At 31.6% G+C, this 113,975-nt stretch overlaps 4 protein-coding genes and 1 long non-coding RNA gene across 12 annotated transcripts; 2 read left to right on the plus strand and 3 right to left on the minus strand.

Annotated features, from left to right (window-relative positions):
- Positions 1-20,572: 20,572 nt before the first annotated feature.
- LOC143079775 (uncharacterized) lies at positions 20,573-22,823 on the minus strand. The gene is made up of 2 exons (XR_012979479.1): positions 22,637-22,823; positions 20,573-20,941 (listed from the first exon to the last, which is right to left on the minus strand). It is a non-coding gene; the product is annotated as an uncharacterized LOC143079775 (long non-coding RNA).
- A 580-nt stretch (positions 22,824-23,403) lies between these two features.
- On the plus strand, positions 23,404-37,452 carry LOC143079776 (ras-related protein Rab-35-like). Of its 3 annotated transcripts, none has more exons than XM_076255355.1 (3): positions 23,404-23,718; positions 29,663-29,846; positions 34,611-37,452. In XM_076255355.1, exons 1-3 carry the CDS (start codon positions 23,660-23,662, stop codon positions 35,064-35,066), a joined length of 699 nt encoding a protein of 232 aa, XP_076111470.1. In that variant the 5' UTR covers positions 23,404-23,659; the 3' UTR covers positions 35,067-37,452. The 3 variants fall into 3 exon arrangements, with proteins under 3 accessions (XP_076111470.1, XP_076111472.1, XP_076111471.1); XM_076255357.1 differs by lacking the exon at positions 23,404-23,718 and adding an exon at positions 26,047-26,204; XM_076255356.1 differs by lacking the exon at positions 23,404-23,718 and adding an exon at positions 28,959-29,077.
- Positions 37,453-39,378: 1,926 nt separating this feature from the next.
- LOC143078167 (uncharacterized) lies at positions 39,379-41,439 on the minus strand. The gene has a single exon (XM_076253116.1). The coding sequence runs from the start codon at positions 41,419-41,421 to the stop codon at positions 39,472-39,474; it is 1,950 nt and encodes a 649-aa protein (XP_076109231.1). The 5' UTR covers positions 41,422-41,439; the 3' UTR covers positions 39,379-39,471.
- Positions 41,440-53,044: 11,605 nt separating this feature from the next.
- Positions 53,045-83,217, minus strand: LOC143079777 (cytoplasmic dynein 1 light intermediate chain 2-like). 4 transcript variants are annotated; one of them, XM_076255358.1, is made up of 13 exons: positions 83,102-83,217; positions 80,355-80,428; positions 77,907-78,023; positions 76,946-77,176; positions 75,332-75,519; positions 74,526-74,619; positions 73,462-73,597; positions 72,106-72,217; positions 71,415-71,516; positions 70,674-70,766; positions 62,621-62,741; positions 61,526-61,597; positions 53,045-58,275 (listed from the first exon to the last, which is right to left on the minus strand). In XM_076255358.1, the coding sequence occupies exons 1-13, from the start codon at positions 83,179-83,181 to the stop codon at positions 58,166-58,168; spliced, it is 1,530 nt and encodes a 509-aa protein (XP_076111473.1). In that variant the 5' UTR covers positions 83,182-83,217; the 3' UTR covers positions 53,045-58,165. The 4 variants fall into 4 exon arrangements, with proteins under 4 accessions (XP_076111473.1, XP_076111474.1, XP_076111475.1 ...); XM_076255359.1 differs by lacking the exon at positions 61,526-61,597 and adding an exon at positions 61,875-61,895; XM_076255360.1 differs by lacking the exon at positions 61,526-61,597.
- On the plus strand, positions 83,210-106,705 carry LOC143079778 (uncharacterized). Of its 3 annotated transcripts, none has more exons than XM_076255363.1 (8): positions 83,210-83,300; positions 95,469-95,720; positions 96,465-96,890; positions 97,301-97,379; positions 100,272-100,403; positions 101,037-101,175; positions 102,469-102,585; positions 104,197-106,705. In XM_076255363.1, exons 1-8 carry the CDS (start codon positions 83,277-83,279, stop codon positions 104,465-104,467), a joined length of 1,440 nt encoding a protein of 479 aa, XP_076111478.1. In that variant the 5' UTR covers positions 83,210-83,276; the 3' UTR covers positions 104,468-106,705. The 3 variants fall into 3 exon arrangements, with proteins under 3 accessions (XP_076111478.1, XP_076111479.1, XP_076111477.1); XM_076255364.1 differs by having other exon boundaries at positions 83,259-83,408; XM_076255362.1 differs by lacking the exon at positions 83,210-83,300 and adding an exon at positions 92,877-92,916.
- Positions 106,706-113,975: the final 7,270 nt, after the last annotated feature.

Consider the following 113,975-nt stretch of genomic DNA (forward strand, 5'->3'; position numbering starts at 1 on the left):
GTAGAAATTGAAGATCATTGGACATTGGAGTCTACCACTACTAATATGTTTGTCCCGTATTCGGAGAAGGATTCCATTAACATATACCCATCACAGAAGTAAGGTCCAGGACAATATTCCAGTATATCTTATGATTATCCTTTGTAATACATTCCATTTTTTTTGGAACATTTATTTGGAATATCTTATTCTTTTTTATGAGGATAATGTTCTGGTTTCCCGTACGAACGTATTAAATTAGAACAATGCTTAATAAGACAAAAAGGAAAACATGGCCAAGGATATCTGACAAGGATCTCAATTAAGGACTAGGTCCTGCCAACCAGTTAACCTTTTATATTATATTGTATAGACTCAGCCCCTTTCAAAGCAGAACCAAATACATTGTACAATGAAAGTTCCCACCATGTACTGGGTTCCGAAGCTGCACATAACTGTATATAAACAATACATCAAAGTTTCATGAGAACTGCTGAAAACATGTTTTGAGTTATTGTCCTAAAACTGGAAAATACCATCTTTTTATGGCCCCGCAACGAAGTTGTCGGTGCCATATAGTTTTACCCATGTTTCATGAATAAACCCCTTAACTGAATAACATAAAATCGAAAATTAATAAAAATCGAAAGGGCGCTTACAACAATAGATATAAACAATTCAGCAGAGTTTCATGATAACTGCTGAAAACGTTTTTGTGTTAATGTCCGAAAACTAGAAAATCCCCCCTTTTTAATTAATAAAACAACTTAACTCGGAAACGTAAACTCTAAAATTTATAAAAATTGAAAGGGAGTTCATGTCAATAGATATAAACAATTCATCAAAATTCCTTGAAAATTTGTGAAAGGATTTTTGAGATATCAGAAAACTGAAGAAGAAAAAACCCACCATTTTTATTGAATAAAACCCCATTACTCAGAAACTTAAAATCTAAAATTTTAAAAAACGATAGGGAGCTCACGTCAATAGATATAAACAATTTCCCAAAGTTTTATGTAAAATGGTTAAAGAGTGTTTGAGTTAATGTCCGACATGTTGACGACGGACGGACACGAATATACCAAATACATAATTCTAAAAAAACATTTTCATAGAAAATGGAATTCATTACAAAGGATTATACACGTAATAAGAAATACTGGATTTGTCAAGGATCCGACTTATTTCATTTACTGTTATCTGTTTTTGTCCATTTTAATTCCTTGTTATCTGTTATAAGCCAAATCAATTTGCTGTTTTGCTGTTATTGGGACCCCCCTTGCCCCCCCCTCATAAATGTTTACTGTATTGTTTACTATAGTGACACATTTTTAAAAAGTTAATAGAAACAAACAAAACTGCAATTTTCTTCTCAATTACGAGGTGTTTTATTTCAAAAACACCATTTGCATAAGTTTTCAATTTATCTAGTACATAGTTAAGGTTTATGTACCCTTCTGTAGCCATTTTTGTACGAACTTTTCAAACTTCAATTGTATCAAAACTACAGATATTATGAATAATAGAGATAGGCCATTTTGTACATATTCCAAGGGGAAACTTGATGCAAAGCATTATTTTTTACTGTTCCATTGCATTTAATAGAAAAAGAGGACTTTGTGGCAAATAAATCAACATTTTTATAGAAAATCAACAGCTTTTATCCTTGTACTCTCATATTTGGTAATTTGATGACTGATAGATATAGGATTATTGCATGCAGTGCTAGCATTGATTTCCTTAAAACAAGTTTATAAATGTAGTTATTGGTTAAGACAAGTATAAATATGGCCAAAATCAAGTACACCTTTTAGGGTGTGCTCGACTTTAGTGACTCAGCACGAGGTGTTTTGGAATTTACAGGTTACTTAGAACTTTTTGTAAAAAATAAACACTAGCACATCATAGAAAATCAAGTGAGTAATTTATGTTTCAAATTTTATAACAAAAATCTCTGTATTAAAGGCTGTGGATTTTCTATAAAAATCTTGATTTATTTGCCACAAAGTCCTCTTTTCCTATCAAATGCAATGAAACTGTAAAAAATAATGCTTTGCATCAAGTTTCCCCTTGGAACATGTACTAAATGGCCTATCTTTATTATTTATTATATCTTTAGTTTTGATACTATTGAAGTTTGAAAAGTTCGTACAAAAATGGCTACAGAAGGGTACATAAACCTTAAGCAGAACAATTAGATATCAAGTCGACGACATGGGTATCTTTCAAGTTGGATGACAAAAATGCATAACCTCCGATTTTTTTGAAAAAATTACCACGGACGGAAAAGATATCAATCTATTAGTTCAGTAATTTTCGTGTCTGCCCTTCCATTATGTGACTGAATAAAAAATTCCAAAAAATAGGTAACAATTGTTTCGAAAAGAGAAAATCGAGTGCACCTTTATATGTTAGGGCGTGTTTGAGTTGAGTATTTTGTCTTGATATCGTTCAAAGTAAGAATATTTCATACATCTTCTCGCTTCAGATTCTATTGATTTTGGGAGTTTTGGTTCCAACAGTTTAGGAATTAAGGGCCAAAAAAGGGCCCAAATAAGCATTATTCTTGGTTTTCGCACAATAACTTTAGTATAAGTAAATAGAAATCAATGAAATTTTAACACAAGGTTTATGACCACAAAAGGAAGGTTGGGATTGATTTTTATACGACCGCAAAAATTTTAATTTTTTGGTCGTATATTGCTATCACGTTGGCGTCGTCGTCTGCGTCGTCGTCGTCCGAATACTTTTAGTTTTCGCACTCTAACTTTAGTAAAAGTGAATAGAAATCAATGAAATTTTAACACAAGGTATATGACCACAAAAGGAAGGTTGGGATTGATTTTGGGAGTTTTGGTCCCAACATTTTAGGAATTAGGGGCCAAAAAGGGCCCAAATAAGCATTTTCTTGGTTTTCGCACTATAACTTTAGTTTAAGTGAATAGAAATCTATGAAATTTTGACACAAGGTTTATGACCACAAAAGGAAGGTTGGGATTGATTTTGGGAGTTTTGGTTCCAACAGTTTAGGAATTAAGGGCCAAAAAAGGGCCCAAATAAGCATTATTCTTGGGTTTCGCGCAATAACTTTGGTATAAGTAAATAGAAATCTATGAAATTTAAACACAAGGTTTATGACCATAAAAGGAAGGTTGGGTTTGATTTTGGGAGTTTTGGTCCTAACAGTTTAGGAATAAAGGGCCCAAAGGATCCAAAATTGAACTCTGTGATTTCATCAAAAATTGAATAATTGGGGTTCTTTGATATGCCGAATCTAACTATGTATGTAGATTCTTAATTTTTGGTCCCGTTTTCAAATTGGTCTACATTAAGGTCCAAAGGGTCCAAAATTAAACTTAGTTTGATTTTAACAAAAATTGAATCCTTGGGGTTCTTTGATATGCTGAATTTAAAAATGTACTTAGATTTTTAATTATTGGCCTAGTTTTCAAGTTGGTCCAAATGGGGGTCCAAAATTAAACTTTGTTTGATTTCATCAAAAATTGAATAAATGGGTTCTTTCAACTTCTTTGATATTCCAAATCTAACTGTGTATGTAGATTCTTAATTTTTGGTCCAGTTTTCAAATTGGTCTACATTAAGGTCCAAAGGGTCCAAAATTAAACTAAGTTTGATTTTAACAAAAATTAAATTCTTGGGCTTATTTGATATGCTTTATCTAAATATGTACTTTGATTTTTGATTATGGGCCCAGTTTTCAAGTTGGTCCAAATCAGGATTCCATATCAAGTATTGTGCAATAGCAAGAAATTTTCAATTGCACAGTATTGCACAATAGCAAGAAATATCTAATTGCGCAATTAATTTTCAATTGGAGTTATCTTTCTTTGTATAGAATAGTAGTTGATAATATATGTTGGAAATTTGCCAGACATGACTATGGTGTCATTTTCTATTTTTATTTGCCAATAACTTTATGTAAATAACTTCATTGGAAATTTGCCAATATAAAATGTTGCTGATGAAGCTTTTTTTCCTTATCTTATCTAAAATGTTTTTAGATAATGTATGTTGGACATTTGCCAGACATGACTATGATGTCATTTTCTCTTTTTATTTGCCAATAACTTTATGTAAATAACTTCATTGGAAATTTGCCAATATAAAATGTTGCTGATGAAGTTTTTTTTATTGTTTTATACAATAAACAATGTATATTCACTTTTACTACCAACCAATCTTTACCATTCAGTGATAACAAGCACTTTATTTTACATTTTAATATTTTATGATGTATTAAAAAGAGTAGTTATTGTTGCAAACTCCATTAGAAATTTGAATTGATATCAGTTTTGGAAAAAGGGAAACGGGGATGTGAAAAAAAGGGGGGGGGGGTTAAATTTTTCTCATTTCAGATTTCATAAATAAAAAGAAAATTTCTTCAAACATTTTTTTGAGAGGATTAATATTCAACAGCATAGTGAATTGTTCAAAGGCAAAAAAAAACTTTTAAGTTCATTAGACCACATTCATTCTGTGTCAGAAACCTATGCTGTGTCAACTATTTACTTTTAGATTTAAAAAGTTTGAAGAAGAAATCTTTAATTGATTTGTAAAATCTTGACATTTGTTTTGTGTAAAAAAAAACCATGTAATGTCAAAAATTTGATCACAATCCAAATTCAGAGCTGTATCACGCTTGAATGTTTTGTCCATACTTGCCCCAGTTGTTCAGGGTTCGACCTCTGCGGTCGTATAAAGCTGCGCCCTGCGGAGCACCTGGTTATATATTAAAGCTACAGGTTGACTTTATAACACAAAAAAATAACAGTACTAAAAGATGAAATATATGGGTCAAGTGAAATACCTATCTAATGAGTCACAAAAACAGGGAAGGTGTGTTCGAATAGCTATTTTTTTACTGAAAGTACTTGAGTGACGACAGTCTTACAAGTTGGATGATGAAAATGCATATCTTCGAAAAATTCTAATTTTTTGTGTGTGATAACTAGGGTTTATAGTCATCAACCACTAAAAAAATCTAGTCTGCCCTTCCACGAAATATTTAATTAGTTTTTTTTTAAATGTTAATGATTTTTCGAAAATTCCACCTAACAACCGATCAGACAATAGTTTTAAGTTGAATAAATGCAGACAATATCATTAACTGATGCTCATTAGCTAGTTGATACATTTGTCTTTTAAAATATAACTGACATATAAGGATCGTATTGGTGCAATGTGGATAAATTTATCGGTTTCCAAGAGCAAAATTGGTAGCGCGTCATCGCTACAATGGCTTCCATTTTTACGATTGTGAAAATGAACTGGCGTATAAATGGGGAGATAATTTTGACGAAGTAGGATCTTGACTGGATAAAGTTTTTGGTCAAAGTAGTTTTTGATGAAATTGAAGTCCAATCAACTTGAAACTTAGTACATATGTTCTCTATAGTATAATCTTTCTAATTTTAATGCCAAATTAGATTATTACCCAATTTTTAATTAAGGATTTTTTTGCGTAGCAGAGGGAATCTTAAGTTATACCCTTGTCCGCCACAGTTGGTTCTCTAACTTTAGTTTGCCTCTACCAAATTTAATGAAACTTAAACCCATTACTCATTTCCATAAAATTCAGAATAAAAACAATTTTGGGTAACGTCACTTTTACCGTTTTTCAGTTATGTCCCTTTTTAAATGATATGCAAGGGTGGGCATCATCTATGTCAGATGGACACAATTTAGTTAACTGTTTTGGTAATTTTGTGGTAAATTTTTTGTTATTCTGTATATTTATAAACTAATTTCCTGATAAAGTGGATTTTTTAAAGTAGATAATATATATATATATATATATATATATATATATATATATATATATATATATATATATATATATATATATATATATATATATATATATATATATATATATATATATATATATATATATATATATATATATATATTATTGAAAGATATATTCCATTACATTGTGTAGATAAAGTTGTTGACATTTGATAGATAAGTCAGTTGTGACAAATGAAAATATTTGCAAATATAAAAAAAAAAGATGTGGTATGATTGCCAATTAGACAACTGACTACAAGAGACCAAAATGACACAAACATTAGCAACTACAGGTCGATGAACGGCCTTCAACAATGAGCAAAGCCTATATCGCATAGATAAGACAATGTAAAACAATTCAAACGAGAAAACTAACGGCCTTATATATATAAAAAAATTGAACGAAAAACAAATATGTAACACGTACATAAACAAACGACAACCACTGAATTAGGCTCCTGACTTGTGACATACATAAATAATGTGGCGGGGTTAAATATAATATCAATAATATTTGATTATAATTTGAAAATCGATATAGATAAAGATAAATAATAGTGTATTAAAGTGTCACATATTAATCTACATTGTGTAATAGTGGTTAATAAAGAGGCGGATTTAGGGGGGCCGGGTCCCCCCTTTTGAGAAAAAAAAATTGGTTGGTTATACAGGGAGTCACTGAAGCGAGACGGGCGCGGCCCCTCCTAGGCAGCCAGTGTGCCCCAACTTATGAAAATTTATAGATCCGCCACTGTAATAGTCATGATAGTGCGGTGACAGAAGTGTAAAAAGTCGTCTAGATCGCGAGTTTAATCTCCCCAAATAACACGGCTAAAAATAGTCTTACAGCAAATTCAATTGAATGTGTATGCAAAGGTAATATCTTTGGTTAGCTGGCTTGCGAGCTAAACCGCGAAGGTTAGCGGGTAAACTACCCACCTTTTAGAGTAGACTAGTCCGAGAGATAACCAATCTATCTGTCTGTATATAGGGCTAATTAAGCTACTTCGAAAGGAGGATAGTAAACCTTACCTTATAATCACTTCACGGTTAAACTAGCAAGCAAAGAAATTATCTTTGCCTACACAATCAATGAAATCTGCTGTAAATTAAAGACAACTGCATAGATCTTATTTATATTCTGCCCTGTTGTAAGAATTTCGTATAGTCACATTTTATAAAAAGTCGTTTTTATGATTAGTAGTATATTGGAAAGCTTTAACCCCCCATTATCAAAATGATAACATCTTTTTTTTTATATATATATGGAATACCTTTGAAGTTTGTGGCAATTTGCAAGGGGCCGGAAGGAGGGGGTTATAGGCACACAAACGATCATGTAATAGACATTAACCAGAGTAAAATATATAACAACAGATAATACTATGGAAGCAGCAATTATTGTGAAAAATACAGAAGCAACGTGTAGTCTATAAAAAAAAACCACCAAGAAGTATCCACAAATTCAATTTGAGGTCATTTTTTATTGTATTGTACGAAGTATTGCTTTCCGCAATTCGTTTGATACCTCACCAAATATGATAGTTTATAAAAAAATAATTTTGAAGTATTGTCCTTCATGACACTTGATTTTTCACCTAAAATTGAAATATTGAAATTATTTTATATAAGGTTAAGTTGCTCTACATATTTTATGGGTTGAACACTGGATTTTTAATATATATTTTTTTTATATATAAAACGTCGTTATAGGAAATTTTTGGAGAAACAAATCTAAATGATTAAGGTTTATATTTAATAAAATCATTATTTAAGCCAAAATAGTATCGTTTGTATTGAGGTAGAGATTAGAAATAGAAAAAAAAATGTTAAAATTGAAACCCTTCAAAACTTTAGATGACCTCAATTTAAGAATGATATCAAGTGCTTACGACAGGCATATTATTATAGTACAAGGTTACCTCTTTCAATGATATGTTATATAAATAGGTGTGTTAATCGGGGAGATTGAATAATAAAAAAAAACTGCATTCAGTCACCGCACTATAGGAATCATTTATGATTTTAAAACTAGGTGTTTATACTTTATTCAGATTGAGTTATTTCCCTTTGAACAGAAAATTATATGGATAAAATTAAACTGATTCATTTCAACATAAATTAAATATATGTAGGGTTCTTTCAAATGTTATATGTATAAACCTGCATTTTTTCAAAAATATTAAAAAATTGGACTTAGTTTTCAAGTAGGTCCAAAAATTAAACTTTTAATTCAATAAAAATTGAATTTATGGGGTTCTTCGAAATGCTAAATCTAACCATGTATTTATATAGACATTTTGTATAGTGCACTCCTTTATCAAAATAGTCCACATTAAGGTTCAATTTTAAATTAATTCCTGGAGTTCTTTGATATGCTGATTCTTACAATAAATGTAATTTTTTTCTCAAATTCTTTGACCACATTTATGATGTGTCAAATATTCAATCACAATCCAAATTCAGAGTTTTTTTAAAGCTTAAATGTTGTGTCTATACTTGTTCAACTGTTCATGGTTCGACCTCTGCAGGAAATCCGGTTTGCTGTCACTCTGATAGCATCATATTTGTAGTCTATAATACAAAATTTTAGTTGGGTGCTTTTCGTAATCTGATTTTTAGTACAAGTGTACTCTGTTGTCACGATCCATCATAATAAAAAAATAGGGTTTAGTATACAGTTTGTGAGTATAATTCGAATGATATAGAAATTTGCAAGGTGCAAGAATTGAATATGTTAAAAAAAATCTTATCAATTTTATGTTGCCATTGTTAAATTAATCTGGTAAAAAATGGAGTTATCATCCTTTTCTTGCAAAGTCTGTTTTATAGGAACATCTAACAAAAGATGGGTTGCTATCAAGTTTACTTTTTCAGGGCCTTTTTGGTAAATTTCCTTTCTATGATTCGACTGTAGCGGATGGGGCATTTAGTTTTATTCTTGCCTACGTCTCAAATTGGTGAAACTTAGAACAAAATGCTTATAACCCCTTAACATGGATCAAGTTAAAATTTTGGTTGTGATTCTTGTTCAGTTTGAGTTGTCTTCCTTTATCACATATATATGCTAGCAGGAGCATAATTTTTGTCGAATGGACCGCCTTCACGCTTAAAGCTCAATTATTTTTACATTTCAGTTCGATTCTGTGAGTTTGTAGAGAAAAACATTATAAGCTGTAAAGCAATTAAACAAGCTTAATTGCTAAAGAATTGCGGTTAAACGTGAAAAGACATTCCAGTTTTTTATGTTTGATTGCCAATGAGAACCCTCTACAAGAGATTGAATGACACAAAAATCACAAATGATCACCGTTTGAACTTCAACAATGAGCAAAGCCCATATATCATAGTCATAGGCCAGAACTAGGTCTAATTTGTGAATGGAAAAAAAGGCAGGATTTATCAGATGGATACAACAAAACAATTTAAATTGGGTGGCGTTACTTGTTTACAAATGGCAAAGATGTTGAATCATTCATTGCTTTTCTCCAACTTAAGTTGACCTAAATGCTTGTGCATCTGAAAATTAGAATTGAGTTTTACTAGCATCATTGACTGATTTTTAGTTCTGCCTCCTTATATTGGTATATTAAGGGACCCGTTCCCCATTTACTTTATTTGCTGCTGACGTGCAAGCAATTGCTTTCTAATAGTTGTAAATTATATCTTGTCATTGCCCAATTTGGCCAATCTTAGAAAACGAATGAATGATGTATCGTTCAACGAGACCAAGTCTGTACATTTACACTACAAAATAGGGACACACTTTATTGCTATACTTCATCTGAAAGTCAGTCAGCAATACAAGACTTGAGTTCTTAAAATTAGATTTAGCCCCTATTACAGCCTTTATTTTTATGCCCCACCTACGATAGTAGAGGGGCATTATGTTTTCTGGTCTGTGCTTCGTCTATGCGTCCGTTCAGGTTAAAGTTTTTGATGAAGGTAGTTTTTGATGAAGCTGAAGTCCAATCAACTTGAAACTTGGTACACTTATTGCTTATGATATCATCTTTCTAATTTTCATAAAATAGGGTTTAGTATACAGTTTGTGAATATAATTCGAATGTAGAACCCCTAGATAACCTTCGGTATATAAATTTGTTCCAGTTTATCCATCTGAGGGATCCGTACACCTCGATACATTCGATGTAGACTGAATTGGTCCCAGTTTATCCATCTGGGGGATAAGATAAGATGTTTATTCCAATTAAAGGGCCTATGAAGAGCAAAGTAATTTATTACAATGATTTTTATAATTTTAATGTGTTGACATAAATCATAAATATGAATTTAACTATTTCAATTCTTAGATGTTAAACAACAGCCAGATCAGAGCACGGCATACACATAAAGAAGGCATAACAATATATCTATTATTAACAGGCAAATATTCTCAACGTCATAAATAAAAGTTATCTATACTAAATTGATAGTTTTCTCAGTTCCAAACATTTATTTATATAAATAGCAATCTTTTTCAATACTTCTAGGTTTTCTTGAATAAAAAGCCAATTTTATTTGGCATTTGTGCGGCTTAACTTTTCAAAATTTTTACAACCTATTAAAATATTATCATAAAATTCTCTTCTTAAAAAGTTACAAAGGAGACACTGACATATAAAATGTTCTTCGTCTTCAACTTTATCTAAGGTGCATTTTTTACATATATATAAACAGGATTGTTTTTTGTATGTCTTTTGTGATGAATCGCAATACAAACCCAACTGTGTACTTTATTTGGTCTTTAAAACTTTTGAGATTCGAGGGTCACATTCGATGATGGACGCGCTTCTGTCGTTCAAAAAATCCTAATGGTTTCTAAGATGAAAATATTCACATCACAGCGATCAGAATTAGAAAGTCGAACACAGATACTTGGTTCAGGGAAAGTACCTTATGATAGTTTTAGAGGATATGAAAGTGGTCTGTCTATGACAAAACTACTGCCTCTATCCAACATGTCCCAATTATCTTTAAATAAGTTTGGTTGTTTTTCCCCCCCAATCGTTCACCCCAAATGACCCGCTTGCAAGAAACCACATATTTGATTTATTGCCATTTTTAACTCTTCTTGCATATGATTGAAATATTTGCCATCGGACGTTAAGCAACCTACAATGAACAAGTCAGTCAATGTAGAAAATTTACTTTACTCTCCATAATTCCCATACGTTAGATGTATATTTCAATTATAAAATAGTAGATTGTTGTTGTGTGCGTCATGCATAGTTCTGTAGGTAGAACTGTTTCAGCTGTAATTTTTTTTTCTGTAAAAGAGAACTGTTTTAGCTAGAAATACATGTATTTCTATAGTAAAAATTAAGGCTATTGGTACTTTACGGAACGGAACGGAACGGAACGGAACGGAACGGAACGGAACGGAATTTCATTTAAGGTATCCAAAGGGGGCATTTATCAAAATTTCGAAAAATCTTTAAAACAAAACAAACTTTAAAATTTCTGTGTTTTACGGTTTTCCATATACAAATAACACAAATGTATACTTAATCTCATCTTCACAGGTGAAATGTGTAATAATGTATAACATCGGGAAATATTCTGTAGATGAATATGTCGGATTGTCCTGATAAATTATCATGAAATTAACGCATTTGCAAGTCATGCATTATGATATCTAGACTGACCTCACGTCGTCCTTGATTAGAGACAGTGATCAAGTTGAATCTGATTTAAACTTTTTAATTTATTTTTCCGTTCCGTTCCGTTCCGCAAAGTACCAATTGCTCTGAGGAATTGGTATTTAACGGAAAAAACGGAAACAGACATCTTTAATGTAATTAAAGCAGTATGATAACAAAAATTGTCTGACACCTCTTTTTGCATGAGTGGTATGTGTTTTAGATAGCATTTTCGACTTGATCAATAATAAAAAATTTAACACAAAGGCAGGTTACACAAAAAGTCTTTCTCCTTCCATCGGTAATTATATTTTGAAAAAGAGGCCTTCAACAGCCCGTTCCGACGATGATTAGAGACAGTGATCAAGTTGAATCTGATTTAAACTTTTTAATTTATTTTTCCGTTCCGTTCCGTTCCGCAAAGTACCAATTGCTCTGAGGAATTGGTATTTAACGGAAAAAACGGAAACAGACATCTTTAATGTAATAAAAGCAGTATGATAACAAAAATTGTCTGACACCTCTTTTTGCATGAGTGGTATGTGTTTTAGATAGCATTTTCGACTTGATCAATAATAAAAAATTTAACACAAAGGCAGGTTACACAAAAAGTCTTTCTCCTTCCATCGGTAATTATATTTTAAAAAAAGAGGCCTTTAACAGCCCGTTCCGACGATGATTAGAGACAGTGATCAAGTTGAATCTGATTTAAACTTTTAAATTTATTTTTCCGTTCCGTTCCGTTCCGCAAAGTACCAATTGCTCTGAGGAATTGGTATTTAACGGAAAAAACGGAAACAGACATCTTTAATGTAATTAAAGCAGTATGATAACAAAAATTGTCTGACACCTCTTTTTGCACCTCTTTTTGCATGAGTGGTATGTGTTTTAGATAGCATTTTCGACTTGATCAATAATAAAAAATTTAACACAAAGGCAGGTTACACAAAAAGTCTTTCTCCTTCCATCGGTAATTATATTTTAAAAAAGAGGCCTTCAACAGCCCGTTCCGACGATGATTAGAGACAGTGATCAAGTTGAATCTGATTTAAACTTTTTAATTTATTTTTCCGTTCCGTTCCGTTCCGCAAAGTACCAATTGCTCTGAGGAATTGGTATTTAACGGAATCAACGGAAACAGACATCTATAATGTAATAAAAGCAGTATGATAAAAACAAGTCAGACCCTTCTTTTTTGAATGAGTGGTAAGTGTTTTAGATAGCATTTCGACTGGATCAATATTTAAATAAACAGCTGCGCCATGAGCGCATGATACGCCCGTCGTCTTGTGAAAAAACATTTTAATGTAAGTGCGGTTCTACCCACACATCAACCTATCTTAGAATGAAAATGACCTTTATTTTACACATGAGGAATGTCAGGGAATGAAACTGTACGTGTATTGCTTGGCCGCTCAAGTCCTCTTGATTTATAACGGATTAAGAAACAAATTGAAAACATGTAAGATTATTTGCAAAAGTAATTGCATACATTTAATTCACTGTCCGTGTCACTGCTAGTCATGATAGCCCTACGATACAAACATTTCACTAGATTTTTTCGGGACAAACTAACATGTAAATCAAAGAATTTCAAAGAAAACGTTGTCGGATAAGTCCGAAAATTAATAAGTGCGCTTAGACTAAGAATGTTTTAAGGGTTTTATCAAACGAAGTTATGGGAAAGAAAAGAACGAAAATAGAATGCTTTTTGATACACTCTTAAAAGGACCCTTAATGCATTCTTTGTGTAATCGTAAACTATGACTTACGAAGACTTTAAGAGAAGTTTCTTGTTACCGCGGGCCCCTGTATCATGAAAACCTATCTTAAGTTTCATTTAAGAGAAAACGCTTTACAAGAAGATTACGATGGTGATAAGAGAGTATCTGCAATCCCCTCGTGGGTTATCTTAACAATTTAACGGCTATCTTAGTATACACTTACGATAACTAGTTAAGATAGCCCTATTATCGACTTCGAAGTAACCGTCTTTGATTTCTAAGAGAATATTAGTATTTGCGGCAAAATCGGTATTAAAACTAAAGTCGTCTACTGTATGTGTTTAAAAGAATGCTAAAAATATACTATGATTCGTTTTTTGTTGCAGACTCTACATCGACTGTCAAGTAAAGCCCTGTTTAATGCTCCTTTCTGGCATAGATAATAAACGAATATTCAAGTTAATAAATTCTATTCTTCAAAAACACATCTACATGGAATGGTAACAATAAATCAAGAGAACAAATCAACTAACATATCATACAAATACGGAATGCAATCCGCAATACGAAAAACCCCATAACTGGTTAAGGCGAGATAACTCTCTTAAAAGGATGTTATCTTTACCAAACGTCTTGACCATACCAAACTGACATATAACACCTGTTCATTGATAATTTGTATTATTCTATGTATTTTTTGTGATTTTGTCCCATGTACATTTTACTTCATAACTCTTTATTAACATACTGTTTGTAGATTTTGTTTACTGATATGTAATAATACGTATCAGTATTACCACCGTAGGTATAGTGTCCGGTTGAGATCGTGTTTTTTCGAGTGATTTGATCGGGTTTTTTCGAGAGCGTCCAGTTTTTTTCGAGAGATTATGACTAAAAATGTAAACAAACATACATGTTTTCCTTTAACACGTAAAATAAATGCTTAAACTAAATTTACAAGATCAAACAAGTTAAGTAAGTATTTGTGATGAAAGGATGTTGCCAACCATACATACTTTGCAGTTAAAAAAGTTTGATTTGGCCTAATAATGCTTTTATGCCAAAATATAGAAAAAAGCAATTTCTATACACATACCAATGCAAATTTCAAAGAGCATGCACACATGATGTCTTTATATCCTTACATTTACATATGCTATAACAAAAGTTTTAGTTATTGTAATTAAAAGGCAATTTTAAGGGTATATTCATTTCCATCTGTCCAAGTTTTTTCGAGACCAGTTCGGGTTTTTTCGAGAACAGTTCAGGTTTTTTCGAGAGATAAACCAATTTCTTACGGTTTAAAATGTGCTATTTAAGTACATTTGAGTTTAAAAACGAATGAAAAGTCATCGGTTCTTTCAAAGTTTATAACTAATGCATTACAGCAGTTTGATAATGTTGCATAAGCACATACATTTCATAAAAAAAAAACATAATTTATTTCTATATATTGTTGTTTTGCATTATGAATTGCATGGACACCGGTATGCTTTATACCTATATTATTTGGATTAATCAAATCTACCTATGTCTATAGAAAAAAATGTTCACATCATGCATGATCACTGTATTCAAAGGACACTGGTTAACGTATGGTTAGATCAATCAAACATATTGCCATCCATGTTATTGAAATGACGGAACTAAGCTAGCATGCTGATGTCCAGATAAACATATTGCATAGATCCAAATATACGTATATCGATATGGAATTTATGTGATTTAAAAAATCTACATTTTAGAGTGCCATGGATTTTAAGCTGAAACTATTCGTAATTTGAACAATCGTTTTGTGGGCACGGTCAAGTTTGATTGATATTTAAGTACGCATTGCTTTTGCGCCAATTCTTAAAAGTTGTAGTTTTTCATTTGCGCCAAAAAATAAATATTGCTTCTGCTCCATTGTGCAGGTAAACTAATTAAAAAGTGAAAATATAGAAAATTTAAACAATATCTACGGACACACCAGCTGTCGTCAGGAGATAGGAGAAAAAAAACAGATTAAATACGGAATGCACCTCTAGAACCGAAATTTCCCGCTGATATTATAGTAAGACCTTTGCCTATAGGTTTTGTAACAGAACAGACTTTTAGTTTTTATAAATACTTTGATTAACAGCAGTTATTATTGTGGTTTTATGACTTTTAAGGAGTTACCATTTTTTATAGTGCTTTGATAAATCCGAAAATGTTTTAACAATTTGCAAACATTTTTTTATTATAGTGTAAACCAGTGTTTAGTGCTCATATTTTTATGAAGATATATTTTAAACATATGTTTTAATATTTATGAGACCTTGTTTCTAATATAAAATTGAGAATGGAAATGGGGATCACTGTTTCTTATCATCTTCGGAAGGCCCCTTTTTTAATTTATAATTACCAATGGAAGTAGAAAGACCTTTTGTCTAACCTGTCTTTGTGTTATTTTTTATACGTCCGTCAATTTTGACGGGACGTATTATGGTATACAAATGTCCAGTGTCCGTCCGTCCGTCCGTCCGTCTGTCCGGTGTAAACATGTCGCACCGTAACTTGAGAACGACTTATCCAAATTTCATGAAACTTAACATAGTTGTTTCTTATGATGGTCAAATGATCTGTATACTTTTTTGTGAAAATAAGATTACAACTTTTTGAGTTATGGCACTTTGTAACTAAAACAGGGGTGTGTTTTTTTCACATGTCGCACCGTATCTCAAAAACGATTCTTGATTATGGCTTAAAACTTTAAATTCTTCTTAGTTATATTAATCTTAATATCTGTATACTTTTTGGTGATGATTCAAAATTTCATTTTTGAGTTATTGAGTATTTTGTAAAAAAAAAGGGGGGGGGGTACATGTCGCACCATATCTCAAAAACGATTTATGATTATTGCTTAAAACTTTACACACTTCTTTGTTATATTAATCTAAAGATCTGTATACTTTTTGGTGATGATTCATTTTTATATTTTCGAGTTATTGAGTTTTTTGTAAAAAAAGAGGTTTTTTTTTCACATGTTGCGCTGTATCTCTATTGCTTAAAACTTAACAGGCTAATGTTGCGTCGGGTTTCCAAATACATCTTGTACAATCTTCCTATTGAGCGGGAATAAGGAATGAGTCAGGATATACTAAGCATGACATCCTGTACAACCCTGTGTTATTCAAAAAAGATTTATGTTTTTTCACAAGACGACGGGCGTATCATGCGCTCATGGCGCAGCTGTTTATTTAAATATTGATCCAGTCGAAATGCTATCTAAAACACTTACCACTCATTCAAAAAAGAAGGGTCTGACTTGTTTTTATCATACTGCTTTTATTACATTATAGATGTCTGTTTCCGTTGATTCCGTTAAATACCAATTCCTCAGAACAATTGGTACTTTGCGGAACGGAACGGAACGGAAAAATAAATTAAAAAGTTTAAATCAGATTCAACTTGATCACTGTCTCTAATCATCGTCGGAACGGGCTGTTGAAGGCCTCTTTTTTAAAATATAATTACCGATGGAAGGAGAAAGACTTTTTGTGTAACCTGCCTTTGTGTTAAATTTTTTATTATTGATCAAGTCGAAAATGCTATCTAAAACACACACCACTCATGCAAAAAGAGGTGTCAGACATTTTTTTTTATCATACTGCTTTAATTACATTAAAGATGTCTGTTTCCGTTTTTTCCGTTAAATACCAATTCCTCAGAGCAATTGGTACTTTGCGGAACGGAACGGAACGGAAAAATAAATTAAAAAGTTTAAATCAGATTCAACTTGATCACTGTCTCTAATCATCGTCGGAACGGGCTGTTGAAGGCCTCTTTTTTAAAATATAATTACCGATGGAAGGAGAAAGACTTTTTGTGTAACCTGCCTTTGTGTTAAATTTTTTATTATTGATCAAGTCGAAAATGCTATCTAAAACACATACCACTCATGCAAAAAGAGGTGTCAGACAATTTTTGTTATCATACTGCTTTAATTACATTAAAGATGTCTGTTTCCGTTTTTTCCGTTAAATACCAATTCCTCAGAGCAATTGGTACTTTGCGGAACGGAACGGAACGGAAAAATAAATTAAAAAGTTTAAATCAGATTCAACTTGATCACTGTCTCTAATCATCGGCGGAACGGGCTGTTGAAGGCCTCTTTTTTAAAATATAATTACCGATGGAAGGAGAAAGACTTTTTGTGTAACCTGCCTTTGTGTTAAATTTTTTATTATTGATCAAGTCGAAAATGCTATCTAAAACACATACCACTCATGCAAAAAGAGGTGTCAGACAATTTTTGTTATCATACTGCTTTTATTACATTAAAGATGTCTGTTTCCGTTTTTTCCGTTAAATACCAATTCCTCAGAGCAATTGGTACTTTGCGGAACGGAACGGAACGGAAAAATAAATTAAAAAGTTTAAATCAGATTCAACTTGATCACTGTCTCTAATCATCGTCGGAATGGGCTGTTGAAGGCCTCTTTTTTAAAATATAATTACCGATGGAAGGAGAAAGACTTTTTGTGTAACCTGCCTTTGTGTTAAATTTTTTAGTATTGATCAAGTCGAAAATGCTATCTAAAACACATACCACTCATGCAAAAAGAGGTGTCAGACAATTTTTGTTATCATACTGCTTTAATTACATTAAAGATGTCTGTTTCCGTTTTTTCCGTTAAATACCAATTCCTCAGAGCAATTGGTACTTTGCGGAACGGAACGGAACGGAAAAATAAATTAAAAAGTTTAAATCAGATTCAACTTGATCACTGTCTCTAATCATCGTCGGAACGGGCTGTTGAAGGCCTCTTTTTTAAAATATAATTACCGATGGAAGGAGAAAGACTTTTTGTGTAACCTGCCTTTGTGTTAAATTTTTTATTATTGATCAAGTCGAAAATGCTATCTAAAACACATACCACTCATGCAAAAAGAGGTGTCAGACAATTTTTGTTATCATACTGCTTTAATTACATTAAAGATGTCTGTTTCCGTTTTTTCCGTTAAATACCAATTCCTCAGAGCAATTGGTACTTTGCGGAACGGAACGGAACGGAAAAATAAATTAAAAAGTTTAAATCAGATTCAACTTGATCACTGTCTCTAATCATCGGCGGAACGGGCTGTTGAAGGCCTCTTTTTTAAAATATAATTACCGATGGAAGGAGAAAGACTTTTTGTGTAACCTGCCTTTGTGTTAAATTTTTTATTATTGATCAAGTCGAAAATGCTATCTAAAACACATACCACTCATGCAAAAAGAGGTGTCAGACAATTTTTGTTATCATACTGCTTTTATTACATTAAAGATGTCTGTTTCCGTTTTTTCCGTTAAATACCAATTCCTCAGAGCAATTGGTACTTTGCGGAACGGAACGGAACGGAAAAATAAATTAAAAAGTTTAAATCAGATTCAACTTGATCACTGTCTCTAATCATCGTCGGAACGGGCTGTTGAAGGCCTCTTTTTTAAAATATAATTACCGATGGAAGGAGAAAGACTTTTTGTGTAACCTGCCTTTGTGTTAAATTTTTTAGTATTGATCAAGTCGAAAATGCTATCTAAAACACATACCACTCATGCAAAAAGAGGTGTCAGACAATTTTTGTTATCATACTGCTTTAATTACATTAAAGATGTCTGTTTCCGTTTTTTCCGTTAAATACCAATTCCTCAGAGCAATTGGTACTTTGCGGAACGGAACGGAACGGAAAAATAAATTAAAAAGTTTAAATCAGATTCAACTTGATCACTGTCTCTAATCAAGGACGACGTGAGGTCAGTCTAGATATCATAATGCATGACTTGCAAATGCGTTAATTTCATGATAATTTATCAGGACAATCCGACATATTCATCTACAGAATATTTCCCGATGTTATACATTATTACACATTTCACCTGTGAAGATGAGATTAAGTATACATTTGTGTTATTTGTATATGGAAAACCGTAAAACACAGAAATTTTAAAGTTTGTTTTGTTTTAAAGATTTTTCGAAATTTTGATAAATGCCCCCTTTGGATACCTTAAATGAAATTCCGTTCCGTTCCGTTCCGTTCCGTAAAGTACCAATAGCCAAAATTAATACAAATTTGTAGAGATCTATGCAGATGTTATAAAAAGCATATATGGACAACATTCCATTATATATAAACTGAAACATGCAATGAAGGCCGTACCAGTGGGATTTCCAGTGACACTAGAACAATAGAAAAGTCACTCTTCTTATGAAAGAGATAGAAAAGGTCTAAGAACAGGAGAGACAATTTACGCATAAAACCCGATATGCATAGGGATGAATATCTCTCAAAACACAAAACCATTATATAACTTTTATACAACCACTATAAATAAAGTATATGTTAAAGCTAAATGTGTTAATATATGATTTTTAAATTGCCAAACATGCTGTTAATTGAACAACCTATTGTTCAACATAGGGGTGTGTAAAAAACTGCCACATTTGACTGCATATTTTGCTTTTTTTTTGAAAAAAATATATATCAAACCTTAATAATGTAGCTTTCTGGGTATCCAATTTTTAACGTGTTCCGAAATGTAGTTTCGTCACAAGAATTTTTCAAAGTTGTGTCATTTTGTCTATATGAATGTCGGTAAATTCGTATGATCGAGCACACCGACAAGTATATCGTTGGGACAACTCGATATAATGTAATCAATATACGTGAAAGATTACCTAATGTGAAGTTTATCAAAATCATCATAACATAATTGATCAACACATTATGTTTGAACAACATGAGTCCTACAATATAAGATTTAAAGGTGCATATCATTTACATTCAACGTTTTTATTGGATTTTTTTTACTACAATGTAACCTCGAGGTTCAACGTTGATAGTAAAAAAAAATCCCAGAAATTTTTTGAATGATATTGTAAATGATATTAACCTTCGAATTCTTATAACATCGGAATAGAAAATATGTGATCCAAATTAACCATGCACGTGTGCTACAGAAGATTATGAACTTTTATGATGTACAGGGGGTAAGGGTTTTTCTTAAACAATATTATGATCCCAAATTTGATGAATTTTGTTGGCAATACTTTAATATACACACTACATACAGCAAAGTATATATTAAATCTCAATGTATTATAATTAGGAAAAATGTTTGACTCGGTAAAAAAAATCTTCCCCCTCCCCCCGTATTGCATGTAATGGTTTAAACCTAAAGGATTCGCACTAACTGCCTAAAAGGGGTCCGCTCCAGTCTTGAATCAGTGATTTTTTTTATCATAAACAAAATATTCTCACACTGAAAGGGTCAGCCGGGCAACATGCACAGCCCGGATTGTCAAAACAACTAAGATTTACAAAAACGATTACAAACAAAAACCATCAGTTGGACAATCTTACTGGAATCTGATTATCTCTACTGATAAATAATGCAACACTAATGACACATTTAAGTTTTGGAATGATTTTATTCACAAAGAATGTTTCTCATTGGTATACATTTCTATGCTCTTGTCTTTTCAGAGTTTATATTGGAAATTAAAAATTGCTGCATGAAAGACAGTCACACTAGCTCCACATTCCTATGCATATGATTTTATATGTACGAGAATCATTCCATAAAATATCCGTTTGATATCCTTTCAATGCATGACACTGTCTAGTGGTTTTTCTGCCACAATTACAAGGAAAACCTGGCTAAACTTGTGCTAAATCAAACACTTGAATCTTACATCGCTATTGATGTTAAGCAATTATTTACAGGGCCATCCGGAACTGTTGGGTTTTATGACAGTCTTCCTTCCATACACACCATCGCTGCAAAATAATTTGAACATTCAATTAGATGATTATAATATTATTTGGCAATCCAAAGAGAACCTGAAAACATCAGACCACAATAAACAGAGACCCTAAAAAAAGCCAATTTTACTTTAAAATGAAATTGAAGAAGTAGTTAGTTACATGTCAAATCATCTTTTGGCTGTCGACAAAAAATAAATAAAATCTAAATTTCGTAGCATTTTACCACCCCCCCCCCTTTTTTTAACTGAATTTGTTCAAGGTATGGTGGTTTTACCCCTTTTCAGATTTCAGTATGTCATGTTGTATATCTTTTATAAATTAGATGAATTTCTAGCAAGTTTCTACGATATTCTTTATCATTTGACAAAATACTATGCATCTGAATTAAATTGTTTACTATTTGAAAAAGCGCGACTTCTTTTACTTTTGTAACGTGTTTGGCTTATGAACTATATGTTCGTATCCGTTTTCACAGAATCTGAGACACTCCAATATCAATCTTTTAATTAACTCAAAAACCCAACTACAACTTGGAGGCTTTACTTAAAACTACAAGACCAACTTTGAAACTTAATAAAGAAATAACACTATTTACACAAATAACTTTGTATCAAAAAGTAGTCTGAAAACTAGAACCTCAATTTATCCTTGATCCTTTCACTGACTCCGAGGTCCCAACTGATTTGACAAACAATTATATTAAACTTAAGAATAAGCTTCAAAAATCCTAGGTTCCTGAAACACCTAGTTCTGAGACACCCAGTCTCTGAGACAACTAGTCTCTGAAGCACCTAGTTCCTGAGACAACTAGTTTTGAAGCACCTAGTCCCCGGAGCACCTAAGTCACCAGATTATTACAAGCTATCTGTTCGAGGGACTGCGACCATTCCCGAGAGAAATTACAGTTTCGGAACAACGCGGTAGCTTGCAATAATTGTAATACTTATTCTCCGAAGCACCAAAGTCACCAGACTTTTACAAACCACCTGTTCGAGGGACTGCGACCATTCCCGGGGGAAATTACAGTATCGGAACAACCCGGTAGCTTGCAACAATCGTAAAGACTTCAAAAACCGCTTGCTTCAAAACCACAAGCTTTCAACTCAAACTAGGTTTACAAACTTTCCTTTTAAACTACTTTATTGTCTGGTATTCACTTTCCGATGTTCATCCGTCGACGGCCAATTAAAAAATGAGCGACTTGCAATGAATCGGTGTCTTTATATACCAAGAGCGCGGACCTCGAAGAGAGCACCCTAGCAACAATTAACGCGTCTCATAACAACCCAGGATAAAAGACTGATTTTATATGTATTATTCGTTAACGCATTGTTCAAACGGGTAATTTATTATGGATAACAATTCAACGATAAATTACAAATATTGTCTTATGCCTAAACTGCATTTTTGTCACACTTTAATTTACTTCCCTTTATTTCACATAGCAACAAATATTAAAAACTGCCACATTTGACTGCATATCAATTTTTTTTCCCCAAAAAAAATATATGTCAAGCAGCATAATTAACTTTACAAATTGGGAGAAAATCAAGATGTTCCGACTATAGGTTAGTATTAAAAAAAAATAATGAAAGGTTGGCATGATTCCAGGTTTGAACCCTGACGACACTTAAAATCGAAAATTCACTTATTTACCTATCATATGAAGATACGATGATGTGATAAACTTAACAATTAATAATTTACCTGGTGCATTATCATATTCATATTACGTTGACACGTCTCAGTTCGTCTGTGTTAGCTCATTTCAAGCTCGTAAACAATGTACACCACTTTCCGCTGTTCTTTACCGATTACCTCTAGTCAGAAGAGCCCACTGTTTACAGGGGCGATAATATTTTGTCACCGGTTCACGCACTGGTACGGTGAACTATAGCTAATTTCTGTATCATTTGGTCTCTTGTGGAGAGTTGTCTTGTTGGCAATCATACCACATCTTCTTTTTTATATCATGCTTATGCAATATTTTTTTTTTCATTTTATTTCTTATCAAAGCAATAAATGGAAAGTATATGAAAGATGCAGCTTTTTATCCTGTATTGTTCTATTTCTTTGTCTAGACCAATGAAGTTTTATCAGTTCTAATGCATTATTGTAAAATTATTAGGAAAGAATCAGTTTACGCTTTTTTTTCTATTGATTTTTAAGACAAAAAGGCTGACAAAATATCTAATAAAATTAATGAAGGTTTTTTTTCCCTGGCATCTGTCGAACAAAGGCGCACGTGCACTAAGGAGTAATGGTTACAAAATTATTGAGAGAAAGAAACGAACTCGCTCAGTGCATAATTTTTGATTACACAACTGAGGAAACGGCCTGTGTGAAAATACATTAAACTTTTCACAGTGAAAGTAATTAGACATGCATTTGTTTATTTGCGTTTAGGCTTGGGAAATCTTTATATTACATAATTTCTTACCAGTTTAACCGGTGTAAAATTTCAAGTACAAGTGATTAATATTTCCTGATTCTCAAAAGCCAAACAGCTTTTACTTTTAGATGGCAACACCATAAGTATCCAATTAATACAGATCTTTGTTTTACCGCGGTTAACCCAGCTGAGAGGGGTCAAATTTCAAATCACTTTCAATCCGGCTTCTGTGTATAGATCACAAATACACACATTTTACAATTAGAGAAATTGTAACATTTCAGAAGTTGTATCTTTGTTTATAGATTTCATGTGAGAGGTGCTGTATTTGTTAAACAATGGCTGGACGTGCTTTAATGGCATATGGATTAAATTTTATGGATAACAATAACACAATGTAAGTATATTTTGTGATGATATATAGATGTGATTAATTGGAGATAATGATTAAATCTGCTTAATCATTGACATATGCAAATTATCTAAGGCACGTCATATATCCTTTGTTTTAGCCTTGTTTAAGCTGTTTATGTTAGTTTGAATATTGTTATTTATTTCACTCAGAGTTATTTCATAATTTGCACTGACAGTGTTTTGTTATGTGTTTTTTTTTCCAGTTTCATTATTCGATGATTAAGTAATTATTAATTCGATTCTGAATCATTACTGACTTTTGACACTTGCTTTAGGAAAACTGTTCAACTTTTGAGATATATGGCAAATCGTTACAAGCTATTAAAAGATCATCGTTTTTTATAACACTGTTTGGTCATCTGTGTGTTGTTTTGTTTGCCTGTTTTTTGTTTGTTAATTTTTTATTATTGAAAAAAAAATATTCCTCTATGTTATATTTTTTAGTTTCGCCTTTTCTTTCGAAATTCGCGAAGGCGAGACACAGCAACCCTAAATCATGTTTAGACTGAGGTTAGAATATACTGTTTTTGTTAATGAGACAGAAGCACATGGTTTCGCGAAGCGCTTTTAGCGTTTTGTTTTTGTTATGACTGTAAAAAAAGAGAATGCGGAAAAATCTAAATAAAAACACATCATCACCGGATTTTATTTCAGTAGCTGCATGGGAATAAATATTTGCCAACTATGACAAACAAAACAGGCTACTGTTACACTGACTCCGACATTAATCATGTTAATCTCAGATAATTTAGGAGGCTATTCCCAGACTTGGGCTGTAAATAAATTCGATTCTAAACTGACAACGTTATCGTTTTAACAGTAATGGATACAGATGTTTATCGAGAAATAATTTAACAGATGGTGCACTTCTCTTGTTTGATCTATTAAAACAAGTGTAAGCTCTGGAGGAATCTGCTCAATTCAGGTGTTACATTTTTATGTTGGACCTGGCGCTGTGATATTTTGTGGTTGATTTGCCATTTGTTCCGTATGTCTTCTATTAAAACCATCAATTGAGATGTGGGTTCTGTTGGTGGTTGCATTTTTCATTTTTAACTTGAAATTTGATTTTTTAGACTGATAAATTTAACTATTACGGTCACTTCGAAGGAGTTAATTGGTTTATGTTTTTCGCGAATTAGTGACAACGTAAGCCTTTTTGACAACACTTATAAACCAGATAACACAGATGAAGTTTGAATGTAGATTTTTGTTGGTGTCATTTTTACAGTTCTAGAGTTATGACCCATTAAAAATAAAACAAAATACTGAATTTTTCGTTTCCGTTCTCTAATTTTAGTTTGCCTTAACCAAATGTTGTGAAACTTATGCACAATACTTATTACAACAAACTAAAATCAGGAAACCTTTGGGTTGCGTCACTTTTACTGTTCTTGATTTGTGTTCCTTCATAACATTTGATGTACACGGGGGCATCATTCAAAACTATTCCTATAATTCCCATTAAACTATACTGTCATTGTATGATTTCATGCAGGAAATTTTAATCTGAGATGGAAAACATAGTAGGTCAAATCCCTCCCCCTCCCCCCAAAAAAAATCCAACAAAACAAAAAAAAAACAAACAAACCCAACTTCCAAAACACAACTAAGAAACCGAATAGTTCCTTGCTTGTTTGCTTATATCAATGAAAAAAAATATATATTATCTTAGTAATCAATAAGTGTCATTCAAAATTCACTCTAAATATACAAAAAAAAAATGGTTTATTTTTTTTCTATGTAATGTAAATCGTTTTCATCCGTTTGTAATGCTTCGTGTTTCGGTAATGACTATTGTCATAATTAACACAGATGTATGTTATCTGTTTAATTATCTGTATAATTGGCAAGTGTGGCATGTCAGTCAACAGATGCTTTTAAGACAATGATTCCTGTACTCAATCATCGCAACAGGTTCTCTGCATTTACAATCGCCCTTAGACTTTTCTCGTCTTTTTGAGGGATTCAGGTGTCCTTAATATGTTTTAAAGGCACAATTAAGCACGACTTTTAAATATCTGTATTTTAATTTTTGCTCGTGTCCAGTTAGTCTTGCAGGAAACATATGTGTTGTGCATGAATCTGAGGCATGAATACCCTAGAAAGATTGTACATGTATATTCTGTTGAGCATATTGAGACCATTTTGATTTGATGTCCTCAATTTTATATCTTCAGTTGTTTTTCTTGTATTTTTTTTGTTGTTCGTACGAAATCAGAACTCATTTTGGTTCCTTTTTGTCCCTTTTCTATACTTAATCTATTTTTCACAAATCACCCACTCTACCACACCATAGTTTACAGTATGCCTTCAAGGATAAATACACACAAAGACCTAGATATTGACATTGCGTCGTAACGTAAATAAAAACTGAAAATATGGAATGATTCATGCATCTGAAAGTGGAAAATGATAATATTTAGTGATTCTATGTAGTTTTAAGATTGGTGTAAATAATGTCTAAAGGTAAGTTTGTTAAACTATCAGTTTTACTCGTTAATTATGAAATTATGTAATATAGACTAGTTTTTCATAGCAGTTTCTAGACAGGAAATTGACATTATGACTTTGTTGGAATAACTGTATAAAATAGACATAACACCTTAAAATAAATCAAAATCTTGCATTATTCGTCTTTCTATTATGTAGTTGTACCCAATTGTGTGTAAATCACAGTCAATTATACGCACACGTATACTTGTACATTAACAAAGAATTTACTATTCAGTAAACACCTTTTATTGATTTCAGTAATTTCAAGCTGTTACTGTCTTTGTCAATATACATTTTAAAAGAAGGAGGAAAAATTTGTATTATTTCTTCTAAGGTCAAGGAATTGATTTTATCCTACATGTACGCTCTGCTATTACAACAAAAACTAGGCCTACAGGTAAATAAATCCAAACACTATAAGTAGGTTAAAATAAAAGTCCTTTCAGTTTTATCCACCCTCGAGTATCCACCTTAAACTTAACAATGCACATCGAATATTTCCCTATTTTACAGTATAAAAAAAACATGAATGAATTTTGCCATGTAGACCGAGAATAACCTTGTATGTCTACAGTTTTGTCTTATAGTTTTATTTCAAAGAATTTCAGTGCTTAAAAGTAAAATTTACAACATTTGGATACTTTCTAATAATTAGTTCAAATTTGGTTCAATAAAGAGGATTTGACAAATGATAATATTACTGAAATAATAGTTATGATTTTTGTTGTTGCAAGTTGTGTGATTGGGATTTAGAAGAGGTAAAAAGAAGAAATATTAACCTCAGGGGCAGATCCAGCCATTTTAAAAGTGTTGTGTTTCAACCCAGGATAAAAAGGGGGGCATATCTCTCTATTCAAAACCATTGCATGCAAAACAGGGGGTTCCAAACCCCAGACCCCCTCCTTGATCTGTCACTGAACATAATTATGTTTTGCATATACCCTTTTTTCAAGGAGCAACCACTGCGAATAAAATCGATAGAAAAAAATCGAGAACCTCATCCTCACTCATATCTAGTTAATTGTTTTTGTTCTTAAGAAAATTATATTAAAACATTGTTAGGATTTTATTTTTATTTTGATATTATTACTTTATAGAACTTTCCTATTATTCCAGTCTGTTAGTATGTCTGTTGTTGTGTTTAATTGAGTTGCTGTCTCATTGACAACGCAATGCATTCGCATAAGCACCTTAAATTAATGATTTATTCGAATGATTATTATCCATTCGTTTGATGTGTTATAGCTTTTGGTTTTGTCTTTTGATTACGGACTCTCCGTTTTGAATTATACTCATTATTCAGTTTGGTATTAAACTTTTCACATGTCAGTCAAGACAGGTCTGGTCCTACATATGGTAATAAACTTGTGTATGCTAAGTAACCAATAATCAATTAATCAATATAACCCTTGCCTTGACCTTGTCCATTCCATATACTTGAAACTAAACCGTACAATAACTTTCCTCAATTCTAACCGTACAAGAAAGCCATACCCTTGTTTATTTTAACAGCATCCAAAACACATAATGCATAATTGAAATACCGGTATTTAACCGTCGACCACATTTGTGAGTAATCATGCAATGGATTGTAGGTTTTGCTGGTTTTATACCATGCACTATTTTATATAATTACCCGCAATTTCTAGTAATAAAACCCATATGACATTTGTTAAACGTTCAACATTTCCTATCAGAAGAATGTTAATTGCAGCAAATGCACACGTTTATTTCTTGCCCTGTACTTTTTGTGATATTAAATTTATTAAAAAAAAAGTGTTACGTTGTTGAAAAGTTTTAAGTCAACGTTTAAAAAAATCTACTGTTTACGCATGTATACCATTTCTCGATTCTCATATCCTGGATATATATGTTTATATAGCTGTTTGGAATTTGAAAATTGAGTTGTGATTTTATAAACATAAAAACGGCCATTATAATATAAACCATCTCCCTTTTTGATACAACTTCTAACGTTCAAAATGTTGTTGCGAATCAATTGATGTACACTATGACCTTTTTATTCCAAAAAGCTAGTTGTACACTGTACCGACCGTGAGAGGACAGTTTACGCGGCCAGTCAAGGTCGTTATAAACTTCCATCATCCATCATACACTAAAAGTATATTTGTTTTCGTTTAAATTTGTACTACTTAATATTAAGCTATGGCTACAACATCTGGGTATCCTTCTGGAAACTTAATCCATGCATACAAAATGAATTTCCGATTATTTCTTCTCAAAAGATGAACGAATTCAATTATTCCAGAATTAGAAAACAAAATGAATATGGATGACGACACGCATATGTATATAAGAACTGGCCATGACTGTTAAGTACTTCTTGTGTGGGGGCTGTTGAAATATTAAAACATGCATCATTCTGTTGTCACTTCAGCATACAGTCATACCCGAATTAAGGATAATCCTTTCGCTGAGTACTGTACATGAATTATAAGTTCACTGTACACCTAATTACCAAAATTCCTCGTTAAGATTAACCTGTATCACGCAAAGAATTTTACCTTCATTAAATGTAACAATTTTGACCTACAAATGACACGGATTTCTTTTTATTATAGATATATAAGTATGTATACTTTAACAATAAAGGCCAGGGACATACCTTTCATTTAATAAGAAAAATATGTAGGTTTACCCATCCTTTTAAATGCAATTGTGTTATGGATATTTAATACCATTTATAAATTTAGACACTCATATCTTGTGTACAAATAACCTTATTTGAAATCAACTAACGTGCAAGTATTTATGGTTATGGTAAAGTGAACTTACAATTTCTACAAAATGGAAGACTATAACTACCCATTTCTTTCGGAAAACAGGTAGGATATTTAACATGTTTAGGAAGACTAAAGGCGGTGTTAGTTATACTATTAGAAGAAATTTCAGGGTATATTATTGAACTACAAGAATTTGGGTATAAGGGTATCCTCATCGAGACATTAATGTATTAAATGTTTTTGCTATAACTTTGATAAACCCACTGGCGGATCTAGAAATTTTCATAAGTGGTGGCCCACTGACTGCCTTAGAGGGGGCCCGCTCCAGTCACGCTTCAGTGATTCCCTATATAAGCAACCAAATTTTTTCCCAAAAAAAATATTGCTGTTGCCTTTTCGAGACGGTTTCGTGTTGATTTAAAGCATTGCAGGCACGTGGTAAAAGAATTTCAAAAGGGGACATCAAAATATGACATCGGTTATTTTTTTTTTATAGAAACCATCTGAAAAAATATGAAATAGTAATATATTGTGTCAATATTGGAAACCCTTATATAATTGTAGATTGTCAGTTACTTAGTAATTATATTACTGTCGTCAATGTTGTCAAATTTGTACTGATCACTTTTTAAGTATATACGGGTATACGAATCTCAACATCTCACGCTCAATATAATTTATTTCCAGAGACACAATGGCAACAGGCACGCCGACGTATAAGATAATTCTGTTAGGAGAATACGGTGTTGGGAAAAGTTCTATATTTAGAAGATTTCTCAATGGGACTTTTATTGAAGAACCGGGCAAGAAATCGACCATTGGATTGGACCAGTGTTCACAGACTTTTGGTGTCCATGGAATGAACGTAAAAGTAAGTGAAACCAGCGACTTGTATATTGATGTCTGGAAATTAGGTATGTGAACTGAAACATAAAATGGAAGGAACAAAATAAATTGTTGGGATGTGTGGAGTTGCTTAACGTCCAACGTTTATACACCACACATATCCTTACAAGTAGACTACCCTCAGAATGGGTCTAATTACCGTTCATCTTGTTTTGGGTACAAAATCAAAGATAACCCTCATATTTATACCACGAAGAGATCAAGATTACGTAGCATTTTGAATGTGGGTCAAATATGGTTGACTGGAAAAAAGGATAGATAATATTGATTGCTATCTAGAAAACAAGATTTGATTCGGTACGTATTCCACCGAATAATTTGTTGTTCATATAAAGAATTCATTATTGACTGTAAACCAATTAAAATATGGCATATCCTTCAAACTGCAAGACTGACCTTGACCTTTGGCCATGTTACATGGAAACCATGTGTTTTAAACATAGACGAAACATACGGACGGACGAACAAAGCAATTATATTATCATGATTATATGCTTCCGAAATGTTTTCGGAGAGACATATTACGGTATCACGGGTCAAAGCACTACAAATTGGCTGTCAAAAGCTAGGAAGAATATGAGCATCATCGTCCAAATGTTGACACAAGACGATTTAACTTCATTTAGTTTTAATGCTCAAGGACCTTATTGCATTCCTTTTCCCCCCAACTCCGTTCTCGGTCATGTTTGATGATGGTACCAAAGAAGATTGTGTAATTATGTCTTCAGTAATCGTATTTTCTAACTCCATACATGCTGCATACTCTTCCTGTGAGATTTTTTAAATGGTTATGAAGGAAATTTTAGTAAATAGATTTCGGAAATGAAGAGTGAAATCTAGTTCAAAAACGGAAATGCAGATTATTTATGATGTTTATTTTAAGTGTTTACTCAAGATGCTCGTAGATAATGTAGATAATCTAGTCCTTATCTGTACATTATATAGACTTATATCTGAATACTGACAACTCAAATCAGATTTAGTATCGATCTCCTTTATGTTATAATCTGATATCTAAGTAATGATCAGAATAAGTGATAAAAGCGCAAAAATGCACGGCTTAAATTTTATGCATGCAACCTTTAAAGTTCATCACCAGATACGAGATATTCGAAACTACTCTTGTTTGATTGTAATAAACAAATTAAATGTCAATGAATGTTAAGCGTGTGCTAAGATCGATGCATGGTCATTTGAAAATTTTTAAAGTTGAAAATATGCTTTTGAAATAATTATCTTTATTTCCGTATATATATTTATCCTCACATCAAAGGCTGAGTAAATAATGTCATTTAAATGGTGCATGGTATTAAATTTTATAAACAAATTATATTTGATATTAAGGTCAAGTACTGTCAAAGTATTTTAAAAAGTTTATAGTAGTTATTAAGTTGTGTGGTTCCACGTGGACGACAGAAATTGTTAAGGTTTGTTTTTAAGTGTAAAACTAGAAGTCCTCAATTTGACAGACATGCAATAATTGATATAAACGGTACCAATTTTTCTGCACCAGATGCGTATTTCGACAATCAATGGCTCTACAGTGATTCTCGACAACTAATTAATTGAAAATCCAAAGCTTATATAAATGATGATTAGCTATAAACTAAAATACAACAAAAATTACAGCCAATTATGAATCATAGCTTTGCATGAGGGAGATAAATTCCTTAATACAAAATAATTTCAAAACTTTTGCAAAGCATAAAATCCGCAAAGTCATAAGGTTTACATTTGTACATTAAATGAAAAGAATGTCTGCATTGTCGCGTTCTTTTCAGTGGTGGCTATGCAAAACACCCTGAACTGATATTATATCAAATCTTTAGTATGTGCAAAAAGTATATTTCATACAGTTGAGACATGGTTTAGAAGCCAAAAAGTCTGTATTTAAGATAAACGCTTTATCATAATATGATATCAAGAGATATAATTTACTATTGAACAACGTTAACCATGTAATAATTCAGCATAATATTATTCAATAAATCATCACTAATAGGTTAAGAAGTAGAAATATGAATAGGATAAACATTGATAAAGTATCTTTACTCTGGAGAGTACTGTAAGGCCTAACGGTAATTGTGGAGTGTATTTCATCATTTTGCTATAATTGCTGCCCCATTTTACAGGAATTCGTTTTGATTGTTATTGATTCGTAGTTGATAAGTGTTGATTACCATTCTGAAGCAACGAGTGACATGGATTGATTGCGCATTTAAGCTGCTGTCAATTAGAAGTAGGCATCTTTAAGTCAGACGTGACAAAACACAGCATAAAAAAACCAATCTCAGAGATCTTTAAGCATATTTACAACACAATTTAACTTCTTATGTGCAAGTAAAAAACGAAAATCTGGCTTCAAATACATTATCAGTTTACCAGGTGTCCATATTGCATGATCACCGGAGTGCTGCTACATTAAATTTCGGGTGGGGCTCAGGCTCATGACGGTTATTCCGGAGACAAGTTTTGTGGCTCTGCAATCTTAATGATAAGGTTATGTTCTCCATAGCTGATATGTTTTTGTCAGTTCTTTTTTTATTTTTGAAATATATACTCGTTATGCAACTTATGATATAACGGTTTTCAAAATGAGAATTGCTATCTAACATCCGTCTCGCGTCTATTTTCAGAAAAAAATCAAATAGGATACACAAGCTGTTGATTTTGTTATGGATGCTTTTGAAAGGCTCGCAATATCAAAACAATATTTGGTGTACTATGAAATGGTGTTCCGAATAGCATACTGTATATCTTTTAGTACCCCATGAAAAGACCACGATCGTTATTTTCGTTGTCCGTAGTTTGGTATTTTGAACATGTCCCTTTATTTATGCTATTGTTGAACTGATTGTAACTATGATTCAAGTTTTTTGCCCAGGCATCAACTACCAAACTTACTGCCGTGTGGGCCATGGCATTTGATTACACTGAGGTTTAGTGTAGAACTAAATAAGTCTCGTATCTGTAAATATGCACAGAATTCAAACTCTTGTTATAGTAATTTCCTTGCTAGTCTACTCATTGTTAACTGATACAAAACCAGTAAAAATGACATCTGTCAAAATCAACAAACAATGAAAGACTACCACTGGACCTTTATGGAAACTCCTTCTTTTTCATGCCAATCTTTCTCAACTAAATAATCTTTTTTTTTACTTACACATTTTAGCAGACACTTATTACACAACTGTTGACCTCAATAGTATAAGTATTATTTTAGAAATGATAGATCTACACTACAAACATTAAACTAAACATTATTCTGTAAATAATACTTAAAAGATGAACGATTACGCATTAATAAGGTATTTTTTTTAGAAGAAAGCAGACATGAATTAATCTTGTCCTATACCTGCACATTTATTCAACAGTGCACGTAAAGCAACCTCAAAGTCAAGCTGCTTTACGCGATAGAATTTATGATTGGTGCTTTTATATCATGTACATTTTGTATCAGTAATATTTGAGACAAATATTATTTCTAAGACGTGCACATTTTATTAATTGTTTATACAACATGCGTGTACTGTTTCACAAGCAATTTATCATACAAATCCTCAAATCAGTTAAATCGATAGTTAATAATTTCCTATGTCTATAATATTGAACATGTGGCGTGGTTCAAGTAGGGTTTTTGGTGTCTCAAATGTTTTGAAAATTATACTCCGTCTCCATACTTATTTTCGAATTTTGGTGGCTTCACTTACAACTTTCTTAAGTTATGTCCCTTTATAATGGAAAAATGCTAAATTTGTCATTTCCGCACTCTTAACTTGTGTTTGCCTCAACCAAATGGTATAAAACAAGTTAGACACAATGATTATTTACACCAAACACAGATTAAGTTGGAAATTGGATGGCGCCACATTTTTGCGCCTGTCCCAAGTCAGGAGCCTCTGGCCTTTGTTAGTCTTGTATGATTTTAAATTTTAGTTTCTTGTGTATAATTCAGAGTTTAGTATGACGTCCATTATAACTGAACTAGTATAGATATTTGTTTAGGGGCCAGCTGAAGGACGTCTCTGGGTGCGGGAGTTTCTCTCGCTACACTGAAGACCTATAGGTGACCTTCTGCTGTTGTCTGTTCTATGGTCGGGTTGTCTCTTTGACACATTCCCCATTTCCATTCTCAATTTCACTTTCACCGTTCTCGAGTTATGTCCCTTTATAAATAGAAAAAATGCTAAATTTTTCACACACAATCTTGCTTTACTTTGCCTCAACCAAACGTAATGAAGCTTATACTCTATGCTTATTACCACCAAGCACATACCAAGTTCGATTTTGGGAGACGTGACCACTTTCACCGTTCTCGAGTTTTGTCCTATTTTAAATTGAAAAAATACTGAATTTGCATTATATTTACAAGCGAGGAATTAACTTGTGTCCCATGGAAAAATTCCTCTATCATCCTCGATCTCAACTCTTCCTCTAAAAAGATTAAATTGATGTGTTTAAAAAAAATATCAAAATATCAACCGGTTTCATTTTATAAAATAAGAAATGGTAGCTTTAGAACTAAATGCTCGCATATGCTTACAAGACATCATATATGAACAGCAACACACGATTCTTCGAAACACGCTTTCATAACGGAATTATATAATACATGCATAACGTGACCTTAGTCTTAATACTAAGAACTTGATGATGGCAGATGAAATCAATCAACCACGAAAGATTGTTGTCAGGAATCATAATCAAATGTATTTTCTGATTTCAGGTAACGTTATGGGATACAGGTGGAATGGAGAGAATGAGTTTCATTGGTTCCAGCTTTTACAGAGGTGCACATGCTGCATTGTTGTGTTATAGTGTGAAAAACAAGGAAACATTCACAGTTCTGTCTCAATATATCCTCGACATTGTGATAAATGCGGAAGGCGCGAAAATATTTTTGTGCGGCAATATGGCGGACGGCGAAGGAGAGGACCAAGTCGATAAAGCAGACATTGAAAATTTTGAACGAGAATGTGGGAACGTTTTGTCAGGTGTTTATCAGATTTCATGTAAAGACAATATGGGCATTTATGAAATGTTCAAAGACATTGCCCGGGTGCTTCACCAAGAATCAGTGGGTAGAATGACATTAAGGCGGGAAATAGGAAATGTTATACGACCAGGTATCACACCGGAAGGTGAAGAACCATCTAAAAAACGGTGTTGCAGTAGTAGTTAGTCATTTTCATTATCATTTTTGAAATCCTTTACTTTAAAATGTACGATCATATACTACATGTGTGTTAATTCATGCTTATCGTGCTTATCCAGCTTACGAGTTTATTATTGTATATAGAAACAAAATGACTGAGTTTTCTTGACGGGACTTATAAATAACCAACCTGGATACATATTTTTAAATGTTTTAATATACACGTTTTGAAATGCTCTCGCCAAATATTGCACGAACTAAAAACACAGTATACTGTTGCTTTAAATATCCAGCTGGTTTTATTAAGTTTAATATGTTAAATTATTTTGTAAACTGGTCCGCCGTTCTATCTATAGCTTCGCACCGAATGTAGCGATAAGTGAACACAACAGGGGTCCAGTTTAATTATTTTGCAGCATTGTGTCAAAACAAACGATCTTCTTACTCTCCCAGGCATCCCATACTGAGAGACTGAAATGAATACGTGCAAATTATAATTAAACTATTGAACTTAGATTGTATATTTTACGAATGATGTTATTGAATTTTAAGAAAGTTGCTTTTAATTCCAAAGAAGTTATTTTTAACAAATTGGTCTAAAGGACATCGTAGGTTTTTACAAGAAATTCACAGATGATACACTCATATATATATGTCATCGGTATACTGTTCATCATTTTTTTCTTCTCTCTCTCTCAATTATATATTTAGACAATTTAGCACTTTGTATATTGCATTCAGATATAAAAAAAATTACATGTTGCATATTTCAGTGCACATACCAGTGTAAATGAGTTACCACTTATCAGGTACGATAAAACATAACAAAAACGAATACATAAAAAGTAAAGACGTATCAAAACTTTAAGGCAACAAAATGAACAGCCTATACTACCTCCAGTCAATTTGAATGAGGAAGTTGCAAACTGACTTCCATTACACTATGATTTAGACAATTAATGCAATATGATTATCAGATTGATTTAGTTGATGCTAACGTGACGGTACCCAAATTGCACCTATTTTGAAAGTTTTTTTCACCTACGTTTTCTTATGATCAAGGACAAAAATAACCATTCTGTGTTTATTTTGTAGCCGTATTCTTCTTTATTATAAAGGTACACAAATTTGATTTTTAATCCATATGGAGTCATAGAAAAATGGGTTTGAATCGACCTCCAAACTATCCATGATTCCGTAATGAGGTGTTCCCAAATTGCATCCATGTTTAAATTCACATCATTAAAAATCGAATAACAGAGGTTTTGTTTTATTTTACAAATATTTAGAAAAATTTGACATTAGTACAAGCTCACTTTTTATTTTTTTTAAAATAGATTTTTGTAACTTATTTTTTTGTTCATCTTTAAAAGATGACTTTTTGTGAACGTCGCATGGCGGCGTTTTCGTACATTTTTCTTTTACAGTGAAGGCTTCAACTATTGATTAAAATTGAACGTTAAGTGTATAAATTTCTCAGCTGTTTATGTTGAATAGGTGCAATTTTGGTGGGTACTCGATGCAATTTGGGTACCATGAGACTAAGTCACTTAAGATCTTAAAATCGGTATGATGTCTACAAAAAATAAAAGAGAAACAAACAACAAAATGAAAAATGGAAAAGAAGATGATCATTTGAAACAGGCCAGCAAACAGGCGACTCTGAAAACATACGATGTAGTGACCTTAGCCCGGTCCTAACTCAGTAGCGCTCAATCGGCAAACAGACCAGTTTCATTGGTGGCAAATACATAAATCGTGGTAACGACATGATTTTCTCGATGTGTATCTTATGCACAGTCGAAATATATATGTTTATTAAAGAAAATGGAGGATATTTCATTGAGTGTGATATGGTAACGAGTAGTTGTTCCTTTTTGATTGCATCGTTTTTGGTATATTACTGTCTCACCTAGATTTGCCTTTAAATCTTATTATTGATATTTTTACCTCGTAATGAAAGTTTCTAGATCCTTCATTCTATAAATTATTTTAGTGTCACCGACGAGTTATATTAAATTGATAGCCTTGTATATTTGGTGACTTTTTAGTGTAAATACATTGATCTGTTGTTTTTTATTTTATTAAGACTTTAATGAATAAAACATGTCTTCCGCCATCCTATTTCTTTTTTTTTTTAAATTTGTATACTAGTGTGACAGTATTTTTGGAACAGTTTTAATTATATTATTAATTATTGTACCATTGATACTTAATAAAATGCATTTTAAATTCATTTTAAATCATGTATGCATATTTATTTTGCATCACTTTTACAATCAGATGACAATAGTGAGTTAAGCTATTGTATTACATGTTTTAAACGTTGGCATAATCTGTTTATTTTAAATACATTTTACAAGTATTGAAATTTATATTATGAAAACAAAATAAATTGTATTTGTGAACTTAATACTGTTTTTGTTTTATTGTTTGCTCCATCAGTATTTATGATACTAGTATAACTTTTAATTGTAAGCATGCTTCATATCTTGACTTTCATCTGGAAAGTGACCATGAGGATCGGAAGAAAACAAAACTTTACAACACAAGAGATGATTTCAGCTTCCCAATTGTGAACTGTTCTTTTCTATGTAGCAACATTCCGACTGTGCCTGCATACGGAGTGTATATTTCCCAATTGCTATGATATAACCGGGCTTCCATGCCCTATCATGATTTCCTTGATAGAGGGTTGATGGTCTAAAATAAAGCTCAAGTTTCCTGTTAGTTGTTGGGAAGGTACTCAATTTTTTCCAATATCTTTTAAACAATTTGTATTGAGTCGAGAGAAGAATATCTGATTCGATTTATATACCCAAATCTAATTAAAATAGGTCTTTGTTGGATTTCAAAGCCTCTGTAATCAACCAACTGTTGTATTATCCAATCCAGCGATAAAAATTATAAAGATTTAGAAAAGAAAGCAACTCATAGCGGTTCTAAGGGTCATCTTGAACTTTAAACGGGACCAAAGCTATACTTCGTGTTCAGAAATCGTCTACTCTGTTGACACACTCGGTCTCGCTCCTCTTTGAAGAACATGCGCATTCACGAAGTATTTGTTTGTTACCTTGATTCTTCTCTTCCTAATCGACTATCGAGACTTGACCAATTGTAAACCACTGTCGTCATTATTCAAGAATTAAGTCAATACACATACCAATTCATTTTATGACGAATTGATAAGGCATATCTTTTTTATTTACTATTACAATAGTATTCCCCTGCAGAACCCAGTTGATACAATACCCCAGAGCTTGTTTATTTTATTATTATGATTTTCTTGATAGAGGATTGCTGCTCACAAGGAAGCTATTAAACTAGATTCCCAAGTGATGAAGTTGAAATCATCCCTTGTAAATTGTATGGACGTCATCACTAGTTGGTTGACAAGTTATTGAATACCCGCTCGCAGTTGATAGCGGATATGTTCCTTATTTCATAACTACTGAATGTGACCTACCATCTAAGACTTATCAGATTTGCACTAACATTAGCAACACGACGAGTGCCACATGTGGAGCAGGATCTGAATAACCTTCCGGTAGCACCTGAGATCACCCCTTTTTGGCGGGGTTCGTGTTTTTCATTCTTCAGTTTTTAATGTTGTGTTTTGTTAACTATTGTTTGTCTTTTTCTTTTTAGCCATGGCGTTGACAGTTTATTTTCGGTCTATGAGTTTGCATGTCTCTTTGTTACCTTTCTTTTGTAATTTACCGTCCATTAAATTTAGGGGCATACGTTATACATTTCTATATCTAAATTCACCGTTGATAAATTAAGAAATGCCTAAGAATTTACTCTTTTATCCGTGGATTTTTTTTACATACTTGATTTGCATAGGATTTTTTAATATAAAAAATCATCAAGTTTAAAGTATCAATGCATTGCAAAAACAAATATTTCATCAATGAAATTCCGGTCAGATATTCTCATGAATATCCGTTTTATAATAGATACAAATTTTATCAAATCTGAAATAGATTTTTCATAGACAAGACTGTTCAACTGAGGCACTACATAGGCGGCAAAAGGCGTCATTATGGAGTAAAGGGGGTGGCGTTAAAAGGCGACATTATGGAGGAAAGGGACCCAACCCTCTCGGATAAAGTTGGCCCTAGACGAATTTGGCTATTTTATTTCGGTCCATTCTGGACATATAGCTCCACAATGTTTTACGTATTAATCCATCCCCGTCTTTCAAATGTTTGGGTTTGAGCGATGTACAGTAATACAGGAAAGCACTTTGATCGTGTGAAATTTAAAAAAAAAATTCAACAGTGACAAATGTATAATAACTTGCATTTTTATACAAAAACAAATTTAATTTGCAGCTGACATTTTAGATTAGATATGCTAACATATATTACTGTTTTAAACAAAATATTTTGTAGAACATGCATGTACGCTCCCTTCAACACGGTTTGAATCATCGGATATCGTATCTAAACAGTACCAAATAATCAGTCCTATCTAATAAGTTTCCAGCAATATCAAATGCTTCCCCCGTGTTTGGTGTAGTAGTTGTTAAAATCCACTCACTTCCCTCCTTTGTCATCACTTGTCCATTAGCTGTCGCTGATACAACTATCGATGATCTCAATCTACATGTTACGCTAGAATTTGCAGGAAGTATACCGTCTAAAGGCCCTATAAGAACACAATTGTAATCTTGTGTTGCTTCGAAAGTTGTTGGGAATGGTAGGCATGGATTTGCTGGCGCAGTGCAATCTATGAGAAATGTTCCTGTCTTGTGATGCTTGGAATCTGTTTCGGAGAATATCGTTAGTTTATAATATCCCATAAAAGGCAATCTCAAAGTTACATTGAACGAATGATTATCACTGTTAACAAGTGTACATTTCGCTTCGTCTGGCATATTATCTTCAGAAGTTAATTTCACGGACCGCTTATGAATTTTGTATGTTGGGAAGCAAAGTGTTGCCTCGCCCTTTACTTTATACATTACCGGCACCAATTCAGCACCATTGTTTTGAAATCCATAATTGTTGGCGTCGGAAACAAATCCCCATAAACCATCGGTCTTTGGAAATGGTTTAATATCGCCGATGCAATCTGACTTTATAGTGTACTGAAGTAAAAGAGGAAGATCTTTTGCCTTGCTATTGTCATGTCCGTATATATTCAAGTGATAGAGTCCTGGTGGAGGTGGACTTATTGTAACTGTTATTTCTTCGGTCTTTTCTTTGCGAATAAAAATATATTCTAATCCACCATCCGTTCTATTTGAAAGCCTGTTCATTGTAGCTTTACAACTTACAATGCAATTTTTCATGTTTGAAATCTTGATATCAACAAGTTCATGAACGATGATTACCTCTCCTTTGTGGGATAAAGGCTGTATCCCTAGTTGTTTTGCAATTTCTGTTATCGGCACCTCTTTTTGTTGATAATTACACACCAAATCCCATTCTTTGCTTTCCTGAATGATATTTGAAATATCAGTCCCATCAATCCGTTTGCCACTTTTAGATAAAATTTCGTATTGGTATACAGCCCAATATTTGGCTTCATCCTCTGTTTTTCCACTTATACGAAATTCATCACCTGGACATGGTGTAGTAACAATAGCAATGTATTCGTCGTCCATCCTCTCCATCTTTTCACCACCCAATTGAAATGTTTTCCCAATTGACGATTTAAGTCTAAAAGTTATAGTTGATTGTGCAGGTAAAAATCTCGAAGTAGGCTCAATTAAGCTACATGACAATGTTTGAGTGGATTCAAATGTCATAGGAAATGGCATGCATGGTTTACTTGGTTCACGGCTGTCTATTAGAAAATTAGCCATTTCAAAATACCGCCCATCATCAGTTTCCTTCGTAAACTTTTTAAACAATAAAGTAAGTTTGTAGTAGTCCTGAAAGGGAAATTTTATTTTCACTTTCAAACAGTCTTCTGTGCTTTCAAAAATACTATAGTCTTGTCCATTTAGTAATGTATTATTGGCCGGTTCTAGTTTAGATAACGAGTAGACTTTTTGTTCAGTGCGAAAACAAATCTCTAAATTTCTGTTACATGTATGAAATGAAGAAATAGTATATGCATTGTCGTTGTGAAGTCCAAGAATAAATGCTTCAGGCAGTATACCCCAAACACCGTTGTGAGAGGGATATGGATTTACCACAAGTCCCCCTTTCATTGTAGATACAATGGTGTAATCTAGTAAAAGTTTGTATGTTTTACTCTCTTTGTCAATATGCCCAAATAGTTGCACTGTATATGTTCCAGCTGAAGGTGGACGAATTGTTATTCTAACTTCATCGGGATGTTCTTTTCGTAGAAATATATATTCGTTCAGTTTAATAAATTCCCTTGATTCATGGAAAAAATCGACGGCGTAAACTAATCTGTCCATACTTTCTATTGCTATGATTTCAACTTCATCATCAATTCTTATCTTGAAACTTGTATGTGATTTTGGTATTAATCCCCATTGCTTGGCATATTTTGTCCTTGGATCATTAACATTTGGTGTATTTGTTGTAAGTCCACTTCTCTCTAATGAATCATTATTGTTTAAATTATTCAAATCTCCCGTCTGTTCGATGCATTGCTCAATCGAATGTTTCATGTTTTCACAAGGTATCATGAAGCGACCTAGCAAATTTTTCATTATTCCTTTCGAACTTTCCACGGTTTCATAACCGAACAAGCTACACCAGTTTCCATCTTGACAACCATTCCCCATGATGTTGACCGCTTCACCAGGATTAGGTGATGTTATGTCTACAATCCATTCATCGCCCACTTTTTCCATCCTTTTCCCGGAAATATTAGCCATTTGCAGAATGTTAGATTTCATCCTAAATCTAATTTTTGTACCAGCAGGTATTTGTCTGTAGACAGGTTCGATTATGGTACAGTTAAATTCATTTGTATCCAAAAATGTCTTTGGAAACGGAATGCACGGTACTGCAGGTTCGGTGCAATCGAGCATGAAAATGGCCATGGCGTGGAACTTATCGTTTACATTCACTACTGGCTTCAGATATAATGTAAGTTTATAATAGTCAGTGAACGGAAAGCGAACCTTAATAATCAAAACATCATTTTTGCTTTCTGCAAATGCATATCCTTCATCGCCATTTAAATTATTTTGAGCAGAATGAAGTTTCACTATTGCGGGAGTTCTTTTTGTAGTCTGCAAACGAATTTCCGTTTCCTTCTTGACACTTTGCAAGACTGGAACACTATTCCCCTTGCATAATCCGCAGTCATAAGCCTCTAGTTTGATTCCCCATAACCCATTTTCTTGTGGAAATGGTTTCAGGTCAGAAATACATAAGGATTTTATAATATATTCCATCATCATAATAACCGTGTCTGTATTTTTATCAGTTTGCCCATACAGTTTTAGTACATATTTCCCATACGACTTAGGTCGTACTTTTATATTAATTTCTGATGTGTTTTCTTTATGAACGAAAACACTGCCACCTTCTTCGCGGTTTCCGTTATTCGTATTCAGAAAAACTGCTTTGATTATTGACAGTGTTTCATCAGTATCCAGTAAGATTAGATCTAATGGTTCTGTCATGCCAATAATTCCATGCTTATGAGATTTAGGATAAATCTTCCATTTCATTGCTTGAGGTGTTAGTTTTATATTCTTACTAAATTCATTTATTGATACTGGTGTTGGAAGCAGTTGCCATTCACTGCTTGTTTTTGGATTATCAGTCATATATGGAAAGTGTGTGTTTATCAGGTGATATGGGTTCTGTAAGGAAATAAAAATCAGTTTGACTTTCTTCGACATGGATCCCTTGAACTCCCCATGTACAGTCAATGAGAAACCACTTTTCATTAATTTTCACGGCGTTCCAAGAGTGATCTCCTTTTGTGTCCAAAGTAAATGTTTTCTCAGCTGAACATTTGGAATTTTTTGTAAATCCGTGTAAACATTTTACTTCCACATGTACATAACTGAAAGTGGATAAATACTAAGGAATTAAATTTTGTGTTACATTTGAACACACTTGCATATTAAGGTAAAGAAGTGAATCGTAAATTTGATCTATTTTCACAATCTTAAGTTTTGTGCTTGTAAAATATAAGGCATATCAGATATATCACTCGAAGTTATGACCCAAATTGACAGTGGTACAATACTGCGGTATAAGGCGGTATAACTTCTAACATGAATCATGATTTTTACGGTAATTTCTGTAATTCTACTGTTAAAACAATTTTGAATTAATTGAAATTAAAGTATACATACGATGTAATACAAAAAGAAAATACTAATATTCGAACTACACGTATACTTTTCGATACAGTTTTTCTCCGTTGGAAGTTCTGATAATATCGGATTACAATATGTACATTCTATTATATTCATTTTCTTCAATTGACCTTGTAAAGCCTTACTGTAATATATCTTTTATTCGTGTGGCTTGTTTCATACCTGCATAGCGCTTCAAACAGCTTAGCATATCCCGTGCACATACATGTTCTAAGTTTAAGAACCACTTGTGGATCTGAAGGTCCTTTACTACCTTTCTCTAATGCATCTTTATTATACCTATTTAACAAAAAGCTTTTTAAATAAAATGTAATATCACAAATGAAAACAATAGGCGGGGTTTAGGTGCCAAACATTGTACATCTTCCAATATAATGTAATTCGTTGGGACTGTCATATGAGTGAGAGGTTTAGCTATCTATACGACCAGGTGTAATCCTCAATTGCTACATAAAGGAAGTTTTTTCCATTAATTTAGTGTTTGAGCTTTTGATTTTGCTAGTTGAAAAGAGACTTTCCGTTTTTTAATTTTCCTTGAAGTTCAGTATTTTGGTTATTTTTCGATTCGTTTGATGTGTTTTATCCTTTGATTTTGCCATTCGATTAGGGACTTTCCGTTTTTAATTTTTCTCGGAGTTCAGTTTTTTGTGATTTTATTTTTTACTTTTATGCATATTAACTGTTCTTCTCCATCTTATTTCTTTTATCGCCACCTAGGATGAAAGTTTTGTATGTTTATCTTATCTTACAAAACAGATTTTATTCAATATGCAATACAATTACAGAGATAGTTTTTTTTTTTCTTTTTTTTTGTTAATAAAAAAAAAAAAATAGGTTTAACTTGTTCTTCTTTTAGTGGTTTAAGGGGGTTCTACTTAGTTTTGTTTTCTTCAAGATATTTTTGGCATAAACCATTAATATAAATGCATCAAATTTATAAAATTTTGTTTTCTTGTCCATTGTCGTCGTCCGTATCGTGTTAACTTTCAAAAAAGTATCCATATTAATATGATTACTAGCAGAGGACTAAACCGTGTGTGTTGATTTTATTGTTGAATACTTAAACATTCTTTTTCTTCTCCTGCACATGCATCAACTTTACTATTTTATACTTTTTAACTACCCATTGGAAGAGCTCTGGCAGACAGAGAGCGTACACATCATTTTCATCGATGACCGATTACAAACAAGTTAAATGTAATTCAGTGTTCACACAGTACTGACTATGACTCCCGTTTGAGGTTAGATATCTATAAGACACGAAAAGTGAAAAAGTCGAATTACTATCCTCAATGATCTGGAATGTCCAATCATTGTCTGAACGCAGTCATATACGTTCGTAACACATTCCTATGGATCAGGAATGGTCCGGAGCGGTCGGTCAATCACCCCCGACAGTTAGGTGCGTCCCGTAACATTCGCGGAGACGCAGCCGATTTTGTCTATTCGGATTACAATCGTGATTATGTCGTGAGATTCTGCTGTATCGTATCAAAATCGTAACTATTTTCGTTTTCTGGACGGTTTCCTGAGGAGCGGGCATGATCTGGAAAAAATTGTCATTGCCGTTTTGTAGCCGATTGAGTCCAGATTGCAACAAGATCTTGACGAATGAGAACCGTCTTTTCCGAAATCGTTCCGGAACAGTCCCGTTATTAATATGAAATTCGGCAATTACAACTTCGTCAGAGTCTCGAAAATTACAGAACATAATACGATTGAGTCCAGACCAAGCCATTTGCAATGCGGTACATCAGACTGTGATAGAATTGCCTTCCGACAGTACCTGATCGTCACGAATATGGCGACTGTTTTCTAACGGATATCTTCCGTCAGTGTCTGTTCACCGTCTGGTCTTTTTTTGATTTCTGTCGGATCACATTCGCTATCTGCACAGATTCGATCGTTTTTTTACCATGTGCGAGATACAAATCGAATTAATATCGGATTGAGAACCGTATAATCGGGACAAATTCGACTCGAAACGGCTGAATTTGGACACTTCCTGAACAATATCTTATTGCTGTATGATTAAATGAATATGTTTACGAATTTTAATTAAACTTTCAATTTCAAGCCACGATTTACATTTTCTTGATCAAACTTTTGACAAATTTCAATCGGGAATGATCCTATCAAGGACTGCAGTAAACATCGTGAATGTGTAACCCCAGCTTAAATGAATTTCTTTTTATTACCGACATAAGTATTGCGGTTGACTACACTGTTTCGGGGATACTTCTATAATTCCGATCAAGCCGGTGCTTCGGCCGTCTTAAAATTGCAGTGGATCCTATTAGGTGGTCACAATTTTTTTTTCTAAATCAGATCAATCTAACGGAGGATAATAAGATATACCTAATGTTGTTTGTTATCCACACATAGATTGCTCGAACTGTTTCCAATGTAGTCTGTACAGGTTTTGATAAATGATTTGCAAGTGTTTCAACAGTCATTTCTGTATGATCTGGTACCTACAATATATCCGTATTTATCTTTAAGTAATGTAAAAAAAAACCTATGCCAACCTAGGATGGATTTATGATATCAATTGAACAAACATAATAAAAAATATAGAATTCAAATATAAAGACAATCCTATATATTATAGTGAAATGAGTCTTTATCCATCAATCATAAAGGTAACAATCATAAAATAAAGCTACCCTTAAAGGGGCACTAGCTGTCAAATTCATGTTCACCGATTTGACTCAAATTCTCATATTTGATTTATAACAATGTAAAAAGTTATCTGGTTGTTAATTTAATACGCGAGACGCGCGTTTCATCTTCATAAAACTCATCAGTGACGCTCAGATCCAACAGTTGTAAAGCCAAACAAGTACAAAGTTGAAGAGCATTGAGGACCCAAAATTCCAAAAAGTTGTGACAAATACGGCTAAGGTAGTCTATTCCTGGGATAAGAAAACCCTTAGTTTTTCGAAAAATTCAAAATTTGTAACAGGCAAATTATAAAAAATGACAATATAATTGATATGCATGTTAACATCGAAGTGCTGACTACTGGGCTGGTGAAACCTCGGGGACGAACATTTATCCAAATTATACATGCCTTAAATAATAAATTTACAGCAAATGGGCTCGATAATATGTAGCTTCGTTTCGTGTGAATTCTAGTCTTGACGTCATCTAATTAACTATGGAGTTAATCTCCGATTACCTCTGATGGCCATATAAGATAAACATAAATATAGATATAAAAAGAAACCAGACTCGTGCAATTGGATTTTTCTGAGTCTGTTTAGTTTCATATTATAGATTAAAAGTATAAGTTAATCTTCGTTTTAACCGGTCTAAGAATGATATTTTATGGATCGAATCAGTCAATCAAATGCTTTACTTTGTTCACTTTCAGTGTTGACATTCTTGTCCTTTAAATAATTCAGCACGCACGATTCATTCGTTATCCATCTCAAGCTAAGTGGTTAAATTGGAGTTCACATGAATACGAATTCAATGAGGTCGGATTATTCACTTGCAAGTGAATAATTCATCATCAATGTTTCTTAGCTTACTTTGGCAAAATTGAACAATACTGGCTGCTAAAATCGAATGTTTATTTCACTATATCACTTTTATTAATTATTAAACAAAACATTTATATTCTATATTTTATATACATCTCGTAGCTAGTGCCCCTTTCAGCTGGCGTCACACATTCAAGTTATGCACGTTCCAGAGAACAGCGTAAAGAAAAAACAGAACTTGGTAGGTTATCTTAACTGTATATGACAAAACTTTTAGGAATTTTGGTCCTAAATGCTCTTCAACTTCGTATGTTATTTGGCCTTTTACACGTTTTGGGATTCGAGCATCACTGATGAGTCATTTGATGTTTGTTCCGAAATCCCCCCCCCCCCCCCCCCTCATACAGGTGAACGATAGCTTCCTAAGAAATGTTATTTCATACCTGTAATGCATGTCTGTCTATATCTGAAAAATCCCATTGTTTTTTGTCAGTTGTGTTTCGATAAACAATGACGCCAGTTTCTCGTCGCTGTTCATCATCTGGCTTCTTCTTCTGTGATTGTAATGTTGTTTTTCGAATTGAATTTTCTTCCATCGATTTTATTTTATTTTTACGAAATCTTTCATCATTAATGCCTTTAGTGCAAGCTTTATTCTCAAATTTTGTAAGTTTTTCTACGTTGTTTGTGTTTGGTCGGTTTACTTCCTTTACGATATTTGAGTTGTGTAATTCTTTTGCTATACCTGTATTGCACGTTTGTTTTTTCTGCTGCATCTCTCTGTTACCTGTCTTTTTCTTTTCATATGTCACAGCATCTTTATCAATGCTTGTCATTTTTTCCTGATTCATAGTGAACGATTCTCCATTAGAATGCAATCTTGTACTTGAAGGGGTGACAGTTGAACTGTCGGTCGATGCTTTTCCATTTTCCCCTCGAGAGTTTGATTTTTTTTCAAAATTTCCCATCTTCACATAATTATTTCTGTGTCTTGATTCTTCCGCTAATTCCTTTTTTCTCTTCTTTTCATTAGCTGTGTATTCTTTTACGCATTGTTTGAAAGACTCACCATCATCCACTATGTCTTTACACGACTTCGGAACTACAACCGGCTCCACACGTCCACTAAATATACATCCCATGTTTTTTTTCTATTCTGATAGAAAGATTGAACTAAGTATATAAAATTTCCTTTTATTTAATTACTGTCTGCATTAAGAGTATAGCAGAGTTATGCACCAAATGTTAGATCAATATAAATGTATATACTCATTTCGATTTGAAAATCTAAAAAAGGAAGAAACTCTTTCCATAGAATTATCAGTTTACTGTCTACCAACAAATTAAAATAAAGATGCATATATATAACAAAGCTTCAATTTAAATTTTAGGTCTCTGACAATCTTTTCAATTTAACATGTCTTTACTTTTATTATACATTTTACGCAGAAACTTTTTTAGCCTTCAGGAATTGTACCAAAAATATATCTGAATTGATGTCCACGGATGATGGCGGCTTGGATCAATATTTTTGGACTCCGAACATTTGCATTTGTTTCACCATGATTTATCATGATTTTGCCATATTTATGTTACTGAAATCACAGAAGAGATATAAGCGCACAAGGTTTTCCTCGGATAGAAATTGACGATTTTATTTTTTAATTTAAAACGTTTTGGAAATGAAGATGGATGTGCTTGGCAAAGACAAAGGAGGGGATTTGAGGTGATAACAGGTGTGTGTCCCCTAAAATTAGAAAACTGTCAGGTTATTGCCAAACGAAACAATTACAAAGGAAGGTTTATATTGACGTTTAAATTCTGACTCCTAGCAATGAATGTGGTTGTTGAATTTGATAGATACTTTTTGTGCTTCTTTGTTTAAATATTTGTCTGTTTTTGTTCTTTTTGTTATAGATTGTAACACATTGATGGCTGCTGTGCCCCTTTTTGACAATTTTACCTATTATGTCTGTTTTTGTACACTCATCGTTGTAAATATAATGGAATTTGATACGACTTTCATACAAGTGAGAGGTTTTATTAAATTAGCACTATAAAACAAGGTTTACATCACCACTTTCTACATTTGAAAATGCCTGTACTAAGTCAGCAATATGACAGTTGTTGACCATTCGTTTGATGTGATTTATCATTTGATTTTGTCATATGATTAGGGACTTTCCGTTTTGAATTTTCCTCAGAGTTCAGTAATTTTGTGATTTTACTTTTAATGAAGGGTCAATTTTAATCTTAAAATACCAGGAAATCTAACTTCGGTAACTGAAATATAAACATTTGAAGATTTTGTTTTGTTAAGCGATTAATTGATGAAAATACAACTTTAATAAGCACTGACGTACTACAGCAGAAATGATAACATAATTTCACAGGTACTTGAGCTAGGATAGGGCCATCTTATCTCCCTTTGTTTTCCTCCAAAGTCCAGTATGTTTTTGTTTTCTTATGACATCAATAGTTTTGAATTGCTTTTTATGCGTTAGACTAACATGTATATTTATGGAAAAAATAACATGTTTTACTATTTACTATCAATCACTAGTTTTAAACCATCTCCGGCAGTCACGAAATAAATTTATATATAATCATTGACCTCTGTGGATAGTAAGCTAGTAATTGATAGTAAATATTCAACAAATGTTTATTTTCTTTTAGTATATTTATGAAATACATGAAAATAATCAAAAAAAAAAAATGATGAACGTTTGGGGGTAATAAGGAGGGAAACAATTCCTTTCCTCGCGTACTTGTGCATAATTTTCCATGACGAAACTCACTTTCTTAAAACTATTTCAGAAGACATAATGATATAATAGTCGAAGGATGTGGCAAAAGTTATTTAAAACATGTTATCCGTCTAAATTGCAATTAAAGACGAAAAAAATGTACCTGATTTAGTAAAAATATCATACCTTTAGAAGTTGTAAAACTTGTTCAGACGATCAGAAGACGGAAAAACGAAGTTAATATGCATATTTAGTTAGCAAATATTTGTTTATAGATATGATATAACGAAGTCCGATTTTGGGGGTATTTGGGGCATAATTAAAACAATGTTAAAAGATATTTGAATGAAATACAGCCATTATCGATATAAGAAGTGTTTAAACATTTAAAATGTCAAACATCATATTGTTAGATTTTTTTAAAAATGATTAAAAATCAAGCATGCTTAATCAAATGAGTGACATTATATGTTGCAATCTATGTAAAAAAAGAAAAGGGTTACACTTAAAAAGAAAGAACAATAGTTATGTTAAACAGTTAACAAAGGTACCAAGATTATAATTTAATACCCCAGACGTGCGTTTCGTCTATATTAGACTCATCAGTGACGCTCAGATCAAATAGTTATAAAGCCAAACAAGTACAAAGTTGAAGAGCATTAAAACATAATAAAAGTATTTGAACTAAGATGGTACTAGTATTCTAATAGTTAATTTGAGGCTTAGCCAAGCCTGTAAATTTCATTTATAACCTTCATAAGAGATTTTTATAGCTAGAGATATAGTTTTGCAACAGGTCACCTGAAGACCTATCCAGTAACTTCGTGTATTCCTTATCTTATAGAGAGGAATTTGTCTTCTGGGACATTGGGATTTCAGTTACTTTTAATTCCATATTCAGTGTGCAGAAATTTTAGTCTGTGTCCACTTTTGTAATCTGTAGGCATAATTTCAATTATAATGCCATGGAATTGAGACTTAGGGTATGATAAATATGATTTGGATATGGAATTATGCATGCTTTGTTGTCAGGGACTTTATATAGTATAGAAAGTCACTGGTTATGTGGTCATATGTCCACCTTCACAGTTAAATACCGATTTTAGATTCTCAAATACTGTGGATTCATTTATTTTCGTTGGTACCAATTTTCGTGGATTGATGAAAACTTGCATATTCGTAGATATGTAAACTCGTTGTTTTGGCAAATTATGCATACGTTCCTTTAGACAAGAGTGCACACGCTGAAATGTCTCGCCTTCTATACTAATCATTGATATTATGTTGATAGTCCTAAGTATAAAGTTAAGCTTTAAAACAACTGTCACATAAACTTAACATTAACCAAGATAACTAAACAAAGACCAATGAACCTTGAAAATGAGGTCAAGGTCAGATGAACCATGCCAGGCAGACATGTACAGCTAACAATGCTTCTATACAACATATATAGTTGACCTATTACTTATAGTTTAAGAAAAATAGACCAAAACACAAAAACTTAACACAGTGCAATGAACCGTGAAAATGAGGTCATGGTCAAATAAAACCTGCTCGACTGACATAAAGATCATAAAATATTTCCATACACCAAATATAGTTGACCTATAGCATATAGTATTAGATAAAAAGACCAAAACTCAAAAACTTAACATTGACCACTGAACCATGAAAATGAGGTCAAGGTCACATGACATCTGCCCTCTAGACATGTACACCTTACAATCATTCCATACAACAAATATAGTAGACCTTTTGCATATAGTATGAGAAAAACAGACCAAAACACAAAAATTTAACTATAACCACTGAACCATGAAAATGAGGTCAAGGTCAGATGACACCTGCCAGTTGGACATGTACACCTTACAGTCCTTCCATACACCGAATATACTAGCCCTATTGCTTATAGAATCTGAGATATGGACTTGACCACCAAAACTTAACCTTGTTCACTGATCCATGAAATGAGGTCGAGGTCAAGTGAAAACTGTCTGACAGACATAAGGACCTTGCAAGGTACGCACATATAAAATATAGTTATCCTATTACTTATAATAAGAGAGAATTCAACATTACAAAAAATTTGAACTTTTTTTTCAAGTGGTCACTGAACCATGAAAATGAGGTCAAGGACATTGGACATTGTGACTGACGGAAACTTCGTAACATGAGGCATCTATATACAAAGTATGAAGCATCCAGGTCTTCCACCTTCTAAAATATAAAGCTTTTAAGAAGTTAGTTAACACCGCCGCCGCCGGATCACTATCCCTATGTCGAGCTTTCTGCAACAAAAGTTGCAGGCTCGACAAAAATCAGTATTTCGTTGATCATTTAAATCGTGGTTCCTCTGTCCCCACGAAATCTACGAAAATTGGTATCCAACGAATATTAATGAACAACAAAATAATGTAAAACAGTTTAATACACTAATAATTTATTTGCTAATATTTCAGACATGAAAAATCCTGATGAAATTGGCTGATTATAAAATATTCTTTGCAAAGATAGGTAGGCAACATCATACAAATATTTCTTTGTGGGTGGCCTTATATTTCATTAAAGTGTCGTCATGAAATCATATTGCTTCACATTATAAAATATTCCAAAACTTAACTTTAAGAACCAGGATAATACTGAAGTTACATGGAGAAATCAGCTTCATATTATTACAAGAAACTGAACCACCAGCTTATCAAATATTTATAAACATTGAGACCAAGCTGAAATTTTCTTTTCCCAATAATGCCTTGTACAGTTCAGACCTTTTAAATGTAGTGATATTCCAAGGTGATATCACATTTGCTTTACATCAAAATACCACAGAACACAGAAATTTGGGTACATCGTCCTATGGACATATAATTTACTTAATGTAACGAAGCACAACTAACTGCAAACTTAACATACAATGCTGAATGGAGAAAATCAGACAAAAACTACAGGATAGGCAAAAAGATACATACCAAAGGAATATTGAAATTCATAAGTCAAACACAAACTGACAATGCCTAGCAAAAAAAACCCAAAAATACTAAAAAACACAATACACAAAACACAACATAATAAACTAAATATTGAGCAACACAAACACCACCAAAAACCAGGGGTAAACTCACTTGGTCCAGAAGGGTAAGCAGATCCTGCTCTACATGTGGCACCTATTGTATGTGTTGCTTATGTTAGTATGCCAGTAAAGAGAACAGGATTGTGGTTACAAAAATAGGAATATACCTGTTTATCAGAAACATATATTTCATTTGTCAACCAATTTGTGATGTTTATTGAAAAATATTCGAGGGGATAAATTCAATTTTACTACTTGGAACTCTTTTTGGTTTCAATAGCTTCCTTGTCAGAACCAATCCATTATCAAGACAATCATGATAGGAAATGCAAGTTCTGGAATGAGATATAAACTCCACACTTATTAATGCTGCTTGATCAAGCTCTTAAAATATCTAGATGAAATACAAATACAAAACAAAACAAGTATAATGGTCTTTGAAACATTTATTCTTTAAAGTAACATTTACAATGTCCTTGACCCAATTATCTGCACCTATAGAAACATAAGCAATTATTTGATTCATAGACTATAATAGGCACATTTTAGAAAGGAGTATTTCAATCATAGTGAGATTTCTTCTCAAGCTGTGCAATATTTGTTTCCTATATCACAATGATACATAAGAAGTTATAAGATTTTATTATAGTTTGTTCATTTACAACCAGTTACACATTTTTTTAACATATATAAAGCACTAAGCACTTAACAACAGTTCATACAACCATATCCTATTATAGAATTTCTTTTTTTATAGAATCTATTTAATAAGAATTTACTTATATTTAAACTTCTTATGTACTGAATTTCCTGGTGTAAATATTTTTTTTTCTCCATTAGATCATATTTATCCTTAGTATTTAAAAAATATCTTATCAACTTCTGAATAAAATGATTTTTAAAAATCTGAAAAAAATCAAGAATATCTTTCGAAAGATTGCTTGCAGGAAGCAAATTAAATTTACTGCTTAGGATATTTTCCTTCTTTGCCTATACCTTGAAAAGAATGTTTTCAATCTGTGTAACAGAATACCTTCCATATATCACAGAAAATATCACCATAGTCCAAGAAATCATTCTTCATTTTAGGTATTAGACACGAAATGTTCTAGAAGACTTTTGACTGCTGCTACAGTAGAGTCATACAATTTGTCTCTTAAATTTCAAACCAAGCTGGAAATGTAAATGCTATTCATAAATAGAGTACAAACATCTTTTTTCAATGCTCTGAATTATACAATAATAAATTCCTAAGCAAAAGAAAAACAGATATGAGTCAACAATGAAAAATAAAAATTTGAATAATATATGAATACATCTTTTGCTCACTATCAAGCACATGAAAAATAGAGGAGTTCAGGCAGGAAGGGGATTTGAAGGAAGATATTTGCACTAAAATAATACTGGCAAGATATAACAGTTTTATAAGGTTGTTAGGCATACAATAAAATTAGGGTCAATTCTGGTAATGTCCTTGCTCAACGCACTACCCTCTGTTTTATAGATCTTTTCAAAAGTCAAGACCTTGGTAATGACAAAATTATTAATTGCACTGACAATAAAGAGCAATAAATTCATATGCTGTAATTTTGTGAATGATGAAAAGAAATAGACATATAATTTGATAAGCAAATTTCTCATTGCTGCAAATATACAACTAAGCAGCATCTGTACCTTTTTTGACATTGAAAGCAATAAATCACAACCAAACAATATTATTGTCAAAACCAGACATTATATCAACTTTACCTACAGTGGTTGAACTTATAAATTCAAAAATAAATCTTGTGTAACAATAAATCGTTTTCTCACCAAAGTGAATAATTGATGACAACAAAAGTCACCATGGTTACAGTAGAGCAATTATTAGATCAAATTAACAGACGTGACCCTGACCTTACAGTAAATATAACAGCTTTCAATAAAACACTCCTGTATTAGATGATAATGACATGGTGATGCTTCGGTATATAGTATTGAAAAAAATATAAAAATTTGACAAAAACCTCTTACCATAGTACAAAATAATAAATTATGCTGTGAAAATACACTAATCTACAAACATCATTTTATCTTATGTGAATTTATAGATTTACTTTCCAAACTTTCTCTTAACTAAGGCCTTGCATATATACATATCTTTTTTATTTATTGTTTATTTTTGATTTTATCTATCAAAATATTTTTTTTTAACAAATTTTGAAAATTTTGTAGCGTTTTTTTCCATCTTAGTCTATACATATATATTCCTTGATAACCATTTTGTGGAAGATATACCTAGATTCATAAATCTTAAAAATTCTGCCTTAAAATGAACAACTCTTTTCATATAATTAGTTATTCTGCAATAAAAATTAATATATAAATATATAAATTCTGGTTTTGTGGATGAACCTGGGTGCCATTTTCTTCTCCATGACTTGAACATTATCTTAATGGTGTTTTGAAAAATTGAATATATTGCCCAGTGGACATTTTGGTAAGACCTTCCTGTTTTACCATTCTGTGATGTTAGTATAAATATCAATATTGCTTTATGTATTGGTTAAAAGTTTGATTCAAACAAAACTCACTTTTTAACAATCAATTCATTCTCATACATAAATGCACTCTCTGGACTTCAGCCAGCACCATACAAACATTATTTTCTGCCATTCAATATTTCACATAAATCTTAAAATTCAAACCCTGTAACCAACTTCTAAATTCTACAAGATTAAACCCTTACATAAAACATCTGTATAAATCTTTTATTTTAGCAGTTCCATTACAGCATTAACAATCTGTTTCAATCTATCAAATAAATTGTTCAGTAACAGCATCAAGAATGTGTATGATGTGTCCTATTAACTGTTTACTGACCAAAGTAATGAGATATTAAGTTTTGAACTCTTTTGACAATGGTCTTACTGTGAAATCTGAAAAAAAGAATGCCAGTGGTGTATCCAGAAATTTTCATAAAGGAGTGGGGTGTGGGCCCACTGAGTTCCTAAGAGGTCCAGTGATTCCCTATATAATCAACCAAATTTCCCAACATAAAAAGGAGGTGGGAGGACTTTCCTTCTGGGACTCCTAAATTTGCCTCTGAATGCCTTTTGCTAATTTAGCCATGGCATTTACCTTAAAGGTTTTGCGTAATAGCACAAATTGAATGCAAACTTTAAGGACTAAGTTATTTAAATGCTATGACAATCATAACAAAGCACTAATTTAGGGACTAAACAAATATCTTTTTTTTAAGTACAGACTGATTAATTTATACTTAGAAATCATAAAATAACAGCCTAAATCTATAATACTTTCAATTTTAAAGCATCATGGCAATTTATGGTTAGTTACTTGCCAAGTTATTTACAATGGCACTCTTCACATAGTCTCACAAAAATACACTTTATAAGCAAGGAAAACAAATTGCATATACTAGTACTTTAAACACACCCTCTTACTAATAATGATAAAGTTTAGCTTTCATGATTTACATAAATTTTTTACATAAAATAAATAACAATCATTTACAAATTGGTTTTTATGTACAAATACTAAACAAAATTTTGAATAGGCATCAAATGAATTATTCAGTAGTATAAAATTGAGAATGGAAATGGGGAATGTGCCAAAGAGACAACAACCCGACCATAGAAAAAAACAACAGCAGAAGGTCACCAACAGGTCTTCAATGTAGCGAAAAATTCCCTCACCCGGAGGCGTCCTTCAGTTTGCTCTAAATAACAAAATGCACCAAATAATTAAAAAAATAGTTATGCTTTCACAAAAACAAAGACTCTGAACTTAAAATTCAAAGATATATAAATAATTGGGAAGCAGTTTTCAAATTTTGAAGCAATATGAAAATGCAATACGTTCCTTTAAACAGAACGACTATTCACTTAATTTTAAAGTAATTTTTTTTCAAAGTAAGTTTTAAAATAACAATCTTGCAAGTCCACTTATGTAGTACATTTTATTATAAAATAATAAAAGCATAAAGGCATTCTTTCATCCTATTAAACAAAATAACCTTACAATTAAGCTCATTTCAAAGTGATACTCGTTCAAGATTTTGAATAATTTTTCTTATATCACACCAAATCGATAGTTTGGTATCAATTTATGACCTACAATAACGTCAAGCAGCCTCTACAAGTACTTTGTACAGGAACTATTCACAGTAACTTATACATATAATATACAATAACATACATAAACAATTTAAAAATATTTCCTTGTAACTGGAATATTTCATCAGGGTTTGGATACACATAGGAATTTCATGATTAAGAGTGGACATTCAATGAGAAAATGCCTCTTATTCATAATAAAACTTTCCCATTGTATCTTTGTTACAGATAGATATTCCACATACATGAATTAGCCCACTTGAACATTATATTCAGTTAATATTTGGTATGTTTTCACAAGATAATTTCTTTTTTGAACATTTTAATAAGATTTTGACAGGGGCAAATTTATGAATTGATAATTAAATAAAATGCAAGTTCCAAAAGTTTGATAACAGTCATGTGAAAAAAAATTAAAAAAATACAAATTTAAAAAGGCAATTATAACTTTAAAGAATTTCTTTGAAAATTGCAAAAATCTGTAAAAAGGAAATTGTTCAATTGCTTGCATACTGATAGTACAGATTAACAAATTGATACAATAGGAAAGTTTTAATTCAGCACTAAACTCTATTGCACAATTATTTTATGTGAGCAAACTAACATTGCAGTGGTCAATACCCAAGAAGGTGCATATGAAAGTATAATTCTACATTAACTTTACACATTGTGTAGAATCTAATATATAATCTGAACTTATGACTGTTTTTTTTTTTTATATATTACATGAAATTCTAAATGCAAAAATATGATTTCTATCATTTATACAATCTTTATTAGGTCTATATCTTTTTTTCACAAATAATAAAAAAAATGTACATCCTTACAAAGTAATTGAATGTGATAGTCTTTCAATTTTTTTCTTAAATATGAGATGCTTTTTTATAATGAAAAATTGTTTGAATTTCAAGTAGTTATATTATAAAAGGTGCACTTAAACTAATGATGGAATGTGAACACACAAACAGTAAAATTTATGAGACTTAAAAAAGGTAATTGCCCAGGAAATTTGTGTAAAGAAATTTAGTACAAAGCGTAATTTGTAAACATATAATGACAATGTGTAATGCCAAGCAGACTGACTAGATTCTACGTCCATGAAAACAAAAGATGTAACAAGAATATAACTTTGCACTTTAGCCTTTGACCTCTGAAGCATGTTCCCCAATGGCTACCCTGATGTCAAAGGGACATTACTCTTCTTGCCACTCACACAACCATGTTAATTTTTTCAGGCTCATGAAATTTACATTTTCCCAGCTGTAATTTGTTTTCTTTGGGCATGATAGGAAATGGTAAACTTCATCAATGGTCCCTTTGGCATTTTAACGACCGCTGGACCAGGCTACTGACCATCACAGATATATGTTTTTTAAGGGCCAGTGCTGTAGATTTTTATAATTGTCAAGAATAACTAGAATTAAAGTGAGATCATGTGGCCGTGCTATCAGGTCCATTAGGTTTGACTTCAGGTATAGCCTTCTTTGTTCGCCTCATCCTCTCTAATTCAGCAGCAGCATCTTGAGAAACAGCAGCTTTATCTGTCAAAACATAATATCATGGTATCATTATGGATAAAATAACAAATCAAATTTTACAGCAGTTTCAAGTCATTTATTTTATTTTTAAGGTTTTATAGTGCTTATTGATTGCAAAAAAGGAGATTTCTTATACTTCTTTCAATCATTTTTTTTCTAAATGTTTACACATTATGTATTGAATTTTTTGTCAAATGAAAAAATAGAAAAGCTCCCCATCCTAAGACAACTCACCTGAGGCTTTACAAATATAAAAGAAGAGTTTAACACTTAATTATAGCAGTGGTTTGAAAAAGAATTGACAATAGAGAAAAACAAAAGACAAAAAAAATCTTGATTATGAAAAATACTGCACTATTGTGGAACACTTTATGTCATAGTCCACTTTTACCATGTTAACCCCAAAAAATCCATGAATATTAGTACACCACAAACAATAATGAATTCCTGTAGTTCAATTTTCTAGGCCATATTTCCATTGAAGCTACAACTGAAACTAGCTAAAAAGTCTAAAATAATGTCAGCCAGAACAAAAATAATGTGACTTAATGGTAAAAGAAACAGAATCCCAACCACCTAAAAATAACTTGATTGGTAAATTAAACCATTAGAAAATGGAAAATATCTAAAAATAGACTACAAAATTCAATTGAAGTTGTAGGGAAATAATCATTGTGGAAAAAAATCAATCAAAGGATAGAACAGAAGCTGGTTATTTTCTAAATCATCAAGGGAAATAAGTAGCGATAAGTAAAAATTGCTATAAGGAAACTGCATTCAATATATCCTAACATTTGTTTGAATTTTAAATCTCTATAACAACAAAATTGACTTTATTAAGAGATTTCACCAATGATAAAGGGAGAGAACACAGGAACTTTGAAGGTAAACTTCAATGATCTGGAAAAGGCTGACATGAAATATTGAAGGAAATTTAATATTTGGTTACCCCTAATCGACTGGACAAGAACACTGAATATGTAAAGATAAAAAATAAGAATACAATAATTAGGAAAAGACTAACTAACAACATTGAAGAGATGTCAAAACAAGACTGGCAGAAGAAGACAAACAAGATCACAACTTATTGCCCTGTTACTTTTTGACAGGACATAAAAACTTCAAAGGTGTCTATATTTAAAGCACACAAATACACACCTGCTACTCATACATAGAAGTCAAAACCCTATTTTTTCTGATAAAAGCAATGAGCATATTTAAACTAATGTCTGTCCATATAACACCATGGGTCACTCGCACTATCACATTTTGGCGTTCAGTGAACTGTGAAATCTATATTAAAATCCTATATTGGTATAAATTTTAAAAATTTCACATGTGAAAAATATTGTGTACTAGGTTTCAACTTGGTATGACTCAACTATGTGGTAATCTATCTAAACTGAAACTTTATCTGGATATGGTATACGCCAACAGAGAGAAGCACAGATCAGAAAACATTTTGTTCCTTAACCTTTCACTCCATAATGACGCCTTTTGATGCCTGTATTGTGCCTCAGTTGAAACGCATTTTGCATATGAAAAATCTACTTCAGACTTAATAAAATTTGTATCCAATATAAAAAGGATATTCATGAGAATATCTAACTGGAGTTTCATTGATGAAATGTTCGCTTTGGCAATGCATTAAATATTAATACTTTAAACCTAATGATTTTTTTTTTATTGAAAAAACTCTATTTGAAACAAGTATGGATAAATTCCATGGAGGATAGAGTTAATGTCATAAGGGCGTAAAAATTTCAAAAAAAGTCTGAACTCTCATTTTTTCAAAATATAAATTATTCACAAATTAACAAATCAAACTGCTTTCATGTCTTAATGTGTTATTATGACTAAGCTACATATTCCCCAAATTACTAAGAAATGATTTGATAAAATGGTGAGTCCAATTATTAAACAAGTTTTCAAATGTTTCGTTTTTTCATTAGATATTTAAGCATTAGTGTTTTAAAAATAACACAGCACCTGTTAACAGTAGACTTGATAAAATAAATATTATAAAAAGAAATCCATTCTTATAGTTCATGTGCCTATATCAAGTCAGGAACATAGTATTAGTGATTTTAATGGGTTTTTTTTGTGGGGGGGGGGGGGGGGGAGGGGGTGCATTTTACAGATTATAAAGTGTTTGTGTGTAATCTTTGAAAGACTTTGTATCTTTTCTATACATTTTATAAAATTTTAACAAATTGTATAGAAACTATTGTTTAAGACTGCATGTTAACCTCAAGAGATTTTTGGTCCATGTCATTAATCAGGATGCGGTCTGATTGATTTATACTCCACATTTTGTCTTATTTACACATTTTTATTCAAATCACACACATTGACTAGAGACTCTCAAGAGCCTGTGTCGCTCACCTTGGTGCATATTAAACAATGGACACAGATAAATTCATGACAAAATTGTGTTTTGGTGATCTTGATGTGTTTGTAGATCTTATTTTACTGAACATTCTTGTTGCTACAATTATCTCTATCTATAATGAACTTGGTCCAGTAATTACAGTGGAAAATATTTTCTAAAAATTTACAAAAATTTACAAAAATTTATGAAAATTGTTAAAAAATTACTATAAAGGGCAATAACTCCTTAAGGGGTCAACTGACAATTTTGGTCATATTGACTTATTTGTAGATCTTACTTTGCTGAACATTATTGCTGTTTACAGTTTATCTCTATCTATAATAATATTCAAGATAATAACCAAAAACTGCAAAATTTCCTTAAAATTACTAATTTGGGGGCAGCAACCCAACAACGGGTTGTTCAATTTGTCTGAAAATTTCATGGCAGATAGATCTTGACCTAAAAGACAATTTTACCCCATGTCAGATTTGCTATAAATGCTTTGGTTTCAGAGTTATAAGCCAAAATCTACATTTTACCCCTATGTTCTATTTTCAGCCATGGCAGTCATCTTGGTTGGTAGGCAGGGTCATGCCACATATTTTTTAAACTAGATACCCCAATGATGATTGTGGCCACGTTTGGTTAAATTTGGCCCAGTAGTTTCAGAGGAGAAGATTTTTGTAAAAGTTTACGGACGACGGACGCCAAGTGATGAGAAAAGCTGATGAGAAGAAGCTGACCTGACCTGAAGGTCAGGTCAGCTAAAAAATGGTTATTCAGTACAAGAAAAATCACACAGAAAGAAATTCAACTAAATCTAAGTATCTGATTAAGCAGAACACAAGCACATACTTAAAGCCTACACTTCTATTTTACCTCGGGTCCGTAATTTTACGTCCCCATCCAAGGCTGCATGCAGACTAATTCTGGTAGGATTTCCACCTAAACCTAAAACCATGCCAAGCACACATGAAACAAAGCCAAACTGCTTGAGTATTTGCTCTGTAGTTTTCTAGTCATTGTTTAAAATAAATATATCTCTGTTTGGACTGGAGGAGCTACAAGCAAAAGCTTTTTTTATTCACCGTTCTGTTTTGCTTAAAAGATAGTTTGAAATGTCAGCAGAAATAAAAAAAAAATCTTTCACCACCAAAAACATTCAAAAAACCCAAACAAATCAAAAGAAAAAAAAATTTGGGATTAAATTTAAAAATCTAAATGTTACCTGGAGTTGGAGGTGAATTTGCTAGTATGTAAGTAAACAGATTTATAACTAAAGACCAACATAAATGTTTTGATTAACAAAACATATCACAACAATAAAACATGCATGTGAGAATTTTTCTTCAACATTCATGCTGAAGTCAACACGATATGATATCTTATTAATCTTTAGTACTGTAAATCACAGTACTTGTGTACTAAAAGAAAGAGGAATGAAGTAGTAGTTAGATGGGAATCTAAATCTTATGAGAAAACACAGTGGAGGTTTTTTTTGAGAATTTTTCATTTACAACAGCAACCTTTTAAGGGACGACATCAAAAGATCAATGTAGGATAAAAAACTTAAATCAAATAGTTTGGGGGTGGGGGGTCAACATTGCTGCAAGTTTTGTTAATCCAAAATCGATTTTACATATATCCCTATTGGTTAATCAATTTTTCCCAAATTAAGTTAAGAGGGGGGTGTGGGGGTCAGTGAAAAAACTATGTGAATTAAGTTTTTTATCCTACATTGCACTTTAGATGTCGTCCCTAATATCCTTTGTCTTTTTTAACAATATAAACATATAAAGGAAATTATTAAAAAAAACTGTAACAAAGAAATTCTGTCCATCAGGATTAGAATGAAAACATAAAACTGTTTTAAAATGTGGCGAGTTGTATTCAATCTTAATGCAAGTTTGACATCATGAATTCAGTATCATATATTTTAAATTTCTAAATCAACTATCCTATCCCTTAACTAACCTGCTTTATTTCCAGCTACTGGTGTGCCGCCTCCTTTAGGATTTTTATTCAGTAGACTGTTGAAGAAATTAGCCAGCATTCCTTCACTTCCAGGTGCTGTACCAGGTTTGGCTCCCTCCATCTGAAATACAATTCAGTTGAAAACTTATAAAACTCATTGAAAAAAATACAGTTTGATTATTCTTAAAAAACACAGAATTAAATATCCATTCTGACACTAATTGCGATCATTCTTAAAAGATTCAGATGTATCTGTATATTTTTTCAAATCATAAAACTCATTTCTTGAAAGCCTCTTTTTCATAGCTAATTTTGTGCTGAAAATAATAGCAGTGTCAATGCCAATTGCTGAAAAAATCAAAGCGCGAAAGCGCTGTAAAGGCAGTTAATTACAGGTTGTGTGTATTTCTAGTCCAGTTATATCATTATCTTCCATAGAACAGAGGTGGTTTGTAGAATTTAAGATTTAGAGTTCTTTTGTACCTAGTTCACCTATATCTATAGTCTACTGTTTACAGTATATTTTCTGTGCCTCGCCATGAAATGTATTTTTAGCCATGGCCTTGTCGGTTTGCTTTAAATTTATGAGTTTGACTGTCCCTTTGGTGTCTTTCGTCCCTCTTCTTTAGACATATAAGAACTTTTCCTTTTCAATATAAATAGACTATTTTTAATTATTGATTGTATACGCATATTCTATGACTCCCATAAAAAATAGTTCACAAAGATTGACTAGTCTCTGTACTGTGTGTATAGCAAGAACATCAAGTAACATAATGGTAAATGTACATAGTAACACATCAACTTTTTTGATGACCATACCTGCCAACTGTCAGTATTTGCAGAGTATTTCCCCCCATCGAGCTCGAGGCTCCCAAATGGAAATTTTGTAAGAGCAATTTTGTCGACTATTTTAAAGAAAACAATTAATTCAACAATGGCAATGAGCTTGTTTATGCACGAAGAAGCCATAAACCACATTAGAATATATTTGAAGGGAATCCATGACAAATCGCCCCATTAGCAAATAGCCCCACTTTTTCACTAACTCGCCCCACTTTAAAAAAAACTGCCCCAACCTGGATAACCAAATCGCCCCACTTGTGAAATGTGTTATATCCCTTAATATTACTCCTGCCAACTTGCCCCACCTAATAGAAAACGATAATATCTAGATAAATATATTATTAACCAGGAAGAATTTACTAATGCCAACTCGCCCCACTCATGTAAAAAGATGTTATCCCATTGTATATAAGTTAAATTCCGTTAATATTACTCCTGCTAACTGGTCCCACCTAATGGAAATCGGTGAAATCTAGATAAATATATTATTAACCAGGATGAATTTAGTAATGCCAACTCTCCCCACTTATGAAAAGATGTTATCCAGTTGAATATAAGTTAAATTCCTTATATTGCATTATGATACAATTAACAGGTTTCTTTTCAATTGTTATGCAAATAACTAAGCTTCAAAACTTAGTTATTCTTCAACAATACATTTTTTTTTTAGAATTATAATTTCAGTATATCAAAAGTAATTAAATAAATTTTCGGGTTGTTTGTATTCTGTGTAGATTAGTTTTCATTAAAGTGGTGCGAGTTTTTATTTTTAATTATATATATATATATATATATTAATCTAAATATTACCGTTTTTTTATAAGTAGGGCGGGTTGGCAGGATTAATATTTAACATGATTTAACCAATTTCACATGTGGGGCGATTTGATAAATCAGTTTGTGGCGGTTTTTTTAAAAGTGGGCGATTAGCCAGTGGGACGACTTGTCCTGCTTCCATTTGAAGGCCCCCTTGAAGGTTTTGTATGACTATATGAACCATCTTTCACGTAAAACCCCCATGTGCATTTTGAAAAGTTGGCAGATATGTTTCTAACTCCAGGCAAAATCTACCGGTATGAATGAAAAAGAAGTTTTCAATTAAGGCTCTGTGGCCATAACAGCTGTCTCATTAGCATTTTAACCACTTCCCATATTTGCAATTAAAACAATAGAAGAAAATTATTCAACGCAAAAACAAAACTTACTTGTAAATATGAAATTCTATGAGTTTTTCTCATTGTTTGAGATTGTACAGTAGTACCTGTAACTGCTTATACCTATTTCTTATTCACTTTTGCTTGATAAACTCACTAAATATCATGTATATACATTGTACCACATCTCCTTATTTTTATATGCATTCCAATAACATGAACAATTGTAATTCAATTCTATATACCAAAGCAAAATGAACTGCACCACTTTCATTCACTAGTATGCATCTTTTGGCAAAATACAAGTTCTTAAATGACACAAGATATATTTATTGATAAAAAAATAAAATTTAGTATACAACTCTTTATTTAACAGGTATAAAAAAAAAGCACAGCTGTGTCATAACTTGTGAAATCTGTGCTGAAAACATAGACATTGATGGTATTTGAGTAATTCCATATGTGAAGCTCGACATTAGCTCGTCAGTTGGTGGTGGACAGTTATAGTTCCTATCTGCAGGCTAGGATGAATGACTTTTCAGGAAAACTAATTTCACAAATCAAAACTTTCCTCTAGATTTCTCCTACAATATTCATCCAGTTTAGTTCTTTTGGTTTAATTGGACACCGTCCTGATTTTTAATTTTGCAAACCATTCAGTCTCTTGCTTGCAAATGGTGCATGAAAATAGGATGGGTATGGCAGTAGACAAGTCTCTTTAAAGTGGGTTTGTGCCCTGAAAAAAAGTTTTATAACTTAAGTTTTTTTGAAACTTGTGCAACACACATACCTAAATAACTATAACATAGAAGAGAGCATCATTCGTGTCAATGTTTTGTTCCTGTTTACATTGTCATTGATATTTTTTCAGAAAGCCTGAGGCATAGCTCATGAATTCCTGTCATTACATCCTAAATTAACATAATTACTGCTAGAATAATTATCAGTATGATGTACGTACACTATCATGTACAGCCCAAGTCTTCAGTATATATAATTGTTGCATTCATTCACTCCTGTGTTCAGTCGTTCAAAAATATTTAAACATCAACAAATGAACTTTAATAAGGACAAGAAAACACTAGAAAAGATACGTACATACAACCCGTGTTCAAGTGTATTTGAAAGAGAAATATATCTGGTTAAACGATGTATAAAGGAGGAAAAAATTGTAGATATTGCATTACGATGCTTTCTACCTAATAGCACGTGGATATGTTTACATAATTAGACTTGACCCTTGTAGGTCACCGCCGTCGTTTAAACACTAGACTACAGTCGTGTATAAGACAATAAAATGCTTAAGCCTGTACTATTTGTGTGAAGTAAATGTGTTTTTTTCTGTACATTTAAATTGTTTTACCTGATAGCAAGGACGTATATCTATCCGTTTCCTTCTCAATTCACTTTGTCAATTTCTTCGAGCTTTTTCAAAACATACGTATTACTGCGCCCGGAAGTGAAAAAAATATTAGAAATCCTCGTAAAATAATGTTATTTTCAATTTTTTGGAATCCATTTTGTTATATTTATTATATAAAGATAAAAAAAGTTACGATTAATTATGAATTTGCATATCATTATACGGAACGTTTATGGACTATTTTTCCATAGCTGTAAGTCGGTCATTTTGGCGGGAAATCATGTACACATACACACGTAGATTGGCTGGTACCTGATCGTAATGTTACACATCAGATATATCAAATAGCTAATACCCGGAACGTAGTACCGGGAACCAGGATAATACATAGACAACATACATAACTAATACCGAAATTGAAAACGCTTTACGGTTTCTCGTTTATAAACCGAATTCCGCTTTGAATTATAGAAGATGCAATATTAATCATGTTCAGTCGACTTTTCATTGTTATATCAACGTCTGAACTAATTAAAAAATCTTTAGATGTCAGATAACACTCGAAATTGACCCGACTTCTTTCCACACGGAATACAAATAATGATAGTTTGTAGTCAGGTTGACTGCTTATAATGCAAAATACACATTAATAACAAGTTCTATAAAACGAACAATACACACTGATCGTTTCTTTAGTCCCCAATGTAAATGAAAGAAACAAAAACCATATCATACCATAAAAAGAAGAGGAGAAATTCAAACATTTCCGGATCTATTTCTGGCCAAATGACCCCCTGCATAGATTGCGTATGAAAAGATGAACCTCATGACTTGAAAGTCAGGCCTTAAAGCACTGCCTTTAAAAACCTGCTGTAAATTCACAAATTGATACATTTCTTTATTATTCTCTTACAATATGTTTAGGAATCACTTTAAGTCGTCTGGCAATATTGATAGTTGTGGTAATTTTCAAAATGTATTCACAGCCCTTTGATATTCAAGGAATTGAAGGTCTAGCATGCATACATATATTTTTTAAAACAATATTTTTAGTACATCCTTGAAGTATGCCATAAACTATGATAAAGATTTACTTCATAAATAGTGTTTTTTATATAAATATATTGTCAATAATGTATGTTTACAGAATTATCTAATTAAACATATGAATTTTAGAGTGTATTTAACTCAGCTTAGATTGTCTTCCCATATTTTTTGTTGAAGTAGGCTGTTATCATGGAGTAAATAGGTTAGATAGAAAATGTACTCTTTGTACTTTGAATATCACTGAAGATGAATTCCATTTTGTTTTACAATGTGAATGCTTAAGAGACTTAAGGAGACAGTTTATTAAACCTATAATTATAGACGTCCATCGTCGCTCAAATTAGTGCAATTTCTCAGCACTGAAAATGTAAAAGATTTGAGTAATTTGTGTAAATTCTTGTTAAATGCACTTCATCATAGGACCCAACTGTTATTGGTCAATACTTGATATTTATTTGCTTCTCTGATGTATTATGTCATGTTGTGTTATAAGAAATGTATTTGTATTTATTGCACTGATGAGTATAATGTGCTTAAAGTATTAAAGAATTGAAATAACTGCAAATGCAATGATAACGTTAATGATAAATATCCAATAAAATGTAAATGTCCTATTTGTCTTTATATTCAAGTTCTGAACCTTTGTAACATGAGAGACCAAAAATATTGACTTCTAATAAAGTTTTTTTTATCTAGGTAATAATAAAATACCATATTATTTTCTATTTCAGACTCACTAATTATTTACAAATTAGCCAAATAAGTTCTAGCAAACTCAAACTAGCCACTGCAATATTTTATTTTACTACAATAATACAACAAACCATGACAAAAAAAAAACCTGACTAGATTTTATTTTCAAATCATATTTCATTTATTTTGCAATAGGGTTTTATGTCGTATATAAGCTTAAAATTTACACATAAATCCAAACTCAATCCATGTATATGATATGGTTAACATTATAGTCATTAGATGCTGGTTTAAATCTATTAAAAGTTTTAATAACTTGTTATAGTACACCAAATTCCAAATATAAACCATACAAAACCTTATAAGTTTTAGTGTTATGTTGTATTTAAATTATTACTTTTAAAATCCACATTTTCACCAATAAAAAAACACATCTCTATAAATTTGTTAATTGAATCTCTGTTTTATACAGGATTTATGCACAACTCCACATTTATACAAAACACACATTGTAATAGTAACATCTTTTAAGCACACATTCAAACTAACCTTTCTCTATATAAAATACAAAATGAAAATTTGGTTTGAAGACTTCTCCTCTGATGTTTATGATTTTTTTCATAGAAATAAATGCAGAATAGTTTTGAGAAGAATAAGAGCAAAAACATCTTCTATGACTATTTAATAACAGATTTGAAAGTCATGAACTTAATGTATTTCTATAAAAAATATTATAAAAATACATTTTCCTTATATATATTCCTTAAATTGAGATGCTAAATTTGATTTTTATTCTTTTTTGAAATATGCTTTATGCTTGTCAAAAAAACCAAACCATTCTTTATATGCCTGTCCCAAGTCAGGAGCATTGTCATTTGTTGCTGTACATCATATTTGTGTTTTGTTCATTGTCAATAATACCACATCTTCTTATTTTCATGTGTATGTTTGGAACTTTTGAATACCTAATGTCTTTGATAGTCTAAACTAAGAAATAATAGAAAAAACTATGATTATAAATTTCACAGTAACTACACAGTGATGCAAACATGTGTATTTTCTTTTATAAGTATTAATGCCTGAATTCTAACAACTATACTGTAGATAGTAGCATTCTACAATTTCTACCTAAAACATATATAACTGTTGTAAACAGCAACAGTAGAGTTCTATGCTTGTACATTCTTAGAAGGAGAGGCAGTGGCAAACCATTCAACAAGTCTGATTATAAATCTTTTTCAAATTCAGTTTTTAACCATAAACACTATTTGCTTTGTAAATAAATGGACAGATATTACTTAATTTCTTTAGGATGTAACATAGTCAATACAATTGAGAAATGGAAGTATGATGAAAAAGAGTGAAATTCTATTTGTACAATTAAGGCTTTTTTGTGGTATGGTATACATAAAAAGATAAGTTATAAATTGAAATATAAAATATAAAAGGCAGAAGAAATATGTTTGTTCTCTTGTGCCAGCCATAATATAAAATATTCAGCATTTTTTATGTGGCAGAAATGAAGATGGAAATTCATCCTAGGTCAGATGCAAGATGTCTTATTTAAAGATTTAACTTAAAGTTAAACAGGTTGTATTTCAAATAATATTTTCTTGTAACTTAATTGAAACAAAGTACACTTTAAATACTTTTTTAGGTGTTAATTCATGTATGTTGAAAGTTGAACAGTTGTGACAAGAAAATATACAAAAAGTTCAAGTAACTGACTGTTGAAAAGGTTAACAGTTTGACATTATACATTATAAAAATACTGAATGTCTTCGGAAGAATGTTTAAAAATTCAACATCTATCCAGATGGGGGAGGGTAAATTATTTATGTAGGCTAAGAAGTGGAACAGTTATCACAAGATAACATGCCAGCAGTGATATACATGCTGTATATATATAATACAGGCTACAGAATTAGTAGAGACACGCTATGTTGTTTAGTACACAGACTTACCAGGCGCTACAGGAAATAAACATAAAATACTAATGTGAACAAAAATATAGAGAAACAAAATCATAACAAACAGTAACAAAGTAAACAAAACAACACAAACAATTACTCCTGACTAAGATACCATCATTTTCTAATTAATTTTGTTTTTTTTCAAATTTTTTCATTTTATCAAAACATTTAGAAAATTCCACCAACTTTAAAGATTTTGCATACTTATCATGATGATTACGTAGAGTAGAGTTTTATTATTAATACAAAAAACAAATACAATGCATGTTAGATACAAATAAATCAAATACTGGTTTTACAAAATAAATAAAAGATTATAAATTTGTTTTAGCTTCCTTTTGAGTGAAAGAAAATGTCACTTAATAATCATGGTTGAAAATTATTACTAAAACTAGATAAGAAAAATCATTTTCCAACATGAATATTTTCCATTTGATTGCAAATATAAAGTGCTTACAGTGAATTACAAAATGCTGATGATAGACAATGCATTCTCTCATTTTGAAATGGTCCTGTTAGTCAAAATTTTACTATTTTACTGAGGTCTAATAACACTCTAGATGTCAAATCTGGCTAACAGGCCTTAACAAATTTTATTTGAACTTCTCACATCATTCAATTTATTATGGAACTTTGGAACAATAGCTTAACTTTACAAGTAAGAATTGCTAGAAAAGAACCAGTAATAATTAGAAGATTTCACTCCTAAATATTCACTGTTATTATAAGTCTCAAGCTTTAACTTAAAACTTATCTATTAGAGTCTCAAGCTTTAACTTAAAACTTATCTATTAGAGTCTCAAGCTTTAACTTAAAACTTATCTATTAGAGTCTCAAGCTTTAACTTAAAACTTATCTATTAGAGTCTCAAGCTATAACTTAAAACTCATCTACCTTCTGCATTTTGTAATATACTGATACATTCCAATTAACACATGTGATTTGTGCCTGACCATGATGTATATATGATAACTAACCTTTTTAGGTGATGCTGTGGACTGGGGTGTTGTCTGTTGTTGTCTTGGCGGAGTGGTTGTAGATGTACCTGCTGGGGGCCGCTGAGGAGATTCCTGTAATTTTTTTGTTACTGTTAGTTTGCAGCCTATTTAGCCTGTTACATAAGCTTCTATTTCAAAGAAGCCAGTTTTGCTTGATTTAAAAAAATTAAAAATAAAAACTCCATAACAGTACATTTGAATTTAATACTTTAATCCAAAAAAATTAGGCGATGCTCAGGCAAGCCATCTTATCAAAGATAGAGTGCAATATTTAAGCTAGAACATAGCATTTTTCAAAAAGAAGCATAATCATATCCAAGTATGATTTTCCTTATTCCTTTAACTTGATTAAAGTATTTAAGTTTTCTGAATAAATGCAATTTTAACTAACTGGTTAAATGTTACAGTATGAATATTTTTCAATCCTGATTTTATTACAGAACCTGTGTCCAAGTTTCCCTCACTAGGATCTGATATCCATTCCACTTTCTATTTTAAAGACCTTTAAGGATTTTCTGGTTTCGTTTTAATGATAAACACCTTCAAAATTCTAAGGCAGATATTTTTCTGGTTGATATATAGAATTTATCAAAACATAAAGAAAGATTGAGTGTTGTCAGATCCTTGTTAGCAAAGCTTGAACAAATAATTTGTTTTTTAATCGGATTGAAATTTTGATTCTTTCAAGCAATTACGAAATGTGTTCTTAAGAATACCCACCCCTCCTGGGCCTGGTGCTGGAGTTTTATTTAATGTTGTTTGTTGTTTCAGTAAGAATACTTGTTCATCTTCTACTGCTACTTCTGCATCTCTCTGGATTTGCTGTAAAAAAAACCCAATAATTTGTCGTATTTTTACCTTTTCAAATTTTATATAAAAAGACGATCAAATTCATATAAAAGAAAATGGTCCTTTTTAGTTTTCAACATTATGCAAGGCTGTAATCTTCTCAAACACATTTTCCTAAAGAGCAGAAACCATTATACAAGAATATTGACCAATTCCATATTGTTAAGGACTTTGGCAGAACTTTAATTAATTAACCTTCTCAGATGAATGATAATTTCAACCATTTCCAACTCTGTTCAAATCTCATTATTTGCATAAAAATATTGCTTGTGCCATTACTTTTATCATGTAGAAAGTGAAATCACATAAATATACTCAGTATGAGCTTTTTTTCCATGCAATTTTTGCCTTAGATTTTTGTTGTGGGTAAAATGAAGAAAATTTCTATATGTTGCCACTATTTGTAAAACATGCCTTCGCACTTAACTACTTTCTTAATTTTCAATACTTGACCTGTTTAGTTTGCCTGCTAAATGTGTGATCATATAGAACACAATTAAACAAGTTACTAACACAAACAACAATACTTTCATGATAATTCAATGATAACTGACTGACATACCTTTCCTACTTTTGGTTTGGCTATTTTATCTTCATATGCATCATCTGGTTTCATATTGTGTAAATTTTCAAATAATATACTAATTTTTTTCTCATTGTCCCAGCCTGCTGGACTGTAAAAGATAAGCATCATTTTAGTATAATTGCAGATTATGAAAATTATTTGGCATGCAAAGTTGGCTAATAAAGCATTAAGACATACTCAAAATGAAAGCATTTCATTACTATAAAAGATGTCTTCATACTGCGCTGTGAATGCCTGTTACTTGTATATTTTTATATGTATATCTAATGTTCATTTAGACAGCACTTGAAAAATGTAAGCAAACAAAATCTAAAAATGTTTAAAAGGCTTTAAACTCAGTTTTTATTACAAGACAACATCCTGACCTGAAAGCATTTAAGTACCATGCATTTATTGGTTATAAAAATACAAAAACATTAAGTCATAAGAAACCTCAAATTAAAAAAAATATATACATATGTTTATTTATAACTAAATGGATAGTTTTCATTATACAACTTATGTACATATACTTTTTTCTGAGGAAAAATCTATAATTTGTCCACATTTACAAAAAGTTAACTTATTTTTAATTGCTTGCTTCCAGGAAGCAATTCGCCGACATATTTTCCGTATGCATAGTGACTTGAGCGTAACCCTCCTCATAAAAATCAGGTGATCGCAATACGCATGGATCTGTCATTAAAATAAACAAGTATCTGATTGTACATGTTAAACACATGCTAAATACCCATGCTTTTTGTTATTTGTTTACTATAAAGTGACAATCGGTAAACTTCGGCTTTAAAACACGGCATTTTATGAGCAGCCATATTTATTAAATCATAACAGACAGAGAGAGAAAAAATTGACGATTATACAATATATATGCGTAAAAAAATGAGAAAATCGTGCACAGAGGACTAAGTTTATGATATATACATGCATTGGTTCAAGAATTGGATAAACATTTTTTTCAACCACTCACTCGTTTCATGACTTTAAAAAAAAAACCCACACAAATCATATCAAAAACCAAACAAAATATTTCAGATAAAGATTAGATCATATTTGTTTTTCGTTTATTGTTTTGTACACAAATCAGTCTCTGGTTTTCTCATTCTAATTGTTTAACCTTCCTTCATGTCTGAGTCTTTTACATTTTACTATACGTAATGGGAGCCCTAAAGTTACTTAATTTTACATCTTTGATTTATGGTGGATGGTTGTAATCATACCTCATCTTTTTGCCACAAGTTTATAATATACAGAGCTAATATAAAATCAACTTACAGAAATACACAATCTTAGACACAAGTTTATAATATATAGGCCAATATAAAATCCACTTACACAAATACACTATCTTTTTCTACAACATATGCAGGCATATCAAATGGGAAACCATAAATTCTATGAACTAAATATCTATATAATAAATCACAATTCTTTTCTTCTTTCACTGATGTGTACACCAAAGAAGCACCATCTAAGTAACTGGTCAAGGAAAATTGAAATATATTAAATTCAAATGAACTTTAGAGTACTGTAAATTCAGAAATTATTGCGTGCATTTATTATTAAAATTTTGTCACATTAGACTAAAATGCAATTTTTTTTTCGTGATATGGAGAAAATTTCGGTTTAATTCATATAAAAAAAAAAAATGTGAGTTGAAAGTATTGCGATTATAACCTTGTCGCATTTTTCGCAATTATAAAAACAACGCAATAATTTCTGAATTTACAGAAAACATCTATAATTTGTCAGAAAAAATATAGAAGCAATCCAAAAACTTTAAACAAACAGCACAAACAATGATGACAGGTTTCAAAGCCATACTTTGAATATCATAATCCCAGAACCTTTTACTCCTCAAAACGTCACCTGTAAACTTAATTGATGCATGTGAAGTGACTACACCCATTACTATGCAGTATGTGTTTTTCTCATTGTTGAAGGCTTTACAGTTTTCTATAATTGCTTACACCCACTTCATTTGAACTGTGATGGATAGTTGTCTCAAAAGCAACTAATACCACAACTCCTTATTTTTATAAGGGATACAATGTTAAAACGTGTTATCTATTGTTAAGGATCCCATAGTTGCTTAATTAAGAAGAATTGAGACTTTTTTGAAGTATTCATGTGCTACAAATAGCATATCATAATAAAGTTCAACAGTGCATGGGGGATCCATCAAAACTTTAAGATGAATTATTTTATGAGTAACTCTATTTTTCTCAGGCAAGCATTTCAAAACTAATCTGTTAGGGGGAAACTCCTTAAATTTGTAGATTTTCTTACATAGGAATTATTTTAAAAAATACACTCAAGTAATAAGTCACTTTTTCTTTTGTCCCCATTTATACCATATTTGAAGGTATTACGCATGAGTAAAACTGATAAAAGGATACATTTTAAACAAAATTTCCTAACATGCTGTTGAATAAAATCAAAATGCTCTTCTCTGTAGTCATGTTCTTTTTCTAACTTTGAGATTGCATCACTCTGAAAAATAACATAAAATTAGAAAAATAATTATTTTGTAAAAGATTTTGCTGAACAATTATACAAAATACCATAATCAAATTGAGTACATGAATGTATGAAGCTCTACATTAACAAAGTATTAAATTCCTTCCCTTCATTGTCTTTTGATGTTTTGTTTCAATCATCTCCATAAAAAAAATTGTGATCACTTTTTAATGTCAAATGCATAAGATAAGAAAACTTGATGTCACCCTTAAAGTATGAACAAATTAAAACATATTTCCATTTATAAAGGGACATAACTCAACAGTGAAAGTAATGCCACCTAAGTTCTAAGTTGATCTTTGTTTGGAGGTAATAAGCCTTGAGCATAAGTTTCATAACATTTGGTTAAGGCAAAATCAAGTAGAGTTAGCAAGCTGCAAAATCAACAATTTTCCATTTCTGAAGTGAGGAACATTGAGAACGGTAAAAGTGACACAACACATTTTCAATTTGATCTGTGTTTTCTGGTTATAAGCATTGAGTAAAAGTCTCCTAATATTTAGTTGAGGCAAACTAAAGTTAAAAGAACAGGGTCAATGTCCAAACATAAAAACAAAAGTAAACAATAATGCAACTTCCCCTAGCTACAGGGTATAAAAATATTTAATAACCAATCAGTTGTTGAAAGTTTGCCAAGGACAAGAGCCAGAAAACAGATTTGAATCCTTTTAAAACTTGAACTTACCTGTGTTAAAACTACTACAATTGGAATACCTAGGTTGTGTGTTAGTGAATTATCACCAAGTGGTAACTGTACTTTGTCACTATCGCTATGTACCGCTGGTGGATGTAGAGGATTGTGATCTCTACGTGGAGCAGACTGTGTGGTCTGTCCCTCCACTGGTTCTACATATTCTTGGAAGTATCGTACCACTATAAAATATAATTTTCATAATTTATATCTGAAACTGATATTTTATTGTGCAAATTGTTTTTATATACATGTACATGATATACATGATATGGGTAAAGTTTGAAAAAATTGTTTGGTTAATTGTTCATAGTTAGATGTATGTATTTATGTATGCTAGTTTAAAATTTTTTACCATGATTCATAGAAGTTTTGATAATTCTTTTTTTACTGTAATAAAGGACACATCTATGTAACTATTCCATAATAATCAAACAAATACTTTAACTCTAAGTCACACAAAAGAATGCTCAGCTGGATATTAAAGTATTTTTTTTTCTCAACAGCTGTTTTATGGCTAGAGGTATTTTGTCTGTTATTCACATTTTAAAGTGTGAATGTCATTTTTTTTAATCAAAATATAAGTAGCTACACAATCTGTTTGAGCCTGTATTTGAACTATCATAATTTTATCAATTCTAGAAACAGATTTTAACACAACACACAACAAACAAGTTAACAAAACTTACTGACCTAAATTTATTTCTAAATATAGCATAAGAATATTTTCCAGTTAAGACCATAACAAATATGTAATCAATTTGAAGGCTACAGATGGTACATAACATTGATTCTAGGTCCCACATAGTTATACAGTGTGTAATAATGAACTGTGTAAACTTATCTTACTTACTATTGATTTTAATTAAATGATATTGTACTTTTGAATAGATACAAAGCAGGTGCTGTGAGTCATCAATTTTTATTAAATTCATAAATTAAAGATTTTTGTCAGTTTCTTTTATTTGTAGTATGATATACATTGTATTTTGTAACACATTTTAGAGGAGTTTTTAAAACTTGTTCAAATAGAAGTTTTACACATGATTTAGATTGTATATTATGGATTTTTTAATGCAATTAATTCTGATGTATTTAATAATTGAAAGTTTTCCCAATAATCAATATTTTGTAAACATTTATAAGATACAAATGTACACAACTTGATTACTAGTTTAACTTTTTTAAGTTTTTCATGAAATTACACTGACACAAATATCTTTAATCAAAAATAGAACTTTTTCACATGAAAATTTTTATTTGAAAAAAAAATCAATATGTTGGATACCAGATTCTGTGGATTGTATGGGTACAGGGGAACCACAAATTTAAATATTTTATGGGTACAGGGAAACCACAAATTCAAATATTTCATGGGTACAGGGAAACCATAAATTAAATTGTTAAACAAATTGAAAATTGTCTTTGTGAATGTATGAATACTTAGGCAACACTACAAAATTGAAAAATTCAAGAAATTGGTACCCACAAAAATAAATGAATCCACAGTAATACATCCAGAATCAACAGCATTCAAAGTGAAAATCATCATCATGAGTAATCTGTACTGATGAAGAGGCCAGAGAACAAGGGAAACAAAGTACTTACAACTTTCTTCATATTCCCTCCTATCTTCTGGTGGAAGTTTCATCCTATCTATATGGTGTTGTAAGACATTTGCCCATTTATCTAAAGATTCTAATATTGACCAAGGTTGTGACATGGATGCCATTAATACGACTAGACTATGTTCAAAGTTCTCTTCTGTTATACAATATTTAAGTAAACTAGTGTGTGTTGTATCTCCATCTAATACCCATACTCCTAATCTAGTTTGATCTGAAACATAGCAAAAGAATTGTTATATAACTTGTACTTCACCTCACACCAGTTTTCAATTATGTTCAAATAGCCCATATACTTAGTTTTATCTGTGCAATGATTTATGAATCATTGTTTGGTCTCAATTTTATTTGTTCATTCACAGTACTATATCTTTATGAACTTTATTCTCTATGACTGACACTTTGTATTTAAATTATTTAAAAAGTTCTGCAAGTCTTGAACTTTAAATATTTATAGAATAACTAATCAAAGAATTCAAGAAGAGAAAAATATTCAACGAGTGACAGAACAACACATTAATTCACGAATGCATGTAGCACATGAGTTCATTATCAGTGTTGTTCGGTCACAAGTTGAATATTTTTTTATACACATGTATTTGAATTCTTTAATCAGTTACTTTTATTACAATGGCAATTGGATTTTTTTAAAGGAATTAATGTATAAAATGTAAGGAACTATATCTTTTTTCTGCGCATTCACAATTTGTTTTGATCTGCTGTCAATGATGTTTTGACAACGCCTATTGTTGTGTGGCGTCAGAGAGTGAAATAACCACGTTTATTTCACATGTGAAATTATCGGTTTATATTTAACTGGGAAATCAATGTATTTCATATTGCAACCAAAGTAATACTAAAATCTAACTGCCATTAGTGAAAAAGTATTTCAACAGCTGAGAGTGCATTAAAGTGTTTGGCAAAGCTATGATAAAAATACCCACCATCTCTATATTCATCTTTGACATCTATATAATAATATTCTAAACCAGTGCCTTTCTTTGGCTCCTCAGTAGCCTGTAGTTTGGCTATTAATGTGGTCTTACCACATTCTGTGTCTCCTAAAACAAATATATATACTCCAATTAACAAATTGTCAACAAACAAGTAACAATTATGTTTTCTCTATCAAACAGATATTAACAAACAAGAATGTGTCCATAGAATATGGATGCCAAACTCAAACTATCAGTTTTTATGTTCAGTGGACCGTCAAATTGGGGTCAAAACTTTAATTTTAATTTGATACTAAAATTAGAAAGCTTATAACACGGGTAACGTGTATATAAATTTCAAGCTTATTGGACTTCCAACTACATCAAAAACTATAACCTGAAGCTGGATAGATGGACTTACTGACGCAGATTGAAAAACATAATCCAAATAAGTTTCATAACATTTGGTTGAGGGTCAGGGACATCATACAGTAAAAAATTGTAAATTGATGAAAAAGGCAGTCTAGTTTGGTCTTTTTAATTTCTGTTGAAAGACATTTTGATTTTGTTTTGATCATTATTATTATTTTTTTCTTCTTCTGTCAAACCCTTTTCTTCCAGAATAAGGTTGTTTCACATGATGTCGCTTAGATATTTGGATATCATATCCATCGGTTATTGCATTTTGAAAACTCAACTTGTTAAGCTGAAGACTTTTTTGTGAGAGTTATCTTCCCAAACACTATTTTTACTTGTTGGTATCTCCTCCTTATCCAATAACGATAATAACAAAATTCTTATTTCGTTACATCCTCAGGAATTTTTGGTTGATTTTGGTGAAATCTTATAGCAGTTATCTACCTTTATCAAAAAGTTTTGTCGCACAATTTATCTAATTTTTTGAAGAAATTAGTGGAACTGCAAAATAGTTTTTGTGCCCTCATTGTAAATACACTATTAAATATGACTTATGGGAATACTGAAAAAACTAGCCACTAAGTCTATATTTGTTCATTTTTCGTATGTACATTTTGAGTATGCAAAAATGCAGATTATCTGTTGACACAAAACATGTCTTGCTTATAGGTAACTTTTAAACAGACCTAAACTCAAGCTTTTAAACTATCCAAAGTTCCAAGTCAATAAGCCATCATGAGGGGCATGTTATATAATCTCCATGAAAATTAGATGTGAAAATGCTAATACATTTCTTTGTATATCATCACTTTACATGAGTTGATCCCTTTTAGCTGACCTTATCAAAAACTTTAACATGGAAACTATGCTAATTTTAATGGTATATGTAATAGACAATGATTTAGTGACTGTGGGTTGGGACAAGTAATGTGCAAATGCAAATACAACTGCAAATCAAACATTATTAAATTTGTCATGGCAAATAAAACTAAAAGTTCATGTACATGTATTAAAACTGAAGGCATACCAAATATTTATTAGGTACCAATTAACTAAAATATGAGTCCACAGATCCGTAGTATTTTTTCTTATTCTCCTGGCTTACATGTTTTAATAAATATATGTACATGTAGAATTAAATAGTCTTTTTATAATCTTGAAAACCAGTATAAAGTATAAAGCTAGAAATGAACATATGTTTGAATTTTTCATTAACTTCTCAACTAGTTTTTAAATGCAGGAAACCAGTACTGGTTCCCTTGAAGGGGCACTAGCTGTCAAATTCATGGTCACCGATTTGATTCAAATTCTCATATTTGATTTATAACAATGTAAAACATTTATCCAAACTATCAAAAGTCTAAAATAAACAGTTTACAGAGCATGGGGTAGAAAATATATAGGTTCGTTTCGTGTGTATTTTAGTCCAGATGCCATCTAATTACCTATCGATTTGACCTCAGATGACCATATGAGCGATGTAAACATAAATAAAGATATGAATAGATTAAACTAACACTGCAATTGGATTTTTATAGGTCTGTTTGATTTTATTTTATAGATTAAAAATAGATGTTTCTCATTGTTTTTAACCGTATAAGAATGATTTTATGTGCATCGAATTAGTAATCAAATGATTTACCGTAGTTTCACTTTCATTGTTGCATGCGTTGTCAATCTCTAGCTAGGGGTTAAATTGAAGTTCACATGAATACGGATTTAAAGAGGTCGACTCATTCACTTGCAAGTGAATTACTAATTATCAATGTTTCTTTGCGTAATTTGACAAAATTGAACCTTTTTGGCTGCAAAAAGCGAATTGTTATTTCACTATTTCACTTTCATTATTGATTGAACAGAAAAAAATCAAACTTTAGATTTTTTATATATCTCGTAGCTAGTGCCCCTTTAAGACTGCAGAAAGTAGACGTCACAATAGAACTTGTGAGTCTGGATTTTCAACACAAGTTTTGTTCATGTTTAATGTACAGCTATTGAAGTAAGATCTTTACAATACAAAAGAAACATGATAAAACTTACCTAGAGCTAAAATAGATTTTGATGTAGGTAAATTTGTCGAAGAGCTAGACTGTACTTCTCCCAAGATAGTTGACCTAAAATATAACAAAGGTAAACATTCAATCAGTACTGTAATTACAAAAGATATGTTATTTTTTTTTTATTGCAGGTACAGTTAATTCTTCTTATGGTGTTAAAAATATCTTAAACAGTAGAGCTAAATGCAAGATTATAACAAATTACAATGTAGCAACTAAAATTTGCCTATTTATTGTCTTCTTTGATCAACTTTATTGCTGGTATTGCTTGGTAATCATTGGTAATAATGCAAACAATATTAAATCATGTGATCCTCTAACCCTACCTACCCTAATTTTTAGTGCCTACCCTAACCCTTTTTATGTCAGTTTGGGAACAAGCATGGTTAAAATCAGACTGACTCCTTAGTAGTAACCAGCTAAACATTGTTTGTAAAATAAAATGAGATTACCTACCTACTTACCCATTTTTTTCAGAACTTTAGCGGAAACACATGTATTATTATTTTTGGCCTTCTGTTTAACTTCATAAGGTAAACAAATAAGTAGACCCAGAAACAACAAATAATGACCCTGTAAAAGTGGATTTTTAATACTTCAAATGTTTGAGTAAATTTTCTGTGTAATAATCATAATTTATGTTGCCTTTTATATCATCGTTTAAGGACATCAAATGCTTTTATTTTCATGGTCTATTGTCCATATATCAGATAATAAAATGGTCAAATAAAAAGTATATGTGGTTCCAGTTGTTTAAATCTAAAAAAAAAAAAAAAATTGGGTAGGTAGGATTATTTTTTTTACATTTAGTCTATGGGTGCAACATTCAGACTTACAGTGCTTTTTAGGGTTGGCTAATATTAAGACTTAAAAGTAGGGTATTTACGTAGGGTGACTTGAACCATGCATATATTTTTTTTGGCCTAAAGGGTTTAACAAGAATTCTGTGCACTATGATCTGGCTATCTAACTGAAGCAAAATTTCCCAATTTGGAAAGGAGCATGGTGTTAAATAAATGAAAGAAACATTGGTGAAAGCAAATTTTCATCAAGTTCTAATGAAGTAACAAATTTGTTTAGCCAAACATCTAAATGTTTTTGATGTTTGCTATAAAAAAAAAAAAAAAAGAAGAGAAATTTTTTTTATTAAAAAGCTGTTTTTTTGAAATTAACCATGATTACAAACTGCAAATGTACCAATCTTCAAAGCTTTGATCCTGCTTCTTAAGACATTTTTTTCTTATATAAAAGTTAGGAGTTCAGGTATGATTGCCAATAAGACAACTATCCACCAAAGTTCAAATAAAGTGGATGAAATGTCGACTCATGATTTTAGAAAAATTCTCAATCTGAATGCAAATGAATATTTGATGAAATGAACATGTTATCTCCTTATTACATGTAATAGGAATTGAATCGTCATAGATAATCAAAACTCTCATCATTAATATATGCAATTTTAATCTTAAAGTTCAATATTGACTGATAAATACCCCTATGATCATGATAAGTCTGAAGTATGGCAATTAATTAATAGTAATTATGAAGTGTGGTGACTTCTGTGATGAGAGTGACTGTTGTGGCACCTGGGCAATAGATATTGCTTTAGACTGTTGCAGGTGTTGGTGAAAGTGACATCTCCCCCAAGTCATGTAACTCTTGGGTAAACTGGACCCCCTTAGTGTTAACTTATCGCAACACTAACAACAGGTAAATGTACAGCCTAAATCCAGCGGTCAACTTTCTGTCTACATGTACGTGATTTCATAATTAATGCTCTTCAATTTCGTACTTTATTTTGTCTTTTTCACTTTTTTGGATTCGAGCATCACTGATGAGTCTTTTGTAGATGAAACACGGGTCTGGCTTAAATAGAAGATGAGTTTATTTAGACGAGACTAGTGTATCATGTGATATGTTTATTTTGTACATGTATTGGTAGGAACTCAAATGCAAAGTTACAAATTTATATCCCTACTGAGTTTTTAAGGAAAAGAAAGATAATGGCTTAGTTTGTCAAGAATATAATAACACGCTAATGGGAAATATTTATCTGCGACTGCGCTGCCACCTTGACACTTATTTATTTTGAAGCGTCACAGTATTAACTTTTGTGGTCAAGTTTTTGTCAATATAATTGGTCAATTTCGTAGCAAATGTTTATAATTAAAAGACTTGTCCAATTAAGGCCAATGGCTCCAGCCTGTTCCTTCAGTGCAAGATTTAGATGGAATGGCAAACTAATTTAACCTTTGAAATGACTAGAAAAAATTTTGGCGCCAAGAAAATCGTAATGACGACGTTTTCAAAGTTAAGACCCTAAGTTTCACCTCCACAAGGATAATGTGAATCTTGTATGATGTCAATATTACAGTTTTTAAAATAGCAACAAGGTATATTAAATATGAAAATACTTCCCTATCACTGTATCATGAATCATAACAAGATTCATTAATTATGAGTCAGGTTTCTTTAAATGCATAAATTGAGAATTTAAATTGTATTATTCAAACAGGTCTGTGGGTGTCGTTATCATATGGAAACTGAAATCAAACTAAATACAGACAGCAACTATATATATATATATTATGAATGGGAAAATGGTCTTGATAAATTATGCTGAATGATGCGAATGGAATGACAAAAATCTTGGCACCGCCCAAAAAGCATGAATTAAGATAAGCATGTGGTATGTTAGCCGTCGTGTTGGCAACATTCTCAATTAACTACCAAAGATTTTGGCCTTCATTTTCATCATCATCAGGCGTTGATGAACCCAATCTGTCATTTCTCTCGCCAACGGGCGCCATCTTGGACCGAAAGTTACCCGGATAACGGAAATGTGCGCAAGCGTAAACATCACAAGAAATTTCGTGGCAGAGGATGAATCACAATGATGTAATTTATGACCTCGACCTTTTGTAAAAATGTAAACATTAGATATATATATGTATACAATGAATGAAGTTTAAAACTGGCTATGCTATTTATAACACTTACCCCAGTAAAGACGGCCATTTGAGTTTGAATTGTTGTTGTAAGTTGTTATTTTCTGATATGTTGAAACTTTCAGCTTGAAATTGAATACCCCTATTCTCTTTTTTTCCATTTTAATCCTTTCAAGTTTTGCATCCTTCAGATGCCATTTTTTTATTATCAGATTCTTTCCTACCATAACACATTTAATTTAGCACTTTACAAATTCACGTTTTTTTCTCGATGTATCGTTGTGTCATATGTTTTGAACTTTCGTATGCCATATTTATTGGTATCCACCATATTTCGTTGTTCCACTGCACACATGTAAATTGTGCCGTGTTTTTCAGTTTCGATATTTGTATAACAACAACACAACAATGTGACAAATGTATAACATTTTCCAAGCCGCTTTTCAAGACGTAAGAACTAATTAAATCAAACTAACCTCTTTCAGCCATTTTTATAAGCCTGTTTACAGGACATTATTATGGTATACTGTTGACTGTCTGCCTGCCGTCGTCAACATGTCCAACAGAAACTAAAAAACGCTTAAGTTTATCATTGTGTGATGTGTTTTTGTATTAATAACAATTTTCACTGTTTCTTTAAGGTTTTCACTGTTGAGTTTTTATTCAGGTGTTTACTCAAATTTTAAAAAGCATGTCCTGTAGATTGATTTTAGGTATCTTTTTTTGTCAAGGCTTACTACAATTTTTAACTGTTTCCGATTACTTAGCGATTTTTGTATGTAAAAAAAAACAGCATCATATGAAAGGAAATGACTATAAAATCTGTAAATTAATATTTTCTAAAGTTGTGGTTCTGCCGTGATCGCTTGAATCATAAAAAAAGTTATTTAAAACTTTTCAGTACAAAAAATTACTACTTAATAGTTTTAGGTCGGTGTTTCATGTGCTGAAATTGTTTGATTTTGATTAATTTCAGATTGGCACCGGGTTTGTACAAAATACATTATTTTTTTCTAAGATAAATTGCAGTTTTCACAATTCAGGATTAAATATAAAAAGTTAAGACTGTATTCGTCTTCATGTATCAAGGATGTATAAAAAGAATTGTCAATAAAATATTGAATAATTAGATTTTGAACAACCATTTTATATAAGAACCCTGTAAATTTTAACTCAGTGGTTTGTAATTAAAACAGCCAAATAACACATGACAGTCACATATCTTGTAGATCAGGTGTCTGACAGGCAAAAAACATATCTGAACTTTATTTTAACCCTTCAGAATTTTTTTCCACAACTATTCTAGTGATGCATATTTTTGACATGGCTAAATAGGTCAGTTTTATTAAATTTGTTCTAACATCTTTAAAAAGCAACATTGAATATGTTTTAAAGTCAAGTTGTAACTTGGTGTTGTTGTTCTAAATATAGAAACCAAAAAACACACCATAATGTACCTGTCGAAACCGACGAAATGTGGTTGATACGAAAACATATGACACGACGATAACCAATATGCCTGAAATTTTGGTGAATTGATTATATTTATATCTATTGATGTGAGCTCCCCTTTTTTTTTTTTTTTTTAGCTCACCTGGCCCGAAGTGCCAAGTGAGCTTTTCTCATCACTTTGCGTTCGTCGTAGTCGTCTGTTAACTTTTACAAAAATCTTCTCCTCTGAAACTACTGGATCAAATTTAACCAAACTTGGCCACAATCATCATTAGGGTATCTAGTTTCAAAATATGTCTGGTGACCCGGCCAACCAACCAAGATGGCCACCATGGCTAAAAAAGAACATAGGGGTAAAATGTAGATTTTGGCTTATATCTCTGAAACCAAAGTATTTAGAGCAAATCTGACATGGAGTAAAATTGTTTATCAGGTCAAGATCTATCTGCCCTGAAATTTTCAGATGAATCGGAGAACCTGTTGTTGGGTTGCTGCCACTAAATTGGTAATATTAAGAAAATTTTGCAGTTTTTGCTTATTATTTTGAATATTATTATAGATAGAGATAAACTGTAGACATCATAATGTTCAGCAAAGTAAGATCTACAAATAAGTCAAACATGACCAAAATGGTCAGTTGACCCCTTAAGGAGTTATTGCCCTTTAAAGTCATTTTTTACCAATTTTTCGTAATTTTTTTTTCATCTTCTTTCTGAAACCAAAGCATTTAAAGCAAATCTGACATTTAAATTGTTTATCAAGTTAATATCTATCTGCCCTGAAATTTTCAGATGAATTGGACAACTGGTTGTTGGGTTGCCGTCCCCCAATTGGTAATTTTAAAAGAAATTTTGCCATTTTTGGTTATTATTTTGAATACTATTATAGATAGAGATAAACTGTAAACAGCAAACAGCAATAATGTTAAGCAAAGTAAGATCTACAAATAAGTCAACATGATCAAAATGATCAGTTGACCCCTTAAGGAGTTATTGCCCTTTATAGTCAATTTTTAACAATTTTCATTAATGTGGTTAATTTTTGTTAATTTTTACAAAATATTTTCCTCTGTAACAAAAGGGCCAAGTTTATTATAGATAGAGAGTATTGTAAGGAGCAAGAATTTCAGTACATAAAGATCTACAAACACATCACCATCACCAAACCACAATTTTGTCATGAATCCATCTGTGTAATTTGTTTAATATGCACATAGACACTGCACATAGACCAAGAAGAGCGACACAGGCTATTAAGAGCCTCTAGTTTTTTTTGTTTTTTTTTTTATAAATTTCAGATTAAGTATCATTTACTCTTTCTGAGTTTCTGAGTTTTGGGGTTTTTAAATGTATTCTTTAAAAAAGGGGGGATTATCCAGTTTTCAGAAAATAACTCAAAAACAATTTCACCTTAAAAATTATAAGGGAGCTCATGTCACTAGCAATAAACAAATTCACCAAAGTTTCTTTCAAATTGGTGAAATTGTTTTTGAGTAGTCTACTTTTCCAATTTATGCAATGGGGTTTTATTCATTACAAAAAGGGGGATTTTCCAGATTTTCCAGTTTTCGGACAATATGAATAACTTAAAAATGCTTTGAGCTTGATACTCCCTAGGCTTTCAGCAGTTTTAATGAAACATTGTTTACATCTATGTTGTAATTATAAGCTCCCTTTTGATATTCATAAATTTTAGATTTTACATTTCCAAGTTGTAAGATTTTATTCATAAAAAAGGTGTTATTTTCAAGTTTTTGGACAATATCCTTGAAGTGCTTATTAGAGCAGTTTTCATTAGATTTTGATATATCTATTAAAATAATCTCTTTTTAGTTTTTTATGCCCCACCTATGTTTTCTGGTCTGAGCATCTGTTCGTTCGTTAAAGGGGCACTAGCTGTCAAATTCATGGTCACCGATTTGACTCAAATTCTCATATTTGATTTATAACACTGTTAAACATTTATCCAAATTATCAAAAGTCTAAAATAAACAGTTTACAGAGCATGGGGTAGATAATATATAGGTTCGTTTCGTGTGTATTTTAGTCCAGACGCCATCTAATTAACTATCGATTTGACCTCAAATGACCATATAAGCGATGTAAACATAAATAAAGATATGAATAGGTTAATCCAACACGTGCAATTAGATTTTTATAGGTCTGTTTGATTTTATTTTATAGATTAAAAAAAGATGTTTCTCATAGTTTTTAACTGTATAAGAATGATTTTATGTGCATCAAATTAGTAATCAAATGATTTACCGTAGTTTCACTTTCATTGTTGAAATTCTTTTTCTTTAAATAACCAGTACACATACAATGCATGCGTTGTCAATCTCTAGCTAGGGGTTAAATTGAATTTGTTCGTCAGGTTAAAGTTTTTTGTTGAGGTAGTTTTTGATGAAGTTGAAGTCCAATCAATTTGAAACTTAGTTAACATGTTTCCTTTGATATATGATCTTTCTAATTTTAATGCCAAATTAGAGATTTTATCCCATTTTCATGGTCCACTGAACATAGAAAATGATAGTGCAGATGGGGCATCCGTGTACTTGGGACACATTCTTGTTAGATTTTAAGTTTTAGTTCCCGTTTTCAAATTGGTCTAAATTAAGGTCCAAAGGGTCTACAATTTAATTTTGATTGATTTTAACAAAAATTGAATTCTTGGGGTGTTTTGATATGCAGAATCTTTACATTTTTTTACATCTATAAAATTTTTCGCCGTATATTGCTATCTCGTTGGCGTCGTCGTCGTCGTCGTCGTCGTCGTCCGAATACTTTTAGTTTTCGCACTCTAACTTTAGTAAAAGTGAATGGAAATCTATGAAATTTTAACACAAGGTTTATGACCACAAAAGGAAGGTTGGTATTGATTTTGGGAGTTTTGGTCCCAACATTTTAGGAATTAGGGGCCAAAAAGGGCCCAAATAAGCATTTTCTTGGTTTTCGCACTATAACTTTAGTTTAAGTTAATAGAAATCTATGAAATTTTGACACAAGGTTTATGAACACAAAAGAACGGTTGGGATTGATTTTGGGAGTTTTGGTTTCAACAGTTTAGGAATTAGGGGCCAAAAAAGGGCCCAAATAAGCATTATTCTTGGTTTTCGCACAATAACTTTAGTTTAAGTACATAGAAATCAATGAAATTTAAACACAATGTTAATGACTACAAAAGGAAGGTTGGTATTGATTTTGGGAGTTTAGGTCCCAACAGTTTAGGAATTAGGGGCCAAAAAGGGACCCAAATAAGCATTTTTCTTGGTTTTCGCACCATAACGTTAGTATAAGTAAATAGAAATCTATGAAATTTAAACACAAGGTTTATGACCATAAAAGGAAGTTGGTATTGATTTTGGGAGTTTTGGTCCCAACAGAATAAGGGCCCAAAGGGTCCAAAATTAAACTTTGTTTGATTTCATCAAAATTGAATAATTGGGGTTCTTTGATATGCCAAATCTAACTGTCATGACTGTGTATGTAGATTCTTAACTTTTGGTCCCGTTTTCAAATTGGTCTACATTAAGGTCCAAAGGGTCCAAAAATTAAACTTAGTTTGATTTTGACAAAAAATGAATCAGTTAGGTTCTTTGATATGCTGAATCTAAAAATGTACTTAGATTCTTGATTATTGGCCCAGTTTTCAAGTTGGTCCAAATCGGGGTCCAAAATTAAACTTTGTTTGATTTCATCAAAAATTGAATAAATGGGGTTCTTTGATATACCAAATCTAACTGTGTATGTAGATTCTTCATTTTTGGTCCTGTTTTCAAATTGGTCTACACTAAAGTCCAAAGGGTCCAAAATTAAACTTAGTCTGATTTTAACAAAAATTGAAATCTTGGGGTTCTTTGATATGCTGAATCCAAAAATGTACTTAGATTTTTTATTATGGGCCCAGTTTTCAAGTTGGTCCAAATCAGGATCTAAAATTATTATATTAAGTATTGTGCAATAGCAAGTCTTTTCAATTGCACAGTATTGCGCAATGGCAAGAAATATCTAACTGCACAATATTGTGAAATAGCAAATTTTTTTTTAATTAGAGTTATCTTTCTTTGTCCAGAATAGTAAGCAAGAAATATCTAATTGCAAAATATTGTGCAATAGCAAGATTTTTTTTTAATTGGAGTTATCTTTCTTTGTCCAGAATCAACTTAAATCTTTGTTATATACAATATACAATGTATATTCACTTTTTACTACCAACTGATAAATTAAAATAATCTTTACCATTCAGTGATAACAAGCAGTTTTTTTACATCTTAATATTTTATGATGTATTTAAATGAGTAGTTATTGTTGCAAACTCCATTAGAAATTTGAATTGAGATTAGTTTTGGAATAAGGGAAAGGGGGATGTGATTAAAAAAATTGGGTTCAATTTTTCTCATTTGAAATTTCATAAATAAAAAATAAAATTTCTTCAAACATTTTTTTGAGAGGATTAATATTCAACAGCATAGTGAATTGCTCTAAGAGAAAACAAAAATTTTAAGTTCATTAGAACACATTCATTCTGTGTCAGAAACCTATGATGTGTCAACTATTTAATCACAATCCAAATTTAGAGCTGAATCCAGCTTGAATGTTGTGTCCATACTTGCCCCAACCGTTCAGGGTTCAACCTCTGCGGTCGTATAAAGCTATGCCCTGCGGAGCATCTGGTTGATTATTGGCCCAGTTTTCAAGTTTGTCCAAATTGGGGTCCAAAATTTAACTTTGTTTGATTACAGCAAAAATTGAATTCTTGGGATTCTTTGATATGCTGAATCAATCCATGGCCATGTATTTAGATTTTGGATATTGGACCATAATAGGTAAATTTAAGTTTTTTAAGTTCATTAGACCACATTCATTCTGTGTCAGAAACCTATGCTGTGTCAACTGTTTAATCACAATCCAAATTCAGAGCTGTATCAAGCTTGAATGTTGTGTCCATACTTGCCCCAACTTTTCAGGGTTTGAACTCAGCGGTCATATAAAGCTGTGCCCTGTGGAGCATCTGGTTTATGTTAAGAATAACATTTAGATGATAAGTAAAAAATCACGGACTTCCCCTTTAATGGGTACCCAAACATCCAGTTTATATATGACAATGTTAAAAATAATTCACAAGAGACCTAATGACACAGAAGTAAGGAACTATAGGTTACATTAAAGCATTCAACAGTGTGCAAAGCTCATACCACATAGTAAGCTTTAAAAGGCCCCATTATGACAAATGTAAAACAATTCAAAAGAGAAAACAAAATAATGAACAAAAAACAAATGTATTACACAGCAACAAACAGCAACCACTGAAAATATGCATATATCATTGTATATCATTAATTCAATATTGCTTATTGTCAATCTGAATAAAAAGCACTATTCTCAAAACTGAATTTATTATAAAATGTCAATGGAAAGAAAATGAAAACAGTTATATAAATTGTACTGTTTATTGTTATAATTGGGTGTGGCCAAAACACAAACTATGTTATATTTTGTATATACATTCATGTTCATGCAACTTGAAACAAATAAACTTCGAGTTCTCAATTACAATTATTATGTTAACAAGCTCTATATATGTTTATACTTTCATGATGTTAAACAGTTAATGGTCAAGTTTTACTCAGAGCTGGAAATGTATACTTTAAACAAATGTGTCTACATGTAGATTTTAAGTGGTTCCAAATAGAAAGTTTCTGACTCTTCACCAGGATGACCTTTTTCAATTAAAGGAATTTCATTATATTCCAAACTTATGCTTAATGAATGGAAATTGTCAGTTTAAAAAAGCATTTACATGTATAGGATTATTATTTCATAAGTACTTTTTTTGTGTGTAAATAGCAGGATGCTTACATTGTGAAATCTGGTTTTAGGACACAATTTAAGTCTACATTTAAGTATGGGTTTGTTTCTTACTAAAGTAAGTTATAATTTATTAGAAACTGATTTGGCTGGGGACAATTTATATTCTCTCTCCTCAAAATGGTTTTTGGTGATATGAAAAACACCTAAATTAATTTAATCTGCAATTAACGAAAAAAAAAAGTATGTTAATTTTCAATTTTTATTAAGGACCTCTGAGGAGCCAAACTTTTCTAGAATTAATCTTTTTTTCTTAACCTAGACTGTAAACAAATAAGTGGTGAAGAGAAAAATCATATATTGGTGAAATTCTTTTATTTGCTACGGCCCTAAATTGAAAGTACCAAATTTTGATGATTTTCCCATTTTTTTTATCAATTTTTACCCATTTTTGGGCTATTATCGTGAAAAAAATCACAGTTCCACATTTAAATTTTTTTTTACATACTTTCAATAAAGATGAAGTGGATCAATCTGAATAAATTTAACTTAAAAAACTATAGGTAGGTGTTAATATAAGAAACTTTGATTATATTTTTATGCTTTTTCATGTCATATTTACCATGCTGTCAATTTTGTAAAGGAGTAGGGGCATTAAAGCCTGGTTTTGGCCCAAGAAAATAAAATGTTTGGTAACTATTTCAAATTGGGGCATTTTGTTTAGAAATGCATGGGGTCAAGAAATATAAATGAAAAACATAAAGATTTTTATCTGATGACGTCACAATTACGTCATTATATGTACTGTTTTCACAAAAACGATGAAAAATACAGAATTAATGCTGTTTTCTATCTTTATTTCCATTATGTAAACATCGTGCGCAGCCAAGAAACAACAAAATAATTTAACAGAAGCTTTATTATAACTGTTAACATTATCTCACCAAATATAGAGTTGTTTCTTGCGTGCGCACATACTTTTTCCATCTAAAATATACTTAAAATTTGATGAAAAACAAGGACAAATCATGAAATTTGACAAAATATGCAAATTAAGTCATGATTTGTTGCCATGGTAACTTATTCAATGTCAAATTTGTTTTGTTTTTCTGAATACCTTGTATCTTAGTCAAGTTTTCAGTAATTTAAGAATATGTATGATAACTTTTAAATTTGATGTAATTTTTGGGCCAAATAAGGGCCTTATTGCCCCTACTCCTTTGCAATTTTTCTCTGTTTTAAGAACAAAATGCATATTTTTATGTCCCACCTACAATAGTAGAGGGGCATTATGTTTTCTGGTCTGTACTTCCGTATGTCCGTACGTCCATTTGTCCCGCTTCAGGTTAAAGTTTTTGGTCAAGGTAGTTTTACTTGAAACTTAGTTCACATGTTCCTTATGATGTGATCTTGTAATTTTAATGCCAAATAAGAGTTTTGACCCCAATTTCACAGTCCACTGAACATAGAAAACGAAAAGGAAAAAGTGACATCATTTCTTGTACCCCTCACCCATTTCCTCAAAATTTGGGCTTAAAAGACTGACTGGCAATGCAAGTTGAACCATTAAGAGGTTTTGGCCATTGGCCATCTGTTTTAATGCAGATAAATTTCCTTCTTTTAGTCTTTTCCAGAGCAACATGAGCAAGTTAGGGTAAATACACAGAGAACAATAGCTATTGTATTTATTTATTGGGACAATAGAACTGACAACACTATAAATAGATTGAACAATTGGAGATGAATCTGGGGGAAAGTTTAATTTTGTTCACAGTAGATGTTATTCAGATTTTTCCTGAATTCAGGTCTAAAATAACAAATGAAGTAAAACTCTAGCTTATATAATACAAAAGTTTTGTTCAATATATATGTCATGATGTGAAAAGTCCATTACCTCTGAAGTTTTACTGATATTAATGTTTACTTGGATATGTTGATGTCATCAATTATTATTAAGGATATTTCAATAAAACCCAACTTGTTTAGACTTTAGAAACACATTAAGTGCGAAGATAAGATGAAATGATTTTTCTGATATATATTCCTTGTAAATTTTCAGTCTTTACCAAAATCAAACAATAAGTCATAAATTACATGTGACCAAACCCGTTAAAAGACAATGTTACAATTGTAAGTTTTCTTTACTCGTAAGGGACATTCTATAATAATTTATTAGACTTTTGATCATAAATTAACTTATTTCTCCACCTAAAACTATTTAATTGTGCATGTTATCTCATTTATAAAGTGAATAGACATGTATTTAGAAAGTTCTACATTTATAATTATTGTACATTTTTGTAATTTTAGGAAAATTATGTGTGATTATTCATTTATAGTGAGTACTAGAAAATTACATTTATATCAATTATGATAAAGCCCCCCTCAACATCTTCATTGATTGGTGTTGCCTACCTATGTCTTGTAGGGTTGGTTAGGTAAGAAGCAATTTTTTTGGGGGTAACAGTATAAGTTATAACAAACGATGTACAAAATTAATGTAAGAGTAAGAAAAAAGCTTAAAAAAAAAGAAATGATTTGTGTCATTTGGCAGGCTGATTTTTATGTGGGTAGGTAGGTTAATAATTTCAAACAATTTAGCATTTATTTTTGGCATATAGTTAATTATTCATCTTTTTGATTTGAGCATCACTGTTGGGTCTTTTGTAGATGAAACACTCATCTGGCATATTTTTAAAATTATAAGCCCGGTATCTGGAATAAATTTTTTACACATTGACCAGTAACCAAAAAATCATTCCACAGAGAAGAAAGTATTCAAGTAACAAAATGAAGCCATCACTTCAAGAGTTTTTATCTGACCTCAAAAAATTTTTGCGGTATATTGGTATGACATTGGCGTCCTCGTTGTCAACGTCAGAAGACACATTGGTTTTCGCACTATAACTTTAGTTTAATTAAATAGAAATCTATAAAATTTAAACACAAGGTTTATGACCACAAAAGGAAGGTTGGGATTGATTTTGGGAGTTTTGGTCTCAATAGTTTAGGAATTAGGGGCCAAAAAAGGGTCCAAATAAGCATTTTTCTTGGTTTTCGCACAATAACTTTAGTATAAGTAAATAGAAATCTTTGAAATTTGAACAAAAGGTTCATGAATACAAAAGGAAAGTTGGTATTGATTTTGGGAGTTTTGGTCCCAACAGTTTAGGAATTAGGGGCCAAAAAGGGGCCCAAATAAGCATTTTTCTTGGTTTTCGCACAATAACTTTATTATAACTTATTAAAAATCTATGAAATTTAAACACAAGGTTTATGACGATAAAAGGAAGGTTGTGATTGATTTTGGGAGTTTTGGTCCCAACAGTCTAGGAATTAGGGGCTAAAGGGTCCAAAATTAAACTTTGTTTGATTTCATCAAAAATTGATTAATTGGGGTTCTTTGATATGTCAAATCTAACTGTGTATGTAGATTCTTAATTTTTGGTCCTGTTTTCAAATTGGTCTACATTAGTTTAAACATATTTATTCATCATCAATACAAATATATAATCATACAAAATACACAATAATAACAGGATTCGGAAACAAGCTATATTTAGCTTATACATGTATTAATCCGTTTCCTTAAAATACCAACTTCAGTTAACTATTACAAAAAAAAATTGGTCTACATTAAGGTCCAAAGGGTCGAAAATTAAACTGAGTTTGATTTCAACAAAAATTGAATTCTTGGGGTTCTTTGATATGCTGTATCTAAACATGTACTTAGATTTTTGATAATGGGTCCAGTTTTCAAGTTGGTCCAAATCGTGGTCCAAAATTAAACTTTTTTTAATATCAACAAAAATTGAATCCTTGTGGTTCTTTGATATGCTGAATCTAAACATGTATTAAGAATTTTACTTATGGGGCCAGTTTTCAAGTTGGTCCAAATTGTGGTCCAAAATTAAACTTTGTTTGTAAAACTTGAATATATGGGGTTCTTTGATATATGCGGAATCTAACCATGTATGTAAATTTTTGATATTTGGGCCTGGATATCAAATTGGTTCACATTGAGGTCTAAAAGGTCCAAAATTGAACTTTATTTGATTTCATCAAAAATTTAATTCTTGGGGATCTTTGATATGCTGAATCTAACCATGTATTTAGATTTTGGATATTGGACGATAATAGGTAAATGTCCAATTTAAAATTTTTAAGTTTAAGTTCTTAGACCACATTCATTCTGTGTCAGAAACCTCTGTTGTGTCAACCATTTAATCATAATCCAAATTCAGAGCTATATCAAGCTTGAATGTTGTGTCCATACTTGCCCCAACTGTTTAGGGTTCGAACTCTGCGTTCGTATAAAGCTACGCCCTGTGGAGCATCTGGTTTTTATTTTATTAATATTTTTATTGATTAATCATAATTTATTTTTGGATGGTTGTGGTTGCATTTTTATTCTTTCTTTAAAAAAAAAATCATAATTTCTTTTCATTCATATGAAAAGTACCTCCTTCCCCACTTCTAGCTTCTATTGTTAACTCTATTTCTGTTTGCAACAATATAATCCTGATTTGACTTCTTGATTACCGGTATCCTTGATGGCCCCTGAATGAAAAATTTGTACATTGTACTGTTTTTTCTTTTAAATTTAATTTATGTGGAAACTATTTTCTCTCCTCCATCTTCCTTTAAAAATTTACCTCCATTATATGACATAGATCTCTGAACTGTTAAAAGATTATGTGATTGTAAGCCTGATCTCATAATATTAACTTATTTGAGCAAAGTATTTGCTAAAAAGCAAAAGCAATCAAATAAATCGTGCATGTTAATAAGCTGTTTTGGAAATGTGTGGTTTTTGATTGAAGAGTTTTATCACAGTCACTTCAAAACTTTTCTCAATTTTTCATTTTCCATAAATTTCTTATTTTTCAGATGTCCTTGGAGATTATGGACTTTATTTTAGCTGATAATAGGAAACAAAAAAAGACTGTGATAACACCAAATACAGCAGAACAGAACTTGTTTACAGCCATCGGCAGGGGAGACATTGATCTAGTTAAAACATTGATTCAATCTGGTGTTAACCCACAATGTCTAATAGAAGGATGGAATCCATTAACTGTAGCTTGTGAACTGAATAAAGAACACATTCTAGAATTTTTAATTGATCTACTCCAGAAAGAGGTACAAAAATCATTGTCATGACTCATTCATGATTAAAAGTTTTTCATTACTCCTCATAATGGTCTTAAACAGCTATCAACTAAGCAAGAAAATTTATACACATAAAAATAAGAAGATGTACTTATAGATGATTGTTTACAAGATTGATTGTGTCGCTTAAGCCGGTATGGTGAAAGCGAGAAAACTATCAAGTTGAGATGACCATTTTACCTGTGGCGATGTTTGTTGATTTCAAGTCAATTTCATTAGCAACGCCACGTGCCTCCTTAGTTTCTAGCAATTAGGGAATAGTATGATATGAAAAATTATCACATAATATGTGTTATGATTGCCAAAAGAGACAACTTTCTACCAAAGACTAAATTAGGTAGATTTAGTAGCTAAAGGACTCTGTATAGCTTTCAACTATGACCAAAATCTATACCACATAATAAGCTACATGCATAAAAGATCCAGCAATGACAAATGTAAAAAAATTCAACAAAAAACATTAAAAAAAAAAATGGCCTGATACATGTGTACATGTAACCATCACAGAAGAAATAAGTTCAATTATTCAACGAAGAAAATTAATTTAAAAATGTTGAAGAATTTTGAAAGTTTGGGTAAATTACATGTAGTTGTGGATTTTAGATATATTCAATGCAACATTTTTAATTGCATTATTATTTTGATGATCAAGTAAAATAGTTATCAGTCAAATAATGAAAGAGTAACCATGGCAATTATTTGCTTACTTTACAGGAGGAAGAAACCAGGAGTTTAAAAGAGGAAAAAAATATATGTCACACCCCTTTTATTGATGATCATAATGGACATGGTGACACACCATTGACATGTGCTGCTAGGAGGGGCCACATAAACATTTGTGAAGCTCTACTCGATGCAAATGCATTCATTAATGAAACCACAAGTAGTGTACAACAAACACCTCTACTACTAGCTATAGAAAATGACCATACTGAGCTTGTAGAATTTTTACTGTTGAATGGTGCTGATGTGCAGATAGCTGATAATGTTAACATTACACCACTATATGCAGCTATCAAAGGACAAAATGTGTACATGGTTGATAAACTGATTCAAACAGGGTGTGATATAAACATAGGGAGTCAGGATCATGTTCCTATCTTCTTAGCAGCAAGACTTGGAAGATTAGATATTGTAAAGGTAATGCTAAATTGAAAAAAAAATGTTCTTTTTATTTAAAAAAAAAATGGAAGTAATGATACAAATAATTTACACTGCGTTTTAGATTTATACATATCTTAAAAAAATAGCAAGTTTTAGCAAATTAGCAACCCTCTCCAGTCACAGTTAAACTATTAAACATTTCTTTTTGCATTTTAAGAAAAGCTTATAATAATTTGTTTTGTTTTGCTGCCGTAAAAATCTCAGTAAGTATTCAAAATATTTGAAAAAGAATTTCATATTTTATAAGCATTTCAATTTGAAATTGATATGATTTTGTATTACAAGTTTGATAATGCCCTTAAAGAACACACTTAAAAACAATTCTCTTGGATTAAATACCTTAACAGTACATTGTTTCATTTAATTTTATAATTTTAATTTTTCAGATTCTGTCACAAGCAGGATGTGATATAAACATTGCAAACAAATATGGAGTTACTCCCCTTTATGAATCTGTCCACAAAGGTGAGGTTTATAGTATTAACCTTTTCAAATCCATCATCTTTCTAACATCCTAATTTTGCATTAATATAAAAATATGGAGATATGGTATGATCGCGAAATGAGACGACTATCCACAAAAGTTCAAATGTAGTGGATTTTAATATTTATAGGCAACCAGACAGCCTTCAACAATGAGAAAAACCCTTACATTAACATTACTGTCTGCTTTGAAAGACTGTTAAAAAAATATGCACCAAATCCAAATGTTTATTTTCAATATGGATAGTTTACTTATAAATACATGTATTTGTTGGCATGTTGTTGTTTGATTTATTTTGTCCAGTGGCAAATATTTGGTAAACATAAGATAAAACATAATCGGTTCAAAAGAATGGTTTATTTCAAAATACTAAGAATTTTCTTATCCAAGGCATAGATTAACTTGGCCGTATTTGACACAACTTTTTGTTATTTTGGGTCCTCATTGCTCTTCAACTATTTTGATCTGAGTGTCACTGATGAGTCTTATGTAGATGAAACATGCGACTGGTGTATACAATTATAAGCCTGGAAGTCTTGACAACATTTTAGTCAAAATCACATTGAAAGACCTTCATTTTGTGCTTTAAAGACTTAGGTTACATTCCTGTTTTGCAATTAGGAGAATTTCTCAATATATTATGTGATAAAAATTTGGCACTACTAGTGACTACATTTTCTTGTATGCTGTAGCAGTAAAAAAGTATTTAGGTCACTCTGTCCCGTTTCATTGTAGAAGTAAAGATAAAATGAACTTTACAAAAGTTGGAATAAATTGTATCAATAAAAGAGGGTATGTAAAAAAAAATTAATTTATTTAAAATATATATATACACATGGAAAAAAGTATTGCAACACCTTGATTTTTTAAAACTTGAAAAATCAGCCTCTTATTTTGGATAGAATATGATAAAATATTTGTAAAATAATATTGAAACGTGGTTAATGATATCATTGGCATTAAAACGAACAAAAATTATATGAAAAAAAATGTTTTATCTAATCAAAATTTTTATAACAAAATGAAATGTTTTTTGTACAAAAAAATGCATTTTTCAACTTTTACTGTAGTCCCATTTTACAATGCCAGACATTTCAAAATTTATCTTAAGATGATTGTTCACATCATTGTTGATCGTTATACGCCAAAGAATTAGTACTTTGTGCACAGCCTCCATTCAAACAGATAACTGCATCTTAACGTCTTCTGATTCCTGCCATAAGTCGACTAATTTGTTGCTAAGGTAGCAGCAACCATTCCTGACAAAGGGTATTGTTTATTTCATGACGTGTTTGAACTGGGGTGTCTTTTCGTGCACTTTAAGCCCAATAGTGTCCCATATATGCTCGATATGGTTCAAATTTGGGCTCTTCCATGATGCTAATTTCCAACTTTGGCGAGCTCTGCACTATATTTGATATGGGCAACTGTGTCTGTATGTAGGCAAAGGTCCCCGAAATGGTCTTATTGTACGATAATCTGTATTGATGAGCCGATCTCGAACAGTTCTTGTTTAAAGGCTCCTGTATGGTCATCACTCCCTTTTTAGGATTGTATTGTTTGCAGTGGGTTTCCTTCTGACCAACCTTCATTATACTTGATTTTCCCTAGCAGATGTTGTAGGGGGTCTTCTTGATCTCGGAAGGTCTTTAACATCATTTATTGCCTGATTCTTATTCTCAAAACGACTTATAGTGGAATGGTGATGACCAACAATATGTGAGATTGTCACAGCGACATACCTGCTTCTCTTATTGTGATTATCTGCCATCTTGCTGCACTTATGAGTTGTGGATGACCAATTACAAGGTGTCAATCACATAATTTTATAAACTTGGTTATTTAAAGAGTTGAAAACAATGAGGATAAAAACATCTGTTTTATTGTCTTAATTGCACAAATTTTTATTGTGCAATAGCAAGAAATTTTCAATTGCACAGTTTTGCGCAATAGCAAGAAATATTCAATTGCACAGTATTGTCCTGTTTTCAAATTGGTCTACATTAAGGTCCAAAGGGTAAAAAATTAAACTTTGTTTGATTTCAACAAAAATTTAATATATGGAGTTCTTCAATATGCTGAATTTAACCATGTATTTGGATTTTTAACATTTGGACCCGGTTATCAAATAGGTCCACATTGAGGTCTAAAGGGTCTAAAATTGAACATTATTTGATTACATCAAAAAATTGAATTCTTGGGGTTCTATGATATGCTGAATCTTAACATGTTTTTAGATTTTGGATATTGGACCATAATAGGAAAATGTCCAATTTAAGATTTTTAAGTTTTTAAGTTAAAGTTTTTAGACCAAATTCATTCTGCGTCAGAAACCTATGTTGTGTCAACTATTTAATCACAATCCAAATTCAGAGCTGTATCAAGCTTAAATGTTGTGTCCATACTTGCCCCAACTGTTCAGGGTTTGACCTCTGCGGTCGTATAAAGCTGCACCCTGTGGAGCATCTGGTTTTAATTGAATTTCAATTTGGTGTTGCAATACTTTTTTACATGTGTATAGTGTACAGCAAGATCTTACAATGAGGAATATGGTGACATTAAGTTTGAAAGATACTAGTTTTGCTAATTGTTTTTTTTTCAATTGTATTTTCAGTATTAAAGAAATTTTGTCAGCAGTTTGGTATTTATATGCAATTTGCATAATTTCACTCTTCTCACTTTAAAATATACATACAATTGAAAAAAGGAGATATGGGAAACACATGTACATCAAATTGCCTCCCCCCCCCCCCCAAAAAAAAAAATAAAAAAATAAAGAAAAAATAACAAGGTTCTTGCAGTACTATTTTTATGACAAATTTTTGTCATTTGATAATAACATGAGATAACTTAAAAATTTCTATATATTTCAGGCCATTTTCCTGTGAGTGAGTACCTTGTACACAAAGGTTGTAACAAAGACAAGACAGATATATATGGTGTTTGTCCTTTACATATAGCTTCAATGGCTGGAGATCTAGAGATGGTCAAACTCTTATTTACAGGTAATATCTTGTGATATTTAATTTTGCTTGTAACAGTAGACAAAATAGAGAGATGAATTTGTGTAGATATATTTTTTGTGTATCTTATGTTCATGGTTGGAGGGTAAATTGAACTTTGTGGGTATTTGATTTTCTGGTTTCGTGAAGTCTGCATACAGGCCTATAGAAAATTTTAACTTATTAAACATTTAGATTTGTGATTCACCTTAACTCACGAAATGCATGAAGATTGATACATGTACAGTTGTAACTTACAAATATAAGCAACAGTACTGTAGTTTCATGAAATGATGCAATCATGTAATGTGAAAATTTAAAACTTTAGTTTTTATTTTGGTGAAACCTATTTACAGTCTTTCAGTTTTTATCTCCCCTCACCTAGCTTATATGATAAAAATATATATAATCATATATTTTTTAGTTATTCTTATTTGTATTTTCAGTGACAATTAGTGTGATTAAAGTATTCATGCAAACAAGTTGTAAATAAACACTGTAATTGAAGACAAAAATAATGGACACAGAAGATTAGGTTTTAGGTTTAAACAAATATATGGAACTTTATTATTTTTCTAAATTTAGAGAGTTATTTTTCACAACTAATATATAATTATATCTAACTTTTGTATTTAGCTGGTGCTGATTTAAGATTAAGAACACAGCAAGGTTTGACTGCATTACATCTTGCCATGGAGATGAACAGGTACCAGGTAGTAGAATACTTCCTTACTAAAGGTGCTAATATACTGAAGAAGCCACATAGTGATAATAGGTATGTATGTACTATTATACAATGATGAAAACTCGTTCTGATATGCATGTAATATTTGCCACTGGATGTTACACCAATGAATCCATCCATTTATAATGATGAAAAGAACCTTTATTCAAAATCCAAATTGATGGTCGGAACTCTTCAAACACAGAAATGTTTTTCCTATTTTAAGGATATCCTTAAGTGAAATTAAAAAAAATCTAGAATTTAGTCTTGATACTATTAGTCAGAAGAGCATTAGATAAAGAACAAAATAAGCTAAAAATGTTGATAGGTTATGGAGCTCCATTTCAAGATATTTAAAAAAAAAAAAACGTGGGAAAAGGTTGACTCGCATTTTTACCTTCTATTTACATTTTTATACACCTTATTGCTATTAGTCTGCCATAACTGGATATCACACAGGTTCCTGTAAAAATTTTGATGTCAGAAAACAAAATATATGAAACCATAATGGAAAAGTGATTGTTGTATGCGTCAAAAGTCCAAGTGGCCGGGACAGCCAGGATTTGCGATAAGGTGTATTATTGGGGTCTCAAATAGAAAAAAAAATCTAGAAGCTGCTTAGATTTTGGAAAATGACCTTCTATGAGCTGTTGAAGTCTTGTATGTAACAAAATATTGGTGTCAAGGGGCAAAATATTTTACCCTACACAGTAGGGGAAAACCAAGGAGTCTGAACATTTGACAAAAATTCCTAAACCTCACCTGAGTACATCCTTAATGTAATTTTAAAATGTTCAAAACTTAACATTTGAAATATCCTGCAAATCTTGATTGTGATTGAGTAAAGTTGTCGCACATGACTCCATTCACCAAACATAAAAAATTAGAGGCAGATTTCATTAAATCAAAAGTGTCTTTACAAAGCATATTGCATAAGCATTGAACATAATGGCATTACAATTGAAATGTAGTTTACCAAAAAGAGATTGCAATTACATATCACAATAAAAATGATTAGATTAGATGGTGTACTTACCTCTTAATTATGATCAGTAGAATAACAAAATCTACCCAGTACATGTGGAATGTAATACCATTATGAAACATAACAAGAATTAACAAACAATCAAACAGGAAAACATAACAAGAATTAACAAATAATCAAACAGGAACAATTAAATTGAAGGTTACTAAACTGCATGACATTTAACTTTGTGGTGAATATTTATAAGGTATGGTATTTGGCATTTGTAGGTGATGATAAGATCTGATATCTGTATGAGTAGAACATTAGATGTAGCAAAATGTATGCTCAATATTTAAAATGTATTTGTCTTTTTACAGTCTTAAAAGCATTGCCTCTGTGTTTGAAAGAAAGAATATAGAAACAGTTGAAGTATTGTTGAGATATTGTCCAAATCTTCCTCTTCATCACTATCCTGGCCTGTCTGATATTTTTAGGTAACTTTTTTTTTAATTAATATTTTTATATCTTAAATTGTTACATTAAATACCTTGTTAAAAAAGATAAGACTTTATTTTGTAGCTTAGCCTTCAAAATTTTTGATAAAAATCAAAAAACAAAATGAAGATTTGCAAAAAAAATAAAACTTGCATGGTAATCTTTGGTTGTAGCATTCTAAAAAAATAATTTGCAGGAATTGCATTAAATATTTCAAATTCAAGTCAATTGCCATTGAATGGCACAATATATGCAAGCCACAAATTATATCTTACATGAATATTCACCTTCTTTGACTTAAAATTATTAACTTTTTAGCTGACCTGGCCCAAAGGGCCAAGTGAGCTTTTCCCATCACTGCTTTTCCCATCACTTGGCGTCCGTCGTCTGTCGTCGTCGTCCGTCGTCGTTAACTTTTACAAAAATCTTCTCCTCTGAAACTACTGGGCCAAATTAATCCAAACTTGGCTACAATCATCTTTGGGGTATCTAGTTTAAAATATGTGTGGCGTGACCCGGCTAACCAACCAAGATGGCCGCCATGGCTAAAAATAGAACATAGAGGTAAAATGCAGTTTTTGGCTTATAACTCAAAAACTAAAGCATTTAGAGCAAATCTGACATGGGTTAAAAGTGTTTATCAGGTCAAGATCTATCTGTCCTGAAATTTTCAGATGAATCGGACAACCTGTTGTTGGGTTGCTGCCCCTGAATTGGTATTTTTAAGGAAATTTTGCTGTTTTTGGTTATTATCTTGAATATTATTATAGATAGAGATAAACTGTAAACAGCAATAATGTTCAGCAAAGTTAGATTTACAAATAAGTCAACATGACCAAAATGGTCAGTTGACCCCTTTAGGAGTTATTGACCTTTATAGTCAATTTTTAACCATTTTTTGTAAATCTTAGAAATCTTTTACAAAAATCTTCTCCTCTTAAACTACTGGGCCAAATTAATCCAAACTTGGCCACAATCATCTTTGGGGTATCTAATTTAAAAAAATGTGTCTGGTGACCCGGCCATCCAACCAAAATGGCTGCCATGGCTAAAAATAGAACATAGGGGTAAAATGCAGTTTTTGGCTTATAACTCAAAAACCGAAGCATTTAGAGAAAAGCTGACAAGGTTAAATTGTCTATCAGGTCAAGATCTATCTGCCCTGATATTTTCACATGGATCGGACAACCCGTTGTTAGGTTACTGCCCTGATTGGTAATTTTAAGGAATTTTTAGCATTTTTCATAAATTTTTGTAAATTTTTAGAAAATATTTTCCACTAATTACTGGGCCAAGTTCATTATAGATAGAGATAATTGTAGCAACAAGAATGTTCAGTAAAGTAAGATCTACAAACACATCACCATCACCAAAACACAATTATGTCATGAATTTATCTGTGTCCATTGTTTAATATGCACATAGACCAAGGTGAGCGACACAAGCTCTTGAGAGCCTCTAGTTATACATTGTGACTTGGATGGACAGTTGTCTTATTGACACTAATACCACATTTTCTTATATACATATTACACAATTATTGAGTTTTCTTTTGTCAAAAATATATCGCAAAGTTAAAATGTGTGAATAATTACATGTATCTATTTCAGTGAGAATGGTAAACTACTTAAACTGTTGTTCCTGTCTGGTATAAAAACAATGCCTGGCGTCCTGACTATTCCCAGATTACATCCATTTTATGTACAAGACAAAGACTTATCACAGTGGCTCAAAGATTACCAGAAAAATCCATCCTCACTCAAATCTTTATGTAGAACAAATATTAGGAGAAGTCTTGGCAATACTCTTTTGTATAAAATTAATTCTATTATACTACCAAACAGTATTAAGGACTACATTTGTTTAAGAGAAATTTGTTAGGCAAGTTTTAGACACCTTTTCTACATGTTTCATGGTGCTATAACTTACAGTTTGATGTTTTATTTTTTTATTTTTTAACTTCACATTTCAAGACAAATCTTCTATGAAGAATTTCTCAAAAAAAACATCCAAAGGATGCTTTTATAATGAATCTAACAGATTTGTTATACATTGACAGTATTTTTATTGTCGAGCCTGCAACTTTTGTTGCAGAAAGCTCGACATAGGGATAGTGATCCGGCGGCGGCTACGGCGGCGGCGGCGGTGTTAGCTAACTTCTTAAAAGCTTTATATTTTAGAAGGTGGAAGACCTGGATGCTTCATACTTTGTATATAGATGCCTCATGTTACGAAGTTTCCGTCAGTCACATGTCCAATGTCCTTGACCTCATTTTCATGGTTCAGTGACCACTTGAAAAAAAAGTTCAGATTTTTTGTAATGTTGAATTCTCTCTTATTATAAGTAATAGGATAACTATATTTGATATGTGCGTACCTTGAAAGGTCCTCATGTCTGTCAGACAGTTTTCACTTGACCTCGACCTCATTTCATGGATCAGTGAACAAGGTTAAGTTTTGGTGGTCAAGTCCATATCTCAGATACTACAAGCAATAGGGCTAGTATATTCGGTGTATGGAAGGACTGTAAGGTGTACATGTCCAACTGGCAGGTGTTAAGTTTTTGTGTTTTGGTCTATTTTTCTTAAACTATAAGTAATAGGTCAACTATATATGTTGTATAGAAGCATTGTTAGCTGTACATGGTTCATCTGACCTTGACCTCATTTTCAAGGTTCATTGGTCTTTGTTTAGTTATCTTAGTTAATGTTTAGTTTATGTGACAGTTGTATTAAAGCTTAGCTTTATACTTAGGACTATCAACATAATATCAATGATTAGTATAGAAGGCGAGACATTTCAGCGTGTGCACTCTTGTCATAAATAATGTGAAATTGACTTTATTTATAAAAGGACTTTGGACCCTTTCAAGTTGTCATAATAATTTAATATAGGTTTCAAAATTTAATGGACTCAAATGTTTTCCTAAAGATAATTATACATGATTTTGTCATTGTGATTCGTCTAAAGTATACACATATTAAAGTGCCCTGCGGCGCCTCACAGCACAAAATATAATGAGCTATGTTACAAAGTAACAAGTATTTTTTTGTCAAAATATTTTTATTTTTATTTTGATATCAATATACTGGTAAGTAGATTTTAAACTTTTTTTATTTCTTTGGTATCTTATTGGATGCATCATCAACTGTTTGTAAGTGACATATCTGGAATATTTTAAGTTACAAAATGGTCTTGATATCAATTAACTTGGCAACACAATAGACTATTTTCATATTTCAGACTTTTAACTCTAGATAATATAATGTGTCTACAGGTTAATACTATGTGATAGCACATCCTGGTACTCGCTCAGGTAGAAGCAACCAAAAGAAGTAAAATCAAACATATAATCAGTGTAATTTGGGTTAAAAGTTTACATGTTTTTTAGATGTTTTTGTTGGGTACGGAAAACATAAATCAGAAGAATTTCTCCCAAATTTGAACCAATTGAAAGCTTGTTTTTTACTTCTTAATGATGCTCTTACTTGACTGAGTAGGTAACCTGTAAAAAAATATAAATTTTTAGAGTCAAAAGTCGGTAATTCGAAAATAATCTATTTGTTTATCCTCTTTCTTATTATAATGGCAGGACAATCCATTCAGCCATATCAATTTAATGTGCAATTGTATTTTTTTTCACAAATAAATATTGCTTTTTATGCAGTATGTTAGGTTATATTTTGTTATTATTTATTGGTATAGTGTTTTGTTCTATGTTAAATATTTTGTAGATCAGTTATAAGTTGTTCATGTATATTTTTGATATTAGTTAGTGTTTGAAATTATTTATATTTTACTGTTAAACATATCTATTATCGTGTCTTGAATTTTTTGAATATTTGAGCATTCATTTTATCACATTTTTATACTAAGACAATTTAAATGTAAAAACAAAAATCTATTTGTATTTGATCATTTATTGAAGTCCTGCAAAGTACTTGCTTTTTGTAAGTTTTGAAAGATGTTTCAGTAGAAGAAATATGTGATAAGCTTATATTTTACTATAGGTATGTGTTTGTGTGTGTTTGTTAGTGTATTTTGGTTATGAATGTTACATGTAATTTACTAGTCAAACTTTTATTCAGCTGGTTTGGAATAAAGTTTTGAATATTTGAATATCTTATCATTTTTATACGAACGCAAAAAAATTTTTTTTTTTGTGGGTCATATGTTGGTATCCTGTCATCAGCGTCGCCGTTTAAAGACAGATGGTTTTGGGATAATAACTTTAGTATAAGTAAATAGAAATCAAATTTTTTTAACATAATGTTTATAACCACAAAAGGAAGGTTGGGATTGATTTTTGGGGTTATGGTCCCAAAGGTTAAGGAATAAGGGTCCCAAAGGGCCCAAAACAACCATTTATCTAGTTTCAGGACAATAAGTTGTGTATAAGTATTTCAATTGCTCTGAAATTGTATCACAATGTTTAATACCATAAGTTGAAGGTTGGGATTCATTTTAAGGGTTATGGGGCAAACAGTCTAGGAATTAAGGGCCAAAAAGGGGCCAAAACAAGCATTTTTCTAGTTTCAAGGGAGGTAATCCAATTCCATTTAAAGAATACTGTTAGATATATGTTTGACTACCTCCCTTACACTGCTTGAAAATTATGTATTAATAAAAATGATGATTGTATTAGTATCATACCATCATAAAATATATGAGAAGAACATAACCTGTATCATGCCAACAACAGGTTTTAAAATAATTGTGTTTATTTGGGATGCAAAGACCTTATGAGTGAATCAATATTAATACCAATATATGCAATCTTTAATGACTTGTCAACAGTATTGTAACTATATCCTTTCTGAATGAGTCTGTTTAAAGGTTTGTTGAATGCATTTTTATGCTATGAATACCCCTATTTGTAATTGGAAGATCACCCCCAGTTCTTTGTGGGGTTAATGTTGCTCAGACCTTATTTTTATGTGGTTTTTTTTAGGTTATGCAATCAAAACCTTATGGGACTGACTTGATATCTAAATCTTCCAGGCTTAAAATATACACACAAAATATAGTGCATTGATCATAACATTCTATACATCCTATCCATGAGCATTTCCAGAAATGTATTAATGCAATATATGCTCCGATATTCAAGGCACAAAAGGATGTTACACTTGTCAAGAAAATTACATAACTTGTGCAAGGTGCAGGAATCTAATATCTGTTCTTAAAAGTATAAATGATGTCATTGTTAAAGTATCGTTAAAAATTAGCGTTATCGTCCTTTGTCTACAATTGCTGTTTAATCAACTGCAACCAATGCAATATTTAAGTTTACTTCCCATTGATAAATTAAAGCAATCTTTACCGTTCAGTGCTTCAAGCACTTGGATTGTGTACTATTGTTTGTCTGGTTTTTTTTTTGGTTTTTTTTTTACGTTGCCAGTTTATTTTTGACTTCCCAATTTGAATGTCCCTTTGGTAACTTTCCCCTTTTAAGAAACAAGACATAGGTGTCTAACAGATCAAACAAGATTCTCCTTTCTATGATTCTGAATTGCACCTTTCAAAATATATCACTTGTTGGTCAAGTGGTTTCAGAGTAATGTGTGATAAAATATTAAGTTCATTCACTAATTCAAAGTATCTGCAAAAAGAAGTAGGTGCCTTACAGTTCTGATTAGTGCTCACAAGTAACAACTCATCACTATGCAGCTCATGGCTAAATACAAAGTATTTCTGTTGTTTTTTTTTGTAAGTGTCGGTTAGTGTATAGAAAGGTATATACTATGAAACTTGAAGCTAGGCTTGCCCCCGAGCTCTTAGTTTCATAGTATATACCTTTCTATACACTATCCAATTTAGCACATATTTACAACTTGAGTAATCCTGTAATTAGTCTATTGATATGTTTTGGCTGACTAGGTGTAGCTCATTTAATTAGTTTTGTAAATTTACTCACTATTATCATTGTAAAATATGTGATTCAAAAGGCCATTGACTCAAGAATGAAAAGATTGTAGCTGCTGGTGTAAGTATATGTTTATTGATTTAAAGCTGTGTTTTACTATACATGTACTTCTTTACATGGTTAAGATGACTAAATAAACTGACCCAAAGCAGGCAATTATTAAATTGCAGTGGAAGCTTTACCTTCTTGCAAACTTTTTTCAATTTTATATAAAAACCTAAAACTATGATAAATTTTAAAACATATAGATAGTTTGCACGAGCTGCATTTGTTTGCACCTGTCATAAGTCAGGAACCAGATGTTTAGTGGTTGATGTGGTTCATAAGTGTTTCTCATTTTCATATGATTAGACCAATTGTTTTCCTGTTTGAATTGTTTTACACTAGGCATTTTTGGGCAATTTATAGCTTGCTATTCGGTGTGTACCAAGGCTCTGTGTTGAAGACCGTACTTTGACCTATTATGGTTTACTTTTACAAACATGGACTTGGATGGAGAGTTGTTCCATCATCACTCATACCACATTGTCTTATATTTATGGTTTATGTTTATGCAAGATATCTGACTGTTAATTACTTTTTTACACTAAATCCATTTGATGTGTACTAATTGATATTTTAGTCTCAGATGAATGATATTATTGGCCTTGAAATAGCTGTCAATAGCTGTGCGTACTCTCAGATCTGTACTTACCGGTAGTGTCTTTTTTGTTTTGGGGATGTTTAAATACCCTGCCACCTAGATGTTTTTCTGCTTTACATTGGTAGGATGTGTTAAGCCCTTTTCAACTGATTTTTGTAGTTTGTTCTTATGTTGTATTGTTACACCACTTTCAAAGGTTAGTACATGGTTTGGCACTAACAAAACCTGCCCCATTCTGTATGTGCCTGTCCCAATTCAGTAGCCTGTAATTCAGTGGTTGTCTGTTGTTGCTGTATATCATATTTGTTTTTCATTCATTGTTGTGTACACACATCATGCCGTTAGTTTTCTTAATTGAATTGTTTAATATTTGTCATTTCGGAGCCTTTTATAGGTGGAGGGTTGTCTTATGGCAATCATCCTAAATCTTCTTATTTCTATATTTCATAAAACATCACATTAATAAATGAATGCATAAAAAAGTTTATTAAGATAAACATGAAATATAAAACATAAGTAAATAAACATTCATAGTTTAGGAGACTATCACATTATAAAAAAATAGTTACAACAGTAAAAACTGTAGTGCATTAAATCACAGAGTTATTCTATCACATCAATATAAAACTATATAAAGTTTGTATTGCACATTTAACATTGTACATGGCACCTGTTAAATTGCTACTAAGTTCATGAATATTTGGTATAGTTCATGATGTCAAACTGAACTTATAAATTCCTGTTGACAATATTAATAAAAAAAGCATGAAAATAAAACGCTGCAGGTGATTTATGCTTGCAAAGATCAAAATAATTTATCCAATTTTAGAATTATCCCATCAAAAAAATAATCCATATTTGCGGTAAAGTGATAACAATTGCTCAAACTTGCTTTCTTTGCAAGAAGGCTTAAAATCCCTGAATCCCTTAAAAAAAAACATGACTGTTATGGTTGTCTCAGACATATATCTAAATGCAATAAAAAACTAGAGGCTCTAAAGAGCCTGTATCGCTCACCTGAATCTACTAGGGTTTTTGAAACCATATAAAAAAAGATAAAATTTGGTTTAATATTGCATTCCATTCTGTGGTTTTCTAAAAGAAGTCATTTGTATGTATTTCTCATGGGGTCCTATGTTAAACTGTCCTTCCCTGGCGCCCATCTTGGATAATTGATCGGCTACAAAGTAACAACACTTGGTCATCACCTCATAAGGAACATTCATGCTTTGGTTTCATTCACTTTAGTGGTTCTCTAAAAGAAGTCATTTGTATGCATTTCCCATAGTGTCCTATGTTAAACTAAGTCCACCCACTGGCGACAAAGTAACAACACTTGGTCATCACCTCGTAAGGAACATTCATGCTTTGTTTGGTTTCATTACATTCAGTGGTTCTCTAAAATAAGACATTTGTATGTATTTCCCATAGGGTCCTATGACAAACTAAGTCCATTGCTGGCGGCCATCTTGGATGATGGATCGGCTACAAAGTAAGAACACTTGGTCAGCACTTCATAAGGAACATTCGTGCTATGTTTGGTTCCATTCCATTTAGTGGTTCTCTAGAAGAAGTTCAAAATGTAATAAAGGGCTGCGCTTTAGCGCATGATACGCCCGTTGCTCTTTTAACTTGTCTTTTATGCTTTAAATGAATTTATATGATCAACTAGAAATATATATACAAATCAAAAGGGATGTTACATTAATATATTCACCAAAGTTTCATAAAATCCCCCTTTTTAAGTATAAAAATTCATTACTTAAGAAAACATAAAATCTAAAATTTATAAAAATGGAAAGGCAGCTTATGTCAATAGATATAAACAATTTATCAAAGTTGCATAAAATTTTGTGAAAGTGTTAGTTATTGTCCCAAAATTGGAAAATCCCCCCTTTCATAACACGGAAATGTAAAATCTGAAATTATAAAAAAATGAAAGGGAGCTTACATCAATAGATATAAACAATTCACTAAAGTTTCATGGACATTGGTGAAAGCCTTTTTGAGTTATTGTCCGAAGTGTTGAAAATCCCCCTTTTTTTATGAATAAAGCCCCATAAATCCAAAACTTAAAATCTGAAATTTATAAAAATTGAAAGGGAGCTTACATCAATAGATATAAACAATTCACCAAAGTTTCATGGACATTGGTGAAAGCCTTTTTGAGTTATTGTCCGAAGTGTTGAAAATCCCCCTTTTTTTTATGAATAAAGCCCCATAAATCCAAAACTTAAAATCTGAAATTTATAAAAATTGAAAGGGAGCTTACATCAATAGATATAAACAATTCACCAAAGTTTCATGGACATTGGTGAAAGCCTTTTTGATTTATTGTCCGAAGTGTTGAAAATCCCCCCTTTTTTATGAATAAAGCCCCATAAATCTAAAACTTAAAATCTGAAATTAAAAAAAAACGAAAGGGAGCTTACGTCAATAGATATAAACAATTCACTTAAGTTTCATGGAAATTGGTGAAAGTGTTTTTGAGTTATCGTCCGAAGTGTGGACGACGGACGGACAGACGGACGGACAACGTTATACCATAATACGTCCTGTCTAAAAGACGACGGGCGTATAAAAAGTTAACGACGAAGATGACGGACGACAGACGACGGATGCCAAGTGATGAGAAAAGCTCACTTGGCCCTTTGGGCCAGGTGAGCTAAAAATGATATGAAACTTTTTAAAAACTAAAATATAAAACAATGCCCTTTGCCCACAAATGATATTTTTTTTTTAAATACTGACTTATCTTGATTTGTAAGTAACTTAAAATATATAATGTCAGTAAGTTTGTTATTTCTAGTTTTAAATAACTATCTCTAACCAAATTTATTACTTTTTTATTTAAAGTTATCAGGATGTTTTTGTCTTTGAAGAGACACATAAGAAAATATCTTAAAACACATTCACTCCGGTCCAACAATTTACAGAAAAGAGTGACGTTTTACAGAAAAGAACCGAAAAGGACCAAAAAGAACCAAAAAGGACTGAAAAGAACGGAAAAGAGGATACATATATATTTATTATATAAAGTAAAAACAATATATATATACACAAATTTTTTATATTGTTAACAATTCTTCGTAATGAATGAATAATTCAAATTTAGTAGTAAATTTTTTTAATTTATGTATGCTTAATTATCATTAATTTTCGTCAAGGATTTTAATCTTATCATTTAAATAGGTTACATAGATATAAGAAGGTGTGACAACTCTCCATCCCAGTCATAATTTGTACAAGTAAACTATTATAGGTCAAAGTATGGTCTTCAACAGGGAGCCTTGGCTCACACCAAACAACAAGCTAAAAGGGGCCCCCCAAAATTCCGGACTAGGTGCCCTTATTTAGTGAATAAATATGTTTTTTTTTTCTATTTTCCTATTCTATAAGATAAGCTCCCGACCCTATCTGTATTTTTTCACATGTAAATTAAAACTAGTTCTGTCACAGTATAAGGTTTTCAATGATTTGCAATTTGCTAATTTCCTTTGATTATAAAATAAAAATCGATTTCCTTTTTGGTCCTTTTTGGTTCTTTTCTGTATATCGTCGCTCTTTTCTGTAAGTCGTCAAACCCCATTCACACTTAATTAAAAGTGTCATTTCTTCTTCCAGCTTTAAACTCAAACATTGAATGCCTTTACGAGTCTTGATATCTTGCTAATTGTACATTATTTAATATTTGTATATTTTATAAAAAATATAAAATAAAAAGTAAAGATATATATCAGATTCTTGTACATTTGCAATATCAAAATCTATAGGATATACATAGATATAGGAAGATGTGGTGTGAGTGCCAATGAGACAACTCTCCATCCAAATAACATTTTTAAAAAGTAAACCATTATAGGTCAATGCACAGCCTTCTACACAGAGCCTTGGCTCACACCAAACAACAAGCTATAAAGAGCCCAAAATTACTAGTGTAAAGCCATTTAAACAGGAAAACCAATGATCTAATCTATATAAAATAAAAAAAAAAAAATTAAAAAAAAAGGAGAAACGAGAAACACGTATTAATTACATAAACAAACGACAACTACTGTACATCAGATTCCTGACTTAGGACACTTAATAAATTATTCATATTATTAGACTAGTTCTTATAAGTTTCAACTAATCATGAAGTGCTTATGTTTGCATATAAATTAGAAATCACAGATTTTGAAATGGAAAATTATATTATTCAACTAAATTTGAGTCAAACAATCAAAAAGAAAACCACATAGAGCAATGTATATCATGATCTAGTGGCTAATTAAAAGTTATACATAACAGATACAAAATTGACCTTTACATTGTATAGTTATAAAAAGGAAGTGTACAATATGTGAAAATTGGAAACATAAAACAAAAATAGTACCTTTTCTAGATTTTCAGTTTCTTCACATTACACATTTACACATGATAAATAAAATGTAAATATATTCAAAATGTATAAATTGGGGATTTCAAATCAGTAAACCATACAATGAAATATCAAAATTGTAAACTGAAAAAAATAAACAAAAAAACAAAACAAATACAAAGTTGTCATATTCAATATACATGAACATGTATAGACCTTATTGGTATTTGGGTATCTGTGATACTTTTACCAGAAAATGTACGACTATTGACTTCATACAACAATCACTTTTTCTTGCCTGACTTAAGCTTCACTTTTTTCTTCTTTTTGAATTGATCAACTCATCAATTTTTGAATAAGATTTGAAATACCAAATTTTTTGGTCTCATGCATTAATTCCCGTAATGTGCATCTGGTGCAGTAAATGGGTACCATTAATTTTATTTCTATTAAGGTGTCA

The sequence above is a fragment of the Mytilus galloprovincialis genome, chromosome 6, assembly GCF_965363235.1.
Source record: "Mytilus galloprovincialis chromosome 6, xbMytGall1.hap1.1, whole genome shotgun sequence".
Taxonomy (NCBI): Eukaryota; Metazoa; Mollusca; class Bivalvia; order Mytilida; family Mytilidae; genus Mytilus; species Mytilus galloprovincialis.

Coding starts and splice junctions, on each gene's coding strand:
- LOC143079777 (XM_076255358.1), bottom strand. CDS start 83,181: ATGGCGCCCGTTGGCGAGAGAAATGACAGATTGGGTTCATCAACGCCT. Junction 78,024..80,354: donor AAAATCTATTTTAGCTCTAG/GTAAGTTTTATC, acceptor TATTTGTTTTAG/GAGACACAGAATGTGGTAAG. Junction 72,218..73,461: donor GAAAAAGATAGTGTATTTGT/GTAAGTGGATTT, acceptor TATCTTTTACAG/TCCAGCAGGCTGGGACAATG.
- LOC143078167 (XM_076253116.1), bottom strand. CDS start 41,421: ATGGACAGATTAGTTTACGCCGTCGATTTTTTCCATGAATCAAGGGAA.
- LOC143079776 (XM_076255355.1), top strand. CDS start 23,660: ATGGCTGGACGTGCTTTAATGGCATATGGATTAAATTTTATGGATAAC. Junction 23,719..29,662: donor ATGGATAACAATAACACAAT/GTAAGTATATTT, acceptor ATTTATTTCCAG/AGACACAATGGCAACAGGCA. Junction 29,847..34,610: donor TCCATGGAATGAACGTAAAA/GTAAGTGAAACC, acceptor TTCTGATTTCAG/GTAACGTTATGGGATACAGG.
- LOC143079778 (XM_076255363.1), top strand. CDS start 83,277: ATGACCTCGACCTTTTGTAAAAAT. Junction 95,721..96,464: donor TTGATCTACTCCAGAAAGAG/GTACAAAAATCA, acceptor CTTACTTTACAG/GAGGAAGAAACCAGGAGTTT. Junction 97,380..100,271: donor TTATGAATCTGTCCACAAAG/GTGAGGTTTATA, acceptor TATATATTTCAG/GCCATTTTCCTGTGAGTGAG.